Raw genomic sequence first — 103437 nt, 5'->3', positions numbered from 1 at the left:
ATTGGCTGTGCCCATCTCAGGGCTTGGGGACATGGATACCCAAGGTCTGGCTGTAATGTCCACAGGGGTGTATGTATATGTGTCTGGAGTGTGGGTGGGGATGTGAGGGGGTTTGAAGATCAGTAGATGAGGTTTCAATCATCTGTTTCAACAGCTAGGATAAAAACCAAGCCTCATTCTACTTTGTCCACAGCCCCCTCTTCCTTGTACCCTCCCCACTAACCTCACTAGACCTGTGCGGTCCTGGCTTTCTGCTGTTTTTTCTGCTTGGAATTCTCCACCTGACACAATCCTGTTCATTCTTTGAGTCCCAGTTACTCCTCTCTGTATTTTGGTTGCATATGAACATGTCACTATTTCTACGTTATGATAGAATCATTTAAAAAATATTTCCACACTAGGTAGTGACTTCCTCTGGGATAGAGATGATTCAAGCCTTTTGTATCTTTAACTCTAGAAAAGTGCTTGGTATAAATGGAAAGAAGGCAGTGTGGAGGTGGGGAGGGAGGGATAGTATTGGTCACTGTTTCACGTCCAGGCGAGGCATCCAAAGGATCATTTTGTAATTCTCATAATCTCATCTCACATCTGCATACCCTGGCATTGTTCAATACAATAGCCATCAGCCACATGTGGCTGACCATTTGAAATGCGGCTAATTTGAGAAAGTGAATTTTACTTTTGTTTTAATCCACTAAAATAGAAATTGTAAAATTGATGTTCCATTTGGCTACTGGAAAGTTTCTAAGGAAATCTGGAACAGATTGGGAATGTGAAATCCACTTTTTCATCTGTAAATTTTATGAAATCTAAATACGGATCAAGTATTTCCAAAGAAAATTTATTGGACTGGAAATGAGCTGTGAGTGTAATACACACACCAGATTCAAAGACTTAGTACACACACACAAAGAATGTAAATATCTCATTAGTAATTTTATATTGATTACATGTTTCTATACTAGTATTTTGGATATGTTATAGTATATTACTTAAATTAATTGACCTCCAGGGTGACTTGTAATTGCTGTTACACGGGGAAAAAACAACTACAGATCAACAGATGTCATATTTAACAAGTCATTCCCCTCTATTTGACAGTGTTTTGCATTTTCTTTGGTTTACTTCTCGATATCATTCTGTAGATTGCACCCAAGACTGCGTTTCGACTTGTGGGAGTGGGTTTTCAGCAGACAGCCCCGCACAGAACGTTTAAGGCCTTAATGATGGCTAAAGCGAAAAGAAGGCGCGCATATCGTGCAGAATCAGCCTTGACCAAAGGTGGATTCCCGGACAGTTCTTCTGCAGAAAACAGCAAGACCCGCTGGACCGGAACCCAGCGACTGTACGAACACCGCATCCTGCGCTCGGAGCATCCAGGGAGGCCGCCAGCCCCGCCCCCAGGGCCGCCCGGAAAATCCGGGCGGTGGAGCCGGGGGGCGGGGAGCGGGCGCCGCTCTGAGCATGCTCGGAGAGCCGGCAGGTCGCGCGAGGAAGCGGCGAGGCCGCGGGCGCTGCACGCCGAGCCGTTGTTGTGGTCCAGCCCCCGACACGTGACTGCGCGGCCCCGGCCCCCGCGCACAGCGCCGCCTCGCCGTGACTCAGCACTTTGTGCCGGTTCAGAGCTGAAAGTCAATCCCGGAGAGGCCGCCCAGGGTTGAAGTCTGGTCCTCCACGCCTGCCCCTGGGGCTGCTGCTGCTGATGTTGCGGCAGCCATTTCAGTCTCGTCGGTTTTCGGGCCTCCGGTCAAAGAGGAAAAAAATGTTTCCCTGTGGCCACGCCGCTCCTAGTTTCCCCTGAGTCAGCGGCTCCGCGGAGAACCCGGAGCTGGCCTTGCACGGGGCGAATGAGGAGAGCAGAGGGGCTGTGCCTAGGGCTCTCTGAGGTTCAGGCGACTTGCGGTCACCCGCAACAGCCCTTACTGCTCCGTTTGGCCTGAGCATCCCCTAGATGGTCTCTTGGGTGGTGTCAGTACCTTACTCTTTATGGCGCACTTGCTTTATGCCACGCACTTTGATTTGGAAATCTGTGAGGCAGTCCTGGTTGTTGTCTCGTTTTATGGACGAGGCAGCTGAGATCCAGTAATAGCAACAGGTAGTCGCTACGCAGGGATTTGAACTCCAGTGTGATTTCTAAGCCTGTGCACTTTCTGCTGCACTTCACATCCTGCGTGAAGCTGATGGCCTCCTGCAGTGGGACTCTTGGTTCTTGATACTTCCTCCACTACAGCCTTCCTCCTTTGACACACCCTTCCCCCAAAAGACCTCTGGTCTGCTAGTGAGGGGCTTAAGACTTTCTTTTTATTTTCATTAATTGGCAGAAAGACAGTTAACTTTAGTGTACGTAGTACAAAATCCAAAAGCTGTGGAAAGGATTGTCTCCCTACAATTTCACTGTACTTTGAATCTGAATTGATTATACTGAAGAAGGCCTCCAGGACCTTATGATAGAAGAGCAGTAGCCGAGAGATTGGGGTCTTCATGTTAGCTCAGACGGTAACCAGCTGGGTGGAGCTAAGCAACGTTGTGTGTATCATAGGGGACCCCTACCTCTTCACCTGTTCCAATGAGAATCTGGAAGAAATGTGGTTTCCCTTCCAACCTAAACATTCTCTGATGTTAATACTACTAAATTAGTTGAAAAAGTGCAAACCTTTTTGTATTGTGTAGTATTTCTAACACATGATGCTGAGATGCGCAATTGCTATTTTAAGTAAAAAAAAAAACAAAACCTTTTTTTTTGGCCGCACTGTGCTGTATGCGGGGTCTTAGTTCCCTGACCAGGGATCCGGCCCACACCCGCTGCAGTGGAAGCGCAGAGTCCTAACCACCGGACTGCCAGGGAAGTCCCAAGAAACACCTCTTTTAACTTAGTTTCTAAAAGCCAATTTTTAGTTTATATGGATTTAAAAAATATAAACATGTTCATTTTCATGTAGAGTTACTAAAGATCTGCTTGTCAAGGGAAGCCCTTTTTTAAGCTGGGGAAGCGTGAGTGTGTAAAGAAGATGGGTAGGAGTCAGCTGGGGATGAGGTTAAGGATGTGGGAGTGAGAAAGGATGCCTTAGAGGCAAGATCTCTCAGGAGACATGACTTGATGGGATCCAGAGCACATGTAAAGAGGTGAGCTTCTTTTCTTGTCTTTTCTTTTTTTAAATAATAGCATCATCTTCCTGTGAGATACTAGGGAAGATGTATTGGGATGGGCAATGTGGTAACTGAGTTCCATAGACTCACTCTTTTCACTGGAGTATGGTTAAAGAAACACAGCTTTTTTTGATGGACATTTCCAAACAAGCACAGAAGTAGGGAGAACACAGTGTAATATACCCATTACCCATGTTCAGTATCACTGCATGGCTAATCTTGTTTCGGGTATTCACCCCCTCTCATTAGTGTAGAGCAAATCTTACTGCGTATGATCTCAAGTGGTTAGCTCTAAGTGCTAAAGAAAAAAAGAGGAACGTAGGGATGAGGGGCGATCCAGGAAGACAGGAAGGAATGAGCGGTAGGCTAATCCCTTACTGGAAATCAGTTTCCTTCATGCAGAAATTGGAGACGGTTGACGTTATCCAGTGGTTTTTATTCCAAATGTTCTAGCTATTGTTATAAATTATGGGACCTTGCATTTAAAAACAAAGCTTAAAAACAAAACCAAAAAAACTGTGCTTGTCACATGTAGTATAAACTGTTTCACAATAGCTGGCATGGATAATTATTATGGTCAAAGTAGGCCCACTGTCAAAAGGAGAATAAGGTCTTTCAAGCATGTATTTACCCTTTTAAAGATCCCTAATGGTAGTCTACACCCCTTTCCTCCCATTTCGCTTACACTGGTTCACACAGATATGTGTGAACTTCATTGTAGATTAGATAACATCAAATAATTCACCTTTGGCACACAGCAACCCATCATTTGTGGATGATGAGATGTGAAAAGGTGCTAACTGTAATTACATATACTTGAAAAGGCAATTGTACTAAATATTGAGCAATTTTGCTTTGATAAGATCAGTTCCTAAAAGAAAAAAAAAAAAAAAGGAATAACGTAATTTTACTTCCTGAAGGTATTTTTCCACACACAATACCCCTGGCCATTTATTTTAGTACTTAGGCTAAAATGTAATAGGTACCTCTGGGGGAAAAAAAATCAACTCATCTAAAATGCAACTTATCCTACAATGCACAGGGCAGCCCCACATGAAGAATCATCCATCTCAAAATGTCAGCAGTGCCAAGGGTGAGAAATCTTGGTCTACATGGATCAGGATTAATTCTGAGTATTACGTGGGTGCCTTTCCTTAAATCTTTGCAAGGGTTTCTAAGGTCATCAGAATGATTAGTTGAGACGAACTGAATATATACAATGGTTAGTATCACTTTATTTGCAGTTACCATGAACACAAATATATACAGCTGTCTAGTACACTCTTAGTCTGTAGTGTGCTTCTGGAGCTTATGATAGGAGGGTGAGGCTAGAGCCCCTTCTTTATCCTGTTTTTCTTTCCCTCGTGTTCTCTTAGTCATCCAACCCCGGTCTACTCTCCATAGCATCTTATTTCCTGTCCATGTGAGGCTAGTTATATATTTGTACCAATATTAATATTAAACTGCAGAGTTCTTAGTCCCCTGTCTAGATTTCTTAAAAATTCAGTTTTAAAGAATGAAAACTCATTAGCTTTCTTAAAAGCTCTTTTCCTACTGGACAGGGAATATGTCATATGTATGATCAGGCCATCCAAGATGGCTATTCTCTTGTTCCCTGTACATCCCCTGCTCGACCAGTGCCTGCTTCACCTACACCTACTCACATGACTGACCTTCCTATTGATACATACTTGCCCCTGCCCCAGCTAGTGATTGTTTTAACTTTAGATAAGAACATCTCTACCATGATATCTTATCAAAGGGGCGGTGAGGGGTGCCCCTCTGCTAGTTTCCCTGGTCATCCATAGCCAAGCTGACGTCAGTTCCCCCTGTAACTGGTAACCTGCCCCCAGCACGCATGTCCCTCCTACCCCCCCACCCCCCAACCCCAGCAAAGACTGCCACATAGTGGGGGGTTGCCCTAGGACCTTGCTTCTGGTGTGTAAGCTCCCCCATCCATTAAGCCATTGATGTCTCTGTTGCTGACTCCGGGCTCTTTCTTCGGTCTTGAAGCTGGGCAAGCTGCGGGGTGCAGCCTGACAGCATACTGGAAGAAGGCTTGGGTGCTACTTTGTTGAGTAGTTGTAAAGATTGAAAATAACCTGCAGAGCATCTGACACACATTGGGGCCCATGAAATGGTACTTCTTTTGCATCAGTCAAGGCAGGGTAGGAATTTCAGGTGTAGCAACAGTACTACACTCAAATAGCAGTGAGCTCACGAAGCATCTTCCAGCCATGGATGCTTCTGCTGCTGGAATGGTAAGAAGTTTTAGATTTTCCTGGAGTGACACTCCCTTGTTAACTCAAAAGCTCAGTACCTGTAAAAGCTGGGGTTAAAACTTCCCCCTGGCCACTGAAAACTGCCTCTCTGGGACTTTCATTTTTAAGGTTTTGTGACTTCTGCCAGTGTCTTTTCTGGAAGTGTCATTCAGGCAAATCTCTATGGGTTTTCTACCTTATTTCTCCCCAAGAAGTAACCTGGACAAAGTAGAGAACAGCTTGCTACCCAGTAGCTGCCCCATGGCCTCAGGTAGGGGCGTTGTAGGGGCTTCAAGGAGGGCAGGCCACAGCTCACGTGGCACGTGGGCCAGTGAGTTCACAAAGAGAGTCACCATGAAGCATCACTTTGGGATGGGCAGCCCTGCCCTGGTACGGCCCGCCGTTGCCCTTCCGAGGAGTGTTCAGCCAGGGAGATGCGTGCCAGCCAAGCAGGTTGCTCCGTTTGTCCTTGATCTAGGGAAGGAAGGGGATCTAAGAAATCATGCTACATCTGTTATGATCAGGAAGGCTCACATTTATTCCTCCCCACAAACCAAATAAAGCAGCACCTGATCTGGGTGATCACTGCCACCTGGTATGGTCACATCTCACTGTGGGCGGCAACATTCTGTGCAGTAAAAATATTCTCCTTTTCAAGGTGTGCAATATTATGGAAAAGTTTGGGAAAGACATCTGTGAGGTATGAGCCCATTTTACAGAAGAGGAAGCTGAGGCTCACAGATTATTCCATCCTCAAAGGCCACACTTAGAAACAGCAAGTGAACAGCAAAACCAGGATTTGATACCAGGCCTGTTTGCCTTCAAAGTCCAAGTTCATTCCACCTTCCTCACACTGCTAAAAACCAAACCAAACCATATAAACAGTAATACCTAAATTTGGATTAGGCTTTTATGGCCTACCAAATGCTTTGACAGAAGAAAGGGAGAATTAAGAGGGGAGGGAAAGAACATTTCTCATATACCTACACTGCATCTGTTGCTTTCCATCAACCGTTTTATTTAATCTTCTTAACAGTGTGAATTTCTGATTCACAAAACTTATAGTAGATGGTCTTGGTTTATTTTACAAATTTAAATTGCCCTTTCATTATTTTCTCTCTGTACCTCACGAGTTCTAAGGACAAGCACACTAATAACTCATATTTGTGTATGAGAGTGTAGCTTTCACATAGTTTATCTCATTTGATTCTTACAACACACCTGTGGAGTAGGGCAATTTTACAGGGAAGAAACTGAGGCTGAGAGGTTACCTATTTTGCCCCAAAGTGGCACCACTAGCATAAGGCCAGGCTGGGATTAGAACACACATTATTTCTCCAACCCTGCCAGCACCTGGCAGTGGACATTGATTCATGAGTATTTCATCACCAACCCAGTTCTTCAACAGTTGAAGTTTAGCAGATAGTTTTCCCGCCCCTCTTTTTCAAAATATTCCCAATCAACAGAAAAAAAAAAAAAAGAACAAAAAAACAAAAACCAACCAAACAAACAAAATATCACCAATCAGTTGTCTTTTAAGAACTAATACAAAAAGAAGGCTGGCCCAGGAAATGGCTTTCTTCTCTGGGTAAAGGAGCCGCTGGCCTGGGGCAGGTAGTAAGGTCAGTGTCTCTCCTCATCAGGGTGATGGCTTGACCACCCAGGTTCACCCCATCTTTTCCCAAAGTCTTTCCTTCTGGTACCCTAACCTGACTCCTGCCTGCAGGCTGCCTTTACACATAGGCTGCCTTAATATAACATATAATACGCTGCCTTAATAATATATATGCCCCCCTTTAACAGCGGGTTTATATAATCTTGTAGAGTTTTAATATGACTTCATTTTAGAGATGGGGAAACTGAGCTGGAGAAAAGTTGAATGATAGAACCTGCACTTAAACCCGGGTCTTTTGACAGAAAAATCAGGACCCTCCTTGCCCTAAGAGCGATGGTGTCATTTCATTTGGTAGAGACTTTCGGAATCAGACAATCATCCTTACTGGCTCAAGACTGTACAAAAGAAACACTTAAACTTGATTTTTTTGTTTTTATAAATTTCTGTTTCTCTCTCTATGCCTTTTAATTTCTTTGTCCAGAACTTTGGGGCATTAGAATAATTACCTAAGTCATGTGCTGATGGAAGAAGATGAGAGAAAGACTGGATGACCTTGAGAAGACCCTCAAGAAATGATTTCTTTCCAAAGGAAAATCTTCAATAAGTACACTCCTTAAAGTAAACCCATAGATGTAAAACAGGCCACTCCTCTTCAGTATCATTCACTAAAACTCATCGTATTGAAAATAAAATTCTCTGCCCAGAGATGTCTCTCAGGCACATAGCACAGCCCTTTTTCCTGTCCAGGAAAACCGAATGTAACTTCTGTGAGAACTCACGAACCATTTTGGGGAAATTCAGTGGGTTTTCTTAGTCATAATTAAATTGCAAGGGTGATAGCTAAAACCTTGAATGTGAGAATTTGTCCTTGAAGTTAAGATTATTACTGAAGTAGATTTAGGCACTATCTTCTTGTTTTCACTCTGCAAAACAAATAACTAAGAACTCTTTTACAGATGTCTTTTAATATTTAAGAACATGGATTAAATATGTCCATACACTAGCTGTGAAATGAGTACCAATGTTGATCTGGGCTACAAAGAACTTTTGGAAATTTAGACGATACATAAAGTTCCATGATTATATAATGAAGGCAATTCTCTGCCAGTCGGATTGAATCTGTGCTTGTTTATTTAACAAATATTTGCTAGGTACCCTCTCTATGTGGGTCCTGTTCTTGGTACTGGGGACTTTGGGTGAATGGGAAGGACAACATTTCTGTTCTCATGAGCTTTCCTTCTAGAGCGAGAAGACAGAAAATAAACAAGAGAATAAGCACAGTGATTTTAGGTGCCATTTTGAAGAAAGTAATAGAGACAAGTTATTACTATTGTGATGATTTGCATATGTCAGACCTTCTTCTGGTTAGTTTTGCTAACGATTTAACTACCAGAGCTGTGATTTTGCAGGCCAAAAAAGCTACCAGTTCTAGAGTATTTTCCTTTGCTCCTGCTGGGGATAAAATCTATTAGTTGAAGTAGAGAGTTTTTTCCTTCTTTTCCTTCAGGTAGGGCATACAGCTTCCTTCCTAAAATCCTTCAAAATGAGATAATCATTGTAATTGTTATTGAAAGACAGATGCTTTAGTTACCTTTGATAGTTTGTTATGCATCTCTAGATCTTAGAAACAACATTTAAACAATTTCTAAAACCTCAGGTATTTAAGAAAGATTTATGATGGGATTTATTCAGTAAGTCAAAATAGTGTCAAAATGTCAAAGAATATTTGATTTGATGTTCATTAAATTGACTTGACATGCTACTTGGGTCACGGTTTTTTTTTTCCCAAAATTTACTTGGATTGAAAATGATAATTAGTGGCATTGCCTTTGCTAACATTAGACTCTGCTCTTCTGCATGGAGACCACATTGATAGAAAGTTCCTAGCACGGGGTGGTGAAGGGCATCTAGAATGTAAAACCAGAGGGAAAAAGTACAAATTGTCCCGTTTTTCAGATATTTGGTACATTTGATGAGGTCAAATTTATAAGAAATACATATTTTAATCCATATTATATTACACCCAAGGTTGTTTATAAATCCTGTTTTTTTTTCCTTCTCCTCATAAGAAACAAACATAAATTCTGCTTCAGGATGGAACCCCAGCAAGAGTTTTCTCTTTTATCCATTTTTGTATTTTCTAGTTGTAAAAAGGAGATTCAGGTCATCCCATTTTAACTAGGGTAATATGTTCTGAGGTTTCTGAGTTTTCATTTTCAAGTTATGGCCAGTTTATATAGTTTTAGGGCTGTTTTATATTCAGATGATTATATGGTAGTTCATTTAAAAGGCAAAAAGAAGTGCCAGCGTAAGCCTGCAAATATTTATTTCGACTTTTAAAAGTCTGTTAACAGCTCAATTCAGGTAACATGTTGCATGATTAATGAAAGCTGGGTTTCTTTTAACTGTACTTAGAAGACTGTTGAAATAATTTAAAAAAAAAAAGGCTATTGTATTTTGTTTCCTCTGAGGCTTGTAGTTTAGTAATCTCATTAGTATTGCATTCCAGACTCCCAGAGAAAGGGCATGAAAACTGGTGTAGATTATGAAGGGTTACCGGAAAAAGGGAGAGGAGGAAAGAATTGAGGGGAAAATGAAAGAAAGAAGAAAGGGAGAAAGAGAAGAAAAAAAAACCAGGGACAGCCTGGAGCAGTGTCTTTGGTTCCTTACGGACCAACTCATTCCTTCAGATATTAGTGTGCTAGTGACAGGACTCTGGGCAAATACATTAACATCTTAGCCTGGGTTCTGGGGGAAAAAAAACAAGATTAAGAAAAAACATAAGAAAAGAAATTGAAAATGATAACAATTCCAGCCACAGAGTTATTGTGAGGTTTAAACAGCATAACATATATGAAAGTGCTTCAAAAAACTTCTCTACAGAGGAAAGTTCTCTGCAGATACTACAGGCAGACCTCAGAGAGACTGTGTGCAGGTTTGGTCAGACCACCCCAATAAAGCAAATATCAATAAAGTAAGTCACATGAGTTTTCTGGTTTCCCAGTACATATAAAAGTTATGTTTACATTATACTGTAGTCTAGTACTATGTCTTAAAAAAATGTAAATTTTTAATTAAAAAAATACTTTATTGCTAAAAAAAATGTTAACCATCATCTGAGCCTTAAGCGAGTCGTAGTAATAACATCAAAGATCACTGATCACAGATCACTGTAACAAATATGATAATGAAAAAGTGTAAACTATTGAGAGAATTACCAAATTGTGACACAGAGGCACCAAGTGAGCAAATGCTAATGAAAAAACCGCGTGAATAGGCTCGCTTGATGCGGGGTTGCCACAAACCTTCAATTTGTAAAAAATGCAATATCTTCAAAGTGCAATAAAACGAGGTGTGCCTGTATTAATAAAAGGTACAGGACCATTTACCATCTTATTTCTCAAACTATATTTGAGGTATTTCGAGGGGCCTCCAAGCCAGGCTCAGGCACAGAGAGTAAGATGAACATCCTTTATCTTGTGAGAAAACTTGCAGTGTCTCAATACTCAAGTGGGTGCATGTGGGTGTAGGAGGAACAGAACAGTATCTCTTTGATTAGTGCCTATTGTAAAAAACAAACAAAACCCCCCCCCCCAAAACCCCCCAAACAAAACAAAACAAAGAAACCAAAACTGTATTCGTGCATATTTAAGATATGCTATCTCATTGGGAAGATACTGGGTAGGTGATTCATTCTACAAGACAGGAAAAGGTGAAGGAAGCTGATTCATCCAATTCAAGGCCAGGATCCAATAATTATGGAGGCTGTGTTCCATTCATTGAGGCCATAGTATGTGTCCGCCACTGTGTTCAAACTCTTAAGCATACTCTCGTTTAATTCTCACAACCACTCTATGGGGCCAGCAATAATAGCTCCACGTGGCAGCTGAAAAAAGCAACCTTTAAGGATTTAAGCATATTTACAAGTTACATATCTAGTAAACGGCAGAGTTCGAATCCAAGTCCAGGTGTTCACCACCTTGCTTCTCCACTTCAGCTCTCCGGGCATACCTGTGACACCTGCTCTTCCGCAGCATGTAGGGGCTCAAAGGCAAGGGGCCCAGGGCTCCCCTGCAAAGTCAGCTGTTGGCCCTGTGGAATCAGAGACCTTTCCCCCCCACCTGTCCCCCTTTCCTGTAGCATTTCCGGAGGGTGTCTGTGTTTCTTCTCCCCTCTTGGGGTGGCGGCACCATCCTTGACGGCATCCATGGCTTGCTTCTCAGTGATGTTCGCCTAGTTCCAGAGGTTGGTGAATACTTTGCAGGGGTTAATGGAGGAGCTGGGAAGTGTTAGGGTTCAAAAACGGGAAAGAGGGATAAATTAGGAATTTGGGAGTAACATACATACTACTGTATATAAATTATATGGGAAAATAATCTGAAAAAGAATATATATATATGTAACTGAATCACTTTGCTCTACAACTGAAACTAACGCAAAATTGTAAATCAACTATACTTCAATAAAAAAGAATTTTTTAAAAAAGGGAAAAGAGGCAGGAAAAGGAGTAAAGTAAGGGTACTAGGGAAATATGAAGAGATCTAATGAGTAGTAGTTAATTGCCTACTAGGTGCCCAATACTGTGATAGGTGCTGGGACAAAAAAGTGAACAAAAGGCAGAGTAGTTCTCTCTCTGTTTACAGCCAGGTTGGGTAGAAAGAAAGTGGTGTTAAATAAAGAGATGTGTGAATTAATGCATAACTTTAAATTAGGATGTCTTAGGACAGTAGAAGAGTGCTATGGAAAGGAATAAGGAGAGGAGGATACAGTTTTTTTAAAATTTTTAATTAAAAAAAATATTTTTAGATTTTTTTTAACATCTTTATTGGAGTAAAATTGCTTTACAATGGTGTGTTAGTTTCTGCTTTATAACAAAGTGAACAGCTATACATATACATATATCCTCATATGGGAGATAGTTTCAGAAAAGGCCCTTCTGAGAAAGTGATATTGAAAACATGTTTATAAACTGTTTGATACTGAAATACTTGTATATTGATGATTCTAGAATAATATAACTATTAACCTTTGATGGAAGTTATGCATAATAGTAGGAAATGCATTTATTTTTATTACATATGCATACTATAGTTTTTGAAAGTAAATTTCAGCTGTAAGTGAATATTTCTATATCTGCTATAATTATAAATTTTAAGGAACTATTATTATCTTTGTATTACCTGGAGTAAGACATAATAATCATTGATTTTTACAGGTAAAATATCAATTGTTTTGTGAAGAGATTTCTCTTTTCCTCATGTCCCCCAATTAACCAAAGTTTAACTCCTTCTATACATATAATAGAAATTATCTTCTCACCATTTAATATATCTGTTTTAATATTAATATTCTACAGTATGTGGGCTACATCTCATTTTTAAGTCTTATTTATATAACCACATAGCATTTTGTTTCCAGTAAAATCTTACTTAAATATTTGGTTTAGGATACATCTACATTTTCATAGAGAATAAACTGATAAAATTTTAGCAACATTTAATGGCCAAATAAAACATTTAGAAAGCTTTTCCAAAAAAATACAATAAAATATGTACTTTCACGCTACCTTTTTTTTTAAGGATATTTGTCTTTCTCTTATTTATTTATTTATTTATTTTTGGCTGCACTGGTTCTTCTTTGCTGAGCGTGGGCTTTCTCTAGTTGTGGCAAGTGGGGTCTACTCTTCATTGTGGTGCGTGGCCTTCTCATTGTGGTGGCTTCTCTTGTTGCAGAGCACGGGCTCTAGGCGCATGGGCTTCAGTAGTTGTGGCACATGGGCTCAGTAGTTGGGGCTTGTGGGCTCTAGAGCACAGGCTCAGTAGTTGTGATGCACAGGCTTAGTTGCTCTGCAGCATGTGGGATCTTCCCGGACCAGGGCTCAAACCCGTGTCCCCTGCGTTGGCAGGAGGATTTTTAACCACTACGCCACCAGGGAAGTCCCTCGCCCTTCCTTTTGAGTGTGAATTATCACCTTATTTCCTATTGAAAGTTACTCCTTAAATATTTTACATTAAAAATAGTTATCTTAATTAGTGGGAAGAAATACTGATCAAAATCTTTTATATTCCATCCTACCTCTGTGCAAAAACTTCATGTACAATGGTGTATGTATATTTCAAAGTGTAAAAGTAATGTGTGTGAGAAATTTTACAATTATCAAACCATTAAAAGCACTGTTAATTTTAACTGTTAATACTGCTGAATAACAGTAAAGCTTGTTAAATGGTAAAAATATATTTCCTCAGTTCTGATTCTTCTTTGTTACAGTCTGAAGTCACGATTTGTTTTATGATCATTGTTTATGATTAGCATTACGGCTGGGGTAAAATAAATTTTTCCCCCCAAACCTTCTTATTTAAATTGATGGTGCAGCTGACAACTATAATTGACCCTTGAACAACAAGGGGTTTAACTGCTGGATCCACTTATATGGATTTGTTTCAGTAGTAAATACTGCAGTATTACAAGAATCCTTTGTTGGTTGAATCCTGGGGTATGGAGGGTCCACTATACATGGATTTTCAGCTGTGAAACTGTGAAGAGGGTCAGCACCCCTAACCCCTTCCTTATTCAAGGGTCAAATGTAATGGATCTTAGAATTGGCAAAATATGTCATGATGTACATAGTGATTTCAGCAGCAAGTCTTGCTTTCATCCACCTGGGGTATAAAATGAAATATCATTAATTTTTAAAAAATTTTATTGGAGTACAGTTGATTTATAATGTTGTGTTAGTTTCAGGTGTACGGCAAAGTGAATCAGTTGTACATATACATATATCCACTCTTTTTAAAGATTCTTTTCCCATATAGGTCATTACAGAGTATTGAGTAGAGTTCCCTGTGCTATACAGTAGGTCCTTACTCCTTATCTATTTTACATAATAGTAGTGTGTGAATATCATTAATTTTTAATATCCAATTTACCATGGTTCTTCTCCCCAGAATGTGATTGATTGACCTGAGCCCCTGCCCCATCCCTCACTTTCCCACATTTCCCACTAGGTATTTCTGCGAGTCCTGGAAGGGGTGCCTTGCACCAGGCTTATAAGCCCCTCCTCTCCTGTCACCGCGATGGACCCACATGCTCTCTCTCCCGCTCTGTCTGGGCCACACCCACTGCACTTCCTGTGCCTCAAGGACGGTCTCTTCAGACATCCCAGGTCTGTATAGACAGGGAAGTCCCCGGATGCTGCCTCCACCTATGTACAGTCGTCAGAATCTCAGCGGCTTCGGAGTGCCGGGAGAGATGTCCCCAGGGCTGAACTGCACTTGGTCTGGAGGCAGCTCTGCTGGAAGCCAGATGGTCTCCAAGCCTCCGAGGGACGCTTCTGTGGCACCTCCTTACCTCATTGCCGCCTGGACCCCCCATCCCTCCTTTTTTGCCCACCTTCCTTTCAGAGACTAGTGTTCTTAAGAGTGTCCTGGTGGTTCCAACCCATTCCCCTCTGAACAAGGAAACTGCAGCGGCCTCCTTTCCCCCCAAAAGGCATCAAGTCATTTAAAAGAAAATTCAGAAAAGGCAGTCAGCAAGAACAATGGAGACTACAATAGCTGTTGCCCCATTTTAAAATTAGGAGACTCAGCAGAGAAGATTGGAGGTTGAATGATTTGTCCAAGGTCCCAGACCTAGGAAAACCACGGACAGGTGGAGAACCCAAAACTCTCTATGGCACTGCCCATAAGAAGACTGAGTTTTCTTTGTCCTCCTGGCTTTTTTTTTTTGCCTCTTGCTGAGCCTACCAGCTGAGGGAGGTGGAGTAAGAAGTGGGAAGCACATCTGTCCTCCAAGTGCAACTGGTTGAACCCCCTAACCTACCCGACCCCTTTCATGTTGCTGCCATTGTTTCGGGCATAAAGCAGGGACAGTGTCCTAACAAAAAGGCTTCTGAACATGTGCTTCAGCTTTTACCTTGCAGTTTTCTTTTTTTAATCCCACTTGATATATGCACTTATATGCTTAAAAAAAAAAAAAGGAAGCTCCAGATAGCTGAGAAGAAATAGTTACAAAAGTGATGACATCTTTTGTTATGAAATCATTCTTATGATTTTAAGTGAGTTTGGATTTTTTTTTTTTTGATCAGTTTTCTCCCTTGAAAGAACCAGTGAATTGAAATGCAGTTCATTCATTCATTCCAATCTTTTTTTTCCTCCCTCCCACCCTTTCTTTCTTCTTCCTTCATTTATCATCTAGGAGACACTTGCAATATTTGAGACAGTGCTAATGGGATACAGAGATGAATATAGCTGGTACGTTTCCTAGGATACTACACTGCAAGGAACTGGATCTTGAGAATGACCGTAAATACCAAAAAAACTTTAGCATGAATTAGAAAAGGATAATTATTTAAGCAAAATTCTGATGAAGTGCTAGTTTTTTGTTTCTGTTTTGTTTTGTACATAGATTTCTCTCCACTGGAAGAGAAGGGCACTGGGGAGGCATCAGTGGGAGGTGATACATGGGCTAGACTTTGAAGGACAAGTGAAAAGTTGTTATGTAGAGATTGGGACATGGACACAAGAGTTTTGGGCAGTAGGACCATTAGGAACTACATCATGGAATCAGAGGACAGGCTGCTCAGTCCACAGTGAATAATCTATTTTGATGGAATGTTAGATTTTCAAGGTGAATGATAAAAAATGTTTTAAAAGGTAGATCCAAATCTAGAAGACGTAAAATGCCAATCTAAAGACTTGGGACTTTGTTTTGTTTTGTCCTATATTGTGCTAAAAGTTAAGCCAACGGTACTCCTCAGTTTATAGCAAAGTTTGGCCATTGGTCTGTGCTAGACTCTTCTGTTTCATTCATTCATTCATTTTAATTTCCTTTTATTTCCCACTCCCAGCAATGGCAACCATGCTAATGCACTTGATAGTCATACTTTTTTTGTATGTGTTTTTATTATATAAGTACGGTTGTGTACATGCTTTTTAAAATACGCTTCGTTGTGGAAAATTTCAAAAGTAAATGAACTATGCATCATCCACTTGTAATAATCAATTCCTGTCAAATCTTATTTTATCTATAGCCCCACCTACTTTAGCAATCCCTCTGGTCAGATTACTTTGAAAAAATCACAGACATTATATTATTTCATCTGTAACTATTTCAGCCTGAATCCTTAAGGGTAAGGACTTTTTTTTGGGGGAAACATAACTTCAATGCTATTATCTTGCTTAAAAAATTAGTGAAAATTCCTTAATTATTTCTTCAATAAGTGGTGTTTGTATTTCCCTAATATTTCTGTAGAATATTAGAGGAGATGGAAATTTTCAAAATCTGTAAATTTGGAGGAGGAGCCCTGCAGAGCGGGACTAACAGCTCTGAGGAGGTGGGGTTGCTCTCAGTGGGTCACGTTGAGGCTGGCTGGGGGAATGTCGGGAACCCTGCAAACCAGGCTCAACTGTTGCTACTGGCACAGACTCCACTGCTGGGGAAAGGAAGGCTTGAGGGGTGGTAATGGTTCCCTTTTTGATTTTCCAGTTCTTTGCAACCTGGCTAGCAGTTCCTTAATTACGTTCAATACTCACTGTTAACAATGGCTCTGTGTTTCCGCCTCCCAAGTGGACTCCAACTGAGAGACGTCACCTTATCTCCCTTTGGCTTCTGCTCTCCACCACTGCGTTGATATTATCTAGAGTTTTAATTCTAGATTATTATAAATATGTATTTTTATTTTTAATTTTCCTTCTTTTATTTGCTCATATTTTTTTAAAAAAATTATTTATTTATTTATTTATTTATGGCTGTGTTGGGTCTTCGTTTCTGTGCGAGGGCTTTCTCTAGTTGCGGCAAGTGGGGGCCACTCTTCATCGCGGTGCGCGGGCCTCTCACTATCGCGGCCTCTCTTGTTGCGGAGCACAGGCTCCAGACGCGCAGGCTCAGCAACTGTGGCTCACGGACCCAGTTGCTCTGCGGCATGTGGGATCCTCCCAGACCAGGGCTCGAACCCGTGTCCCCTGCATTGGCAGGCAGACTCTCAACCACTGTGCCACCAGGGAAGCTCTGCTCATTTTTTAAAAATAAAAAATTGGGGTTTGTATTTCATCTATCTTTTTCTTTCTTTTTTTTTTAAAGTTTGTTGATTTTGAATATTTATTTATTTATTTTGGCTGTGCTGGGTCTTAGTTGTGGCATGCAGCATCCTTTGTTGCAATATGCGGGATCTTTAGTTGTGGCATGCGGACTCTTAGTTGCAGTATGTGGGCTTTTTAGTTGTGGCATGTGGACTCTTAGCTGAGTCATGCATGTGGGATCTAATTCCTTGACCAGGGATCAAACCCGGGCCCCCTGCATTGGGAATGCAGAGTCTTACCCACTGGACCACCAGGAAAGTCCCTCATCTATTTTTTTCAGACCAATTTTATTTTTCTGGTAACTTTTATTTTTTTTCATTTTAACAGCTTGATTGAGGTATAACTGACATACAGGAAACTGCACATATTTAAAGTGTACATTTTGATGTCTTGGCACATGTATACACTCTTAAAAATCATTACTGTAATCATGATAATATCACTATAATGAACGTATTCATGTCCCCCAAAAGTTTTCTCTTGCTGTTTTGTAACCCTGCTCCCACCCCTCCTTGCCCTTCTTCCCCACCCCCAGGCAACCACTTACCTGCTTTTTGTCTCTGTAGATTAGTTGCATTTTCTAGAACTTAATATAAATCGATCAAACACTATGAACTTTTTTCTGTTTTTCTTGTTTAGCGTAAGTATTTTGAGGTTCATTTATGTTACTGCATGTATCAATAGTTCATTCCTTTGTATTGCTTGGTACTATTCCATTATATAAATGTATGGCAGTTTGTTTATCCATTCACTTGTTGATGGACATTTGGATTGTTTCCGGTTTGGGCTATTACCAGTAAATTTGCTGTGAACACTCGTCTAAGTCTTTGTATGGACATATATATACTTTCTTTGTCCTTGGATAATTCATTGGAGTGGAATGGCTGGGTCAGATGGGAGGTGTATGTTGAACTTTTTTTTCCCCACGTCTTTATTGGAGTATAAATGCTTTGCAACGTTGTGTTAGTTTCTGCTGTACAACAAAGTGAATCAGCTATACATATACATATATCCCCATATCCCCTCCCTCTTGAGCCTCCCTCCCACTTTCCCTATCCCATCCCTCTAGGTCGTCACAAAGCATCGAGTTGATCTCCTTGTGCTATGCGGCTGCTTCCCACTAGCCATCCACTTTACATTTGGTAGTGTATATATGTCAATGCTACTCTCATTTCATCCCAGCTTCCCCACCCACCCCGTGCCCTCAAGTCTGTTCTCTACGTCTGCATCTTTATTCCTGCCCTGCCACTAAGTTCATCAGTGCCACTTTTAAAAATTCCATATATATGTGTTAGCATACGGTATTTGTTTTTCTCGCTGACTTACTTCACTCTGTATGACAGATTCTAGGTCTATCCGCCTCACTACAAATAACTCAATTTCGTTCCTTTTTATGGCTGAGTAATATTTTATTGTATATGTGTGCCACATCTTCTTTATCCATTCACCTGTGGATGGACATTTAGGTTGCTTGCATTTCCTGGCTACTGTAAAGAGTGCTGCAATGAACATTGTGGTACGTGTCTCTTTTTGAATTATGGTTTTCTCAGCGTATATGCCCAGTAGTGGGATTGCTGCGTCATATGGTAGTTCTATTTTCAGTATTTTTTAAGGAACCTCCATACTGTTCTCCATAGTGGCTGTATCAATTTACATTCCCACCAACAGGGCAGGAGGGTTCCCTTTTCTCCACACCATCCCCAGCATTTATTGTTTGCAGATTTTTTGATGATGGCCATTCTCACCCGTGTGAGGTTATACCCCGTGGTTTTGATTTGCATTTCTCTAATGATTAGTGATGTTGAGCATCTTTTCATGTATTTGTTGGCCATCTGTAGGACTTCTTTGGAGAAATGTCTATTTAGGTCTTCTTCCCATTTCTGGATTGGGTTGTTTGTTTTTGTGATATTGAGCTGCATGAGCTGCTTGTAAATTTTGGAGGTTAATCCTTTGTCAGTTGCTTCATTTGTAACTATTTTCTCCCATTCTGAGGGTTGTCTTTTTGTCTTGTTTATGGTTTCCTTTGCTGTGCAAAAGCTTTTAGGTTTCATTAGGTCCCATTTGTTTATTTTTGTTTTTGTTTCCCTTACTCTAGGAGGTGGGTCAAAAAGGATCTTGCTGTGATTTATGTCATAGAGTGTTCTGCCTATGTTTTCCTCTAAGAGTTGTATAGTGTCTGGCCTTACATTTAGGTCTTTAATCCATTTTGAGTTTATTTTTGTGTATGGTGTTAGAGAGTGTTCTAATTTCATTCTTTTACATGTAGCTGTCCAGTTTTCCCAGCACCACTTATTGAACAGGCTGTCTTTTCTCCATTGTATATTCTTGCCTCCTTTGTCAAAGATAAGGTGACCATATGTGTGTGGGTTTATCTCTAGGCTTTCTATCCTGTTCCATTGATCTATATTTCTGTTTTTGTGCCAGTACTATACTGTCTTGATTACTGTAGCTTTGTAGTATAGTCTGAAGTCAGGGAGCCTGATTCCTCCAGCTCCATTTTTTCTTTCTTAAGATTGCTTTGGCTATTCAGGGTCTTTTGTGTGTAATCAATGAATTCGGTAAGATTGCAGGATACAAAATTAATGCACAGAAATCTTGCATTCCTCTACACTTACAATGAAAGATCAGAAAGAGAAATTAAGGAAATAATCCCATTTACCATCACAACAAAAAGAATAAAATACCTAGGAATAAACCTACCTAAGGAGGCAAAAGACCTGTACTCAGAAAACTATAAAACACTGATGAAGGAAATCAAAGATAACATAAACAGATGGAGAGATATACCATGCTCCTGGATTGGAAGAGTCAGTATTGTGAAAATGACTATAATACCCAAAGCAAACAATCTGCAAGTTCAGTGCCATCCCTATCAAATTACCAATGGTATTATTCTCAGAATTAGAACAAGAAATTTTACAATTTGTGTATTGAACTTTTTAAGAAACTGCTGAACTACGTTTCAAAGTTGTTGAACCAACCAGCAGTACATGAGAGTTCCAGTTCCTCTATATCCTTGGCAACACTTTGTATGGTTGGTATGTGGCAGTATTTCATTATTGTTTTATTTTGCACTTCCCTAAGGACTAATTGTGTTGAGCATCTTTTCATGTGCTTATTTGCCATCTATATATCTTCTTTGGTAAAGTGCCTGCTCAACATAGACCATATTTTGAGCTATAAGACAACTCTCAATGCATTGAAAAGGTTTCACATCATACAAAGTATGTTCCAGACCACAGGGGAGTTAAATTAGAAATCAGTAACAGAATGATATCTGGAAAATTTGCAAATATTTGGATCCAGTGTTGCTGTTAAGAAATTCGATTCTTGTAGCTTTATAGGAGATATTCTTTTTCTCTGGAAGCTCTTAGAATTTTCTTTATCTTTTATGTGCTTAAATTTCCCAGTATTATATCTGAGTTCTTTATCTTATTTGGCACTCAGTTCCTTCCATCTGAGTTCTTTCATTTATCTTTAATTCAGGGTTATTTATTTTTGTTATTTCCTTAAATATTTTTTCTCCTCTCTTTAATTATCTCTCCTTTGGATTCCTATTTTCAGTATGTCAGCATGTCTGCTTTTTATCTTCCATGCTGCTTAACTTTTTTTTTTTTTAATTTATTTTTGGCTGCCTTGGGTCTTCGTTGCTGAGCGGGGGCTACTCTTCATTGCGGTGCTCGGGCTTTGCATTGCGGTGGCTTCTCTTGTTGCTGAGCACAGGCTCTAGGCACATGGGCTTCAGTAGTTGCAGCACACGGGCTCAGCAGTTGTGACATGTGGGCTCTAGAGTGTGCGGGCTTCCGTAGTTGCAGCGCGTGGGCTCAGTAGTTGTGGCTCGCGGGCTCTAGAGCGCAGGCTCAGTAGTTGTGGTGCATGGGTTTTGTTGCTCTGCGGCATGTGGGGTCTTCCCGGACCAGGGATAGAACCCGTGTCCCCTGCATTGGCAGGTGGATTCTTAACCACTGCACCACCAGGGAAGTCCCTGCTTAACTTTTTATTTCTACATTTATTTCTTTATCCTATTTTTTTCCTGCCTCCCAGGAAATTTCCTCAATCTGCTCTTTCAGTTTTGCAGTTTATTCTTTAGCTATATTCAGCTTGCTATTTATCCCATCTACTATTATTTCTTTGAGTGTTTTTTTTTAAAATAGTTAATCCTTCAGTTTGGCTATCTTTTTGACTTTTTCCTGTTTCATATTACCAGTACCTTTTGACAACATTGGTTGCAATTATTTTAAATTCTTAATCTGCTTATTCCAGTATTTCTGCTTGATATGATCTATGTTGTGCAGTTTGTGGTTTTCCTTCTCTAGGGGTTCTAACCTCAGGTATTTAGGTTGTGAGCCGATGTTCCCCTAGAGTTATGAAGTACCAGGATGAGACACCAAGGCTCAGGCCCTGGTTTATGGCTTTCTTGTGATTTTAAGAAGAGGTTAGAAGATGAGCCCCAGGGAGAGAGTCTTAGACACCAGAACTGCAGTCCACCACCCATCTGTTGCCATTCCCCCCACCCCCAACTAGGCATTCCTCGGGTAAGGGTTCTCCTTTAAAGTTTTAAAGGGAGAAGACAGTTCTCTCAGATGTGACCTACTATCCCTTATGTGGGCTGGCAAGGAGGCTGGGAGGAGTGGGTCTCAGGGCAGCTGGTCAGCATTCCCACCTTTATGTGGGCTCCTGTTGCTGCCTTCTGACTCCCAGTGGTAAGTGGGTGGGCAGTGGTCCAAAAGAAATCTGAGAGAGGCAGAGCAGAAACTAACAGCTCTCTCTCACCTGTTACTCTGCCTCTGCTTGCCTCTCCACCAACAGCTGAAAATGGTCTGTAGTCTCTCCAGGATTCCTCACAGTTTTGAAGATTACCACATTCCTCTCTCTTCTGTAGTCTCCCCAGAGCTGATTCCCCTTGGCCTGTCTCTGCTAAACATATTGTCTGTACTGCATGGGGTGGCAGTGGGGGATAGGTTACTGAGAGCTCTTGAGTTTTGCTGTAAGAAAATTAATCTTGCAGCAGAGTGCAATAAAAAGAGGAAGGAAACATGAGTCTAGGTGAGCAGTAACAAAGATCTGAATTGATAATTTTTATGTTGAAGTGAGAAGATTTTTTTTTCTGTATAAATAATTTACTTGTTAGTTGAACCCAAACTTGAAGAAGCTATTGGGGTTTTTTTTGTTGTTGTTGTTGGTTTTTTTTATATTTATTTATTTATTTATTTTGGCTGCGCTGGGTCTTAGTTGTGGCATGCGGGATCTTTAGTTGCGTCATGTGGACATCTTAGTTGTGGCATGCACGTGGGACCTAGTTCCCTGACCAGGGATCGAAACTGGGCCCCCTGCATTGGGAGTGTGGAGTCTTACCCACTGGACCAACAGGGAAGTCCCGCTATTGTTTTATTTTGCCTTTTTTTTTTTTTTCTAAGTATGTTTGTTTTTAGCTAGATTTTTTTTTTTTGGAGTGAATTGCAAACTAAGCACTGGGAGAAATTCAAGAAGTTAAAGTGAAAAAGGAAGCTAAATGAGGCCAGATTGGATAGCAAATTGCTATTATTTAAAACTTATGGACCACCCAGACTATGGCAAGTTCTATTTAAGAAAATACAGAAACATGATTCCTTCCACTTAACAACTAACAGTTTCAGGAAATATATACCACATCTTCTGCTTGTGTTTTACTCCAGATACTTCCAATATTTAAACTTGTTTAATCTGAGGAATTTCCTCTTCGTTTTCTTTCCCTTAATTTTTTTTGAGAGTAGTTCCCTTTCTCTTTTCATAAAAATAGAGACTATGAACAAATGTTATTGTGTATGTTCATCTTATTGGGCTGAAAGTTGGTAACTAGAACACTATCTTTATCCTTCATAGGCAGGCTAGATGGAGCTTTTGTTACCCCCTTGCAACTATTCATTGTGTTTGCCCCTCCACTCAGCAGTAACTGGCTAGTCTCTATTTTTCTTTTAGACTAAAATCAAAGAAATCAGTTTGAACTGTAGCATGCAAGATTTATGTTAACTATAAACATGAAAAGTGTTCAATCTTAAGTAAGACAGAAAATTTTTCTTTTCTTTTTTTCTTTTTTTTTTTGCCTATCAAACTGCCAAAAATTACATGTAGAAAGATTTTGGCAGTAAGAATTCTCATAGAATGCTGACGGGAACATAACTTCTGCTCACCATGAAGGGTACTTGTAGATATGGCTATAGCTGCCTCTGTGTAACAAGTGGACACCACCTCCACCACATCCCATATTCAGTGGTTCTCAAACTGTAGCGTGCCTCAGAATCACTCAGAGAGCTTGTTAAGACTTGGATTTCTGGGCTCCACCCCCAGATTTCTGATTCAGTGAGTCTGGGGTGATGCCTGAGAATTTGCATTCTTAACAAGTTCCCAGGTTATAGTGACACTGGTAGTCCAATACCAACTTTAAGGACCACTGCCACATGTCAATGGTCCTCGACCCTGGCTATACCTGGGGATCTTAAAAAGAATCCTGTTGCCGGAAACTGCCAGTGTTCATGTCTACTCCAAGTGATCCTAGTTTAATGGTTGAGAGGGGGCCTGGATATCTATATTTTATAAAAGCTCTTCAGGAGATTCTAAGTGGCACTTTGGGTTGAGAACCACTGCCATATTCTCATTCTCTATCCATCATCCAGAGGAACTCTTAGAGATGCTGTTTCACTTCCAGTCAAGCCTTCAACATTAAGGTATTATCAAGATATTTATATTTAAATTGGAATGCCCATTGGTCTTGGTCACCACCAAAATTAAGTCATTAAGTATTTTTCTCCCTACTCTTAATAGTTCCCCATGATTTCTCTCCTCTGATCCATTCTCTCCTCCCTCTTCTCCCCACTTTCTTATCCCGTTCTCATCTTCCAGTTGCTTCCTCTAGAATTCTTCACTAACTGGTTATTAATAATCTCTTCCCTCTCAGCCTCTCTACCATTTTTTCCCTTCGTCTCCTTGCCTTATCTGTAGCTTGGCTTGTTTCTGAAGATAGCATTTTTCTTGCAGCCCTTTCAAATGCAGGCTGCGTTTATAAAAGGAGGTTCTCTTTGGTGCTTTCTGCACAGAGGACTGAGATGGGTAAGATATGCCCCTAGACCCCCTAATGTCTCTCCTATACCTCAAGTTTTACCCTTAACGTTTTAATCCTTAGTCTGGGCGTGGGTAATACTGTTATTATGTTTCCTCAGATATTCACGTTTTACTGTGAAAAAGTTTCAGATATCTTCAGAATAGGTTATGTGCCTTATGCAAGGAGCAGCTTCCTATCAAAGCATGATTGACAGCATGATTCTGTAACATGTATCAAGAATCTTAAAAATATTTATGCCTTTGACACTTTGATGGGTGGAGGGAACACAAGATAGAGAGGCAGAGGCCCAGGCTAATCCCTTCCATCTATTTCTCTCCTTTAATAAGAGATGTGTAGAAAGGGAAATGTCTTCCCATTCTTTTCGTTAGGCCCAGAACAATGCCTAGTGACCCTGAAATTCAATTCTCCCCAGAGCTGTAGTTCTCATTGGGAGTAAGTCTAGGTATGCTGGGAGAAGAGATGTGGACATATTTATTCACAAACACACTTTGGACTTTTTTTTTTTTTAAAGTATCTCTGTGTCACTGGTGCGTAGTGTTTTGTTTCCACACTTTTTATGCATGCACAAGATCTGGGTACAGTTTGGCTGGCATTTCTGGGAAATGAGAGTAGTATGAAGGATGTGTTTAAGCCACAGCTGATAATTTTTCTTTGATAGAGACAGACCTATTCTGGCCCAATGTACAGAAACTGGGTGCACAGAAAGATAAGCGACATAGTGGGACGGTGGAAAGAGCAAAAGACTAGAAAACTCAGTGTAAGAATTTTTTTACTTACTAGGCTTGTGATTTTGGGCAATTTACTTTGTTTGTGTGAGCCTCAGTTTTCTTACCTGTAAAATGGGGATTAGAGTGTCTTTTATTTTCCTCACAGGGTCTTTGTGAGGATGAAATAATTTAATGTGTGTGAAAGTACTTTGACAGTAGTAACTTGCCATAGAACAAAGGCAAGGCATTCCTGTAGGATGGGGTGTGGTGCTCTCCTGGGCTTCAAGGGGAATATTTGAGTTAAATTGACTTGTGAAATCTGTGAGGTTGACATGTTAGTAATGATAAATTGTAAGTTTAAAAATGATTAAGAGAAACTGTAGCTTTTGGAATTATAAAATGATTGAATTGAGATGAATAAAAATAGCATAAATTTACTGTATTAAAAAGAACCTCAGATTTTGAAAATATGCTACCTAGTTAAACAACATCAAATAAACAAATGATTATCCAAATAAAAACACTTAGCCCTTTCCTAAGCTCTTTTTCTTTTAGAATAAAGATTCCCTGATTCTTAAAATACTACCTAGATTCTAGTTAGATATGGGAATGGTTTAGTTATTCTACCCTACTTACCAAGAACAATCTTTTATATTTCAGTTGAAAAAAAAAAAGAAAGACTAGCAAGTTTCAACATGGTGCATGTGACAATGTTAATTTTCTGGAATATCTCAATTTCTAGAAATCTCATTGGTCATAAGGCCCTCACAAACTATTGTGTTTATGGTCTCTTTAACCCTTCAAACCAAAAATCCTCAATAAAAGCCTCCTTTTGGGGGCAAGGGATATGAGTATTCCTCCTAAGGAACATATCTCCTTGGTTTTGACTTCTGCCAGGCCTTTACTCCCTCACATCCGGGGTTTCATAATCCCCATTACTTTTTTTCTGCACAACAATTCTCAAATTTGGCCTTCTTTCATCATCTCTAAAGTCATCTTCTTAACCCATGCCCATTTATCTTCTGCCTGGATACTTCCTGAACCTTCCATATCACCAGCGGTATGAGGTTCTATGCTCACACTTTGGCCTCACTTCAAAGTGGTGCTAAATTATTTACTCATTCTTCACTGATTTCTACTCAGTTGTCTTCTCACTAAGCTAAATCCACCTTTTGCCTGTATGTCTCCAGACCAAACACAGTGTTTTGCTCATTTTAGGTTTTCAGTACATGTTTGTTAAATCCAATTGAATAATTTTCTTTATCAAGCTTGCAGCATAAACTGGACACTATGAGCAAACATAAATGTCCATGCCCCTGTTGATATAAAACATGAGTTTAGAGTTTTCAATGTGAATCTTGGAAAACAAACCGCCTTGGTGAGACTGAAGAGCAGTGATGTGGGTGGTGAGAGTGTGACCACGTCCTTCACCCCAGGACTCAGGAGGAAACTTTCAGTCTCTTGTTTTGGTAGTTGGAAGGATTGTCCAGGATCCCAGCAGAGAAGATGGAGTTTTGTGTGTTTAGAGGTGACAACTGGTGCTATGGAAGTGGAGGAATTTGGTCAAAGAAGGATATAGTTTGAGAGAGAAAGGAGTCATTTTTGAAAGGGAAAGTAGTGGTTAGCAAGCTTGGAGGAAGGAGAGTGGGGAGTGAACTGTCAGAGAATTCACATAGATTTTATAAGAATGGAAGGTTCATGAGGACAGGGGTGTCTTTGTATTGTGTGCTGTTGTATCTATTCTAGCACCCAGAACAGCACAAATAGGGAGAATCCAAGTCGGCCCTGTCCATGAGCCAGAAATATCCAGTGGTTTCTACTGGATCCTGTGTGGATGGGTGGTTCTGCATTAAAGGGCTATGAGCACTGTTGTTCTGAAAGCATTTTATGTCTGGGATGCAAATGGGAAAAGGCCTGGCAGAGCCCTCTGACGGAGACAGGCATCGTGACACGTTATTTGGCCTCCCTCCTCTGTTGCATGCCTTATGAACGCCCAAAGTCTTCACCGACATCCAGCTTCCACCCAGAGACCACATCCTCACTGCCTTCTGTAGGACATCCCTCCCTGTCCCATTAGGAGGCTGTGATTGCTGTTTCTTCTTCTGCTATCTTCACTCCAGTCCACGAAGAGATGAGGAGAGGAGGGGAGGGGCCGAGGTCAGCAGTTAGGTACAGCCTGAGTTGTGGGTGTGAGCTGGAAGCCTATGCTTCTCCGGAGACTGCTACTGGATGCTCCCTTACTGGGCTGGGAAAAGCTGAGCAGGATTAGAGGCAAAGAAATGATGTGACCCCAGTGGTTATGGGAAGGAGGTAAAGGAAGCCATAAGGTTAAGATGGGGCTTATTTTTTCTTAGCATCCAAAGGAAATCTGGGGATGCAGGAACCCGGAAAGGAGTGTGATACAGAGAGGATGGAGAGACATGTCTGAACACACTAAAATAAACTGCCAGTGTGGTCTGAATCCTTTATAAGTTCACGGAGAATTCTCCCTCTCTTCCCTCCCAAGTTTCCTCCACAGCATAGAGTCAAAACAAGAGACCAGGGAGAAGAGGCAGAACACAGCCCATCTCTAAAAGCCACTCCCTGTGGGCTTGAGTTTCCTTGGTTCACTGATTTCTCCTAAGGCCCATTATGATTGTGACCAGAGAAGAATGATTTTATGGCTCATTGACAAGTGCATGAACCTACCTCATCCCACATGTTTTGGGGAGTACATTTTCTTTCTCTTTGGAAGGGGTCCACTTTCAATGTTTTTTCTTAGGAATTGTTTCTTGTGATAAAATGCAATAGCCAAAGGTCACCAGAAACAAATCAGTATTTCAACAAAGGTTTATTTTACTCTCTTCCTTGTCTCCTCCTTCCTGGGAGATTGTATTAAGCCACTGATACATGAGGAATAAGGATCATTTACAAGCATATTGTTACTCAGTGCCTCACCGGTGATACAAAGGAAGAATTGCCATCATGAAAGAAGATTCTGGCTGGGGCCAGAACCTGACTAACCCTACCTGGAATGCCTTCTGTAAAGGTCAGGTTTCTGCCTTCCCCAAGGTCTATTTCCTTTAGCTCTTTCAGTGAAGGGCTGTCAAGTATCAGCGTATAATGAATGTGCCTTGCAAGTAAATATCTTTCTAACATGTAGAACCTTGAAAGAAAATGCACCAGCTGTTTTTTTTTCTTTAGTTCTTTTTTCTGTTATATTTATAAACAACACAGAAAAAAGAGTCCAGATCTAGAAACCAATAAAATTAAACTGAAAAGAATGCCTCGGTATATTATTGTATACTCTGATTTTTCCCTTTTTATTCTTAGAAAGTCATTAAATTCAAGATCCGTGAGACTCAGTGGTCCTTATTATGCTTTTTTTTCTTGCTGTTTTAATGTTAGTAGATTTAGGAAACAAGCCATTCATTCATTAAAATGAAGTTACCATATTGTTGGGGATACAGAAAAGAGGCAGATAATGGGCCTGGTCTTTTAGGAGCTCAAAGCCCCAGAATACCCTTCCTTCCCTGTGCTTTAGCACCACCTCTAAAGGAAAGAAGCAGCAAAATACTTCTCTTTTGAATGTATGGCATGTATATGACTCATTATATTTATGATTCCTTTAAATGAATTAAGAGGAAGTTCCTAGAGTATTTATACTCTTACAGTGTAACATTTCTTAAGACTGCCCATCAATTCTATTGACATTTTTACCTGAGGATTTAGATAACTGGTAGAGATCTTTTAAAAAAAAACACTTTATTGAGGTATGATCGACATACAAAAAGCTGGAGATATTTAGTGTATACAACTTGACGTGTTTGGGAATTGGTAGAGACTGTTATTGTTTTTTGTTTTTTATCTCTAGTACTGATCTGAAATTGAAATTGTTTAGGGGTAAGATTTACAGTTAATAGAGGAGTAAAAGAACAGCTGATTGTCCCAGCTTTTACTCTGGCTCTGCCTAATACACTGCAAGTCAATGTTTACTTAATGAGTGGTATTTATTGCCTTTCAATTCAACAACAAGCTATGTTTTTAATATGAAAATTACCATGATGAGTTATACCCACTGTCTGTTCATCACTCAGCTACTCATTCCCTCTATGCGATGGCTCTAAGGCAGCGGTCCCCAACCTTTTTGGCACGAGGGACCATTTTCGTGGAAGACAATTTTTCTATGGACTGGTTGCAGGGAGCGGTGGGGGTGTGGGGGGGATGGTCCAGGCGGTAATGTGAGCGATGGGGAGCGGCAGATGAAGTTTTGCTCGCTCACTGCTCACCTCCTGCTGTGGGGCCCAGTGGGTAATAGGGTCCACGGCCCGGGGATTGGGGACCCCTGCTCTAAGGGATGCATTCCAGGATGTGGTAGTTACTGTCCTTGGATATAAGCCGGGTGGATATAAGCAGAAGTTGTGTCTGTGCTGTCTTTGTCACCTGCTACTCCTCAACCCACTGGAATCTGGTTTCTGCTCTACCACGCCAGCGAAGTGCTTCTTATCAAAGTCACAAGTCTGTATTGCTAAATCCAGTGGACACTTTTCAACTTCTATTTTCACCTCTTAGCAGAATGTGACACTGATGACCAATTTCTTCTTGAAGTATGTTCTTGTTGTAGCTTCTGTCACACCGCCACCTTCTGGTTTTCTTCCTACTGCTCTGAATACCCCGAAGTCTCCTTTGAGGGCTCTTTTGTATCCCTCCATCTTTTATTTTATTTATTTTATTTATTTATTTTTTACTTTGGGTTTATTTATTTATTTATTTTTGGCTGTGTTGGGTCTTCGTTTCTGTGCGAGGGTTTCTCTAGTTGCGGCAAGTGGGGGCCACTCTTCATCGCGGTGCGCGGGCCTCTCACTATCGCGGCCTCTCTTGTTGCGGAGCACAGGCTCCAGACGCGCAGGCTTAGTAATTGTGGCTCACGGGCCTAGTTGCTTCGAGGCATGTGGGATCCTCCCAGACCAGGGCTCGAACCTGTGTCCCCTGCATTGGCAGGCAGATTCTCAACCACTGCACCACGAGGGAAGCCCTCCATCTTTTAAATATTGGTGTTCCTTCAGGGTATGTCCTGGGTCACCTTCTATTCTTATTCTATACACTTTTCCTGGGCAATTTCATCCCTTACGTAGGTTCTTATCTTCTATATTAATCTCTTCCAAATTAACGTCTCCAGCTGAAATCTCTTTCCTGAGCATCAGAAATCAAAGCATCGACTGAGCAGCTTCTCTCTGATGGCTCAGTCTCAACCTGTCCCAGACTGAAGGCTGAATCCTTCTCCCCTTCCCCTGGCCTCATACTGCTTTTTTGCCCCCCCCCCCCCCAATCCATCAGCTCCTTCTATGGTCCAAACTGCAGTGAATGACACTACCATCCATCTGGTTACCCAGGAGAGGAACCCAGGAACTACCCTTGACTTCTCCCTGGCCTCTACTGCAGTCCTAAATTAATTAACAAATCCTGTCCATTCCTCCCTTTCAGTAGTTCTTGAGTAAATTCCGTTCTCTTTAGCTTTCTCTCTCTCCAGTTCAGAGAATGCATGTTCCCAAGTCATCTGTCTCTATGCCAGCCAAGGCCTGAAATGCCAAACACTTGACTCCATTGTTCTTTTCATTTTGCCAGATAGTGCCTGCCCCGAAACTGCAAAGAAAAATGCCCTGGATGACTTAATCTGAAAAGACCAGAGGGCATGGAAATGTGAGTATGTGTGAAACTTTATTTATTTAAAAATATGATCCAGCTGCATCTGCAGTAATTTCTAGAGCTTTCTAGATTTCTCCATTTATTTTCTAGAGCTCCATATCTACTTTATAGCCAATAGTAATCATCATCTACTTAATCTACTAATATGTAGTAGTATACTATAGGATAGCTATAGTTAATAGCATAGATTGCTTTTTTCTCTTCATAATTTTACTTTTGAATTGCCTGTGTTGAAACTCAAATGTTTGTTTCCTAATTTTTCACATTCTTGAAAGCTATTTTTTCCAGTCTGCTGGAATTTTTCATCCCTGTATTTGCTTGGCATTTTTTACCCCCAAGCTGTCTAGTGTACACTGCAGAATTCTGATTCTGTAAAATAAAGATCAACCTTTCAATTGTTTGCTGACTCCTCATGGCTACAGTTTTTTTTTTAACTCTGAAAAATGCTTATTAATTTTTACTATTTCCTTTTTATTTGCTCAAAAAGATAATTAAAATCAAGAGGACCACTTTTGAAAATATCCATGTTTAGATATCACTAATATTTTGGACTGAGAAAAATGATAGGTTATGGAAATATTAATATCTTGAAGATTCTTCTTATTTTCATACATTTTAAAACACGAATTGGGTATCATGTGTTGATAGGCCCATAGAAGGTGGTGGTGCAATTTGGCAGCTGCATGAAGGCTCGAATTAAGAAGTATGGACTGTCTGGATATGTGTTTGTATTTGGTGGGTATTTGGGACACCTCTTGTGCCCCATCTGGCATTGGCAACCAGAGGTGTAGGTGTGACCTGGCAGTGCCTGGACTCAGCTGTCCTGTGTATCTTTGGCCCACCTGTTACCTCTCTGTTCTTGTTGTGTGGGAGGTCTCCAGGAACTCACCAAGACATGGTGACAGATGCACAACTGAAATACAAGAGAATGACTCTCCATGGGGCTGTCTTTGACCACGGAGGGATGGGAGCCAGGTATGATGTGAATAAATGTACTTTGCTTGACTTCTTTCATTCTGTCAAGTATAGGGAAAAGTATTTACATAATAATAAATATCCTTCAATGTAGTGAGGATTAAATAAGATAAAGTATGTACAGGTCTGTCAAATAGTAGATGCTGAATAAATGTTAATTTTCCTCTCTGTTCCTACCTGTATAAAATAGTGATAATGAGTGTTATTATTTTGGTTAGGTTTTTTTTTCCTATTAGTCTTTAAAAATAATTTAAAGAAAATAATCTTTATTTTATTTTTGAAAATGATTTATTTATTTATTTAATTTATTTTTGACTGCGTCGGGTCTTTGTTGCAGCACGCGGGATCTTCGTTGTGGCATGCGGGATCTTTCGTTGCGGCGTGCAGACTCTTTGTTGTGGTGCTTGGGCTTCTCTCTAGTTGTGGCGTGTGGGTTTTCTCTTCTCTAGTTGTGGCACGTGGGTTCCAGAGCGTGTGGGCTCTGTAGTTTGTGGCACACAGGCTCTAGCTGAGGCCTGTGGGCTTAGTTGCCCTGCAGCATGTGGGATCTTAGTTCCCTGACCAGGGATCGAACCCGTGTTCCCTGCATTGTAAGGTAGATTCTGTACCACTGGACCACCAGGGAAGTCCCAAGAAAATAACCTTTTTTAAAAAAAATTAGTACTTATTTATTTATTTGACTGCCCCGGGTCTTAGTTGTGGCATACGGGATCTTCGTTGCTGCGTGCAGGATCTTTAGTTGAGGCATGCGGGCTCTTAGTTAAGGCCTGCGGGATCTAGTTCCCTTGACCAGGGATTGAACCCGGGCCCCCTGCATTGGGAGCATGGAGTCTTAACCACTGGACCAACAGGGAAGTCCTAGAAAATAATCTTTTAAACTTAAAACTCTTGGAAAATTGGAATTCATACTAACCAAAGACCAATAACTATAGCCAAGAAGTATAGCAGAGATAATATCCTATGTGTAGTCAGAAAAACCTAGATTCTAGTTCTGGTCCCAGCTATGACTATCTGCATCATTTTGGACAATTTGTGACGACTCACACAACATTGGATGAGGAAATAGGCTTGTCCCAACTCCTAGCAACTGTTGGCAGAGGGCAGGAAGCAAGAGGGAGAAAAATGTTTTAATAGTAACACAGTCAACAGGGAATTTATTTCTGGCTTTCACTCCAAGTAGGAAGTGATTCTAATAACCAAAATAGGTTTGAAACCCCACACCCACTTAGTCCTGGCTGCAAAATGATGCTCTGCAGAGAGTACAATGTGCCTCCAGATGCCACAGATGCAGGGCCAGAGCTCAGTGAGTCACAGCCAGGGATGGACAAAGCCTTCCCTCATGACCAGCTGACACAAACTCAGACTTCAAAGAATTTCTGTGAACAAGCGAAGAAGCAAAGCTAACTCGCCGAAATCACTCCTAAAGATCCCAAAGCAAGAAACAGATTTCTCAATGACTGAGTGGCATAAGCATATCGTGCGTCATATGGAGAAACCAGACTGAACCCTAACTAGTTTCTTCACTAAGAATTTTCGGAAAGAGGAGCTAAAGAGGGTATCAAAACATGCTCTGTGTCTTTTAGAATTTGTCGTGCATGTTTATGGAGAGTGAACTGTGTGTAAGTCTCATGACTGGGTGTCATTTCCGTCATCCTCACCAATTGTTTATTTCTTTAAAAATTCTGAGTTATCTTATTTTAGGTGTTGTTTTCGTTTTTTTGGTCTTTTTAAAATTGTGATAAAAAACATATAACATTCAATGTTCCATCTTAACCATTTTTGAGTGTACAGCTCGAAAGTGTTAAGTATATTCACATTGTTGTGCAAAAGCTCTCTAGAACTTTTTCATCTTGCAACACTGAAATTCTATACCCATGAACCACTAATTCCTCCCTCCTAGCCCTTGGCAACCACCTTTCTGCTTTCTGTTTCTGTGATTTTTGACTCCTTTAGGTAACTCATGTGAGTGGAAACATACAGTATTTGTCATTTCATGATTGGCTTATTTCGCCTAGCATAATGTCCTCAAGGTTCATCCATGTTTTAGCACATGACAGGATTTCATTCTTTTTTAAGGCTACATCATCTTCCATTGTATGTTTATACCATATTTTCATTATCCAATCAGCTGTTGATGGACGTTTGGGTTGCTTCCACCTCTTGGCCATTGTGAATAGTGCTGCCATGAACATGGGTGTGCAGATATCTCTTCAAGATTCTGCTTTGCATTCTTTTGGATATATATTCAGAAGTAGAATTCCTGGATCATATGGTAGTTTTATTTTTAATTTTTTAAGGATCCTCATACTGTTTTTCATAATGGCTACACCATTTTACATTCCCACCAACAGTGCACAAGGGTTCCAATTTCTCTGCATCCTCATCAGCACATTATTTTCTGTTCTTTTTACAGTGGCCATCCTAGTGGGTATGAGGTGATAATCTTGTGGTTTTGATCTTGGGTTGTCTTATGATTAATGATGTTGAGCATCTTTTCATGTTGACCATTCTTATATTTTCTTTGGAAAATTGTCTGTTCAAGTCCTTTCCCCATTTTTTACTTAGGGTATTTGTTTTTTGTTCTATATGTATACATATATCCCCATATCCCCTCCCTTTTGAGCCTCCCTCCCACCCTCCCTATCCCATCCCTCTATGTTGTCACAAAACACCGAGCTGATTTCCCTGTGCTCTGCAGCAGCTTCCCACTAGCCATCCATTTTATATTTGGTAGTGTATATACGTCAGTGTTACTCTCTCATTTCATCCCAGCTTCCCCTTCCCCCGCCATGACCTCAAGTCCGTTCTCTACATCTGTGTCTTTATTCCTGCCCTGCCACTAGGTTAATCAGTACAGCTTTTTAAAATTCCACATATATGCATTAGCATACTGTATTTGTTTTTCTCTTTCTGACTTACTTCACTCTGTAAGACAGATTCTGGGTCCATCCACCTCACTACAAATAACTCAATTTCGTTCCTTTTTATGGCTGAGTAATATTTTATTGTATATATGTGCCACCTCTTCTTTATCCAATGAGCTGTTGATGGACATTTATGTTGCTTCCATGTCCTGGCTATTGTAAATAGTGCTGCAATGAATATTGTGGTACATGTCTATTTTTGAATTATGGTTTTCTCAGGGTATATGCCCAGTAGTGGGATTGCTGGATCATATGGTAGTTCTATTTTTAGTTTTTTAAGGAACCTCCATACTGTTCTCCATAGTGACTGTATCAATTTACATTCCCACCAACAGTGCAGGAGGGTTCACTTTTCTCCACACCCTCTCTAGAACTTATTGTCTGTAGATTTTTTTGATGATGGCCATTCTGACCAGTGTGAGGTGATACCTCATCGTGGTTTTGATTTGCATTTCTCTAATGATTAGTGATGTTGAGCATCTTTTCATGCATTTGTTAGCCATCTGTATGTCTTCTTTGGAGAAATGTCTGTTTAGGTCTTCTGCCCATTTTTGGATTGGGTTGTTGTTTTCGTGATATTGAGCTGCATGCACTGCTTGTATATTTTGGAGATTAATCCTTTGTCAGTTGCTTCATTTGCAAATATTTTCTCCCATTCTGAGGGTTGTCTTTTTGTCTTGTTTATGGTTTCCTTTGCTGTGCAAAAGGTTTTTAAGTTTCATTAGGTCCCATTTGTTTATTTTTGTTTTTATTTCTATTTCTCTAGGAGGTGGGTCAAAAAGGATCTTGCTGTGATTTATGTCATAGAGTGTTCTGCCTATGTTTTCCTCTAAGAGTTTTATAGTGTCTGACCTTACGTTTAGGTCTTTAATCCATTTTGAGTTTATTTTTGTGTATGGTGTTAGGGAGTGTTCTAATTTCATTCTTTTACATGTAGCTGTCCAGTTTTCCCAGCACCACTTATTGAAGAGACTGTCTTTTCTCCATTGTGTATTCTTGCCTCCTTTATCAAAAATAAGGTGACCATATGTGTGTGGGTTTATCTCTGGGCTTTCTATGCCATTCCATAGATCTATATTTCTGTTTTTGTGCCAGTACTATACTGTCTTGATTACTGAAGCTTTGTAGTATAGTCTGAAGTCAGGGAGCCTGATTCCTCCAGCTGTCTTTTTCTTTCTCAAGATTGCTTTGGCTATTCGGGGTCCTTTGTGTTTCCATATAAATTGTAAAATTGTTTGTTCTAGTTCTGTGAAAAATGCCATTGGTAATTTGAAAGGGATTGCAGTGAACCTGTAGATTGCTTTGGGTAGTATATTCATCTTCACAATATTGATTCTTCCAATTGAGGAGCATGGTATATCCCTCCATCTGTTTATGTTATCTTTGATTTCTTTCATCAGTGTTTTACAGTTTTCTGAGTACAGGTCTTTTGCCTCCTTAGGCAGGTTTATTCCTAGGTATTTTATTCTTTTTGTTGCAATGATAAATGGGAGTGTTTCCTTAATTTCTCTTTCAGGTTTTTCATCATTGGTGTATAGGAATGCAAGAGATTTATGTGCATTAATTTTGTATCCTGTAACTTTACGAAATTCATTGATTAGTTCTAGTAGTTTTCTGGTGGCATCTTTAGGATTTTCTATGTATAGTGTCATGTCATCAGCAAACAGTGACAGTTTTACTTCTTTTCCAATTTGTATTCTTTTTTTTCATTTTCTTCTCTGATTGCCATGGCTAGGACTTCCAAAACTATGTTAAATAAGAATGGCAAGAGTCAACATCCTTGTCTTGTTCCTGATCTTAGAGGAAATGCTTTCAGTTTTTCATCATTGAGAATGATGTCTGCTCTGTGTTTGTTGTATATGGCCTTTATTATGTTGAGGTAGGTTCCCTCTATGCCCACTTTCTTGAGAATTTTTACCATAAATGGGTGTTGCATTTTGTCAAAAGCTTTTTCATCATCTATTGAGATTGTCACATGGTTTTCATTCTTTAATTTGTTAATATGGTGTATCACATTGATTGTTTTGCGTATATTGAAGAATCCTTGCCTTCCTGGGATAAACCCCACTTGATCATTGTGTATGATCCTTTTAATGTGTTGTTGGATTCTGTTTGCTAGTATTTTGTTGAGGATTTTTGCATCTATATTCATCAGTGATACTGGTCTGTAATTTTCTTTTTTTGTAGTATCTTTGTCTGGTTTTGGTATCAGGGTGATGGTGGCCTTGTTGAACGAGTTTGGGAGTGTTCTTCCCTCTGCTATTTTTTGGAAGAGTTTGAGAAGGATAGCTGTTAACTCTTCTCTAAATGTTTGATAGAATTAGCCTGTGAAGCCATCCGGTCCTGGACTTTTGTTTGTTGGAAGATTTTTAATTACTGTTTCAATTGAATTACCTGTGATTGGTCTGTTTATATTTTCTAATCCTTCCTGGTTCAGTCTTGGAAGGTTGTACTTTTCCAGGAATTTGTCCATTTCTTCCAGGTTGTCCATCTTATTGGCATATAGTTACCTGTAGTAGTCTCTTATGATCTTTTGTATTTCTGTGGTGTCAGTTGTAATCTCTCCTTTTTCAATTCTAATTTTATTGATTTGAGTCCTCTTCCTTTTTTTCTTGATGAGTCTGGCTAAAGGTTTATCAATTTTGTTTATCTTCTCAAACAACCAGTTTTTAGTTTTATTGATCTTTGCTATTGTTTTCTTCATTTCTATTTCATTTATTTCTGCTCTGATCTTTATGATTTCTTACCTTCTACTAATTTTGGGTTTTCTTTGTTCTTCTTTTCTAGCTGCTTTAGGTGTAAGGTTAGATTGTTTGAGATTTTTCTTGTTTCTTGAGGTGAGCTTTAATTGCTATGAACTTCCCTCTTAGAACAGTTTTTGCTGTGTCCCATAGGTTTTGGAGCATCATGTTTTCATTGTGATATGTTTCTAGGTATTTTCTGATTTCCTCTTTGATTTCTTCAGTGATCTCTTAATTATTTAGCAGCACACTGTTTAGCCTCCTGTATTTGATTTCTAATCTCATAGTGTTGTGGTTGGAAGAAGATGCTTGATACGATTTCAGTTTTCTTAAATTTCCCAAGGTTTGATTTGTGACCCAAAATGTGATCTATTCTGGAGAATGTTCCGTGTGCACCTGAGAAGAAAGCATATTCTTTTGCTTTTGGGTGGAATGTCCTAAAAATATCAATTTAGTCTATCTGATCTATTGTGTCATTTAAAGCTTGTGTTTCCTTATTTATTTTCTGTCTGGATGATCTGTCTATTGGTGTAAGTGGGGTGTTAAAGTCCCCCACTATTATTGTGCTACTGTCGATTTCTCCTTTTATGGCTGTTAGCATTTGCCTTATGTATTGAGGTGCTCCTATGTTGGGTGCATAAATATTTATAATTGTTATGTTTTCTTCTTGGATTGATCCCTTGATCATTATTTAGTTTCCTTCCTTATCTCTTGTAACAGTCTTTATCTTAAAGTCTATTTTATCTGATATGAGTATTGCTACTCCAGCTTTCTGGTGATTTCCATCTGCATGGAATATCTTTTTCCATCCCCTCACTTTCAGTCCATATGTGTCCCAAGTCTGAAGTGGGTTTCTTGTAGACAGCATATATAAGGTCTTGTTTTTGTATCCATTCAGCCAGTTTGTGTCTTTTGGTTGGAGCATTTAATCCATTTACATTCAGGGTGATTATCGATATGCATGTTCCTATTACCATTTTCTTAATTGATTTGGGTTTGTTTTTGTGGGTCTTTTTCTTCTCCTGTGTTTCCCACTTAGAGAAGTTCCTTTAGCATTTGTTGTAGAGCGGGTTTGGTGGTGCTGAATTCTCTTAGCTTTTGCTTGTCTGAAAAGCTTTTGACTTCCCCATCGAATCTGAATGAGATCCTTGCTGGGTAGAGTAATCTTCTTGGTTGTAGGTTTTTCCCTTTCAACACTTTAAATATGTCCTGCCACTCCCTTCTGGCTTGCAGAGTTTCCACTGAAAAATCAGCTGATAACCTTATGGGGATTCCCTTGTATGCTATTTTTTGTTTTTCCCTTGCTGCTTTTAATATTTTTTCTTTGAATTTAATTTTTGTTAGTTTGATTAATATGTGTGTTGGTGTGTTTTTCCTAGGGTTCATCCTGTATGGGACTCTGTGCTTCCTGGACTTGGGTGACTATTTTCTTTCCCATGTTAGGGAAATTTTCAACTATAATCTCTTAAAATATTTTCTCAGACCCTTTCTTTTACTCTTCTTCTTCTGAGACCCCTATAATTTGAATGTTGGTGCATTTAATGTTGTCCCAGAGGTCTCTGAAACTGTCCTCCATTCTTTTCATTCTTTTTTCTTTATTCTCCTCCCTGGCAGTTATTTCCACCATTTTATCTTCCAGCTCATTTATCCGTTCTTCTGCCTCAGTTATTCTGCTATTGATTCCTTCTAGAGTATTTTTAATTTCAGCTATTGTGTTGTTCATCACTGTTTGTTTGCTCTCTAGTTCTTCTACATCTTTGTTAAATGTTTCTTGTATTTTCTCCATCCGTGCCTCTGTTCTGTTTCTGAGATTTTGGATCATCTTTACTATCATTACTCTGAATTCTTTTTCAGGTATGTTGCCTACTTCATCTTCATTTATTTGGTCTTTTAGGTTTTTACCTTGCTCCATCACCTTTAACATAATTTTTTGTTGTTTAATTTTTTTTTTTTGATGGGTGGGGCTGTATTCCTGTCTTACTGGTTGTTTGGCCTGAGGCTTCCAGCACTGGAGTTTGCAGGCAGTTGGATAGAGCTGGGTCTTGGTGTTGAGATGAGGACCTCTGGGAGGCCTCACTCCGATTAATATTCCCTGGGGTCTGAGGTTCTTTGTTAGTCCAGTGGTTTGGACTTGGAGTTCCCACCACAGGAGCTTGGGCCCAACCTCCGGCCTGGGAACCAAGATCCCGCAAGCTGTGTGGCACAGCAGAAAAAAAAAAAAAAAAAAAGAAAGAAAGAAGAAAAGGAGCAATACAATAACAAAGAATAAAAAACAAAATAAAATTAGAAAGATTAAAAAATATTTTAGGAAAATTAAAAATATAATTGAAACAACTGCAACAAGGTAAAATAAAACCACAACAGAAGAAAGAAAAAAAAAGTGGGGGGGAACAAGCCAAAAGGAGAGAACAATAACAAAGTATAGAGAATAAAATAAAATTAGAAAAATAAAAAATTTATTGGAAAAAAAAATAAATGAGTGAACAACAATGAATTAACAAGGTAAAATGGAACCCCAATCTAAAAGAGGAAAAAAGAAGAAGAAAAAAAAAGCCTTGGCTATGGGGGCAGAGTTTAGGCAGGGGTGGAACTTAGGCAGAGGTGGGGTTTAGGGTGGGGCAGGACATAGGCTGGTGGGGGGGTGACATTTCAGCCTGGGGCAGGGCCTAGGCTCAGGACCCACTGCAGCTGGAAAAGGCCTTGGGGGCGGGGCCTAGGCGGGGCAATATTCAATCTTGGGATGGTGCCTCTGCTTAGGACCTACACGGAAGGGGAGAGGCAGCACGTCCAAAGAAGGGCGTCTGGAGTGTGGAGTTCCGGAGTTTGGAGATAAGGCCCTGGGTGAGGGTGTGTGGGTGGGGTTTAGGCCCAGCACGTTGGAGGGGGTCTCCGAGTGTAGAGATGGGGGGGCATAGGGGCGGGGCTTGGGCTCTTCATGGCAGGAGGGAGGCTGCCAGGGCAGAGGATTAGGCCCAGGAGCCCAGCAGCCTCCCTGGTGCCTAAGTGGACAGGGAAAGCACTGGCTGCGTTCCTTCCATTCCTCCACACACACCCCCAGGGTCTCCCCCATCCCTGCTGGACCCCTACCAGTGGGTGGGTCCCTCTGGGTGTAGGAGCTCCTCCTCTCCCCCAATCCCCCCACCAGAAGTCCGACCTTTACTTTTGCTCCCCCTTCCCTCCCTCCCACTCCCTCAGGACCTGCGTGGCTGGAGGGGGCCTCAGTGGGCAGAGGATCAGGCCCGGGATCTCAGCAGGTTCCTGGGGGCCCAAGTGGGCAGGGGAAACCTGGCCACGCTCCCTTTTGATCTCTGCCCTCCCAATGGTCCCCCAGTTAACCCCTCCCGTCGTGGGATCCCTTCCCCTCCCCCAGCCACCCCTCAGTGGCACAAGCCCCGTCCTGCCTCCACTTCTCTTCCCCCTTCACTCCTCCCACACCCCACACCCAGTCACTGGGGGTTCCTCCCATCCCCTTAGGTGCCCATGGTTCCCCACCGGTACCTGGTAGGTGCCCTAGTTGTGCAGAGGCGTGAATTCCGCGTCCTCCTAGTCCACCATCTTGATTCCACCACCCTTTTAGTCCATTTTGAATTAATTCTTGCATTTGGCGTAGGGAAGTGTTCTACTTCATTTTTTGCATGTGGATATTCAGGTTTTCCAACATCATTTGTTGAAGAGACTACCCTTTCCTTATGGTAATCTTCTTGAAAATTATTTGGTCATATATGTAAGGGTTTACTTCTGGGCTTTCTGTTCTGTTCCATTGGTCTATATGTCTGTCTTTATGCTAGTACCACACCATCCTAATTACTGTTGCTGTGTAGCATGATTTGAAATCAGAAAGTATGAGGCCTCCAGCTTTGTTCTTTTTAAAGGTTATTTTGGCCATTCAGAGTCCCTTAAGATTCATTATGAATTTTTGGATGGTTATTTCTTTATCTGCTAAGAGTGCCATTGGGATTTTTTTTAAAATAAATTTATTTATTTTTACTTTTGGCTGTGTTGGGTCTTTGTTGCTGTGTGAGGGCTTTCTCTAGTTGCTGCGAGTGGGGGCTACTCTTTGTTGTGGTGCACAGGCTTCTCATTGTGGTGGCTTCTCTTGTTGTGGTGCATGGGCTCTAAGCACGCGGGCTTCAGTAGTTGTGGCTCGCGGGCTCTAGAGGGCGGGCTCAGTAGTTGTGATACCTGGGCTTAGTTGCTCCACGGCATGTGGGATCTTCCCAGACCAGGGCTCTAACCCGTGTCCCCTGCATTAGCAGGTGGATTCTTAACCACTGTGCCACCAGGGAAGTCCCTGCCATTGGGATCTTGATAGGGATTGCATTGAATATGTAGATCACTTTGGGTAGTATGGACATTTTAGCAATGTTTAGTCTTCCAACCCATGAGAAATTTTGCTACTATAACAAATGGGATTATTTTCTTAATTTCTTTTTCAGAAATTTTACTGCTAGTGTATAGAAATGCAAGTGATTTTTGTATATTAATTTTTTATCCTGCAACTTTGCTAAAATCTTTTATTAGTTGTAACAGTTTTGTTTGTGTATGGGTGTATGGAGTGTTTAGGATTTTTCACATATAAGATCATGTCATTTGCAAACGGAGATCATTTTACTTCTTCTTTTCCAATTTAGATGGCTTTTATTTCTTTTTCTTGTTTGTTTTAGAGTTTTGAACATTGAAATTAAGATTCTAGCCTGCTGTGCAACAGCTGGTGTGCAACAACCAGGACCTTTGCTACCCCACATGGCATCTTTGTGTGAATGAGAAAAGCCAGCCGCTGACTCCAGGGGGTTGCAGCCTGCACCCGCGTGCGTGCCGTGGAGAGCAGAGCACAGGATGAATTTCAGCCCCTCTCACTCCCTGACTGAGTGTACTTGGGTAGTGGACACTTGCGTATTATCTCAAATCCTCTTGGCTTCACCTCTTATTCCAGCCACAGCTGCAGTGACCGGTTCTGTACAGGCGTCAACTAATTTCATGCAGGTGCCCCTGAATAGTGCCTCCTCTACCACCCAGGCCTCTCATTTCTTGTTTGGGGGGTTTTGTGAGTCTCCTCATGGGGATGTCCATAGGAGCCTTTTTGGAACTCACGCGTGTGCAAGATTGAAGGGTGGGACTGAGGGCAGGGAGGAGTAACACAGGGGCAGGAGGGTGGAGGGACTAATGCTCTACAAGGCAACCCTTGACCAGTGGGGACAGGGCTCGGTGAATAAATGCTCTGCTGCCTCCACAAGCCTCCATGGAAGTTTCTGAGACACATTTCATAAGAGTTGTCAAAGGGTTCCTCAGGATAGAGTAACTGATTGTCTGAAGCTCTGCTTTGGGGGCAACTGACCATAGGCTTGCTTGTACAACTGTATGCAGCAGCCCGACTGTAACCTCTGACCCCACCTCCTTCAGATTAAGCCTTAGAGAGACTCGTTTGTCTCGGCTGCTTTACGTACTACAGAACCACTTCACATCTCTGAGTTCCAGCATTCTCTTTATAAAACGAAAATGAACACATTTTGAAAGTGTATTTAAAATGGGAAGCACTAAATACCTTTAATCATTAAATATAAGTCATGATTTATGTTTTCACACCTCACATCCACTACCACATAAATGAATACTTGTCTTTGTAAAAAGTCATTTATACAGATCGCTAGACTCATGAGAACAGGCAATGAGTGTTTTAGACTGAGCTGCTGCTTCTAGAGAGAGCTCTTTGCTAATTCATCTTTTAATCTTTATTGAGGCTGCAGGATTGTTGAATTCAGTCACCTGACCTGGCCTCCATCATGGCCCTACCTTGCCAGAAGTTCATGCCAACTCTGATCCCTCGGTCTGTGTGGTTTGGCCTGCCTGCCTATGTCCCATTTTAAGCACCACTCAGTCTAGATGGGCTTTTGAAAATTTATAGAGCCTGATAGTGCCAATCTGGTGAGGGCAGCCTTGATCTGCTCCCCCAGCCCAGCCCCCAGCACCACTCAGAATTTCACCCTCACTGGAATCTCTTCTCTGTCAATACTTCTATAGCTACTACTTTGTGACACCAAAAATAATCTGTAATTAGTTTATTGCTATGTTGGACTTTTATCTTATTTTCAGTCTCAGAAATAGCCTGTCATTAACAGATGAGAGAAAACACTGAATAAAAACTCTTCTTTTTGTACATTACAATGTACAATGTACAATGTACAATTGGATTATTGTTATTCATTAAAATATCCACGCTCTTCATTTGATGCTAAATGTTACATAAATATTACATTACTGGAGTCAACGTAGTATCAGAGAAAACTGTCTTTATCTGCATTTTATAACCCAAGATTATCACATCAGTGGCTTCACGTCACACCTTTGGAAATGTGGAGAGAAGACTGGGCGTGTAGAGACCTCAGTCTAGGCCCAGTTCTGCTCCTGCCACTTAATTCCTAATTTATAAAAGCTTCCACTTTTATAAATGTGACTGTTGGACTAGATACACCACCTTCTCTAAAATTCTGTGTCTCCTGTCTGCATTCAGGTCAACTGAGCACACACCTGGGTTAAGATATGGGTAGTAGTGTGTCTTCCTTTTTATATTCTCACTTATCCCCTTCCTTCCTCCCTTCCTTTTGTTTGCCTGAAAATCATACCAGTACTTTGCTCTAGCTCTTACCGTGGCATACTGTCCTGGGTGTCAAGACCTTCTTTAGTCGAGGCACTATAAACATGCCATGCGTCTTCCCCGTGTATTCCTGTTCATGGACTACATTAAACATGGAGCCTTCCAGCCCAAGTTCAAATGTCCTGACTTCCTCTGTAGTACTGTGTTGCATGAGTGAGCATGGTGACAATTTTCATCCAATGACCTCTCTTGTTTTGTCCACTTCCACTGTCAAAAACTGCACTTCTCCTGGTGAGCGTTCAGTGAGAAGAAAGCAGATGCTGAAGGAGGGGCTTACAGAGGGAGCAATGTTTTCACTAGGTGAGAAACTTAGGGCTTCATGTATTGTCTGTTAGTTATGGGATTGGAATGCAGAGGGGAGACGGTTGACTTGAGGACATGTACTAACAATCAACTTGAACTGACAAACGAAGTCAGATTTTTTTTCTGATTTGGCTATTCAGTTTGACAACAACCACTGGCTCTCTGTATTAGTTTGCCAGGGCTGCTGTAACAAAGAACCAGACTAGATGGCCTAAACAACAGACATTTATTTCTCACAGTTCTGGAGGCTAGAATTCCAAGATCAAGGTATTGGTAGGCTTAGTTGCTTCTGAGGCCTCCCTCCTTAGCTTGCAGAGAGCTGCCTTCTCACTGTGTCCTCACATGGTCTTTCCTCTACACATGCATATCCCTGGTGACTCTTGGGTGTCAAAATTTCCTCTTATAAGGACACCAGTCAGATTGGATTATGGCCCAACCTATCAGCCTCATTTTAACTTAATCACCTCTTTGAAGGTCCTAACTCCAAACACAGTTACATTCTGACTTACCGAGGGTTAGGGCTTCGACATATGAATTTTGGAGGACACAATTCAGTCCATAACACTCTCCGTATATTGGGTGAGCTAAATCAGCAGCTCCAAGAACCTTATGAAAATAAAGATGTGATAAGAAAATAGTATTTTATAAAAATTTGTATTGGAAAAATTGTACTGAATTATTTTAAATGTTCTAATTCATTCTGTGTATATTGGGTTACACTCAGAGTGCCTCGGAGAGAAAGAAGACCAGGTGCAATAGTTATTTGATAGGTGTTGGTCAGGCTGAATTTTTGTTTTTCTACTTGTTCTGTCAACTGTTGAAAGTAATTAAAGTTTACAGTTATTATTGTGGATTTGTCTACTTCTCCCTTTAGTTTTGTCAGTTTTCACTTCATATATTTTGAAGCTCTAATATCAGAGGCATACATATTTAGTATTATGTATTCCTGGTGGACTGATTCTTTTATCATTATGAAATGCCTCTTTTCCTTGAAGTCTATCTTGACTGATTTTAATACGGCCACTCCAGCTTTCTTACACTTACTGTTTGCATGATATATCTTTTTCCCTCAATGTGTTTATGTCTTTGTATTCAAATTGCATCTTTTACAGACAACATATTTATTCAGTCTTGCATTTTAAATTCAGCCTGATGGTCTGCCCTTTAATTGGGGAATATAGTCCATTGACATTTTGTGTAGTTGTTGTTATGGTTGGATTAAGGTCTATCAATTTGTATTGTTTTCTGTTTGTCATGTGGTTTTTGTTACTCTGTTACTCCTTTTGCTACCAAACCAGGTTGATGCACAGCAAACCAAAACGCTGGGATGCTGAGATTTGCAGGAGAGAGGGTTTATTTGCAAGGCAGGCAAGCAAGAAGATGGGAGAACAAGTTTCAGACCCACCTCCCTGAAGACAAGGGGTCAGGGTATTTATGGAATAAAGAAGCAGGGCAGTCTGAGGCTTAGGGAGCATGGGGAATGTAGAGAAAGGTTACTGGAAAAAGGTACGGTAATCGTTCTGTGCAGGTGTACTAAGCTACAGGCCTCTGCATGTTCAAAAATGGAGGTGCTTAGCACAATCTGAGGGTGGAGTTTTTGGCCCACTGATGTCAAAATGTCACCAAGTGGACACACACATGCCCAGTTGGAGGGTCAGTGGTTACATCCAGTCCTAACCAGCTAAGTTAGAACTTGACACAGCTGACTCCAAGTTCCTGGAAAACAACTCAGGCAAACATCTTATTGTTTGGGTGTCGTGCTGCTTGGAGGACATTCAAGTCTTAAAATGACCTTGATTAGTGAAGGCAGGTGAAATGAACTTGCCTGCAGTTCTACTGTCCCACTTTTTGTTTAATTGAATATTTTAACATTACTTTTAAAAATTTCTTCTCTTTTTGAAAAATTACAGTCCATTTTAAATTAATATTGTAGCACTTCATGTAAAATGGAAGAAATTTACAATAGTATAATTTCTTTTACTCCATCTTTGTGCTAATGTTGTCACGTATTTTACTTCTTTGGATTTTATAAACCCCATACACTACAGCAGTACTACTTTTGCTTTAAACATTTGTCTATTAAAGAAAGTAAGAAAAAAAATAGCCTTCTAATGTATTTACATATTTACTATTTTCCACGCTCTTCATTCCTTCCTATAAATCTGAGATCCCACTTGGTTTCATTTTTCTTTTAGTCTGAAGAATTGCTTTAGCATTTCTTACAGTGTAGGTCTGCTGACAACAAATTCTTTCAGTTTTCATTTATCAGAAAATGTTTTTATTTTATGCCCTCCCCCCCTTTTCAATGATAATTTTGCTGGATTTAGAAATTTGAGTTGATGGTGGTGGGTTTTTTGTTTTTGTTTTTTCTTGCAGCTCTTTAATGGTTCATTTTCTGACTTCTTGTCACCATTGTTTTGGATGAGAAGTCATTTTGAGTTTGTATTATAGTTCCCTGAATGTAATGCATCTTTTTCTCTTGCTTCGGTTAAGACTTTTCTCCTCATTTTTTTGATTTTTCTGCATGTTGATGATAGTATGTCTTGGTGTATTTTTCTTTGTGTTTATCCTGCATGGGTTTCACTGAGCTTCTTGGGTTTGTAAATTGACTTTTTAAAAATCTAAATTTGAAAACATTTCATCCATCTTTCTCTCAAATATTTTTTTCCTTCTCTGTTCGCTTTCTCTTTTCATTCTGATACTCCCATTACACATATGTTAGATCACTGGTATTGCCCCATTAACATTTTTTCTCTTGTTCCTCAAATTGGATGATTTATTTTGATTTGTCTTCAAACTCACTGACTTTTTCTTATGCAGTCTCTAGCCTGCTTGTTAAACCTATCTCATGAGTATTTTATTTCAGGTAATGTAATTTTCAGTTATAGAATTTCCATTTGGTTATTTTTTATCATTTCCATTTCTATGCTGACATTTCCTACCTGTTTACTGTGTTTATCTTTTCTGTTAAGTCTTTAAACATATTTATAATGGCTACTTTTATGTCCTTGTCTGCCAGTTCTAACACTTAGGTCATCTTTGTGTCTATAAATAAAGCTTTATAGGAACACAACAATGCTCATTATTTGCATATTGTCTGTGGCTGTTTTCATGCTACATTGACAGTATTGAAAGGTTGGGAAAGAGATCATATGACTTATAAGCCTAAAGTATTTACTGTCCGGGCTTGTAAAAAGTTTTGCCAACCTCTGCTCTAAAAAATGCCCCACACTTGAGGGCGTGATACTTCCTGCCATCACATGGCCTTCCTGCCGCCTCAGGAGGTGCTCAAAGAGCCTGGCAAGGCCTCCCACCCTGGCTGGGCTAGAACTCCAAAGCCTTCCAGCACTGAGCTATTTCTGGTGCCTTCGTTCAGCACACAGCCCAGCAGCAGCCTCTCTCTGTGGGGCCTTGTGGAGTTTTGCCCTGATATGTACATCCCTCTCCTCAGCCAAGGATCTGCTGGGAACTCCCATGCAGACTTCTAGGAACTCTTCTTTGTGGTTCTCTGCTCTCTGGTATTATTCCCTACACATTCCAGACCTTTAGCAGCCCTGAACTTCAGTCTCTGCCTCTTCTGCTCAGACGACTGCTATGCTCTGCTTGGGCTCCACTTCTTGGCCCCTATCATTTGGAAGGATTTTCTAGGGAAAGAACCAGGGTGAATGTGTCACTCATTTTGTGGGCTTCCCTTCTCTCAAGGTTCTTAGTCCTGTGCTGCCTCATGTTCAATGTCTGAAAATAATTGCCTTATTTATTTGTCATTTATAGTTGTTTATGTCAGGAGGACAAGTTTAATACTGGTTACTGTGAAGGTGGCAAAAGGCAGAAGTTTCTCTTTATTCCTTTTTTATTCCTAAATTTTATTATATACAGTTGTGACTTAGATAGCTAAGAAACCCTGAATTATAGTAAGGAAAAACAAATTTATACATAAATGGTATAAAGACTTTTTCTTTACTGCTAATTGGGCTATCCCTCTGTCCTTGTTCTTTGTTATTGGAGACATCTTCCATTCACACACTTTTTGTTTTTGGGGAAAAAAAGATTTTATGACTACCATGCTCTTCTACAGTTACAGAAGATGTTCATACCCATTGCAACATTATGTATTTATTTTATCCTTTTAAAACTATTATTACTAGAAAATAACTCAAAGCTAACAGCACTATTTTCCTATTCTAAAAAACATTTTCAGATTAGAAAAAAGGATCTCAAAACTGCCTATAGATATAATATATATTTAGTTTTTATTTTATTGCTATATCTTCTTGTCAGAATATGTTAGATGGGGTGTTTCTTCCAATGGTCCCTAAATTTAAACTTCCAGAAGTTGGAGGCAGGCTATGCTTATAGAAAGCAATATGCATTCTATAAGCAGGCTATGCTTATAGAAGGCAATATATTATGCTGATTGGTCAAAGTCCCAACTTGTATGGCTAAATTTCTGTGGCACAAAGAAGCTCTAAATTAGCAGATTAATTTGAGCTGTTTTCTCAAAATTTTAGTTATTTTGCATTTTATCTCAATTTTAGAACTTATGTTATTGCACCAGGATATCTTGGTTTTAAATTACTACTTGATTTTAAATTACTAAGCACCTCTTGGATGTCAAATTGATAAGTATCAATTTGAATTTTTACAATTAGTGACTATAGGTACAGTGATAAATGACTGTCCAGAAGAGGTAACTGAAATTCTGAGAAGTGTATAAATCATGTCATAAGGGGAACTGTAGAAAGAATTAAGGCTGGTGATGGAGGTGTTAGGTGTGAATTTCTCAGTGTACTTAAGGGCTGTTTTAAGTGCAGAAAAGACTATTCAGAGGTTGGTTAAGCTTTAAGAGTTAATAATAAATTTATTATAGTTACAGATTCAAAATCATAGTTTTTCCTTAAACTTTAAAGTTCAGTTTACAAATCTTATTTTGTTTGTAAACCAAGCAAAGTTTTGCAATCACTTGTAAGGCTCTTTGACTAATATTTGGTTCTATTTATGGATTTGTTAATTAAACATCTTCAGATATTTTACACTGCATTTAAATATTTAATATATTTCAGTTCTTTATCTCTAAAAAGTTGTTTGACTAATAAACCTTCCCAAGTGTTTGAATAATTGTTATAAATCGACACGTTAGACTTAAATGTTACAGAAAAACCCGAACGAACTTTTTGGCCAGCCAAATACTTGCACTTTTGTCACTTCCAGACTCTGATTTCCAGAGCCAAGTGGTCCCTTAGCCCTCAAACATCTAATCTTCTCTGCAGGGAAGTCTACCATCCCTCTTTCCTTGAATCTTAAGGTTTATAAATAAGTGTCTTTTACATACAACTCTGTAACACTTCAAATTTCATGGAATCTCACAGAGCTCTTATGCGTATTAAAATGATATCAAATTGAATTTTAGAACTCTCTCCTGGCTTAGTAGGCTAATTGGTCACAGCTTCCAGAGATACAGTCCTGAGAAACCTGTTGGGGATCCATGTGTTATGCTGCCCCAGAGGACTTGCATGAACCCTTGTAACCACAGATGTAACAACTATGAAATCTTACTTGTTTATTAGAACTAGGTGTCCATAGGAGCTTCATTTTGCCTGTGTAACAGGTGATTTTCAAGAGATCTGGCCATTCAGTTATGAGCTGTCTTGGTTTTTAGCCATGGGTTATTCAATAATGCTCTTTCTCCCCTCCTCCCTCTACCACCATCCAGCCTCCTGCTTCTCCTTTTCTCCATAAAACACAATAAATGAATGCCTACTTTCAACTGGGCATGGTTCTGGAAATAAAAAGGTAGATGAGATAGAGGTTAAATAAAAAAGTACTAAAGATGCTTTAAAACAAAAAAATTGAGATAAAACTTTCGTATAGTAAAAGGTACAAATATTAAGTATAAGCTCAACAAATTACCAATTACTTAGGAGTATTCATAAGTGGGCCTTCAAACTGACAATTCAAGCCAAAGTCCATTCATTTTATCTGGGATAGTGTGCTCGCTGGTAAAATTTCCCCAGTGAGCACAATATCCCAAATAAAATGAATGGACTTTGGCTTGAATTGTCAGATTGAAGGCTGTTACTCAGAAATTTGTGCATTGTTAGTTTGGAGCAGGGTCAGTATACTATGGCCTGTGGGACTATTTCTGTGTGGCCTGGGAGCTAAGAATGGTTTTTATATTTTTAAAGGATGTAAGACAAAATAGAAGAAGGAGGAGAAGAAGAAGAAACAGAGACTATATGTGGACTGCAAAATTTAACATATTTACTATCTGACCTCGTATGGAAAAGAGGTCATAGAGGAAAGAAAGCTAACTGGAAGCCAAGGGTAATGGTTGCTCTTCTTCGCTCTCTAGCCCAGGAAGATGTGTCAACAGCCTTCTTTCTGACTGGCATTACATGTTGCTCAATCAGAAAAGGGTTTACCTTTTTACTGACTTATGTCAGCCCCACCTAGTGAATTTAAGTACAAGGAAGATTTTGCTGAAATGCTGTGCCAGAAACACTAAGTCAGGACACACACAGGTTGTTGACCTCAATCTGGAAATGAACTCGGCTTTTCAGAAATATAGGAAGAGTTATGGCTATGCTGAACTATTTTCAAGGTTGTGGATGTGTTTTGAAGACTTTGCCACAGATTCTTCATCATCTGTTGGCTAGGGGATCCCCTGGGACCTTTGCAGCAGGTGAGAGAGGGGAGAAAGGAGGGAGGGGATGCCAGGGGCTGTGAGTCAGCAATTTCCAACCCTGTCCCTCCTTCTCCAGATAATCCACATGCCTTTCCTCAAATCTGTCCCAGTTTGCAGTGCTTCTGCTATTAATCTCCTACTCTCCAGAGGGGACTTCTGGCTCACATCAATAGCAGGACCAGCGTTGGGTCTCATTACTGGATGAGGGCAGCGGGGGTTCCTAGTGGTGATGTTGCTGTGGTTTGGGTTGGTCTGTGTTGTTGCATCGACTATGGTTATCGACATACAGAGGGGGCTAGAAATATCTAGGAGCGTGTTTGGGCCCTAATAAAAATGGGTGGGTCTCGGGGAAAATTTGTCCTGGAAAGGAAAATAATGTGCAAGCCAAGAAATTTGTGCAAAAACCAAGTTACACAGTCTGAACAAAGATGCCTGGGGTTAGAGACAGATTGCCATTTGTCGGGCTCCGGGCTCAGTGGGGCATGTTGCATACCAGGCTTAGGTAGGAGAGTGAACTACTCACCCTGCTCATTTGCAGGGTCTCTAGTAGCCTTGGCCTGGCTGTTGGAACTGGGCTTGTTGGTTGGAGGCTGGATGGCAGTAGCTGAGTGTGGTTGGATTGCTAAGGCCCAGGATGGACAGGACTGTCATTATCAATATTAAGAAGAATATTTGATGACATGTGCCATTTTATTGAGCAGTTGCTATGTGACAGATACCTTATAAACAATATCCTTACTCCTTACTATAACTCTGCCTTATTTTACAGAGCAGACAACTGTAAGTCAATGAAGTGAAGTGATTAACCCAACTTGGGCAGCTAAGTGGCAGAACTGGGCAATGGATCAAAAGCCAGTCACTCATCATACATCCTAGAATATAAATACCTACCCCTGCAAGGATTGGGGTCTATGTAGGGACTTTGGATACAAAATAACTCTGACCTCAGAATCCTTTGAAATGTTAGTATAATGTACTTAGACAATTTTAACTGAGCATCTTTTTTGTGTGTGTCAGGCACTGTGCTAGCTGCTGAGTTTATGACAGCAAATGAAGTATGCACAGTCACGGCCCTCACTGAGCTTCCAACAGCAGGTGTTAGAGAGACATTAAACAAGTAAATAAGATAATATGTGTGTAATTACAAATTGTGCAAATGTCTATCAAGGAAAGGACTGGGGTGGTATGAAAGGGAGATTAATAAGGGGTTTTACTTTAGATTAAGGGACGAGGGAGGGCCTCTTAGAGGGGGGGACATTTAAGTTGAAACCTGAAAAGTGAGCTGGAAACAGCTAGAGCAGTGGTACTCATCTGGGGACATTTGCCCCCAGGGGACATTTGGCCGTGTCTAGAGACATTTTTCTTGTCACAGCTGGGCAAGGTGTAGGAGGGGGGTTGGTGGCGTTGCTGGCATCTAGTGGGTAGAGGCCAGAGATGCTGCTAAACTTCCTACAGTGCAAAAGACAACCTCTCACAGCAAATAATTTTCAGGTCCCCAATTTTCAGGCAATAGTACTGAGATTGAGAACCAGCATTTGGGAGAATCAGCATGTGGGAAGGCTCCCAGCCCCAGGTGGGCTAGTGCTTGATGCAGCCCAGAAATAGGAAGAACAGCAGCATGGCTAGAGGTCAGTCAGTGGCGGGGGTGGGGTGGGGTGGGGCGCACTGGGAAAGACGGAGCCATGCATCAAGGACCATAGGGTCGGTCATTATAAGGATTTAGATCTTATTGCAAATTCTCCGTGAGTTTGCTCATTCACCCATTTCAAAAGTAGTGGTACAATAAAGTTCCCATTGTCCAAGAATTTCCAGACAGACTAACTCCAAATAAGAAGGAAGTGTTGGGGTGGGGGGAGGAGAGAAACAGGTGAGGCAGATTAAGAGGTACAACCTTTCAGTAACAAAATAGCTGAGTCATAGGTATGAAATGTACAGCGTGGGGAATATAGTCAATAATTATGTAATATCTTTGTATGGTAAGTAGCCTTATTGTGGTGATCGTTTTGAAATATATAGAAATATCGAATCACTGTGTTGTGTAACAGGAACTAACATAGTGTCATAGGTCGATTATACTTCAAAAACAAGCAAACAAGCTCATAGAAAAAGAGATCAGATATGTGGTTACCAAAGGTGGTGGGTAGGGAGAGGGGGAATTGAAGGAAGGCAGTCAAAAGGCACAAAATCCCAGTTACAGGATAAATAAGTACCAGGGATATAATGTGCAACATGATAAATATAATTAACACTGCTGTATCTTGTATATGAAAGTTGTTAAGAGAGTAAATTTTTTTCTATTTCTTTAATTTTGTGTCTATGTGAGATGATGGCTGCTTACTAAACTTACTGTGATCATCATTTCATGATGTATGAGAGTCAAATCATTATTCTGTACACCTTAAGCTTATACAGTGCTGTATGTCAATTCTATCTAACAAAACTGGAAGGAATGAAAAAGAAGGAAGTCTTGGATGAAGCATTGTAATAACCTTTTCCTTACTTGTTTTAGAGTCTATAGTGGAAAAGCACCTAGTATCTTTTTAAGCATAAATTACCAGGTCAAATGCTGCCGGCTGACTTCCTTGCATCTTTAACTAGACTTTTGTTTCAGGTTCTGCACTTGTCACCTTGATCTCTTTTACATGTTCCCACAAGTTTCTTGCTGGAGCTGACTGTGTACCCTATAGACAGGGTCAGACTGAGTCATTTTTAATGGTTTAATATATCACCCATTTCCAGAATAATGCAGCATTATGAAAATTCCCATAAAATTTTCTAGATTAAGTAGGAACAAAAAGGTAAAAAAAATTCTTGCCACAGATGTCAGTGGGTGACACTGTGCAAACTTCCAAACATAAGTTTTCTTATCTATGAAGTAGGCATTTAATTAATGGACTGGTTTCTTGACTATTTTGGTATTGTTGCAATTCAGAGCCAAGGTTGGACTCTGAATTGCTTCATGGAGGGGATTAAAGAAAGTAAAATACAGGGACTTCCCTGGCGGTCCAGTGGACTTCCTCTGCACTCCCAATGCACGGGGCATGGGTTCGATCCCTGGTCGAGGAACTAAGATGCCGCATGCTGCACGGCATGGCCAAAAAATATATATATAAAGAAAAAAAAAAGACATACCCTCTTTCACTCTGCCAATGATACATTTTAAAACCAGCACCCAAAAAAAAGTAATTTGATTAAAATAAATATATAAATATGAAACTCTGTAAATAAATAGATGTGACAAAGCAAGAACACTGAAGAAATACTGATGTGTTCATTCCTGCATTCACTTCAGCCTGCTCATTGCAGACAAGCCAGTCATTCTCAGAGCGGGCTGCATTTCCTGAAACTTTCTCCAACTAATCTTTCTTACTTTGCTGGGAACTCCTGGCACCAGGGGCTGCTTCTTTCTTTTTTCTTTTTCAATAATTTTAAGCTCGTTTGCCTGGCCCTTCAGTAGATATCCAAAGTGTTGGATATCTACTGAATGGATGGATGGATGAATGGATGGGGGAACAGGATATTTAATGTTGAGCTGTTCTATCCTTAAGTGTTTATTGGATCTGAAGGGAAAACGTGGTGACTCTTCTGTTGGCTGTGCAGTCGGTCCATATTGTTACCAGCGGACACAGTCAGCCAGTGACTTGCTGGTGTGCTGTGGAGTCCTCTCAGCCAATGTTCTCACTACACCAGATTACTATCTTTCAGACATTTAGTGCCACAACATGGATGGACCTTGAGGGTATTATGCTAAGTGAAATAAGTCAGAAAGAGAAAGACAAATACCGTACAATCCCACTTATATGTGTAATCTAAAAAACCCGAAAACCCAAAAAACAACCAAGCTCATAGTTGCAGAGAACAGATTGGTGGTTACTGGGGTGGGGGTGGGGGGTTGAAATGGATGAAGGGGGTCAAAAGGTACAGACTTCCAGTTATAAATAAGTCCTGGGGATGTAATGAACAGCTTAGTGACTATAGTTAATAATACTGTATTATATATTTGAAAGTTGCTAAGAGATCTTAAAAATTTTCATCACAAGAAAAAAGTTTTTGTAACTGTGTATGGTGACGGATATTAACTAGGTAGTGATCATTTTGCAATATATACAGATCTTGAATCATTGTACTGTACACCTGAAACTAATATACTCTTATATGTCAATTATATACCACAATTTTAAAAAGTGTGAAAAAAAGAAGTATGGTGGATGATATAAAAAAAAAAGACTGAAAGTGAGCGTTCCTGAGGAATTTTCTCTGTGTATTTTCTATGTTCTTCATACACTTAATTGCTTATGATTTTAGGTTTCAGGAAATGGAGCTAGTTATTTTTTAGTTAATCAGATCCTAAACTCAGCCCTACAACACTCACCAGGGTGCATCAGAATTTTAAATGCTACTCTTTGAATTTAAGTACAACGTTTAGTTCTCAGCTTACATATTAGAATTATTTAAATGCTTTGGTATATATATATATATATATATATATATATATATTACTACTGATTTCACTGTAGAGTAAGATTCTGTTACTCTCCAGCCTATAGCTCTGTCCTTTCCCAGCATTTGACACATGGGCTGATTTCCATCCCACCCTTTTCTCTTCTTCAGATCCTTATCTCTTAAACTTGACTGTTGGAACTAAAGCAAATGTTTCCAGACACTATAAATATATCAAGTAAACACAATGTTGACAATTTAAGGGCAGGGTCCAGACCTAATGCTGATCACAGAGCAGATCCTACCTTCTCTTTGACAAAAACAACCAAGAGCAAAATATGGTTCATGGCGTCTACTGTGTCCAAAAAAAGAGACGGGAGCCAGTCCAGTTATTAAATAAACTGTTACCATCGGCTTCACAGGCAAGCAAAAGCACTAACATTTGGAATCAAACTGAGAAGAAAATGCCTACTTTCACAAGGTAGAGGCCTCTGGTTGCTAGACCCAAAAAGAGACAGAAAAGACTGGGCCTCGGAGAGTGGGGAATGTGTAGGAAGTGGGGGACAGGAAACAGAGAAAACGAAGCCTTCTCTTTCTCCTTGGAAGCACAGGGCACTAAGTTACAGTGAAGGCGTGGAGTGTCATGTTGATTGTTCCTGTGGGCTTATGAATGTTGGCATTCATTCATCCATTCATTCATTTTTAAGCGAACGTTCATTGAGCACTCACCACTGGCTGGGTACCATTCTAGGTGCTTGGGATACATCAGTGGACGACACAAAGGTGCTTGTCCTTATAGAGCTTACATTTTAGGAAGGAGAGACACACAATACCCACAGTAAATAAGTAACTGTATAGGAAGTCAGAGGTGATTAAGTGTTATGGAAAAAAAAGAAAAATTAGCATGGGATCAAGAGTGTGAGGGTAGGTGCGTGGTCAGGACTTGATACGGCCTGGATAAGGTGGCCAGGGTAGTTAGGTTTCCTTGAGAAGGAGAGATTTGAGCAAGGACTTGAAGCAAGTAAGGAAATCAGCCGAGTGGCTCTCTGAGGGTAAAGCATTCCAGTCAGGGGGAACAACCGGGGCAAAGGCCCCCTGCAGGGAGGGCAGCTGGAGTGCGGGCGTCAGCATGGTGGGGGGTGGAGTGAGAGGGGGAGGTGACAGGAGAGGAGGAAGCTCTGAGAATTGCACAGGGCTCCGTGTATTCCCTCTTTGTCCCCTTCCTCTATCCCACCTTCTCCCCCTCCCCCAACTTCTAATACCCTTCTATGATCCCTCCCTGGAATTAATGATCCGTTATCACAACACATAATACCAGCTTAGACTCTAAATAGCTTCTTGTCATCTTGTTCTAATGTGGACTCCACTTCTTTGGCAGCCCTGCAAGGGGGGTTATTTATCCACCAAACTCTGCCCACCGCTGGCTCAGGGCTGATCCCAGCACCCTGGCTTGCCTCACACGCTGCTGGTCACTCTCTCAGGACCAGAACAAAGCCCTCGGGTAGTGAGCAGGCTTGAGCACGCAGGTGAAAGCGCCAGGGGGATGCAATGGTGGATTGCGGACCACATCAGCCACACAGGTAACCAGGCTCACCCCTGAATAGTTCAGAAAGCGCTCGCAGAGACATCGCCACATTTCACCTTCCCTACAAACCTGTTTTATTATCCCATTTTACAAGGAATAACATTGAGGATATAAGACGTTAAATGACTTGCCAAAGACACACTCTTAATTGGCACAACAAGAACTTGAACTCAGATTTTCTGTTTCCAAACACCATTTCTTTAATCAACCACACCAAGCCATTGTGTAAGTTGAGCTTAAAAGGATGGAAAATGATCTGCCCATCAGAATAACCGAGATTACCTTGCAAACAAGTGGCAGAACTAGAACGTGGTCTCAGCCTGTCTGGCTTCAAAGTCTATGCCTTTAATCACTAAATTATAATGCCTCTGATATTGCTTCAAATACTGTTTTTGGATAAGGGTTATGTTATATGTGTAGCTGGATTTATCTGCCTCATGGACTTAATTAGTCACATTCTTTTAGATTTTCATATTGAGTTGAAGACAGCTCCAGAACCCCAGCTGCCAGATTAACAAGAAGTCTAATAGTCCTCCTTTCAGGTTCCTTTCTATGAGTTGTTGAAATAAAACTCCCAAACACCATGGTTACTTCTAAAGTCTGAAAGGGACCTTTGTCTAACTTTCACAAGTGATGTATCAGCTGTTGCCACTCTCCCCACCATGCACACACTGTTACAGAAAAAAACAAATCGTCCCTAATCTTCAGGTGACGGTGGTCCACTCTGAAATGGTGCCTCCTGGGTAACTCCTGGCAGTCAGTTCATTGAGAGTGGGCGGGCAATCCCCTCCCCTCCCATCCCCTCCCATCCCATCCCCTCCCATCCCATCCCATCCCATCCCCTCCCCTCCCATCCCATCCCCTCCCATCCCATCCCATCCCATCCCATCCCATCCCATCCCCTCCCATCCCCTCCCATCCCATCCCATCCCCTCCCATCCCATCCCATCCCATCCCATCCCATCCCCTCCCATCCCCTCCCATCCCCTCCCATCCCATCCCATCCCCTCCCATCCCATCCCCTCCCCTCCCCTCCCATCCCATCCCGTCCCGTCCCATCCCATCCCATCCCATCCCCTCCCATCCCCTCCCATCCCATCCCCTCCCATCCCCTCCCATCCCATCCCATCCCCTCCCCTCCCCTCCCATCCCATCCCATCCCGTCCCGTCCCATCCCATCCCGTCCCATCCCCTCCCATCCCCTCCCCTCCCCTCCCATCCCATCCCATCCCCTCCCATCCCATCCCCTCCCATCCCATCCCATCCCATCCCCTCCCGGAGTTCTGGGCCTCCATGGAGGTGCATCCACCAGTCCTCTCACAACTCTACTCTCAGCACCTGTTTCTTGGATCAAAAGCACCAGGTCCTGCTGCCTGGCCAGGAGGCATTCCAGCATCTGCAGGACCTACGTTGTTTGTTTTTGTTCTATAGGGTTCCATTTTATTAAATAGATATACAGACAAAATCAATCTCAGGTGACTTGAGATCAAAATAGTGGTTACCTTTGCAAACATTCATAGCAAGGAGGGAGCTCAAAGAGGACTTCGGGGTGCTGGTCTATCTTGATCTGGGTGGTGCCTATGTGGGTGTGATCATTTTGTAAAAATTCATCTAGCTACATAATTATAATGTGTGCCCTTTTCTATATGTATGGCATCTTTCAATAAAAATGGTTTTACAAGTAAAAACAAAAATACAAAAGTAACCGTGAATTGTAAGTTCCCAGTTACATTTGGTATATTCTAATGGATGTAATTTTTTAGATCTCTGTTTCTATGCTAAGGCAAGAGGGTATTGAACCCTAGGATCCCACTGTTAAGTTTCCAAGATAATGTGGACATAGCACCCAATTTCATTTCAGCAGTCATGAGTTTCTTCTTCTTTATATCATTAGCAATGGCTGCTTTTTTTTCCCTTCCAGTTTTATTGAGATGTAATTGACACACAGCACGGTATAAGTTCAAGGTGTACAAGATTTGACTTACATACATCGTGAAATGATGACCACAATAAGTTTAGTGAGTGTCCGTAATCTCATATAGATATAAAATGAAAGAAAAAGAAGAAAAGGTTTTGCCCTTGTGATGAGAACTCTTAGGATTTACTCTTTTAATTTTCATATACAACATACAGCAGTGTTAATTTATCGTGTTGTACATTACATCCCTAGTATTTACTTATAACTGAAAGTTTGTAACTTTTAAATACCTTCATCCAATCCAGCTTCCCCAATATTACCCACCCCACCTCCGGTAACCACAAATCTGATCCCTTTTTCTACCAGTTTGTTTGTTCGTTTTTGAAGTATAATTGATAAACAACATAGTACACAACATAGTGATTCAATATCATTACAAAATGATCACCACAGGACCAGTGTTTGATGTAGCCTTTCCCTGTTGACTCTGGGGCAGGCTCAGCTCACCTGTTCGGACCTCTGCTAGCCTGGAGTTAATTTAATTTCAGAGGCATCCTGGTCCACCTTGACAGCTTCCTATTTTCACATATCAGGGAACTGGGGATGGTTAAAACTTCAGTTTCTTTCCTCCCAGAAGACCCTGAACTCACTCAGATCGACCCACTGTCTCCTCCCTCTCTCCCCAGTTTTATATAACAAGGCTCTCAGCCTTGATTGAGACACAGAATTTGGGTTCCATCCTAATCCCAGGACAATGCCTGCTTTCTTGCCCTGTGTTTGCCGAAAAAGTTCACCCATGTGACTACCCCAGGGCAGAAGCAGGCTCACCTCTCTGGTTTACAAATTATTTGAAAACTATTCATTAGTGCACACTTTCAATCCTGGACAAAGCTTTGTGGCAGCTTCTGTGTTAAGGAGATACTGTTTTCCTTGGAATCTCTGATTTCAAAACAATAACGGATAAAGATGGAGAAAGGTTTTCCCTCTCTTTGAGCCTGGAAAGGAACGTGAAGTATTCTATTCCCCCTTCTCCCAGTCTCTGGTAACCATAATTCTACTCTCTGTCCCTGTGAATTTGACTACTTGAGGTACCACATATAAGAGGAATCATACAATATTTGTTCTTTTGTGACTGGCTTATTCGCTTAGCATAATGTCCCCAAGGTTCATCCATGTTGTAGTATGTGTCAGAATTTGCTTCCTTTTAAAGGCTGAATTATATCCTACTGTATGTATATATCACATTTTGTTTATCCATTCATCCATTGATTGGACGATGCTTGGGTTGCTTCCACCTTTTGGCTATTGTGAATAATGGTGCTATGGATATGGTTGTACAAACATCTCTTTGAGACCCTACCCTCAGTTCTTTTAGGTATATTCCCAGAAGTGGAATTACTGGATGATAATTCTATTTTTGATTTTTTGAGGAACTGCCATACTGTTTTCTATAGCAACTGCATCATTTTACATTTCCAACAATAGTGTACAAGGGGTTTTTTAATATTATGGATACAAACTTTTATGTACATCTATTTGATTTTTAAATATTACAATTTATATGAATTAAGCTAATTCATATAAATTAATTCTAATTCACTGTACATTATATTTACTTGATTTAAACCTTGTATTGATTAAAAATATACTATAATTTATACTAAAAATTAATTTTCAGAAATATGGCATCTAAAAAGCCAAGTGGTACAGTGTTTAGGAAAAGAAGAAAGAATGCATGCAGAAATGGATTAAATTATACTTGTTACAAGTTACAAGTTTGGCTAGAAAACAGCTTTTCAACCATTGAAAACAATCAAGTCTCTAAATATCGATATTATTAGAACAATCATCAAATTCAGAGTTAACTAAAGAATCTTTTTTGAAATATGAAGACAAAACCAGAAATGCTAGACGTTTCATAAACTCGTAAACCAGAAAGTGAGCAAGAAAGTAAGAAAGTGTCATTTGTAATAAATTTTGATAGTGCTCCGAATTGGCCACCAATTTCCAGTAAAAGAAGAATGATTTTAATAGGACCTGGATTTTGGGGATGATGGAAGCATTCAGTATCTTGCTTGTGGTTGTGGTTATGAAACTGTATTCTTCCATGAAAACCTATGGAATTGTACACTCAAAAGATTGAGCATTTCCTTATCTCTCTGAGCCTTAGACTTTGCAACAGAGCAGCACGTAAAAAATTCTCTTTGGAGAGGATGACTGTGGTAAGAAACAGAAATTGGTATGAAAAGATTCTGGAGACAAGGAGACCAGTTGAAATCCAGTATAAGAGCCCTGTAGAAATTATTCACTCTGAATTCCTTTCTGTCCTTAGTTATTATGGACTTCTCCACTCTGCTCGACTTCTTTTATGGCCTATTATCTAGCTAACATCTTGTTTCTTTATGGGGTCTAAATGTTCCTCGCAAGTAATAGACCTAAGAAGTTAACTGGGTCCTCCAGAATTGCCTAACTTCACTGGAGGCTGGGAGTTCAAGAGACTCGTAAGAACACATGTTTTCTCAAGGTTGGGCTTAATTACCTTTGAGTAAGACCTTGGCACAGGGACAGCCATATTCAGGGTGCATGTCGGAGCAAAGGCTTCTAGTCTTTGGAGATTTTCACCCCCATCTCAATGATGTTTTTCATTATTCTCTTGGCAAGCTGGCTTGATTTCTAAATCACATGGAGTTCCCCTAAGACTTTGTAGATTCTGAGATGCATGTTTTCCTCCAAAGCAACTAACAGTAGTCAACTATTATTATTATCACCCTATGTTTCCATAGTCCAGTTCAAGATAGAGTATATGAATCCTTGTTTAGAGGATTATGATAACCCAGGGTTGGAAGAAGCTTTAGGGCCTTATTATTGAAAATGTGGTACACCATTCAGTATCTGTGTCACCTGGAGGTCTGGGGTAAATGCAGAATCTCGGGCCCAACCCCAGGCCTACTAAATCAGAATGCATGTTGTAACACCGCCCCCCTGCCCGCCCCTCCCCATCTGTGTGCTCATTAAAATTGGAGAAGCATGGTTGTGGTGGTCATCTGGCCTGGTCACTTACCTGGTACTCAGCTCTGCCTCAGCAGCCCTGCAAAGAGCTCAAGCGAGGTTAATTCATTGTATTTTTTACCTTACAATAGTATTTATATAATACTTGTATAATATAGTGCTTGTACAATATAATATGGATATTGAACAAGGTAATACACTGACTAGTTTGGCTGTCATTTATCATGTCAATAAATGTGTTTTAGCAGAAGTTTGATAAGCACAAAGTATTCATTGGGAATGATTAGATGTCAATTGTATTGCATTGCTAAGAAGCATCTGCTTAAGTATTTTCAGGTGGAGGATAATCTTAGAGTAACAAACAAGAGCAAAGACTTCTTGTGCAGTTGCTTTACCTTTTACCCTTGTGAATACTGTGGTCACGTAGGGAGGCAAATATCAACATTGAGTCATACTTGTCAGTGATATTCCTGAGACTAGTCCTAGGACTTGTTTAGCATTCAAATGTACATAATATTTAGAGTTTAGAAATATGTAATTCTTGATGCCTTCATCCTAAGTGACTATATAAATGGTTCAAATTATTCAAATTTAAGCAACATATTAATTTGACCTTATTCCAGTTTCTCAAAATTTCAGGATTTTTTTTTTCATTTCTGCCTGCCTTAATTTAAAGTTATTTATGCCATTCCCCTGACAAGCTGTGTATTTATATTGAGGTCATCTTTCTAAGTATGGTTCCACAATCCCCAATTCAAACCACTGAATAGAGGTGTTAGGAACTCAGAACTTTTCAAATTTAGATGATACTGTTTATTACATAATATTCCAAGCAGGGTCTGGGGCAGCACCCCTTAATCAAACATTAATATTTCTGCAATATATGAAATAAACAGTCACACTAATTCATATAAATAAAGGCTCTAAATATCTTCACCTCAGGTCAGATAAAGTTTCTGCCACAAAATTGGCTACATTTTTTTCTCTGTTTTCATAGTTTTTATTTGTTTGTCTTGTTTTTACATTTTGCAATTGTGGATAAAGAAAGACGGACCTGTTTATAATAGCAAAATGAGAGGAAATTTTAGGAGTACTTTAGTTCACCTTTTGCCTGCAAGTAGGAAGGACCTAGCAAAAATTGATGTGAATAGTGTTTATCAAAACTAAGGTTTATTAGAATAGTCCATAACTTTCTCAGTGTTTAATAATCAACATAGTCATAATATCATGAGGCCAGGCCTGACCCTCTATCTGCTGATGTCAATTCTCATCCCCTCTCTCTTTCTAAAAGAGCCTTAATTTTATCCAGTGTGCCAAACTAAAATTACTTGCTTCACTAGACTGTCTTGCAGTTACAGGAGCCATGGGACCCTGTAGTGTTCCATGAGATATAAGCGGAGGGTTTCCGCAGAAGCTTTTGTTTTCCTGACACAGATCCAGCCCCTTCCTACCTCCCCTTTCCTTCTTCTCCTTGTCTAGAATACAGGTGTAATACCTGGAGGTACAGCAGCCATAGTGCAACAAAGGGGTAACAGTATGAAGACAAGTAAAAAACAGAAGAAGCCTGTTGAGCCTGCGTAGCAGCCTTGACCTGCCCCAGACTTCTTGTTGCATGCGGCAAACTTAGTATTTAAGCTGCTGTTTTTGAGTTTCTGTTATTTGTGGCTAAACACATTTCTAAATGCTACATTATATCGCTATCTTTTTCTCCTCCTATTTATTTTTATATCAAATTATTTATTATAATTATTATATTATTAATAATATATAAAAATCATATATTATTATAAATAATAATATTATTATTTATTTTATATCAAATTGGCTCTATGTGCACTTGAGGCATGATAATTACAGTTCTGTAATATGTCCATATCCATTATTACTTACCTTACCAAGTAGAAACATCTTTAATTTGTGTTGGTTTTCAAGGTTCCTTTAATCTATGAAGAAGTACTACACAATGCTTTTCTCATCAGTAGCTTTTGTGCCATTCCTTATCTTAAGCATGTGTTTACTCAGGTAAAATGATGCCCCTCTTCTAATATAAATCACTATCAAATGAATAACTGTAGAAGTTGAGACAAAAAGTTTAGAGTGATTTTTTAAAAATAATTTTTCTAAATAACTTTAGAATATTAAAAAAAGTTTTGATAGGCAAATTCATATTTGTTTCCCTTCATTTTTTTTTCTCTTCTTAGGCAATATTTACAACAAAGCTTAGTTAATAATTGGTCAGTTTAGTATTCGATTCAGGTCAAATCAGTACATTATAATTCAATCCATTACATTCGACTCCCTTTCAGATTTGCAGGTTCTTTTCTCAAAATGTTCTGTTCTTGTCTTAGAGATTCTCTTCCTGCTACCATCTCTTTGACATTTGAAACATTTATTTTAAGGTGCCTTTCAGATGTCCTATTGTGTGAAGTTTACTGAGTGTGATTCCTCATATCTGAGTGGCTGCTGACTCTCTCCTTGTCTGTTCATTTCCTATGAGCCTATCTTCAGAGGTAATCGTGACCTCTGTTTGGGTCCTATTTGATCTTAGGGCTGTAGAAGAATCTTCACAGATTGTTCTCTTGTTGCCTTAGCTGTAATTCTGCTACAGACTGAATGTTTGTGTCCCCGTAAAATTCAAATGTTGAACTCCTAGTCCCCAGTGTGATGGTATTTGGAGGTGGAGCCTTTGGAAGGTGATTAGGTCATGAGGGTGGAGTCCTCATGAATGGAATTAGTGCCCTTATAAAAAAGACCCCATCGTGTGAGGTTACAGTGAGAAGACAGCTGTCTATGAACCAGGAAGTGGGTTCTCACCAGACACTGAATCTGTTGGTGCCTTGATCTTGGACTTCCCAGAACTGTGAGAAATAAATTTCTGTTGTTTCTAAGCCACCCAGTCTATGGTATTCTGTTCTAGCAGTCTGAACAGACTAAGACAGTTTCCATGGTGTTCATTGTTTCAATGTAAATTTTCCCCTTTGTCTCTTGGTTTGAGGCTTTCATATTGTGGAGAGAGAGATTCAGAGAACTTGGGTCAGCACCTGTGCAGTAATTCAGGCTAGGAACTCTAATTGTAAGACTCTTTCCGCTCGTGGGCTGGAGCAGGCCGCTGCTTCCATCCCATACTCAGGGGCTGGTGGGCAATTCAGTCTTTAAAAAAAAATTGAATTTGTTGTCACTGTTTCAGACTCAGACTACTTCACTTGAAATATGGACTTCTAACAGCTCTGAAAATCAAAAACCTGCACACTGAGCCCATAGTGCTGCATGACAACCATTCACTGGATTTGCTGGAAAGCTCCCTTTCCAGTTTGCAGAAGTCTTTCTACTCTCTTTTTGACTCCAACTGCCAAAGCCTTCATTTGTCATTGACCGTGTGTGTGGATGTGTTCTTCTCGTGGTCAGCTTCAGAAGAGAGTGAACTGTTTCTTGCAACTCTGTCTCTATCAGCTACCTTTGGAAACCAAAGGTAGCTGAAGACAATGGCATGTTTAACAAGAAATGAGAGAATAATGATTAGTGGAAATAAAGAATGTCTTATGCACTTAATTTTCAGACAAAATGTGTCTCTTTCAAAAGAATACAGCTGGGCCAGTTAACTCTTTTTTTTTTTTTTGCCACGCAGCATGGCCTGCGGGATATGCGGGATCTCAGTTCCCTGACCAGGGGTGGAACCCGTGCCCCCTGCAGTGGCAGTGCAGATTCTCAACCACTGGACTGCCAGGGCAGTCCCAGTTAACTCATTTTGATTATCATCCTGGCTCCTGTGGACACTTGAGTTTTTCTGCCTCGGGCAAGGTGGGCCTTAGAGTCAGAGGAACTGTGCGGCCTTGAGCAACTTAGAATCCATCTGAGCCTCAATTTCATCATCTGGGAAACCAGAACAATAAAGCTGTCTTGTGTAGAAATGAAAATCAGCTGAGATTGGGGAGGAAAGCATTGTGTGAACCATAAAGTGTTATTAAAGCGTATCATTTATATGTAGGGTTAACCCTTTCCTTTCTCTAATTTTCTGTTTTCTATCACAGAAGTTCTTTCTTAGCACTTCTAAATGAATGAAAAATTCTCTTTGCCTAAAAGTTATTTGAGAGCATGAGCCAAATAAATAATCTCTTCTCCACAGACCCCATTCATGTTGTCACTCTCCATAAGTATGGAAGCTAGACTTCAAAAACAGCCCTTAGTCACACTTTTGTGTAGTCCTCTCCATTTTGATCCCTGTAGCTTATTTTGATATATAGGACATGGGAGAAGTGACACTGTGTGACTTCTGAACCCTGGTCATGAGAAGCCTGGAAGCTTTTGCCTGTCTCTTGGAATTCTTGGGCTGGGAGAAGCCTTAGTAGCCATGTAGGAAGTCCGACTCCTGTGATCCTGCCATGCTGTGAGGAAGCCCACCCGGCCACGTGGAAAGGCTCTTGGAGAAAGAGAGATGCTTGGCCAGCCCCCAGCTGTTCTAGCTGTCCCAACTCAGGCACCAGACATATGAGGGAAGACATCTTCATCTGACTACAAGCCCCTGAGACACCCCAAGTGAAAATTTTCCTGAGGGGCTTAGTTTATCAATATGCTATAAGAAATAATAAGAAGTCTTTAAGCCACTAAGTTTTGGTGGTAGTCTGTTAGATAATAATAGGTAACATGAACACTACATTAATCTACAAATTTAATGAGATCCAAATAAAAGTACCAACAAGATATTTGGAGCTAGACAAGCTGATTCCAAAGTTTACGTGGAAAAATCAGTTAGTAAGAATAACCAGGATAGGGACTTCCCTGGTGGCTCAGTGGTTAAGAATCCACCTGCCAATCCAGGGGACACGGGTTCGAGCCCTGGTCTGGGAGGATCCCACATACCACAGAGCAACTAAGCCGGTGCACCACAACTGCTGAGCCTGCACTCTAGAGCCTGCGAGCCACAACTACTGAGCCCGTGTGCCACAACTACTGAAACCTGCACGCCTAGAGCCCGTGCTCCACAACAAAAGAAGCCACTGCAATGAGAAGACCGCGCACCACAATGAAGAGTAGCCCCCACTCTCCACGACTAGAGAAAGCCTGCGTGCAGCAACAAAGACCCAACACAGCCAAAAATAAATAAATAAATAAATAAAATTAAAAAAAAAAGAATAACTAGGATAATTCTGAAAAAGACAAAACAAAATAAAACAATGAAGGGGGGAGGGCAGAGTGGAGGTGGTTAGCCCTATCGGCTGTTATAACATTTTAAAACGTAATAATTAAAACAGTTTGGTACTAAAAACTGCTGAGAGGTAGGAACTCTAGATCAATGATGGGAGACAGAAACTCTAGGACACATAGAATTTAGGATATGATAACAACAATACTTCAAATCAAGAGGGAAAAGGCAGTTATTTAATAAATGGTGTTTGTAAACCTGAATGGTCATCTGGAAAAAGATAAAGTTATATCCATACCTTACATCGTATACCCAAATAAATTCCAGATGAATCAGACATTTAAACATAAAGAAAAAACAAACTATTAAAACACCAAGAGATTCCATGGGAAAATCTTCTTTTATATTCTTTGAGTGGAAAGGTCAGAAGCCATACAATAAAATTCAACTACATAAAAAATCTGTATGGCAAATGCTACCATAAAGAAAAATAAATGATAATAAGCTAGGGAAAAATATTTGCAAGACATTTCCCAATTAAAGGATGAATTCCCTAATATGTAAGACACATCTTCAAAGAAATACACCAACAATTAAATAAGAAAATGAACAAAAAGAGAGTGCACAGAAAAGGAAATACAAATGGCTCTTAGATACATGAAAATATACTCAGCCTCACAATGAGAGAAATGCGAATTAGATCTACCTAGAGAAACCATTTTTCCTTATCAGATTGGCTTAGATCCAAAAGTTTAATAGCACCCTGTGTTGGCAAAGGTGTGAGCAAATAGGATCTTGGAGTTTAAATTGGAATTTAAATGGGAACAACTTCTATGTCATGGGATGAATTTTGCAAATCTATAAAAATTGCAAATGTATATGTCCTTTGACCCAGAACTGTACTTTTACTTCCGTGTAAGTAAATCTACTTCATAGATTTACTTCCGTGTATGTTCATCATAACAAAAAACGGGAAATAACCTAAATATTTATCAATAGGGGACTGATTCAATAATGGAATACTCTGGCACAGTAAAAATAGGGAAAGTCTTGAATAGGGAACAATATCCTCGATACTGTGTGTGTGTGTGCGTGTGTAAAATGCAAGGTATAGAACATTGTGTATACGGTATTCTATAGAAATTGTATGAAGGGAGGAAAGCTATGTATATACACATGCATTTGCATGCATATGAGTAAATATTTCTGTAGACATGCTCAGGAAGCTGATATCATTGGGTCCCTTTGGGTAGAGGAACTGAGTTCCTGGAGGTCAGAGCTGGGAGAGAAACATCACTTTTGTACCTTTTGAATGTATCACATTTTATAAAATTAAATAAAATTAAAAGTATGTATCTTTTTTCTTTTTTGTATCTTAAAGATTTAAATTACATAAATTTCAAGAACATAAATTGTGATGATAGAGGTCAGAATAGTTTCATTCTGGGGAGATATTTACTGGGAAGGGGCAATGAGCAGAGATGTCCTCTATCTTGAATTGGATGGTGGTTATATAGGTAAGCGCAGGTGGAAAAATTCATCCACCCCACATTTAATATCTGTGCACTTTACAGTATGTATATTATACCTCACTACATTAAAAAAAATGTATAATTGGAATAATGGGAAAGGAAGTGGAAATATACAACTAAATTGTAATCTGTAGAGTCCTTGTTCACTCTAGTCTTAGTTCGAGTTACAGGTATTTCCGTTCACTTGGCTTTTAGTTTTGTAAAGAGTTTCATGTGAGAATGTATATATATGCATAGAAACATCAATGCAGAGGGAGGTTGTGGCCATTTGTAATCTTATTTCTTATTAAAAATAACCCTCATTGACCTCACTTGAGTGGCTGGTTATTCCATTTTCCTACAATCATGTTGAGTTGGCGAGTGACTCACGACTAAGTGTATGCTCAGGTGTGAATAGACCAAGTCACATGCTTTTACGAATTTGATATTGGACTTTGCTTCCATATAGAATGAATTTCTGAACATTAGCTCGGTGCAGCTTTGAGTAGTTTACAGTGAGTCAGCAAGAGCTTAAATGGGAGAGTGTGAACCAATGACAAATGTCTTTTGAAAGGCAGCTTTGATCTGATCACTATCTGCTTCTGCCCTGCAATCTCTATCTTTGCTTTTAGTGTAACAAATACGTTTTCCTGCATTGAATATGTTTTCCTAGTAACAGTGGTGAGGTGTGACAAGGCAACACGTTTGGAGCAATGTTTGGGTCCAATCAGTCACCAGTGACAAAAATGTCTGATGGTGCTGAGTCACTGTGATCAGGTGATTCTCTGTGAAAAGGAGATTGAGAGCTTGACTTTCACTTCCTTTCATTTGCTGAAGTGAGCCTGGAGGCATTGTCACATGATCACTTTCTTTCACTAAAACTCACTTTTCCAGGTGCTTCTCCCTCTTACGTAATAAAATAGCAAAGCACCTCCCCACAACCCCCTTCTCCCCGCAAGACTGTGCCCCTGGGGGAAACCGAGTGGCCTTGCTACCTAGAAGCCTCTGGACTAGATGTTCCTGGGAACCTTAAGCAGGGATGATGTGTAAGAGTTGGGATTGATGTTCAGGCATCGAAACACAGACATAGAGAACAGACTTGTGGTTGCCAAGGGGGAGGGGACGAGGGGAAGGGAAGGACTGGGAGTTTGGGACTAGCAGATGCAAACTAGTATATATAGGATGGATAAACAACAAGGTCCTACTGTATAGCACAGGGAACTCTATTCAATATCCTGGGATAAACCATAATGGAAAAGAATATGAAAAAGAATATATATGTATAATGAGTCACTTCGCTGTACAGCAGAAATTAACACAACATTGTAAATCAACTATACTTCAATAAAATTTAAAAAAACCCAGAGATTTAGATTACTGAGCAAAGGAGAGAGAGAGAGAGAGAGTGTGTGTGTGTGTGTTGTGTGTGTGTGTCTGTGTGTATCTGTGTGTTCTTAACCTCACTAGAAGCTGGTTAAGAAGCTTAATCAAGGTTGAACACAGTAGAGGTATTTCAAGTTGCGTTAGAGAGAAAATTACAAAAAAATAATCTTTAGGAGCAAGACAACCTTTTGGAACACCAGTAAGAGAGCTCCAATATAGGTGAGGTGAAGTCCCTCTTTGTGATAACATCAAGGTCCACTCCGCAAGGTTAGAAGTGAGGTGACAATGGGGCTGGAAGGATCAATAGAGACCATCTTTCTTGGGGCAGGGTTAGTAGTCATCCTGCAGGAGGCAACACTAAGAACACCAAAGAACATCCTGAGTGATGGGCATCCTCCCAGGATAAAAGAGGGGCTCCTGGGAGTCCACTGAGTGGAACCCCACGCCTCAGTGGAACACTTGTGTTTGTCACTCTGTCCTTGGTGGCCGCTGTTGCACTGGACTGTCCTTATCTGCCTGTTCCATTGGATTGGGAGCTCCTTGACTGAAGGGGTTGTAGTGAATTCATCTCTGTACCCCTAGTGTTCACAGTAAATGTTTTATTGAATTAATGAATGCATCCATCTATCCTCTACAGTTTATCAAAACTCTGAGATGTGATGAAAAACATCAGTGTCTCTACTTGGGTTTTGGATCCTTCTGTAGGGTCTTTGCTTCTACACTCACATGATCCTACACAGAGTAAGCGCAACATAAGTGTTAACTAGGCCTGCCACAATTACTACTATTTCTAGGTTTGCCTTCAATCTTTGCATGTTAAAGTTTAACTGACTCTGGTGTTTTTCTCTTATCACATGCCCCTGGTTCCTCCCTTTCCACTGTAAGCATATACAGGTGGCCTTTTGCATAATAGTATGAAGTTTTTTTTCTATGATCCCCCTCTATTTTCTGCTCAAAGGTTTATGTTTCTCAGTTTTCCTGTTTCTTCTGCACATTTTTCTAACGACTGAGGTCATGAAAGCAGACGTTGGGAGCTGATTTCATATCTGTAGCTCTGGTTAGACACAATCTCAGGGAATTTGTAGCCAGTTTATATTCTCTTCTTACTTAAAAAAAATCCCTCCCTTGACCTCACTTCCGTGTCCAGTTGCCATTTCATTTTCCACAACCATTTTGACAAAATGTCTGGAGTGAAGAAATTTACATTTCCACCCTCTTTTCCTCTCTGCCCACCACTTATCAGAACACATTGCTTTCTCTAAAGCCCTGATGTTTTTCTTCTGACCTTGATCCACTGAGCTGTTTTCATACCCCTTTTTCACGCTTACTTAATCGGTTCCACATTGTTAAAAAAAACAAACAAAATAAAACAAAACTCCCAAACCCAAAGTCTTCCCGCTCTTGAGACAGTCTCCCCATCCTGACATCTGTAACCCTGAGCCCATGTGCATTATTTGGACCTGTCTGGAGATTTTTATGGTCACGATTGCTGTTAACATCCTTCCGCATCCCAAGTGAGTCCACCACTCTCCTCCCTCTGTAGGTCCACATGTGTGTGATCTCCTCCCAGCTCTGCATCTTTATCCCACTCAAGACACTCTTAACTCCACATAGTCCCTTGGTTTTCTAAACCTATTTTATTTTTTTCTCTTATTGATTGTTTTAATTGAAGTATACTTGATTTACAATGTTGTGTTAGTTTCTGCTGTAAAGCAAAGTGATTCAGTTATACATATATATATTCATTTTTTATATTCTTTTCCATTATGGTTTATTACAGGATATTGAATATGAAAGCAAGGTCTTGAACAGATATTTGTGTACATTATTCACAATAGGCAAAAGATGGAAGCAACCCAGATGTCCATCAACAGATAAATGGATGAAACAAACCATGGTCTAGCCATACAATGGAATATTATTCAGCCCAGAAAGGAAAGAAACTCTGATACATTCTACAACATGGATGAATCTTGAGGACATCATGCTACTTGAAATCAGTCAGCCACAGAAAGACAAAAACAAATGCTGTATGATTCCATTTACCTGTGGTACCTAACGCAGTCAATTTCAGAGACAAAGTAGCATAGTGGTTGCCACACAAGTTATGCTTTAACAGGGACAGAGTTTCAGTTTTGCAAGATGAAAACGTTCTCGAGAAGGATGGTGGTGATGACTGTACAACATTATGAATGTGTTTAATGCCACTGAGCTGTACACTTTAAAATGGTTAGGATGGTAAATTTCATGTGTGTTTTACCACAATAAAAAAAATTGAAAGAAAAATAAAGGTCTGGTCTAAAATGACTAATGTTGCCTGAGGCCCCGCCAAACAGAAGGCCTCCCTCTGTAGCCTCTTGGGGTCTGATTCCTGGACCAAGCTGCCCTATTAAGCAGTTAATTATTTCTCTTTGATACTGGCTTTTTCATCTTTTAATACAACAGTCTTACTGTCTCTGATAATTACTCTGTCTCGATAACTTTTATTTTTATTTTTAAATTATTTTTATTGGAGTATAGTTGCTTTACAATGTTGTGTTAGTTTCTACTGTAGAGCAAAATGAATCAGCTATACGTATACATATACCCGCTCTTTTTTGGATTTCTTTCCCATTTCAGTCACCACAGAGCATTGAGTAGAGTTCCCTGTGCTACACAATAGGTTCTCATTAGTTATCTATTTTATACATAGTATCAGTAGTGTATATGTGTCAATCCCAATCTCCCAATTCATCTCACCCCACCCCCCTTTCCCCCTTTGTATCCATACGTTTGTTCTCTATGTCTTCTAAACCTATTTTAAAACCTACACCTTCAAGGAGAAATTTATCTCCATAAACTTTCCCTTCTCTGATGGCTCCCTCAGGGTCTGTGTGAACACTGTTGTTTTTGTATAATACTAACTTATCAACATGTGTATACTTTTGGATAAATATTTGTAGGCTTTTGTTTTTTCATGAATGCATATTGCTCCCTTAGACCCTTTTTTCTATTTGCATTTTTTCCAAAATGCATAGTATGGTCTCCCATACACAGTGGACACAAGCTAAATGTTGGTTAAAGTGGATAATAATTAAAAATGTAATATTTACTCCTGTCAGCGGGAGTAAATATTTAACTTAATATGACTCTGTGACAATTTGTCCAGACACTGCCACTTCTTGCTTGCAGAGAATTTATGTCTGTTGCTAACTTATTGCTTCTCTGGTCTTCTTTTCCTACCTGGCTTAGATGTAGAGTATGGGGCTTATGAAGTAGACCAAGACATAGTTCCTGAGGGTTTTGTTACCCAGATCATATGCCAACCTACCATCAGGTCCAAGTACTCACTCACCAGGCTGGATGCTTGTGAAAGAGGTGATGAGGTTTATCTGGGAGAGACGGAACCCATAGAAGCCTCTGGTGCCAGATTTATGGGGTTGAAGTTCAGGTTTTGCTGTATTCTAGCTGTGTGGTTCAGGCCAAGCTACTTAACTTCTCTGTGCCTCAGTTTCCTGTGCCATAAAATAGGGGTGATGATAATTGTGTTGATCTCCTAGGGTTGTTATGAGGATTAAATGACAGTATACGTGATGGGGTAAGCGCTATAAGTACTAGCTACCACTGCCACAACTGTTTTGTAAGTTTGCCTTGAATCTTTATATGTGTATGTGGATTCAGATGTTACACATATAGATTCATGAAAATGAGTTGTTAGGTTTATTCACCCTTAAGAAATAGATTCTTGAAGGTCAGGATAGCACACACCAAGTTTTACTGCCAAGGCAACACCAACTATAGAAGAGGCTGAGAAGAGTGAACACTAGTTCCTGTTCTACAAGTGCTCTGCACTCTTCAAAACTGTCAGTGTCAAGATCAAGAAAGGCTAAGGAACCAGTCCAGATTAAAGGGACCAAAGAGGTGTGACACCTAAATGCAATTCATGATCCGTGTTGGCTCCTGAATTGCTATAAAGGACATTACTAGGAAAATTGGAAGAATCTGAATACAAGCTGAATGATAGATAATTAGTATTGTATCAATGTCAGATTTCTAATTTTGATAAAGGTAATGTGTGTGTGTGTGTGTGTGTGTGTGTGTGTGTGTAAGTGTGTGGACACATGGGGAAAGAGAAAAAAGAGAGTGAGATGAGGAGACAGAGACTGGGAAAGTGAATGTGGCAAAATATTAACATTTGATGAATCTGGATTATATAGGCTTTTTGTCCAATTTTTGCAACTTTTCCATAAATTTGAAATTATTTCAAACAAAAAAGTGAAAAAAAATTAGTTCTATGATTTGGAGACCCAGTTTTCTGATTTGCAAGATGGATGAATTTTACTTTATGGTCTTTGGGAACGATGATAATATTTTCTGAGCTGCAAATTGGGAAATTTTGCTGGAGAAATCTCTTTAAAAGTTTTAAAAGAATAATAAAAAAAAATCCCCCAAAGTTAGCAGAAGGAAATAAATCATAAAGATTAGATCAGAAATAAATGAAAAAGAACTGAAGGAAATAATAGCAAAGATCAATACAGCTGAAAGCTGGTTCTTTAAGAAGATAAACATAATTGATAAACCACTAGCCAGACTCATCAGGAAAAAAAGGGAGAAGACTCAAATCAGAATTAGAAATGAAAAAGGAGAAGTAACAACTGACACTGCAGAAATACAAAGGATCATGAGAGACTATTACACGGAACTATTTGCCAATAAAATGGACAACCTGGAAGAAATGGACAAATTCTTAGAAAAGTACAACCTTCCAAGACTGAACCAGGAAGAAATAGAAAATATGAACAGACCAATCACAAGCACTGAAATTGAAACTGTGATCAAAAATCTTCCAACAAACAAAAGTCCAGGACCAGATGGCTTCACAGGTGAATTCTATCAAACATTTAGAGAAGAGGTAACACCCGTCCTTCTCAAACTCTTCTAAAAAATTGCAGAGGAAGGAACACTTTCAAACTCATTCTACGAGGCCACCATCACCCTGATACCAAAATCAGACAAAGATACTACAAAAAAAGAAAATTACAGACCAATATCACTGATGAATATAGATGCAGAAATTCTCAACAAAATACTAACAAACAGAATCCAACAACACATTAAAAGGATCATACACCATGATCAAGTGGGATTTATCCCAGGGATGCAAGGATTCTTCAATATACACAAATCAATCAATGTGATACACCATATTAACAAATTGAATAATAAAAACCATATGATCCTCTCAATAGATGCAGAAAAAGCTTTTGACAAAATTCAACACCGATTTATGATAAAAACTCTCCAGAATGTGTGCATAGAGGGAACCTACCTCAACATAATAAAGGTCATATACGACAAACCTACAGCAAACATCATTCTCAATGGTGAAAAACTGAAAGCATTTCTTCTAAGATCAGGAACAAGACAAGGATGTCCACTCTTGCCACTCTTATTCCACATAGTTTTGGAAGTCTTAGCCATGGCAATCAGAGAAGAAAAGAAATAAAAGGAATACAAATTGGAAAAGAAAGTAAAACTGTCACTGTTTGCTGAAGACATGATACTACATATAGAAAATACTAAAGATGCCACCAGATAACCACTAGAGCTAGTCAATGAATTTGGTTAAGTAGCAGTATACAAAATTAATGCACAGAAATCTCTTGCATTCCTATACACTAACAATGAAAAATCAGAAAGAGAAATTAAGGAAACACTCCTATTCACCATTGCAACAAAAAGAATAAAATACCTAGGAATAAACCTACCTAAGGAGGTACCTGTACTCAGAAAACTATGACACTGATGAAAGAAATCAAGGATGACATAAACAGATGGAGAGATATATCATGTTCTTGGATTGGAAGAATCAATATTGTGAAAATGACTATACTATCCAAAGCATCTACAGATTCAATGCAATCCCTATCAAATTACCAATGGCAGTTTTTACAGAGCTAGAACAAAAAATCTTAAACTTTGTATTGAGACAAAAAAGACCCGGAAGAGCCAAAGCAATCTTGAGGGGAAAAAACAGCTGGAGGAATCAGGCTCCCTGACTTCAGACTATGCTACAAAGCTACAGTAATCAAGACAATATGGTACTGGCACAAAAACAGAAATATAGATCAATGGAACAGGATAGAAAGCCTAGAGATAAACCCACACACATATGGTCAACTAATCTATGACAAAGGAGGCAAGGATATACAATGGAGAAAAGACAGTCTCTTCAATAAGTGGTGCCGGGAAAACTGGACAGCTACATGTAAAAGAATTAAATTAGAACACTCTGTAACACCACACACAAAAATAAACTCAAAATGGATTAGAGACCTAAATGTAAGACCAGACACTATAAAACTCTTAGAAGAAAACATAGGAAGAACACTCTTTGACATAAATCACAGCAAGATCTTTTTTGACCCACCTCCCAGAGTAATGGAAATAAAAACAAAAATAAACAAATGGGACCTAATGAAACTTAAAAGCTTTTGGACAGCAAAGGAAACTATAAACAAGACGAAAAGACAACCCTCAGAATGGGAGAAAGTATTTGCAAACGAATCAAAGGACAAAGGATTAATCTCCAAAATATATAAACAGATCATGCAGTATTATTAAATTATTATTTAATATTTATTAAATAATATTTAATAAATATTAAATAATAATTTAATAATACTGCATGATCTGCTTTAAATATATTTAAATCAGATTAAATTAATTAAATTTTTAAATATCTCAATATTAAAAAAACAGACAACCCAATCCAAAAATGGGCAGAAGACCTAAATAGACATTTCTCCAAAGAAGACATACAGATGGCCAAGAAGCACATGAAAAGCTGCTCAACATCACTAATTATTAGAGAAATGCAAATCAAAATTTCAATGAGGTATCACCTCACACCAGTTAGAATGGCCATCATCAAAAACTCTACAAACAACAAATGCTGGAGAGGGTGTGGAGAAAAGGGAACCCTCTTGCACTGTTGGTGGGAATGTAAATTGATACAGCCACGATGGAGAACAGGATGGAGGTTCCTTAAAAAACTAAAAATAGAATTACCATATGACCCAGCAATCCCACTACTGGGCATATACCCAGAGAAAACCATAATTCAAAAAGACACATGCACCCCAATGTTCATTGCAGCACTATTTACAATAGCCAGGTCATGGAAGCAACCTAAATGCCCATCAACAGACAAATGGATAAAGAAGAGGTGGTACATATATACAATGGAATATTACTCAGCCATAAAAAGGAACAAAATTGGGTCGTTTGTAGAGACGTGGGTGGATCTAGAGACTGTCATACAGAGTGAAGTAAGTCAGAAAGAGAAAAACAAATATCGTATATTAATGCATATATATGGAACCTTGAAAAATGGTACAGATGAACCGGTTTGCAAGGCAGAAATAGAGACACAGATGTAGAGAACAAAGGTATGAACACCAAGGGGGGGAAAGCAGGTGGGGGATTGGTGGTGGTGGGATGAGTTAGGAGATTGGGATTGACATATATATACTAATATGTATAAAATGGATAACTAATAAGAACCTGCTGTATTAAAAATAGTAAAATAAAATTCAAAAAAATAAAAAAGAAAGATACTAAATTCCTTAACTTGAGATATTTGGCTTTCTTTAATTAACAGTAATGTTTTGATGTCCCACTACCTGGTCTTTGTTATAAAAACTCCTATATAGCCTGGCTCCCCCCTACCCCTGCAGAACAGTCACCCAGAACTAGCTGAGAGGCTGTGTTCCAGGCTAAGTCCTCAGTTTTGTCCACCAAATAAAACATAATTCTCAAAAAGAAAAAGTTTTAAAAATCCTCTAAAGATGACATTAAGGCATATTAACAGATACACTTCTTTTGAAAAGAAACATTTGAGCTATGGATTGAAACACAGCAGATATGTTTAAATCCATGAGTTCATAAAAAATAAAGAACTCCTGGTCACCTACAGAGGACTTTGAGAATTGGTAAATAAAAGGAAAAGATCAAGTGTTTATCCTACCTTTCTTGTACTAAATGTATCACGGAGTAAGCAAATAGTTGACAAGAGGAAATTTCTGTATTATAGAAGTATTCCTGCTAGTAAGTGAAAAAGGAATGAGAGTTAGAATATTTGCAAGCTCTAATGAAATAATGAACTTGGCAAAAATATCTAAGAAAGACAACTGGGCATTATATATCTGCTAATGAAAAGTCCTGGGCATTATATATCTGCTATATCCAATCTGTTAAGTGATCAAGTCTGTAACCAACTACCCACTGGAGAGTGAGAACACAGGAAATGCAGGGGCCAGCAAACAGATGGAAAGACACCATGTGGAGGCAGTCAGGAAAATCCAGAATGGGGGAAATTCTCCAGGACAAAGCAACCCAGTGTCTTCACCATATAAATGGCAAGGAGGGGAAAGAGTGTGTAGCAGACGCTGTCAGTGCTCACCCCTGTCTTTTGTACCTTTCACTGTGCTCAACCCGACTTCCAGTTGTTACTAGCTCCTCTGTGCCAAAGAGCTTTTCCCCCTGACCCATGGAAGCCTGCTCTGCCCACTTTTGGAAGGTCAGGAGTGCCAGGAAATCAATGCCCCAAGAAGCAGCCTTTAATCAATGACTAAATAAAGTGGGTGAATAAATACCCTGCTTTTTCAACTCTCAGGGAGGTCATTCCGAGGGGCTTAACGTGTGTGTGTGTGTGTGTGTGTGTGTGTGTGTGTGTGTGTTAATACCTTTTCCCTGAAAGGATTAAGCTTCAATCATGCGCTGGTAAATGGTTAAATGGCATTGTTGGTTTATGTTTAATACCCTTTGTTGGTTGCCTTCTCTTCCCTACTTCACGGTGTCCCCTGACCTTCTTAAACTACGTGTACTTGAATCCTTGTGTTATGGTCTCTTTCTGGAGGAACTCAAACTATAGCAGAGGAGGAGCTTGAGATTAAAAGAGACTTAAGAGGCAGGGAAATTTGAACACTGACTGAATATTTGATACTATTTAGGAATTATTGGTTTTTTTTTTTTTTTAGGTGGCATAATGCTGTTATGCTTGTATTTAAAATCAAGAATAAATAATAAATGTATACAGATAAAATGTTATGATATCTGGCATTTGATTTCAAATAATATGGGGTGGAGTTGTGGTTGGGGATATGGTACAACACTGACAATGAGCTGATAATTATTAAAACTGGGTGATGGGTATGTGAGGGCTCCTTATACTATTCTGTTTACTTTTGTATATGTTAGAAATTTTCCCTAATTGAGTGCCAAAGAAAGATCCCTGGGGGTTGTTTATAACTGTACTTAGTGCTTGATACTGCCTTGTATGGAGTAAGCCAAGAAGCACTCAAAACATTATTGTTGAAATTAACATGTTGTGTCTTATGTTGGACATACCAAGGCAAATATTGTTGATGTTACTACTTTTAACTGATATACCAGAAATCTTACTTAGATTAGGAAAAAAAGTCATTTTATCAATTAGCACGATGTCAGCTTTTAAAAATTTCTTACTAGCTCTACCACTAATTAAAGTATTTCTTTAGCTTGTGATTATTCATCATCTGTGGCTTGAAGTTATTTTTGAATTGTGAATGTTTTTATTATAATGCTTATGTATTTTTTTCTTTTTTTGCCAAAATGCTGGAATTTCTAGGGTATTTTGATGATTCAGTGGGACAGGATATGGGACAGAATACTTACAGTAGGACTCAGAAAATCTAAGATTGTGAGTGCTGAATCTTAAGGGCTATCAGTTTCTGAAATTTGCAAGGTGACTGCTTTTGTAGGGACCAAAACCTGATAAAACTAACACTTTATTGGGAAAGTCTTTTAAATAAAAGAATAGTGTGTTAAGTGGAGGGGTAGGGTATATCTGAAGTCTTTGAAGCCTGTAAACAGAAACTTGCAAGCAATTCCTACAGAAATTTTCTATCTTAAAAAAATTATAGATGTGGATATGTATATAAGTCCCTAAAAAATCCTATCATTTCCCAGGAAATCACACAGGCTGAGATTTGCTTTTTTGTAGGATTTTCTAGTAATATGACAGTCCTTGTTTTCAAGCCAGCAGGTGGAAAAATAGTAATTCAATTTGGTATAATATTAAATATAAATATCATAATAAGATATGACTTTAATTTTAAGAAGACTCACTAGAAGATTTTGAAGTGCAAAGGAATCTTTTTGGAATGTGCTTCAAATAGGTAAAGTTTAAACTCGAAAAAGTAAAAAGTTAAATATTTTATATTTATAAAAAGTCAAACTGTTTTTTTCCACACCTGGTTAAGAAGTTGGTACCAAAGTAACTAAATAGCTTCATATGGTAGACAGTTTTTTGTTGGATTTATTCCTAGTTCTATTTCATGTACTTACGTTTGTTTTCCACCTATAGGTAACTTATGTTATCAGGTTCTAGTTTATAAAACCTTCTTAGAGGCTTATTATTCTTTATAGAAAATGGTGTGGGAGTAACTAATTAGCCTACTAGTTAAATTTTAAAACTATAACCAACTAGATAAAGATTGAACATAAAGTTGTGCACGAGGATTGTTATCCTCACATTAACAATCATAGAATTTATTTTCTTTTTTTCATTTTTTACAGTGTTATTTATTTATTTATTATTTACTTATTTAGGCTGCACCATGCAGCATGTGGGATCTTAGTTCCCTGACCAGGGATCCAACCCATTCCCCCTGCACTGGGAGTGTGGAGTCTTAACCACTGGACCACCAGGGAAGTCCCAGAATTTATTTTCTAAGATATTTCAGAGAATGAAATTCTCATCCACATCATCAGCTAAATTCAGTCAAATTCACTACTTGGACTTGGCTGTTTAGTCTGTATGATTAAATCTTAATAAGTTTGCTATTTCTTGGAATCCATCTCTGAATGATGGATTTAAAGCTTTTGTTAACAAAGAGTCAAAGAGATTTATTATAGGCTCTAAATAAGTAATTTAATTTCTTTAAGTCGTTAAGAGACATTTTGGTTCCCCCAAAAGACTCTGAATTGGCTAAACATGATAATAATAATAATTAATAATAACATTATATTAATATTATTAATAATAAGAAGAATGCTATAAACTTCCTTTCAACTCAGTATATAAAAAATCAGCTAAGATAGTAGTTAATTCTAACTTCATTAAATTGTAATTCCCATCTTTCTTTCACAATAAAATTTTATCTGCAGAATTTCAGTTTTGATCCTGATGCAGAATTATGCTGACTTCTACTGCTCACCTTCCTTCAGCCTTTCTGCTCGATGGCTTCCTCAACCTCCTCTGAAGTTTTCATCTGAGTCCATGGTAAGTGTACGAAAGCACATTCTACCCCTGCAGTGGGATGTGAAGGCACAAAAGTGCCCCTGAGCAAACGTCCTCTGTCCTCTGCCCACTTCTCGTTGCCTTATCAACTTGTTCTTAAATTCCATGCACTCTTGGACCCACTAACAGAAACTCTAAGGAGGTGAGTACATTTCGGGGAGAGGCCAGGCCCCACGCAGTGTAGTGTGTAGAGCCTGGCGTGTACCTGCTCCCAGCCTGGAGCTCTGCAAGCCTGTCAGCAACCCAGGAGAGCAGAAATATCTATTTTATACATTAGGAAATTGAGGCCCAGAGAAGGCACTGGGCTCCTTAGCTGTGGGCTGTCAGCCTGTCTAAGCCAAACCCTTTTATCTACACTACTACTTCCTGTATGAATTAGTAAGACTCACGGTGACTCGGCAGAAAGAGGAGACTTGAGGGACTGGGCCACCAACCACTGTGTGCTGACCTGGCCTTAAGCACAAGGGAAATAAAGCAATTATGGGAACCTGGGTGTGAAAGTCAAGGAATTACCACAATAAAGGGGGGGGGGGTGCTAAAAGAAGCTGGGGAAATAATTTTCCCAGCTTCACATTCCCCCCTTACAACCAGGCCAAGCTGGAGCTTGTTTTATAGTAGACTCAGGCAGCCAGATGGGTGTGTAGAGCAAAGATATTTTTATTGAAAATGTAAGTATGACTCTGAGGGAACGGAGTCTTTTTCCAAATCCAGGGTCTTTTATGTGCTCTGTAAAGGAGTGTGCATGCTTGGGTGGGAATTATTTGCCACAGGTTTTCATGTTTTGTTTTATTTTTCCTCTTCATGTTGGTCAATGTCTCTTTTTCCTCTGCCCTACCCAAAGATATCAGTTAAAGAGGCCAAGAAAATGCCCTCTTTTATCCGAGTTAAGCATTTCAGATGGCAAGATGGCTCTGTTAGGTGGGAGAGTGATACCAGACACAGAGGCAAGCTCTCTCTCACCCTCCACTCCCACAGGGTATTGTGCTCGGATGGTCAAACGAGAGAAGGCAGGTGATGGGCCTGCAAAGCTTTTTACTGATTTTTCTCCATTTATCCTTTTTCTGAGTTCCAGTTCAGCATGCTCTAGTCAAGGATCATTTGTTTCAAGGACTGAAAAACTGAATCTAGCTCAAGTAAAGGGAGGATTTACTGGAAGGATTTGAGGAAATGTCCTGAACTTCATTTGCAGAAAGTGTGCCTGGACCTCCTGGGAAACTCTCCCTCTCTTGTTCTGTCTCCTGATTGAGGTTACAACTGCTCTCTGCTAGCTCCTAGGACTCTTGCAGTAATGCTCCCCTAGTGGCTACAGTGCTATAATAGCTACACAACCGCTCGAGTTTATTTTTGAAAAATGGTGTTTGTTTAGCCAAGGCGTTGCAAGTTGTTTCAAGGGATGCAGTAAAATGCTTGCAATAAAAGTCTTGTTCATTCACATTCATTTGAAAAAATGTAATGAATCGACGCTGTGTAACTTGTTTCCTGCAAGATGGAAGCTGTCATATCAAGACTAGATAATCAAATAGATAGTGATGGGATGTCAGAATTCCAAAGAGGTTGGGAGTTGTTGTTGGAGGTGGTCAAAGAATCTGTTACCCCACAAGGCATGTGGCTTCCAGCCAGCAGAGCTCATAGTTCCTTCCCCTCTAATTCCCTCATCTATTTCCTGATGGCTTCTTACAATGTCTCAGTGTAACCAGGGGAATGTGGAGCCTAAGGTACTTCTGCTCACCCTTTTAACATCCATATAGTTACTTCTGTGATACACGGCAGGTTGTAAGGGTTGGATGTGCTGATTTGGTTCTTATCCTTTGAAATTTTTAAAGTCACCTCTTCATCTTGTCTCAAATATTGAACCAGAGGTCAGAGTCCAGAACCTCTGACTCAGATGGTAAACTAGCGGGTTTTAAATAGGTACAGGAAGGGCACTGGATCTAAATAGATCTGGAATGAGATACTAAAAGTAAGGAAATGAGGGGCAAATTTGGATTCATTTAAAAGGAATAAAACATAAATAGAGTATTATTCAGGGGGGTTGAGAATGAAAAAAACTTGCTTTGGTCTCTGGTAAATGACAGGTTGGTCACCTCTCCTGCTGTGACTCTGGCCCTGCTATACTATCCACACTCCTGCTGTAACTTCCAGGAGGTGGGACTCCATGAGTCATGCACACCTCCAGAGTGCTTGGTCAGGGTGACACTGTAGGTACTAGGATGGTCAGTGCTATTGGCACTGAAAGGCCAAGAGCTGCCTTTGGTCAGATTAGACCAAGAACATTCAGGGGCACAGAGATATGGAAGCTGTTTTCTTTCCTTAGAAGAGGATGATGCAATAGATGACAACAAGCATTTGGATGAATCCCTGCATCTAGTCTTGGACGACGTTCATGCCACCTGGCAGGTAAGTGGGAAAAATTTCATTAGTCCCAAGTGTTCTTCCATCGCCCCACAACCAGACAAAGGCTTTTAGTTTTAAGACACAAGGGGGACCAACATTCCCAGTCCATTTGTGAATGACCCAGAGAATGAGGTAGGAGAAAGGAAGATGCCACATTTAATCCACCCTGGAGGAGTCCCTAAAGCCCCATTAGTATCTCAACTGCTTGGTCTAATTGAGAGGTGTGTGGTACAGTGTTCTTTTTCACCTGAAATGAATTGATTGGTTAGTGAATTGGCTGATTGACGGGCATTGGGGATCTAAACATGAAAATTATATGATCATACCTCTTAAGGAGCTCAGAATTTAGTGGAGAATATGGAGAAATATTTATGATATTGTGTGATGAGGGCAACAATAAAGCAAGTCCAAGATAGAAGGAATCTTCTGGGCTTTGTGTTAGACAAAATGCCTCTGGGAGGCCCTCTTACCTACAGGCTAGTATGGGCTCAACTCCAGCTCCAGCTCTTCTAAATGAGGCCTGATTCTAAAGATCACAGATTATCTCATATCTGGAGCCAGGCCCACTGTCTAAAATTTCTCTGTGGTTACCAAGTTACTGGTCTGGTCCCTACAGGCCCATTAATTATTATCCACCCCACGTGGGTGCTTCTGGAGCAGACACTGGACAGGTAGTGTTGGGAACAGTACAGCATGTGTTTATCCCAAATAATCTTTGAAACAGGTCCATTCCCAGTTTGGCCGCTGCTGGGGAACCAGCACCTTTGCTTCCTGATTTCTATTACACCCCTTCCTGCAGCCCTGTCTCCCAGGGCTGGCTGGACAAAGAGTTCAAAGGACAAGACACCAGCATGGGAGAGACCTGAAGCTCAACAAATGAGCAGTAAATACTCAGCACCTCATAACCATGGATCATCTAAAAGCACATGAAAATAGATGACCCTGGAGGGCTGCAGTTATGTTGGGTAAATATGCTATCTCTGACTCTGAGTAGTTCTTTCTGTGCTAGTATTTGGGGAAAAACAATCCTTGCTATATGGAAAAGTATAAAAGACATTCTGTTGAGAAGATGAAAAACATGCTTCTGTTTTAGACAAAGCTTGTGACAGTTCAAGGATCGCTTATCTATTGGCCCAACTGAGCTTCAGTGGCTTAAAAATAAAATAAGAAAAATAAATACATGTATTCTTGCCTTCTCATTCTACTTAAAGGCACATTTCCCAAGCTTTCCTTCTCCACTTGGAAATAGGAATTGAGAAATATTCAAGAGAGATCCTAGATAAGACCACAGTTTCAATAACCTGAAGACAAATCCTGTTCTTAGAAGTAAACGCTTGGTTCTAAGAAGCTCTCTGAATACTGGGTAGCACTTAAGAAACTACAGTCACTGGCTCAGATAACATAATAACATAAAAACTACCATGTATTAGGTGCTTATTATAGTCAGGCAAGCTTCTAAATGCCATATATATGTATATATTCTCCTAGGACATAAAAGATTAGCAGCCCCTTCAAGTTCTGGTATATTCTAAGTTGGGTTAACCCAGAAACTGTCATGGAAAGACAGATTCAGCAAAAAGGCAACAGCCAATATAGTACATCGAAGTCCCTGTGGCTTAGTGGTAGAGATTGGACATTGTGCCCTTAGGGGAAAAATAATGAGGTCAGAGCGGACTGGGCTAGATCAGGTCTGGCACTTTCGCCGCAGAGCCTGGATTCAAAGATGATCTGATGCGAAGCCAGGCAGACAGTTCAGCCGAGGCATTCATCCATAGGGCCTGGCCGGAAAGACAGTTTGGGTTGAGAATACGGGCACACCCGATCAAAGCCATAGGCCGGGGAGAGGGGTGTGGGAGCTGGGAGAGGAGCCTCAGCCCCTGGGACAGAATGGCAGGTGCTTTTTATAGAGCACTGGGTCTGAGGTGCTCTGGGGGGTACCCCGTGAACGGCTCAGGGGTCTCCAGCACTGTTTGGGGGATACCCTCCCGTGGTTTTGTGACCCAAGCAAAGGAGGGGACAAAGTACAAGAATGACAGTAGCAGGGAGAAGTGCCAGATTTCATCCCAACACCAGAAAGTGGTTATCAACAAGCATAAGAAGAGGATTTTATCCCCTTGTCAACTGAAAAGAAGTGCACAACCTAAAAGTTGAGAATTATGTTTTATTTGGTGGACTTGCTGAGGACTTGAGCCCGGGAGGCAGCCTCTCAGATAGCCGTGAGGAACTGCTTCGAAGAGTAAGGCAGGAGCCGGGATATAGAGTTTCTGCAACAAAAACCAGGGAGTTGGTACATCAAAAGGTTACTGTTAATTAAAGAAAACCAGACATCTCAAGTTAAGGATTTTAGCACTTTTCCATGTATGGGAAGGTACAAGAGTCTGGGCTCACTGAAATCATTCCTTTGATGTGCACCTTAGCTATCTGGGGCCAGTATCCTCCTTTTTTCCATCCTGAAGCCCCTCAGGGTGCACCGTTGGGCTTGGCTGCAGTGGCTGAGGGCTTGATGGCTGCAACATCCTTGGTTTACTGATATGGCAGGCGGCATTCTTCATCCACACCCTGCTTCAAGCCCTAGAAGGCTATCCTAGACTGTGATTCAGTCTTCCTTTCTATCAGTTCTGGGATTCTGATTCTTTTTTTTTTTTTTTAATTTATTATTGATTTATGTCTGTGTTGGGTCTTCGTTGCTGCACGCAGGCTTTCTCTGGTTGCGGTGAGCGGGGTCTACTCTTCGTTGAGGTGTGTGGGCTTCTCATTGTGGTGGCTTCTCTTGTTGCGGAGCACAGGCTCTAGGCACGTGGGCTTCAGTAGTTGTGGCTCACGGGCTCTAGAGCGCAGGCTCAATAGTTGTGGTGCACGGGCTTAGTTGCTCCACGGCATGTGGGATCTTCCCGGACCAGGGCTTGAACCCGTGTCCCCTGCATTGGCAGGCGGATTTTTAACCACTGCACCACCAGGGAAGTCCCTGGGATTCTGATTCTTAAAAGTATCTGCTTTTGGCATCCCTATTCTTATGATTGCTAGGGGTTTTTGGTTGTTTAAACCCTGCCTGGCTTGTACCAATAGGCACAAATTCCAAGTGTTTACCACTAAGCTCATAGGCTTGTTAAAGAAATGGCAACGCCAAGAGGTTGCAAGTTACTACTGGTAATCCATGAGTAGGGTGTTGGTGCCTCGTGATATCCTTTAGTTCCTAATTCCCTAAATCTAAAGGATTGGCAAGCTTCTTCTGTTAAGGGCCAGATGGTAAATGTTTCAGGCTTTGCTGGCAACACCCAGTTCTGCCATGTAGTGTGAAGCAGCGATAGATAATAAAACAAATAGGGGTGGCTGTGTTTCAATAAAACTTTATTCACAAAACAGGCAGCCATCAGATTGGCACATGGGCCCCCATTTCTGACCCATGATATAAATAAACAGACAAAACAAACAGGTAAATAACTTTCATACTCTCCACAAGCAATTTTTTGTTATTGTTTTTTCCTAAAGGATGGGAAAGGGAGGAACCATTTTGCCTGCATGGAACTATGTCACTGTTGTTTCCCTTCGATCTTACATTTGTAATTTTGGAAGCTAATAGCCTTAAACCAAACTTCATGCCTGCTTTTAAGATACAGAAGGGGCTGGAATATGTTATTCCAGGCTTTCTTTAAAGAGAGGGGCCCCGTTTGCTACTTTCCCTCCCAGCTGGTGAAGTTCTTTGCACACAGCCAGCCTCTGGCAAGAGTGGAGGAACTTCTCTGAGGTGGCCTCTATTTTCTTTCTCCCATGTCATGCCCAACAATGACTAACTCAACAGCCTTTGTAATTTTACCTTCTGGGTGACTTATCTACATAAAGAGTTAATAATAGATTTAGAGACAAGGCAAATACCATTTCTTCTAAAACTGAAAAAAATATCAAAACAGAACTCAAGTGAAAACCAGAAGAGAGTTATCCCTACCCAAATCAAGTCTGTTTGCCCTCCTCATATAAGGAATGAAGATACTCAAGCCAGTGGGCAGAACTTGATTGACTCTAAATTCTCCTTAGCAATTAGCAAATTCATCACCTGTTATTGTCTGCATTGCGTCCTCCCAAAAGAGATGTTGAAATCCTAACCCCTGGTACTTGGGAATGTGACCTTATTTGGGATAAAGGTCTTTGGAGATGTAATCGAGGTAAGTTGAGGTCATTAAGGTGGCTCCAATCCAGCACCCTAAGGGAAGTTTGGACACAGACACACAGAGGAGAATGCCATGTGAAGCACAGGGACACATAGGGAGAAGACGGCCATGTGACAACAGAAGCAGAGTTTGGAGTCATGTAGCTACAAGCCAAGAAATGCCAAGGATGGCTGGTAACTTCCAGAAGCTGGGAGGGAAGCACGGATCAGGTGCTCCCTTGCAGCCCTCCAGAAGGAACCAACCTTGCTGGCACCTTGATCCTGGCCTTCTTGCTTCCAGAATTGTGAAAGAATAAATTTCTATTGTTATAAGCCACCGAATTTGTGGTCATTTGTTAAGCCCTAGAAAACTAGTCCAACACCCATGGGCTGATGTAAACTAATAACTCAGATAAATTCTGTGCAGGCTTCCCCTCTGCTTATGTTTGCGAAACACCCTCTCTCTTCCTATTTAGATACCTCAGGAAAGGAATAAACTAATAATCCTGCATCAAATGCAACGGGCTACATTCTGGTTTTAGTTTTGATTTATCTTTCAGCTAAGCTGGGACTTTTAAAGCCAAATGGAAGTGAGCATTTTAATACTCTCCTCTTTTTGTTATGTGAATTCAGGGCCGAAGCCGAAGGCAGTTTGGCAAACAGTCAGCCACTGGTAGTATGACTGCAAAACCTGATATGTCAGCTATTGTCCTCCTGTATTTGCAGCGTCTTTGGGTGCCATGAACTCATGCAATATAACAAAGAAGTGTATTGTCTAAACTCTTCTGAATATATGGCTCGTGTTCACATAACTCCTTTTGTCTTGGTCTGTGCCTGTCAGAGGGGAATTCTCTGGTGTCTTTGTTTTCCTGTAGAGCTTTCCCCTCTAATTTGATCTGTGTTTGATGACATGGATAGAAAGAGCACCGTGCACCTGGCATAGCAGGATCGCAACAAGCACTGCTGAGTTGTTCTGCAGTGCTCCCCGCTTCCCCGGGGGGGGCCCGCTGGAGTCAAAGGAAGGAAATTTCCAGGGAAGAAGAATCCTGATAGCTAACACTTACTGAGTGATTCCTCCACGCCAAACATTCCTCTAGGTGCTGACAGCAGATAACTCTTTTCATCCCCACAGGCATTGTGTGAGGCAGGTGCCATTGGTGCCCTCACTCGACAGCCCGGGAATCTGAATTACAGGGGTGATAAGTAAAACTCGCTGATCACAAGAGCTGAACTGAGGAACCTGGGGCATCTGGCTGCAAAGTCTTAGCTTTCACCGTTACCCTGTTGGCTTCCTACCTGGGAAAAACTCCCCTCCTGGATCTGAATGTTGTAATGTTTTCCTCACTGAAAATAAGTGTCCTTATATCCTTTTCAGCTAATGCAAAATTTGGGTCTATGTACTTGCCCAAGGTTGCAGGATCATCTTTGCAGGAAGTGGACAGAATGAGACGGCCTCTCAGTCCAGCTGGAGGGATTCATGATTGGATGTTTTTAAAGAGGTCTCTCGATCTTGGAATGACGAAGGCCATGTGGGCCCCATTTTTAAGCAGTTACATTTTCTCCAGCTAGGCCCACTCACCAGAAATAGCACAACTTTCTAAAAATTAAATGTTTTATTTTTAAAAATCATGTTATTATATGATAAAATTAGTGACAGTGACTATTTGCAGGTCTCCTTATTTCCTTACAGAGCACATATTTGGCAGGGGGGGGTGGTCAGAGACCCAGGACAGAGAGGGCTAGGGTCCAGTGCCTTTTGGGGGAGCTCCTGCAGGCCAGCAGCTCCTACTGTTGAAGTGGGCAAGAGGGAGGAGAACTAAGGGAAAGGATGGTCAGAAATGCTTCTAGGGCAGGGGTTCAATCCCATCCTCCCCAGTACCCCGTGTCAAGAGAAAAAATTGAACTCTTTTATCCTAAATGACTTTCATAGATAATCTAACCTACTTATACAATCAGTATAATGCCCCACCTGAAACATAAAGAAAAAATAAAAGGAACATAAATGGAAATGAAATAGTTTGATGTTTATTGCTCAGGGCCCACTAGAGTAAAGTCATAGTGATGTAGCCAAATGCTTGCACACACGTGTGGAGTCTCTGCAAAGCCACATGGGCAAGGATGCACTGAATCGAGGGTGTGTATGTGACTCATGCACCCACTGCCTGTGGCCTTCACCACAGGAGCTGAGATCTTTGGTGGTGAGGAAGCCAAGTAAAGTCATTAGCAAGACAACCTACAATCATCCTCTGCTTTAAAAAAAAAGTTATCAACAAAGCAACATACAGTTTTCTTTCTAATTTAGTGGCATTACTGGTATATTCAGCCTATATCAAAACCAAGCAAAAAAATACTATGTGTTAATATGGAAAATAGGGTCGAGTCCTGAATCTGTCAGCTTCCTGAACTAGTTCCACGGTTAAGCAGGATGTGGTGGATAAACAGCAAGTTCTCTGTAAAGCACAGAGAACTGTATTCAATATCCTATGATAAACCATTATGGAAAAGAATATGTAAAAAAAGAATATATATATGTATAACTGAATCACTTTGCTGTACAGCAGTAATTAACACAACATTGTAAATCAACTATACTTCAATATTAATTAATTAATTAAAAAAATAGGATATATAAACCATCATTATTAAATGACTTAAAAAATTTATTTATTTATTGGCTGCGTCGGGTCTTAGTTGCAGCACGCAGGATCTTTCGTTGCAGCGCGTGGGCTCTTTGCTTCGTTGCGGTGCGTGATCGGGCTTCTCTCTAGTTGTGGCACACGGGTTTAGTTGCCCCGCTGCATGTGGGACCTTAGTTTCCCGACCAGGGATCAAACCAGCGTCCCCTGCATTGCAACATGGATTCTTAACCACTGGACCACCAGGGAAGTCCATTAAATGACTTTTAAAACATAATAAATATTGATAAAATAAAATTTTAAAAAGCAGGATGTGGGACTCTTCTTTGAGTTGTGGGACCTGCCTGTGTAGTCTACTTACCATATGCAACCTGCAAGTGTTGGGACAACTACCCCCTTAGATTTTGCCAACACCCTCCTGGGCTGTAATACTCCATCAACGACATTTAGGTGTGTGCTTGCTCCGTCACAGAGCCGCTCTGGTCCCCTTGTCCCCTCTGTCTGTCTCCTTCTTTCTCCCCTTCCTCCTCCAAGTCTCCCTCATCCTCTGTCCCTCTGCCTCCCTCTTCTTCATCTTACTTGTCCCTTATGTTCTCCCCCACTGGCTCTCCCTTCCCCATTTCCTCCCCCTTCATCAGGAGGAGGCCATGGCCTCCTTCTAGGAGTAGAGTTGAGGGCTTCTTGTCTCTCTTGGAGAATAGATCTCATAAGGCTGCCTCCTGCAGTCCTCCCAGCCCTGAGCCTCCTAACACTACTCTCTCTCTCTTTTTTCAATCCGCAAATTTTGATCTGTAATTTTAACTGTAAAGGTCAGAAAATACTGTCTGAGGAACACTGTGACATCAGAGCCTTAACCCTTTAATACAGTTTTCGTATAAACTCTTAATCACCAAACAGTGGCTAAAATATATTTGCGTAATTACTTATTTACCGGCACTGTGCCATGTGGTTTAATACACATTATTGGCTTTGATTTCCATGTTAACCCCATTATCTCAGTCCTCAGATAAAGACTGAGACTTTAGGAAATTAAATGATAGGCCAAGTTCGCGGATATCATAAACGACAGAGCTGGAACCTACACTTATGTACCAGGCAAGGGGTGCCAGGGAACGAATTCCCATCCTCAGGGAACTGGCTACCTGGTGCAGGACGGAAAACGTGCATAGGAAAAGAAGAGAATTTGACTGCTAGTATTTATTGGGTATTGCATGTGCCATCAAGTGTGTGCCACATGTGTTATCTTATTAAACCCTTTAATAACCCTGTAATGACCATGCCATTATTAGCGTGGCCACCATAGCTTCCCCTTTACAGATAAGGGACCAGAGGCAGAAAGGTGGCTAGAAAGTAGCAGGATGGAGATTCAGACTCAGGCAGGCTTCCTGGGGGCCTGGGTTCTTTCCCACTTGTCTAAGCTGAGGAACCTATTTCTGGCATCTGGGATTAGGGAGGAGTGGCATTTGAGCTGAGCTTAGGGAGGAGAGGAATTTCCACAGGTGGAGATGGGGAAGGGTATTCTGTGCCCGGCATGTCTGGAGTAGAACAGAGCAGGGAGGTCCCCACAGCTGTGCGGACTACTGGGAGGAAGGTGGGGGCCTGGGCAGTCAGGCAGGCAGTGCTTTCTCCTTTATATTTTAGAGGCATGATTTACTATTTCCAGTTGAATATTGAAGAGAATGAACTTTACTGTTGAGCATTTGTAATTGGAATAAATATATCCTTATCTTTTCTGAATGGCTATTAAAATAATCTGTTAGGAAGCATCACAGCCATTCCTCCTTGGCGCTCTGGGCACCATATGTGTATAGGGATGGTCTGAAGGCAAGAGCTGGAGTTCAAGTCCAGATTCCACCCTATGACTTCATCTTCTTCATTCTTCTGCAAGTCTGGGGCAGTAACACGTGCCCCAGCCTACCCTGGAAAGACATTAGGAGGCCAAAGAGAGAACAGATGTGCAAAGCTTCAGAAGAACGGTGCTGTGGAACTCTAAGGAATCAAATATCTTTATTATTCTGATTAATCTGTTCTTTTAATACACGACAGTCATTCACATCAGCCACAGGCAACTCAGTACAGAAATATTTGGACCTGGAGTAATCTGTAGAGTGCCCTGGTGTTTTCACATACGTGACCTAATTCCATCTTTACAATCGTCTTACGAGGTAAGCAGGATGGTTATGATTAAGTGCCATTTTTTCAGAAACTGAGGCCCAAACCATTTGTTTAGTAGATGCTGGATTTAGGTATAAAACGCCAGTTTTCCAACTCTCAGTTTAGATTCCTTTCCAGAGATGATATTAGAGGCCATGAGGGGAAAACCCTTGCTAAATTTCTTGGCAAAATTCAAGAGAGGCAAGAGTATAGACTTTATAATGCTCTTTGAATGTAGTGCATGATCCACAGAAACACTGAATTCCTAAATCTTTTTAAAAATTCAGCTGGAAGTTTGCCTCTTTTGCTTTGACCCCTGCAGGTAGAATTTGCATGTCCTGTGGCGGTGCCATGAGGCTCTGCACACACCCTGGAGTTACACATATTGCATCATCCAACAATCACTTGTTTACACGTCTGTCTCCCAGCCTCTCCCTCACCACCCCCCGGCCCCCAGGGACAACCAGCCAAGGCCTAGTCGTCTCGGATCTCCAGCACCTAGCAGGTTGCTAGATGTAACAACAGCTCAAGAAGTATCTTTATGTTTTTCACAAAAGGCAAACTTGTTGACTGCATAACATTTAGAGACATTTAAACAGTAAAGAATATCCTAAACAAAATAAAGGTTAAAAAATGGAAAAATAAGAAACAAATGCAAATGTCAAATCCTCTCATCTATGAATTAGTGATTATAAAAATATTATAGGACTAAGGTTAGCTGGGGGTGGTGTTGTCATTCGGGTCTGTGTGTGTGTTGTTTTTAAAAACAATCAAAAAGTTTTGTGGTAAGTATCAGCCTACTTTTATGGATTTCTAATAACAGCTCATAGGATATAGAAATGATCTTTATTCTTTTGAATGTTTCCATCTGGTCATGTCGAAGTTCAATGATGGCTTAAGTGATAATAGACCTTTTACTTTATTTTAATTAGTTAATTAATTAATTTATTTTTTCTCTGCAACAAGAGAAGCCACTGCAATGAGAAGCCTGCGCACCGCAACAAAGAGTAGCCCCCCCGCTCGCCGCAACTAGAGAAAGCCCGCTCACGGGCAGCAACGAAGACCCAATGCAGCCAAAAATAATAAATAAATAAATAAATAAATAAATAAGTAAATAAATAAATAAATTAGACCTTTTATTTTAAACAAAATACAATATTTATATGACTTATTCTCTACAGGGTCCAGTGAAGTGGAAAAAATGTATGCATAAGAATTACATAACAACCATCTATATTTGAAAAACACTACCTTAGGAATTGTAATTTTATCAGCAGATGTAGCCTCAATTAAAAAATAGTAGTTAAACTAAAAACAGATGACTCAAAATGACTTTTAAAGAGAGAGAATGCAGGAAAATTTCCCGTGGCCATGGGTATGCAGGGGTCAGATGCCTTGAAAGCTGAATCAAACCTGCATGTGACCTGCATTCCAGACTCCTTAACCTTCCTCTTCCCCCAGGGACCTGATGGCTCAGGGGATGCACTGATCCTCTTGGACCTATGCCCAGGGCTGCTTGTTGAATAGAAGGGCATTAGGTCTCAACTTAGCCCTCAAAACAACACACATTTATTCTAGTTCTCTAAGTTAGAGGTGTGGCTTTGCTCTCTGGTTTCTCTGCATCAAAGTGCTGACGGGCTGGGCTCTTGTAGAGAGGCTCATTCCAGGCTCATTCAGGTTGTTGGCAAAACTCAGTTCCTTGCAGCTGTAGGATTGAGGTCCTTGTTTTGTTGCCAGCTGTCAGCGGGGGCTGGCTGTAGCTTCTAGAGGCCTTTTTCAATCTTTGCACTTGGACACTTACACCTCAGCAGTGCAGTGAATCCTTCTCCCACTTGGAAGTTCCCTGACTTCCTCTTCTGGCTCCAGCTGGAGAAATTTCTCTGGCTTTAAGGTCTGAAGTGACTAGGTTGGGTCCATCTGGTGAGTCTAGGATAGTCCTCACCTCAAGATCCGTAACCTTAATGACCTCTGTGAAGTCCCTTTTGCCACGTGACATGACATAAACACAGGATCCAGACAGTAGGGTGTGGCCATTAATCAGCCCACTGTAGGGTTGCTTGAGAAAATTGGAAATTTAATCAGCTTCAGCCGATTTTTGTCTGGTACAGCCATTTCCTTTTCTTAGTCCATTGAGCTTTTTTTCAGTTGATGCAGCTGCCAACCAGCTCTCTTGAGCTTTTTTCCCGTGGGAGATAGTCCATCTAGCTTTCCAAGAAGGAAGTTGTTCATCGTAATTCTTTCTCCAGATCTTCAGCCATCTTCCAGTTGGAGCTGTGTCTCCAATTCATGCTGCTGATGCTTTCCTATGTTTTAGGAAGTTTTTTCCCTCAGAGGTAAATTACTTCCTCGATTGGTTTTCTGCAAAGTTTCACTGCGTGTTCTTGACACAGTTCAGGCGGTAGTTGAAGTTTCAGTTGAAGTTCTTGACTTTCACCTTTAGGTTGTGAATTTTTAAACGTTAAGATATTTGTTCAGTTTGGAAACTTTTCATTTGACCTGTAAGCTCTTCATCCATTTGATTTTATTCAAATAATTTAAAATAATTCCTGGTCCTCTCTTTTAATCCCTTTTAAGGAAACATTTAAGTTAGCAGCATCAATGAACTTCTTCAAAGTGACTTCCGACTGACCGTTTAGGCAGCCACGTGCGGTTCACTATTTTCATCTCATTTCATCTCATTCGAAGTTGCCATCATCCATAATCTTCTCTAAACAGAGCAGACAAATGTATCACCTTCAGTATAGTTTCAGTTAGAGATTTTAACTGGCTGCTTTGTCATTCACAACCTGTTTCATTCTCATGGTTTGAGTTTTCAAGGGTTTGGTTTTTTTTTTCTGTTCTTTAATTCCCACACTTTCTTCCATCTCATAACTTCTCGGATAAGCAGTTCTTTGGTTTTCAAATTTTTTTTTATTTTTGGCTATGTTGGGTACTCGTTGCTGCGCATGGGCTTTTCTCTAGTTAGCTAGCTAGCTGTGGCTCGCGGGCTCTAGAGCACAGGCTCAGTAGTTGTGGCACACGGGCTTAGTTGCTCCGCAGCATGTGGGATCTTCCCGGACCAGGGATCGAACCCGTGTCCCCTGCATTGGCAGGTGGATTCTTAACCATTGTGCCACCGGGGAAGTCCCTCAGATAAGCAGTTTTAGGCTTTCCTGAAGTTGAGTGTTTTCATCCAAACCACCCATCATTTCTCTCCAAAGTTGTTCTACATTCTTCTGAGATGCCTTTAAGATATTTTTGGTGTGTGTTACTAGGCAATGGAGGATTTTGATGCCTCTTCAAGTGACTGTGCGTCTGTCCTTGAAGGCGAGCAACATCACTCCATGAAATGAAAGGTTAGGAGTCTCGCTTTTCTATCATTTGTCAGGAAGGTCTACTTATCCTCAAGGGAAGAGATGGACATGTTCAGATTTTTGTCGAGTGCTCATAACTTCAGAGGGCCAACGTCCACTAGAGGTGACTCAGGCCTTCTTGGTCTTGTAAGCAGTCTGATCTTCTCTCTGACTTTACCATAGTCTTAATCCCGGGCACAAAACCTTTTGGCTCACTCTTTTTCCCTCCTTAAAGTACATGGGCTCTTTAGTATATAAAGAGCAGATACCAGAATTACTGGGAAACTCACAGAGAATTGGGCATCGTCCCCAGCATTCTGACAACACAGGCAGAGCACCACACAGCTGTTCCAGGGCTGCTGGAAAGACATTTTTGTGGCAGTCAGCAGACCCTCTCTGGCTCCAGAGAACACTGCAGCTCTGTCTCTGGTTGCCAGTGACCTGTGAACTACAATTGATGGCATGGAATCCTGCAGAGTTCTGACCCAAACAAGTGCCTGATATCCAGGGCAGACCAGCAGTGGGGCTGGGAGACGGGGAGGCCAAGTTCTGTAAAACAGGGCTCTCTAACTCTGCTCTGCATGAGCAAAGAGAAAATGCACGAAGAGAAAGTCGAATGATTTGGGTGGTGCATTGGGGAAAAACGCAAATGGCTGACTGCAGCCGGAGAAGCACTGGCCTCCGTAGACCCTGCCTGGCAAACCTACAGCAAAAGCCCTACTGCTAAATTCCAATGGCAAACCTGGGAGGCATCAAAGCAGGGCTGGGTCATAACCCATTCTCTGCACAGGAGTGTGGCAGGGCCTATGGTGGCATTTGCTGCAGCAGGGGACTCGTGTGCTCCATCCCTGGGTGAAGCTCACTCTTCTCCTGATTTAAAGTCTCCTGATGCAGCTCAGAACTCTGGTCTACCTCTGGACATCACAGGGACCTTTCACCACTGAGGACTCCCTATCTTGTCTGTGTTTGGTCAGTGCAGGCAGGGACAGGGGACTGAAGGACTTCACCAAAGGCACTAACTTATAGAGCTGGATTTCAACTGGAAGAATTCAGGAGAAATTGAAGTGTTTAATATTTCATGGATTTTCGCTGGAGCCAGTTTGTCTCCGTTCCATCCAAGCATTCCTGGATGGTGAGGCTCTCCTCCAGTGGCCCTGCCACCTTTAGCACGTGGCTCCCATGCTTGCCTGGGGTTGGTCTGCAGTCCATTGCATCACCTGCAGAAGTGTGCCTCCATGGAGAGCCTCTGAAGAGTAAGCAAGTCCTTCTTCCAGCTGAGTTTGCCGACTTCTGTTTTTTTTTTTTTTATACATGCCACATTCCTAGTATCTCTGGAAGATATCCTAGTATCTCAAGCCCAGAGCTTTATTGTCCGTCACCCAGGACTGTGCCATGAGTCCTGACTTGTCCTCAGTATCTTTATCCATGAGGGAAATGAGAGAACCATCAATGGAGGCCTGTCTGAGGGCTCTGAAGGGCTCCAGGGTTCAGGCTGCAGGTGCCCTGCTCCCAGGAGTCCCTCTATCTATGGCTCATTCCTGAACCAGAAAAGGTCATCTGGGTGTCAGTGGGTAGGCTCCAACCTTCTCAGGTTTCTCCATGTGGCCAGGAACATGGCTGTCCTCAAGACGTATTTAAAGAAATGAACATTACCTAGTAACTCATTCAGGTGTCATGTAAGTCAAGGGGATGGAATCAGAACGGCTCAGTTTCAGAACGCAATCATGTAACAACATGATGAGACATATCTCTGTCTCTATAATCTCCATCTCTATCTCTTAGTTCTCTCCGGCTGGGGATGCTGTAATAAAATACCATAGACCAGGTGGCTTAAACATAAACGAATATTTTTATTTCTCACAGTTCTGGAGGCTGGGAAGTCAGATATCAGGGTGCCAGTGTGGTTGGATTCTGGGTGAAGGTCCTCTTGCTGGTCTACTGATGGCATCTTCTCATTTGTGTCCTCCATGGTGGAGAGGGAGGGCTAACTCTTCCTCTTCTTACAAGGACAGTAATCCCATCATGGGGCTCCACCCTTATGACCTAATGACCTCCCAAAGGCCCCCACTTCCACATACCATCACATTAGGGCTTCAACATATGAATTTTGAGGGGACACATTCAGTCTATAACAATATAACTATGTTTGTATAAATAACTATATATAGGACTAATTTCAGCATTTAGCTGGTATTTATTTAGTGATAAATAGATATAGATCTATCTATCTATAAAATTCAATAGAATATATATTTATATTCATATATGTACACATTATTTGATAGAATATATATAAGTATATAAACATAAATATAGTCTATAATTATATATAATTATATATTATTATACTATATTATATTACATATAGTAAGCACTAAATAAATACTTACCAGCTAACTGCTGAAACTAGTCCTAACCTGCTTTTAAAGATTTGGCAATTATAGAGAGAAAGTATGTAATTAAAAAAAAATTAATGGAGAAATAACTATAGAAATATTATCAATCTTCTGAGAAATTTAAAAATAAATAGGTAGGGACTTTCCTGGTGGCGCAGTGGTTAAGAATCCGCCTGCCAATGTAGGAGACACGGGTTCAAGCCCTGGTCCAGGAAGATCCCACATGCCACGGAGCAACTAAGCCTGTGCGCCACAACTACTGAAGCCCGCGAGCCTAGAGCCCACGCTCCTCAACAAGAGAAGCCACCACAATGAGAAGCCCACGCACTGCAACGAAGAGTAGCCCCCGCTCGCCGCAACTAGAGAAAGCCTGCTCACAGCAACAAAGACCCAACACAGCCAAAAATAAATAAATAAAATAAATAAATTAAAAAAAAAAAGGTAAATATAGAGTAAGGCTTGGTTGGATAATTCCTTTAGCCTGTGATGTTTCTCAGCAATGGAATTCTTGGCTTCCAGCTAGTTTGGAGGAGTCCTCATTGTCATGGTTGTGTACTTTATTGTGCTCCCCTCTTCCTGGGGCAAGGGAAAGTGCTTTGAATATAGTAGACGTGCAATAACTATTGATTAAATAAATGAATGATATTGGAATAGGAATCTAGCAAGTGGTAAGTCATGATGGTTTTGTTATTTCATTCATTCACTCATTTATTTACTCAACAAAAAATACTTATCCCCTGCTGCACACCAGGCATCGTTCTAGACACTGGACATTCATGGCAGTGAATAAGACAGACAAGATCCTTGCTCTGAAGGAACATATTCTAAAAAGAGTGGCAGAGCACCAACAAACCAGTGAGAAAATGTCTAGAAGTGGTAGCTGTAGTGTGGTGGTATGAGTCCAGTGAGAGTTGGAGTCCAGGTGGTGTGGGGAGAGGCCTCCTGGCAGGAGATGCAGGCTCAGAATTATAGCCACAGCCAGGAAAGGACAGGAGAGAAATACCCCAGCCACTGTCTTCTGGCCTCTGACCTCTCTGAGGTCTCCTATTTGATAAATACAACCTCTTGGCTGAAGAGTCTGAGTCTGGATGATGCAATCCTTGGGGGTCAGCCTCCCGGAGCACAGAGCAGGGCAGAGAAAGAGCATGATCAGGGGCCAAATGTAGTCAATTAGAAAGATTTTACCATGTCTGAGCACCTTGAGGGCAGGCTCTAAGTTGGGTTTACTTTTCTCTTCCCCATAGGACCCAAGGAACACAAAACTTGGCAAGAAGCACATGCTTATTAATTTAATTGTGCTTCAAAAACAGAAATATAGATCAATGGAACAGGATAGAAAGCCCAGAGATAAACCCACACACCTATGGTCAACTAATCTATGACAAAGGAGGCAAGGATATACAATGGAGAAAAGACAGTCACTTCAATAAGTGGTGCTGGGAAAACTGGGCAGCTACATGTAAAAGAATGAAATTAGAACACTCTCTAACACCATACACAAAAATAAACTCAAAATGGATTAGAGACCTAAATGTAAGACAGGACACTATAAAACTCTTAGAGGAAAACATAGGCAGAACACTCTATGACATAAATCACAGCAAGATCCTTTTTGACCCACCTCCCAGAGTAAGGGAAATAAAAACAAAAATAAACAAATGGGACCTAATGAAACTTAAAAGCTTTTGCACAACAAAGGAAACTATAAACAAGACGAAAAGACAACCCTCAGAATGGGAGAAAATATTTGCACATGAAGCAACTGACAAAAGATTAATCTCCAAAATATACAAGCAGCTCATGTAGCTCAATATCAAAAAACAAATAACCCAATCCAAAAATGGGCAGAAGACCTAAATAGACATTTCAACAAAGAAGACATACAGATGGCCAAGAAGCACATGAAAAGCTGCTCAACATCACTAATTATTAGAGAAATGCAAATCAAAACTACAATGAGGTATCACCTCACACCAGTTAAAATGGGCATCATCAGAAAATCTACAAACAACAAATGCTGGAGAGGGTGTAGAGAAAAGGGGACCTTCTTGCACTGTTGGTGGGAATGTAAATTGATACACTCACTATGAAGAACAGTACTGAGGTTCCTTAAAAAACCAAAAAAAGAATTACCATATGACCCAGCAATCCCACTAGTGGGCATATACCCAGAGAAAACCATAGTTCAAAAAGACACATGCACCCCAATGTTCATTGCAGCACTATTTGCAATAGCCAGGTCATGGAAGCAACCTAAATGCCCATCGACCGACGAATGGATAAAGAAGAGGTGGTACATATATACAATGGAATATTACTCAGCCATAAAAAGGTACAAAATTGGGTCATTTGTAGAGACGTTGATGGATCTAGAGACTGTCATACAGAGTGAAGTAAGTCAGAAAGAGAAAAACAAATGTCGTATATTAATGCATATATGTGGAACCTAGAAAAATGGTACAGATGAATCAGTTTGCAGGGCAGAAATAGAGACACAGATGTAGAGAACAAAAGTATGGACACCAAGGGGGGGAAGTGGCGGGGGGATGGTGGTGTGATGAATTGGGAGATTGGGATTGACATATATACACTAATATGTATAAAATGGATAACTAATAAGAACCTGCTGTATAAAAAAATAAATAAAATAAAATTCAAAAAAAAAATTTAACTGTGCTTTGTATGGTTGGCTCTGCCTGATCTAAATGTGTGTTTCAGGCATTGGTCACCCCATGGGGGTTCTGGTTCCTCACTATCCCTGGGGAACACAGCATCTTGTTCACGATGTATTACAGCAATGTGCCTGGTGCACAGTTATGCCAGTGAACATTTGCTAAACAAGGATTCTTTTTTGCATGCAGAATTTTCTTTGTTACCCATATGCAGAATTGTGATAGAATAAAACATTTCTCAACTTCAAGCCTGCAATAAATGGAAAAGTTTCATAAAGGTTAGGGAAGAAGACTTGGGGGACAGACTATAATCATTTCAATTTCCTTCTCCCTCTGTCCCTGAGGAATCCTCTTTTGCTGTGGTGATTAAGAATCGATGCAGGGAGGGGAGAGAGATAAATTAGGAGTTTAGGATTAGCAGATACACACTACTATATATAAAATAGATAAACAACAAAGACCTACTGTATAGCACAGGGAACTATATTCAATATCTTATAATAACCTATGTTGGAAAAGAATCTGAAAAGGAATATATATATATTTTATATATGCATATATATATGTATAACTGAATTACTTTGCTGTACACATGAAACTAACACAAAAAGAAAAAAAAAAAAAAGAATCGATGCATGTATTCCCTCTCTTAGACGCTCCATGATGTGCTCTCTTTTCCCAAAACCATCGTGCATTGGGAACCTTCTTGTATGGCTGGAATAAGAGGAATTTAGTCACAGATGTGGACTTTACAGTCCATATTGTCTTAGAGGAGGTAAAATCAAGAAGAGTGTAGAGCATTTCTAGAAGTAGAGGGACAGGGAGACCCAGCGGGGCAGAGGTGTGTGTGTGGGGCTTGTGATATTAGACGGATTTCCTTGAGTTCATTAGAACCGGATTTATGCAGATATCCAAGGCTTACAGAACCCATTTAATGTATGCTGTAGACCTGTAAGGGCCCTGAATTGAGAAAAGGCTGCAAGAGTTGTCTGGGCTTGTCCTTCAGAAGGGGAAAGGCAAGATATAACAGGGGAGCTGAGTGCAAGACTTATGACCCGGGCAAGGGGTTGGCGGTGGGGGAGAGCCCTGCATAGTGTGAGCGGATCCCTAGGGGTGTGGTGGAGGCAGGTGGTTCGCCGGGCAAGCTCCTTGCTCCGTGGACGGCCAGGGAGGGAGATGAGAGCTACGGCTTCCAGAATGTAATCATTCATTGTGCAGAGACAATCCTCGATGAAAATTTTTCTTTTTCCTCCCGGTGTCACATGAAGACATCCTTCCCCAGCTCCCTTGCATCTGGGTAGGGCCGTATGCCTACTTCCAGCCAAAGTGATGCAGATGCAATTGACATAAATCACCTCCATACCTGGCCCACCAAAAATAGACATAAATCACCTCCATACCTGGCCCACCAAAAATAGACATAAATCACCTCCATACCTGGCCCACCTGCTCAGTTTCCCCCTCTCATTGAGGGGGAAAGGTATCCCCAACATGGAAAGAGAATTTCTGAATGTGGAGCCTGTGGTGATAACCTAAACATGAGCACAAAGCAAAGACAGCCAGATAAAGGGCGTCTAAGTCCTCCAATCATGTCACTGGACACTTCCCTCCTTTGGGTACGTGTTGAAATGCTTGGGATGGGGGTGCAGTGGGAGAAATGTTTGTTACTATAATCAAGTAACAATGCTTCTTCCATTTTGGTATATCACCCTTTCTGGGCTAAATAATGGTAATTTACAAGGGTCTTCTTTTTGAAGATTGCAATCAATTCTATAGCCATGATTGAACGTCAAGGCAAAGTCCAAATGGGATGTCAGTATGAGTCAGCCTGACATTATAAGGCGTTTCTCTGAAAGGGATAAGGAAAGAAGATGCATAGGATCTTTAGGCTAACCTGAGGCTAATGTGCCTGCCCAAAGGTTCAGGAAAAGTGCCTTCTCTTCCGTGCCACTCCCTAAAGAGCAGGTTTGGTCTGAAACTGGGTGGAAGGTTGGTGCTGGCATAAGAGGTAATGCGTCTGATACCCAGGTTCATAGACCAGCCTGCGAATGTGGCTAGAAAGGAAAGCGAAGGGGCTGAGCAGGGTGCTTCCAGAGTCATGGGTTGGACCTCTCTCTCCCTCAAGGCCTGTTCCCTTTCCTGAAATGGACCTTCACTGCACTTCCATACCACCTTGATGGAAGAAAGCCCAGAGGAGTGTTTGAATGTCTTTTCACCTCTAGTCTTTCTACCAAGCTTGCCAAGTACAGCATGTGCAAAATGGTTGTTCCTCTGACACACAAAGGAATTATTTCAGTGGGATGAAATAACTTCATGTGTGTTATGAGTTGGAGAGATGGTATATGAATGTGGGGGCGGGGGGTGGTGCTAACCTGTAGGGAAGCTTGGAATTCTGTGAGAGTTCAAAGAAAACACAAAGAAACTCTGGGGTCCCTGGCTGGGATGCTCAAAACTGGGAACGTGGCTTCTGTTTCGGTTTGGAGGCCAATCCACTCTCTTTACATGGTCACACAGCTTGGAGAGCCTTAAGAAA

The 103437-nt window shown here is 40.5% G+C and overlaps 1 long non-coding RNA gene across 1 annotated transcript; it reads left to right on the top strand.

The window, feature by feature from the left end:
• The first annotated feature begins 30509 nt into the window (after positions 1 to 30509).
• Positions 30510 to 89286, top strand: LOC103012825 (uncharacterized). Its single transcript, XR_451414.2, has 4 exons — positions 30510 to 30584; positions 81044 to 81158; positions 83491 to 83573; positions 88847 to 89286. It is a non-coding gene; the product is annotated as an uncharacterized LOC103012825 (long non-coding RNA).
• Positions 89287 to 103437: the final 14151 nt, after the last annotated feature.

This window comes from Balaenoptera acutorostrata, chromosome 10 (assembly GCF_949987535.1).
Source record: "Balaenoptera acutorostrata chromosome 10, mBalAcu1.1, whole genome shotgun sequence".
NCBI classification, from domain to species: domain Eukaryota; kingdom Metazoa; phylum Chordata; class Mammalia; order Artiodactyla; family Balaenopteridae; genus Balaenoptera; species Balaenoptera acutorostrata.
This window is presented reverse-complemented; position numbering and strand designations above follow the sequence as displayed.